The sequence below is a fragment of the Myotis myotis genome, unplaced genomic scaffold, assembly GCF_014108235.1.
Source record: "Myotis myotis isolate mMyoMyo1 unplaced genomic scaffold, mMyoMyo1.p scaffold_m19_p_7, whole genome shotgun sequence".
NCBI lineage: Eukaryota > Metazoa > Chordata > Mammalia > Chiroptera > Vespertilionidae > Myotis > Myotis myotis.
The window spans coordinates 66,327,350-66,471,528 of NW_023416379.1; the positions used below are offsets into that span (position 1 = coordinate 66,327,350).

General features: G+C 38.6%; 2 protein-coding genes and 1 pseudogene across 35 annotated transcripts in view; all 3 read right to left on the reverse strand.

Annotated features, from left to right (window-relative positions):
• The window catches only part of SDHAF4 (succinate dehydrogenase complex assembly factor 4), a 10,520-nt gene extending 2,327 nt beyond the window's left edge, over positions 1–8,193 (reverse strand). Inside the window, exon 1 of the mRNA XM_036317952.1 lies at positions 7,844–8,193. Within this exon, the coding sequence (XP_036173845.1) occupies positions 7,844–8,120 (277 nt within the window). The 5' untranslated portion in view covers positions 8,121–8,193. The remainder of the gene's footprint in view (positions 1–7,843) is intronic.
• A 4,010-nt stretch (positions 8,194–12,203) lies between these two features.
• Positions 12,204–118,846, reverse strand: FAM135A (family with sequence similarity 135 member A). Of its 34 annotated transcripts, XM_036318317.1 has the most exons (23): positions 118,564–118,841; positions 111,669–111,946; positions 110,625–110,716; positions 108,808–108,928; positions 101,830–101,909; positions 73,009–73,148; positions 72,827–72,897; positions 72,326–72,499; positions 67,778–67,904; positions 65,902–66,055; positions 61,494–61,571; positions 57,731–57,780; positions 54,208–54,363; positions 44,577–44,650; positions 43,196–43,350; positions 40,620–42,975; positions 38,728–38,888; positions 36,311–36,423; positions 35,701–35,798; positions 33,675–33,826; positions 31,587–31,697; positions 18,118–18,231; positions 12,204–13,453 (listed from the first exon to the last, which is right to left on the reverse strand). In XM_036318317.1, exons 4-23 carry the CDS (start codon positions 108,882–108,884, stop codon positions 13,248–13,250), a joined length of 4,647 nt encoding a protein of 1,548 aa, XP_036174210.1. In that variant the 5' UTR covers positions 108,885–108,928; positions 110,625–110,716; positions 111,669–111,946; positions 118,564–118,841; the 3' UTR covers positions 12,204–13,247. The 34 variants fall into 34 exon arrangements, 32 of the variants coding, with proteins under 32 accessions (XP_036174210.1, XP_036174212.1, XP_036174209.1 ...); XM_036318319.1 differs by lacking the exon at positions 111,669–111,946 and having other exon boundaries at positions 108,808–108,923; positions 118,564–118,842; XM_036318316.1 differs by lacking the exon at positions 111,669–111,946.
• A 16,073-nt stretch (positions 118,847–134,919) lies between these two features.
• On the reverse strand, positions 134,920–135,264 carry LOC118660250 (annotated as a pseudogene).
• Positions 135,265–144,179: the final 8,915 nt, after the last annotated feature.

Here is a 144,179-nt window from a genome sequence, read left to right on the forward strand (position 1 = left end):
CACAGGCTGACACTCTATCCACTGAGCCAAACCAGCTAGGGCTGCATTCATTAACTTATTAGTATTTTAATAAAGCTATGGCAATGATCTACAGAATTAATATAGTTTCCTTCCATCTACATGGTCACTAATATAAAATACTTCATATTTATGATACTAATTGGCTGAGAAAAATTTTGTGAACCAAAAAAATTTCTGTACATATTAAAGTAAATAAATACACTTATCTATTTAAAATTTTTACTTATTTATTGATTTAGAGTGCAGACTATTTTGTGTCCAAACTCCAATATCTAAGGTATATTTTATTTTTCTTTTCTCCTTATAAGAAGACTTAGTTAAACATATACTAAAAGACTAAAGAGAAAAAACCTGTAATAGTATCTTATAAGACAGCATTTATTTTTATTTAGAAATTAAATGGAAAACATACAAATCTGAATTTCTGATTATATTAATATGTTTCATATAATAATCTCATCTTGGTTTATAATGGCTGACTACCTAGAAAACACATTGAAAATGCACAACTGAAGGACTTTCTCAGTCCAAATAACAGGATATAAAAATCAATTAGTCATGTTATCTGAAATATAGGTTTCTTTATAATTTGACCTTATATCCAATTTAGCAAGTTTATGCAGTCTCTATAATAGAAACTTCTGTCCATCACCTGATGGCCAAATATCTATTCATCAATAAATCTATCACTAATCAGTAAAGCAAGAAAGATAGTTCAGTAATAATACAGATATACAGAAAGGAGAATTCAACAATTACATATTAAGATTCTAAATGTGGACAGATTTTACATTTACTTTGGCTAATAAGTAGTCTCTGCATTTTGTTGCTAATTAAGTATATCTTATTGTACAATAAAAAACTCACTTTGAAGCCTAAAAATTATCTAGTACTTAATACATACAAGTAGCCACTCGAAACTGTGTGCTCCGGCTCAACTCATCACAATACAATCAGCACTTCTTGCCCTCTAGCTGGTTTTGCTCAGTGGATAGAGCATCAGCCTGTGGACTGAAGGGTCCCAGGTTCGATTCTGGTCAAGGGCACACACCCAGGTTGTGGGCTCCATCCCCAGTAGGGGGCGTGCTGGAGGCAGCCAGTCAATTATTCTCTCTCATCATTGATGTTTCTATCTCTCTCTGCCTCTCCCTCTCCCTTCCTCTCTGAAATCAATAAAAATATATTTTAAAATCAGCACTTCTTGTTTTAGGTTTGGTTGTTGTTGCAAATTTTTAAAAAGTCTCTTAAATGAAAGCCTGAAATGATAAAACGTAATTTTGTATGTTCTAAATCTGTAGAATTTCTACATTTATGCAAAATCATAAAAATGTCACAGAATACATCCCTGGCTACCAATTATAATATAGATAAAAATCTGAGGCTAAAAATTTTACCTCTTAAGTGATGCAAATATACTAACTATAATAAAAGTAAAAGCTGTGTTAGATGCCTCTGTGCCAGGCACTGTGCTAGCAGCTGAAAAGATGATACCTTATTTAAGCCTCAATAATCTGATGAGACAGGTATAATTGTCTTGATTTTACAGTAATTTTGTTCAATATAAACGAAATCATTTTCTAAAAAAGTGACATTAGGTAGATGTGGTAGAGACTGCTAAATATCCAAAATAGCCATGTTTCCCTTCTCCCGTTTAGTTCTAGGACTCCCACTCACTTCCCTTGCTAATAACCAGCCCAGGCATTTAGAGATCACATTTCCCAGTGACCCCTCTGGGCAAGCAGCCATGTGTCCAAATGTGACCACAGGGCTGAGACTGAAAGTGATGTGTGCACATTTTAGGTGGCTTCAATTTTGCAACAAGCTGATTGCCCTGGATTTCTTTCCCCATTCCCTCCGTGACCCAGCTTCAACCACATACGAGAGAACAAATCCCAGGCCAGGGTGACACTTAAAAATCTAATCTAATAAAAGAGAAACATGCAAATTGACGGCACTTCTGCTATGCTCCAAGCTATGCCCACCAGCCGATCAGAGCGACTATATGCAAATTAACCCAACTAAGATGGCGGCCAGCAGCCACGGAGCTGGAGCAAGCAGGAGGCTTGGTTGCCCTGACAATGGAGGAAGCCAAGCTTCCCACCTGCCCTGGCTGGCTGCGGCCTCTGCTCAAGGCAACAAAGTTTCAATTATAGAAGATAAGTAAATCCCAGATACCTGCTTCCAGCCAGCCTCCACTGGGAGCTTGGGTGGCTGGGGGCTGTGGCCAGCCTGCAAACAGCCATCAGCCACTCACCCAGGCTGGCCAGGCACCCCAGCGGGACCCCCACCCTGATCCAGGACACCCTTCAAGGCAAACCAGCCAGCCCCCACCCATGCACCAGGCCTCTATCCTATATAATAAAAGGGTAATATAAGAAAAGGGTAATATGCAAATTGACCCTAACAGCAGAACGACTGGGAATGACTGGTCACACACACTGACCACCAGGGTGCAGATGCTCAATGCAGGAGCTGCCCCCTGGTGCTCAGCAGGGGGAGCTCTGCTCAGCCACAAGCCAGGCTGATGGCTGCCAGTACAGCGGTGGTTGGTGGGAGCCTCTCCCGCCTCCTTAGCAGCACTAAGGATGTCCGACTGCAGCTTAGGCCTGCTCCCTGCTGGCAAGTAGACATTCCCCGAGGGCTCCCGGGCTGCCAGAGGGATGTCTGACTGCCAGCTTAGGCCCAATCCCCCTGAGGAGCGGGCCTAAGCCAGCAGGTGGTCATCCCCCAAGGGGTCCCAAACCCCTCCTCCCCCCGAGTGCACAAATTTTTGTGCACTAGGCCTCTAGTATTTAACTAATTCTAGACACTGCTTACCAGAACATATGTCCAATCAATCAGAACACACAACTTGTAAATAACTAGCAAAACTCTACTGTTGCATATTGGCTGACTGTTGGTACTGCCTTACAAATGGGGGAGCAACAAGATGAAAAGAATCTGGATCCCTTAGTAAAGCAAGAAATATTTACTGTCAAAGCAGAGTGGCCCTGCCTGTTCTCACTGGCAGGACTGTTACTACAGCAGCTTGGTCCTCTCCTTAAGTAATACAAAGGAGAAGTAAAAGACTTGCAAACTAGACATATCCTCTAGTGAGGATTAAAAAAAACAACTTTTTAGAACTTCTGTTTTCAGGAATTTGATAAATTAAGATGCTAAAGCTATATAGCTATAAAACACCTGAAAAAGTAAAATATATACAAAAAACTTCCAAATCAGAGAAAGAGCCTTTAAGAAAGTAAATAATAAAAAAATAAAAAAGCAGTCCAATGAGGTAAACACACTTAAACTATTACATAGTCTATGTCTTTTTCTCCACTAGAGCTTGGGAAATAGAGGCCAGCCCTCAGGGAAGCTCATGCTCTGAGAAAAGAAAAGGAGCCAGAAGATTTATGGGTAAAAACACATGAACATCCTGGGGGATCTGGTTAAAATGCAGATTCTGAGTAGGTCTGGGTGGAACCTGAGATCTGCATTTTAACAAGCTCCCACGTGTTGCTCATGCTGCTGGTCAAAGGCCAAGGGACTAGAAGAAAACCTCCAGTTAATGAAGAAAATGGTTAAGGAAGGAAACATGTCCATCTCAGTATCGGTGCTGAATGGAGATGCAGAAAAAGAAGCCCCTCTTGATATTTTGAAGCCACTGAATGACCACATCTTTGTTTATTCCTGATTATAAACTATCTGCATGGCACAACCCCTCCCCCGACCCCCTCCCCCTGCCAAGAGGAGCATCTTACTGTAAAGAGGACCCAAGTTGAAGTGCTCTCAGACATATGGCAAAGCAGAAGCAAATTCTCTGAGGAGAAATACTTTTTCAATCCATTTCTCATGAAAGTCTCACAGAATCCCCAAAATTCTGGAGCCGGAGAACTCAATAAATGAAATGAGGAATGTATGAGAGAGCACTGGAAATAGAGCAGTTCAGATAGAAGAGAGAATTAACAACCTTAAAGAGAGAAACCTAGCCATGACCCAGGAAGATGAAGAGAGAACTAAGAGGTTTTTTGTTTTGTTTTTTGAATGAAAGAACTCCATCTCACTACATCAGAGGAAGCAACGTAAGGGTAATAGGTATATCAGAAGGAGAAGAAAAGAAGAAGGGAACAGAGAGCCTACTAAAAGAAATAGTTGATGAGAATTTCCCAAGCCCATGGAAAGAACTGGACTTCAAATAGAGGAACCTAATGGAACACCTAATTATAGCAATGCAAAAAGATGTTTTCCAAGACACATTTTATTCAAACTGTCAAAAATTAATGACAAAGAAAGAATTCTCAAAGCAGCCTGCGAAAACAAGACTGTACCATTCAACGAAAACCCTGTTAAACTATCATCAAATTGCTCAATAGAAACATTACAAGATAGGAGAGAGTGGAAGGAAATCTTCAAAATATTTTTTAAAATATACTTTTATTCCTGGTCAGGGCACATGCCTGGGTTGCGGGCTTGATCTCCAATATGGGGGGTACAGGAGGCAGCCGATCAATGATTCTCTCTCATCATTGATGTTTCTATCTCTCTCTCCCTCTCCCTTCTCTCTGAAATCAATACAAATATATATATTTTAAAAAGCTGTGGTACATTTACATTATGGAATACTATGCAGCAGTCTTTAAAAAGGAAGCTCTCTTACCCTTTAAGACAGCATGGAGGGACCTGGAGGGTATTATGTTAAGCAAAATAAGCCAGTCAGAAAAAGACAAGAATCATCTGATCTCACTCATATGTGGAATCTAAAGAACAAAATAAACTGAAGAACAAAATAGATCCAGAGACATAGAAGCATGGAACAGACTGTGGAATCTCAGAAGTAAGGCAGGGTGCGCGGGTAGATGGGAAGAGATTAACCAAATAACTTACAGGCACATATGCATAACCCATGGACAAAGACAATAGTGTGGTGAATTCAGGCCTGGAGGGAGAGGCGGGTCCGGGCTAGAAGCGGCCAATGGAGCAAAAAAAAAAGGGGACATTCGTAATACTTTCAACAATAAAGATTTTTTTAAATAATAAAAACCATAAAATATTGAGCAGTATTAATCAAATCCCAACAGGAATTTTATTTATTTATTTTTAAAAATAATTTTATATGAAAAGCAGATACCCAAGAATAGACACTTCTGAAAATCAAGATGGGAGGACTTACCCTACTAGATATCAAGATTAATTACAAAGGTACGGTTTATTAAAGGCAGGTGGCATCAGTACATGAATAGTCAGAGTAATGAAACTGAAAAGAGAGCCAAAGAAATAAACCCATGAATACACACACACACACACACACATACATACATACATACATACTAGAGGCCCAATGGACAAAATTTGTGCAAGAGAAGGCCTTCCTTCCCCCGGCTGCCGGCACCAACTTCCCTCTGGCACCCAGGACCCAGGCTTCCCTCCGGCCCCAGCTTTTTCCAGAATGACATCTGGTTAATTAGCATATTACGCTTTTATTATTATAGAGGATTATATACATAATACACATATATTATGTATATGTAATACATATATAATATATATAATGTAAATTTGATGTATTTATTTATTTAAATTAGGGACTTATTTTTTTAATATGTTTTTATTGATTTTAGAGAGGAAGGGAGAGGGAGAGAAACATCAACAATGAGAGAGAATCACTGATCCGCTGCCTCCTGCGCACCCCCCAGCCTGCAACCTGGGTATGTGCCCTTGACCAGAATTGAGCCCAGGACCCTGCAGTCCACAGGCCGATGCTCTATCCACTGAGCAAAACTAGCTAGGGCTATATGTAAACTTGATTTATGATAACTGGCAATATACAGTGTGAGAAAGGGTCCTGGGACAACTGGTTATTGCTATGAAAAAAATGAGATTGGTTTCCTGCCTTACACCATACACAAAAATCAATTCCTGGTTAAAAAAAAAAAGTTTAAATATAAAAAACAAAACTATGGACCTTTCAGAAGAAATTATAGAAAAATACTTTATGACTTTAGGGTAGAAAAGGCTTTATTAGACAAGATCACAAAGCACTGACAATAAACAAAAGGGTTACAAGATGAAAACAAAATTATGAATCAAGACACTTTTGAAGCTGAGTGATTGTACATACAGATTCATTGCTGTATTCTGTCTACTGTCTTACATGACTTAAAAAAAGAGACACCATATGAGTGACAAAAACAGCCCACAAACTGAGCTACTTGCCACTTACATAACTAAAAAAGGTTTAGTATTCAAATATATGTGAAAAATATAAATAAGACAAATAATCCATGAAGAAAATAAAGATATTTCAGAACAAAGAGAACAAAATTTTAAAAGATTTTTAATTCCTCTAACAATAGGAAAGCAAAATTGCAGTAAGATACTATTTCAGCATCCTAGAATCACACAAAAATGAAAATTTCTGATGATATCAAGTGTTGGCAAATATGTGGAGCAACAGGAACTCATATACTGCTGGTAGAAGTGTAAGCTGCCAGTAAGAATGGACAATGAATGCCTTTATAACTGGCATCGGACTGTAAAACTGAACAGCCCTATACAATACGTTCCAGGAATTCCATTCCTTGCATGAGGGCACCCATAACACATAAGAATGTGTAGCAACCAAACCTGGTGTTTCTAGAATTATCCAAATGCTCATTGAGGAGAATGGAAGAACATATGAGATATTTTCACAGTTGAGCAACCTCTAACATCACTATGGATGAATCTCAAAATACACAGTTGAAAAAAGCAGCAAAATAAAATAAAAATGGTGTGAGGCCATTTCTATAAAGATAAAAAACATGCAAAATTACACATCTTCACCCAGAAGCAGCACACAGGAAATTGCTTGGCAATAGAAATATTCTACTTCTTAAAGTGGACAATGGGTTTGTAAATGTTGGCTTTGCTTCATAACTTACACGTGTTGTAAAATCCTTTGGTATCAAATGCTTCATAAGTTTTTAACACTAGTGAAAAAGGTTGTTGTATGGACACAACAAAACGTTAGTGTTATTACCTTGGAGTTTGGATAACGTGGGACTTTCACTTTTTATATTATTCATTCTGGACCATTTAAAATTTTTACCCTTTAACAAATAATATGCTTGGGGAGAAATGATTACAGAAAGGAAAACCAACTGCATAGGAACCTGGGACCCACGAGTATGAGGGGCAGTAATCCTGTTTTCAATGTACACAACACAATTTCCCCCAGATGTCCTAAGGTAAAGCCATGCTTAGCACACTCTGTGGGTTAAGTCTGTAATATATTGAGAGCATTTCCAACCCAAAGGGATTAAGAAGTATTGGTTTTTACTGAAAGTATCCATACTTTCTCTGTATTAACAATTCCTAGCTTCATCTAATTTTTGTTATGCTTATTTGCCTTTGGCCCACTTCTGCACTTTTCCAATGTTTTTCATAGTTTAAACTGCACAAATCCTTTGTGATGTAAATAAATAAATACACGAATGACTCCCATTCCCAAAGGGCTCACTTTTCCATTTGTGCCACAAGCATCAGAGTCGAGTGCGCTGGGCAAGTTCCCCAACACCCCACCAGGAACGTGTGCTGCCGGCCCTTCCCGGTCAGAGCAGCGGCCGAAGGAAGCAGGTGGCCGGTGGGAAGGGCCTGGGGCTCTTCCAGCTCCAGTCCCACCCTGAGGTCCCCGCACGGCACCTGCCTAGGCCAAGGCGCGCGTGGCCGAGCGGAGTGACCGAGCAGCTAGGCGACCTCCTGCACCCGCAAACCCCTCGACACACGCGGCTTCCCGTGCGGGAGGCCTTCCTTGCGGAGCCGGGGCCCCCGCCCGCAACCCAGGCTCCTGGGCCGGGTGCCTTACTTGCCGTTCTCCACGCTGTAGCCGGAGCGCGACCTACAAACCCCGCGACCGCCATGGCGCAGACTCCCGCCAGGCCGCAAAGTCGTTTCTGGGCCTCCGGTGGGAGGCGGGACTGCGTGTGCCGGGTGGGCGGGGCTCCCCGCGGGGGCGGGGCTTCCGTCCTCCCCGCGTTGGGCATTAGAGCTCTTGGCTCAGGCTTCTTGTAGACAAAGGAGCGCAGGAAGCAGGAACGACCAAAATTACTCTGAAGCCCGTGTGAATTCAACCCCCAAATCATGGCTGAAGTGGGATGAGGGAATCATTTCGTTTAATATCTAAATCTGAGGGACAAGGTCTCTTGGAAGATCTTTTATAGTATATGAAGACTGAGCATCTTTTACTCTATTCCCTCAGTTCTCGTTCTCGTTCTCTCTCTCTCTCTCTCTCTCTCTCTCTCTCTCTCTCTCTCTCTCTCTCTCTCTCTCTCTCTCTCTCTCTCTCCTCTCTCTCATCTATTATTTAGTGAACTCCTAATTCGTCACTCATTGACCAGATGACCTGAAAGATGAGTTTTGAGTGACGTGCAGAGCAAGAAAAAGCTTTCCATCTGTCCAGGCTGCTGTGAAAGGAGTCCTGCCAATTGGCCCCTTACATTATAACAGTTCCAATTTGTTGGGAGCATTTGTGGCAGATCAGGAGGCTTCATGTAACCCGTGGAAGTCTTTTTAAATTTTTACTTATTTTATTTTAGAAAGGGAGAGAGAGAAACATAGATGGCAGAGAGAAACATCATCCATGGGCTGCCTCCTGCATGCTCCCTATTGGGGGTGGAGCCCGCAACCGGGAGAGGGGGAGTGTATGTGTGTGTGTGTGGGGGGGGGGGCGGGGGGGGGGGAAGATGTGTCCAGACCAGGAATGGAACCAGCGACCTCTTGGTGCATGGGTCGGCGCTCAACCACTGAACCACACTGGCCAAGCTGGAAGTCTTTACAGAATTACAGTGGAAGTCTCCAGAATTTGTCTGACCACGTGACATCAGGTGGCTATGCAATCTGAGTTTCTCATCATGAACTGGGCGTTATCTGGTCCTTTTAGATAAGTTTTTTTACGGAGAGGAAGTGGTGTATACAGAACAGGACCAGAGCGCCCCCTCCCCAAACAAACAAACCACAGCCAATTTTCATTAGCATACTTTTGACCCTGAGCTCATATCTACAGCTTAACAAGGAGTTTCCCTGTGTGAGAAAAAAATTCAAAGCTGGATTACATACGGCTTTGCTCAATGTACTGACCCAGCTGGCAAGGGACTGGCTTTGGCTTTTAAAGACCCATTTGTGAGAGACCCTTAGAAACAGCAGTGAGAAAGAAAAAAAAAAATCCTCCTAGAGGGCAGAACATTCTCTTATACACTTTGCCTGGATGGAGCTATAACATTTCCTGGGCACTGAGTTAGTCGAGTGGTAAGGGACTGGGAAGAGGCTTTGGAATACTTCTGTGGAATCGGACCTCTCATAATGGCCCCAAAGCATAAGAATGTTTTGGTCTGATTGCTCAAAAAAGGCTCTCAATCGCACTGTACGTGCGCGCCCGCACGTGGTATTTTGTGGATGAGCCACACTCAAGGGGCTAAAGAGCTGCATGTGGCTCGTGAGCCACAGTTTGCCTACCACTGCCCTAATTGCTCTCCCCTGCCAGCCTGATCATCCCTAACCACCTCTGCCTTGGCCCTGCCACCATAGCTTTGTCTGCAAGGACGTCTGGTCTGATTGGCATCTTACCCTTTTATTACTATAGACAATCCCCAACTGCCCTCCCCTGCCGGCCTCATCATCCCTGTCTTCCCCTCCTGGCCTCATGGCCCCCAAATGCCCTCCCCTGCTGGCCTCATGGCCCCTAACCGCCTCTGCCTCGGCCCCCACCATTGTGGCTTCCTCTGGAAGAAAGTCAGACCAGGAGTCGGAAGATATCCCATCTCCTGGTCTAATTAGCATATTACCCTTTTATTAGTATAGATACTGGTGGCAGTGGTCATTAGGTTACAATTTTGTCTATAGATTGAAAACTATTGAGACAAGATTATAGAACCAGAGGAGAAATGGACATCACTGAAATCCTGGACTTAAAAATGGCAGAGGGATAATAGTATTATGTTAGGAGGAAGCATTTTAAATGTGTAAATATGGGAAGAATGGTATATGTAGATGCTAGAAAGACAAAGAGATGGAATGGACTATAGTAGACATGTGACAAGTGTTTATATTTGGTGCTGAGTCATCAAGTGCATTTCATCTGTTTGGTAAACCTTGGTAGGAGAAATGTCCCATCTTCTGTGGAAGCTGAGGCCAGATATACTTGCTGTCTTTGATGTCTAAGCCTGGTCAGTTGGACATTCCCACTAGACTTTGAATCTGGAATGAGTGATACGTATCAGCAGTGCCTGGAACCCAGTTTTCAGAGGCATCAATGCCATCAAAAATATAAAAAACTTCCAGCTCTTTTTGAGGTTGGAACATGGCTCTGATTTTGCTCATCTACTAGTACAGCCGTGGGCAAACTACGGCCCGCGGGCCGGATCCAGCCCGTTTGAAATGAATAAAACTAAAAAAAAAAAAAAAAAAGACCGTACACTTTTATGTAATGATGTTTACTTTGAATTTATATTAGTTCACACAAACACTCCATCCATGCTTTTGTTCCGGCCCTCCGGTCCAGTTTAAGAACCCATTGTGGCCCTTGAGTCAAAAAGTTTGTCCACCCCTGTACTAGTACCTTCCTTTATTTTCTACTGTTTACCAGGGCTGGTTCTCCAGCCTTTCCATCAATTCTGAGAGCTGCCTAATATTCTTCCACTGAAAAAATTTTCTTCTTAAAAGTTTACCATATTTTTTGTTGCTCCAACCAAGAATTCATATTGGTATAGCCTATATAATAAAAGCCTAATATGCTAAGTGTCCGGTTGTCTGTTCAACCAATCCAAGTGTAATATGCTAATGATATGCTAAGGCTGCTCAACCGCTTGCTATGACATGAACTGACCACCAGGGGAAGATAGTCGACCGGTTGACCAGTCACTATGACATGTACTGACCATCAGGGGGCAGACTCTCTGACCGGTAGATTGCTGCTGGGGTCCGGCAGATCGGGACTGAGCAAGATGGGCCAGACAAGCCCTGGATCCCTCCCACAGTCCCTCCCCAGCCCCGATCATGCACCGATGGGGTTCCTTGGCCTAGCCTGCACCCTCTTGCAATCTGGGACCCCTCGGGGAATATCAGAGAGCCGGTTTTGGCCTCACAGTGGAACGACCGGTTGCTATGACACGCACTGACCACCAGGGGGCAGACACTCAATGCAGGAGCTGCCCCCTGGTGGTCAGTGAGCTCCCACAGGGGTAGTGCTGCTCAGCCAGAAGCTGGGCTCACAGCTGGTGAGCACAGTGGCAGTGGCAGGAGCTACTCCCGCCCCTGTGGCAGCACTAAGGATGTCCAACTGACAGCTTAGGCCTGCTCCTAGACTGCGAGAGGGCGCAGGCCGGGCTGAGGGACCCCCGAGTGCATGGATTTCGTGCACCAGGCCTCTAGTGTTTTAATATGCTTGAATCTCTAAGAGTCAATCGTTCTGTTTCAGATAATCATTCCCCACCCCACCCCTGCAATCTGAATTTGGAGATGAATAGCACATGATAGTTTCCCTGGTGAACCAGAAGTAAAGCTTGTTAGATTTTTGAACCATGATCATTGATAGGCTTTTAAAACTGTATTAAAACAACCAATAACCAATCAACCAACTATGATTATAAGAGCAATTTACCCTTAAATATAATTATATGATTATGAGTAAGAAGAATCCTTTGATTATCCTGGAAGAGATTATTCAAACTTAGAAATAAGCATGGCATTTCAAATTCAGGGTCAAGGTATGCGAAGATGAAAAATGTGTGTGGCAAAAATACATAGTAGATAATGCATGTATTTACATTTTCCAGTTACAATGCACTTGGTATATTATTGCTTAGTCATTTCATTGAATTTTCAAGTACTTTTTTATAAAGCAAAGATTTATGGAGAGCAATCAATGAAATACCATATAACTACTTAATATATGCAAAAGATGTAAATTATAAAAATACTTTACAAAAGCTATAAGTTATATAATCATGCTGGTCGATAATTAATATATTCAATTAGCAAGTGTTTTAGCTGTTCCTCTAGTCATTTGTTCATTTATTAACACCAGAGGCAGTAACACAATGCTAAAAATAAACATGCATCAATTTTATAATACATACTTACAAAAACCTTATGTTTAATCACAACTGGTGAATAATGCAAGCAGACCTTCTATCCACCTTAGTGCACTATGATTTTCGCAAGTAAAACAATAAAGGAAAATAGAGAATTTAATGCTATTCAGCACCTTTAGTACAGTCAAAAAAGACTTATCATCTCCATATATCAAAAACATTTGCATCTGTATCACCAAACATGTAAAGTTAATTATTTTGTTCCATTTTTAACATGAATTATTTTATTTACATTACTCTGTAGTTCAACAAAATTTAACAATATTTAAAAATTATCTAAATTCATAAAAGTATTTCATAAATTTCAACATTTAATTATTATGTACAGGAAGTCCATGAAAAAAAGTTAAAAGAAATGTAGTCAGAAAGTTCAAGCAACATTACCAAATTTAACAAAATTCCAACTAAATCAAGGCAGAGGGCAATCAAACATTCAAAAATCGCTAGATGTTGCTAACATGAACATGAAAAGTTCCAGTAATAAAAGTCAATGTGAGAAACAATGTTGAAATCACCAGTAGAAATATATTTTAATAGGCATGACATATGTTTTAATAGCAATAGTAATGAATTTTTGTAGAAAACTTTTATAACATTGTCATATATGAACTACCTCATTTGGCGGGGCTGAAGAGTTGATTTCAAAAAAATATATCTTAGCAGCCATAATTTTATTTCCAGTTAAAACATAGTAAAATGTTAAAAGTAAAATTTGTAATTAACTAAATATACCCAATACTAGAAAATTTAAAATCCCATGCTATTCTAGCAATCATGGCCTCTAGTATAATGTGTCTGATACATGGATTGTGGAAAGCCAATAATAAACAATCAGACATACATATGGGCTTAAAGTTTCACTGAAATACTTATGTAGCAAAATATATTAAAAAGTAATAGAAAAGTAAAAAGATAAAATTAAAAAAATATTGCACAGCCATATTACCTATAAAGTAAAGTTGATGTTTAAAAAGCTCTAAATATGGATGATATAAATTATCTTCCATATAAAAAGGTATAAATATTTCTTAGAACTTATCAGCATCTATAGTTTAAATATAATACATCATTTGAATCATTGTTGAATGAGGTAATTGTTAAGTCTCTTAACAATGTTTTATACTACTGGAAATATTTGAGGGCAGCAACCAGAAAGAATTTCTCTAAAAATATTTCTGAATCAAGAACAGCTATATGTGCAGCTCTCCCAATAAGTGAGTCAGCTGTATTGGGCAATGCATTGATGACATTATATCGAACCAAATTACAGTCTTTGCTTTGCAGAATTGGGCGAAGCAAATTGTGGATCATTTCTGAATAGATCTGTCCTATGGAAAAAAAGAAAAAGTAAAATTAGTTCACATGATTAACTCAAAAAAATTCTATGCCAACTTTAAAAGACTATATATATATATATATATATATATATATATATATATATGTGTGTGTGTGTGTGTGTGTGTGTGTGTGTATATATGTATAATTTATTGATTTCAGAGAGGAAGGGAGAGGGAGAGAGAGAGATAGAAACATAAATGATGAGAGAGAGTCACCGATTGGCTGCCTCCTGCATGCCCCCCTGGGGATCGAACCCACAACTGCTCACTGGGAATGGAACCGTGACCTCCTGGTTCTCAGGTCAAACACTGAGCCACACAGGCCGGGCTCTATGCCTAGTTTAATATAATTTATAAAATTTAGTTACTTTACTTCCATTTAAAGTAGAAAAAGTTGTCTGTGCTATGTGTCACATATATATTTTTTGCTTAATCCCTTCACCTTTTTCCACCCAGCCCCCCAACCTTCCTCCCCTGACAGCTGTCAGTCTGTTCTATGTATTTATATTTCTGTTTCTATTGTTCGTTAAATTATTTTTTATTAGATTGTCTACTTTAAACCTGTATGGTTTTATGAATCAATGTCACCTCAATTGATTCAATAAAAAAGGTAGGAAATGTTATTTTAAAAGGTTTTATTTTCCTTTAACTATCATTTTTGGGACAGTTTTAGGGAAAACATGCATCCATTATTTAGCCAAGTAAAAATAACAAATTTATTATACATTATTCTTATCAATTTGATATTTTTAATTCAAAGCAATGAATATAACAGAGCAAATAGTTTTCTTCAACATTAAGTCACCTATGATTCATTAAATCATTATGAAAAGGTAGCCATGCTGAGACATTTTGATAAGGCAAAATTTAAAACTTTAGTCTACAGCAAGTTTCCACAGCAGTTGACATTTCCCCACATATTTCCACAATACAAGGATGGGCAAAAGTAGGTTAATAATAATAAATAATACAATAATTAATGAATAAATAATACAAGAATTAAGGAATAAATAATACAAAAATAAACTTTTGTGTACTCATAACTGCAAACCTACTTTTGCCCATCCCTGTATTTTGAGAAGAATGCCAAATTCCTATTGTCAGAAGAACAATGTGATTTTGGCTCAAAGATCAAAGGGGATCCTTTTTTTGCTCCGAAGGTTTATTTAATGCTTGGTTCTGCTTTTAATTCTAAAGTTATGCTTCTCTCTTCCTCTTTTTGGTTAATTCTTATAATGGATTTATTGAGGTCATGCTAAGCATAAAAGATCAAAGTTAGATATGCATACACATAAAAACACAAACTATAAGGGGGTAAAACAGTGTTTAATGCTTATGCATTACTAAATTACTAATAGATGAGTGCTAACACATATCCATGGAACCTATAAAGTTTAGAAAGGCAGGTAGTACATTTTGGAGGAGAGGCAGATGAGGAATGAAGAGAAGGCAATCGTATATAGAAGTACAATTAGAGAAAGGAGAGAGAAGTATTTTAAAGGAAGATTAATATCACACAGATTCCCAGACAACCTCTTCTCTGAGTTTTCATTGCTAGTTGGACTTCTGGTTCCATGCTATTTAAAAAATATTCTTACATAGGAAGAAATCCAAATCTCTATTAGATTTTCCCAGTCCCCCAGTGGCAAAACAAAGTACATTTATCTAGTTTTAGTGACCCATCTGAAGGTTAAACCTCTTCTAAATTTTCCCCAAAAGTGGACTCTTGCTAAGACAGAAGTAAAAATACATACACACACACACATGTTATTCTGATGTCACAAAATGCTAAAAAATATCTGTTAAATGAGTAGAGTGCTTACTATGTGCCAGCACTATGCTAGGCAAGTCTAATACCAATGTATCTAAGAGAGCCTCTGCCTAAAGAAGCTGTTCACTGTCACAATGTGGGAAAAGCAAAGGTTTAAGAATTTGTTTAAAATTAGCCTTATTATAAAAAAGGAACAGAGGCAACCAAGTTCTTATCCTAAGCCTATAATTAACCACCAGTGACTTTGGATATGTCACTTAGCATCTCTGGGCCTCAGTAACAAAATGAGCAAACAGGACCCAAGTCTCCTTCTGGCTCCAAATAGCTATGATTTCTTTTGTTATGAGGCCCGGTCCATGAAATTCATGCACAGGGGTGGGAGGTGGGGGTGGGGGTAGAGGAGTGGGTGGGTGGGTACCCTCAGCCCAGCCTTCACCCTCCTCAATCAGGGATATCCCTTTCACAATCCCGGACCGCTGGCTCCTAACTGCTCACCTTCCTGCCTGTCTGATGGCCCCTAACTGACTCCCCTGCCAGCCTGATCACACCTAACCACCTCTGCCTGTTGGCCTGATCGCCCACAACTGCCCCCCCCCCCCACTGCTGCCGGCCTAGTGGACCCTAACTGCCCCCCCCCGAGGCCTGTTCACCCCTTACTGCCCCCCCGCCAGCCTGTTCATCCCCAACTGCCCCCCTTCTGGCCTGGTTGCCCCTCATGGCCCGCCTGCAAGCCTGGTCACCCCCAAATGCTCCCCCTGCTGACCTGGTCACCCCTCACTGTCCCCCGTGCCGGCCTGGTGCCACCAAATGCCCCCCCTTGCTGGCCTGGTCATCCCACACAGGCCGCTGTTTGGTTGTTTGGTCGCCTCTCACTGCCCGCCCCGCTGGCCTGGTTGCCCCATGCAGCCTGTTGTTCAGTCGTTTGGTCGTCCCTCACTGCCCCCCCACCGGCCTGGTCACTCCACGCAGCCTGCTGTTCAGTCATTTGGTCGTCCCTCACTAACCCCCCTGCCGGCCTGGTCACTCCACGCAGCCTGCTGTTCAGTCATTTGGTCATCCCTCACCAATCCTCCTGCCGGCCTGGTTGCCCCACGCGGCCTGCTGTTTAGTCGTTTGGTCATCCCTCACCAATCCTCCTGCCGGCCTGGTTGCCCCACGCGGTCTGCTGTTCAGTCGTTTGGTCGTCCCTCACTAACCCCCCTGCCGGCCTGGTTGCCCCACGCGGTCTGCTGTTCAGTCGTTTGGTCGTCCCTCACTAACCCCCCTGCCGGCCTGGTTGCCCCACGCGGCCTGCTGTTCAGTCGTTTGGTCGTCCCTCACTAACCCTCCTGCCGGCCTGGTTGCCCCACGCGGTCTGCTGTTCAGTCGTTTGGTCGTCCCTCACTAACCCTCCTGCCGGCCTGGTTGCCCCACGCGGCCTGCTGTTTAGTCGTTTGGCCATCCCTCACCAATCCTCCTGCCGGCCTGGTTGCCCCACGCGGCCTGCTGTTCAGTCGTTTGGTCGCCCCTCACTAACCCTCCTGCCGGCCTGGTTGCCCCACGCGGCCTGCTGTTTAGTCGTTTGGTCGTCCCTCACCAATCCTCCTGCCGGCCTGGTTGCCCCACGCGGCCTGCTGTTTAGTCGTTTGGTTGTCCCTCACTGCCCACCCCGCTGGCCTGGTTGCCCCACGCAGTCTGCTGTTCAGTCGTTTGGTCATCCCTCACCAATCCTCCTGCCGGCCTGGTTGCCCCACGCGGCCTGCTGTTTAGTCGTTTGGTCGCCCCTCACCAATCCTCCTGCCGGCCTGGTTGCCCCACGCGGCCTGCTGTTTAGTCGTTTGGTTGTCCCTCACTGCCCACCCCGCTGGACTGGTTGCCCCACGCAGTCTGCTGTTCAGTCGTTTGGTCATCCCTCACCAATCCTCCTGCCGGCCTGGTTGCCCCACGCGGCCTGCTGTTTAGTCGTTTGGTCGTCCCTCACCAATCCTCCTGCCGGCCTGGTTGCCCCACGCGGTCTGCTGTTCAGTCGTTTGGTCGTCCCTCACCAATCCTCCTGCCGGCCTGGTTGCCCCACGCGGCCTGCTATTCAGTCGTTTGGTCGCCCCTCACTAACCCTCCTGCCGGCCTGGTTGCCCCACGCAGTCTGCTGTTCAGTCGTTTGGTCATCCCTCACCAATCCTCCTGCCGGCCTGGTTGCCCCACGCGGCCTGCTTTTCAGTCGTTTGGTCGCCCCTCACCAATCCTCCTGCCGGCCTGGTTGCCCACGCGGCCTGCTGTTTAGTCGTTTGGTTATCCCTCACCAATCCTCCTGCCGGCCTGGTTGCCCCACGTGGCCTGCTGTTTAGTCGTTTGGTTGTCCCTCACTGCCCACCCCGCTGGCCTGGTCGCCCCACGCAGCCTGCTGTTTGGTTGTTACTGTGAGGGCATCCTGACCAATTTGCATATTACCCTTTTATTAGTATAGATAGCAGAATAAATAAGTACATTCTTCCTCAGTCACTATCAATAAAGTGGTGCAACTTCCTGTTGCCATCTGAGGTACAAAAGGGAGTGAGGTACAGACAAACATGTAGTATGACCATTACCCCAATCATCAGTTCCAATAATCTGGAGGAAATCAAAGTACAAATTATTTATGAGGCAGCAAAATGGAGAAGCATTTGTAATTATATGAAAGAGCTAGTTCATAAGAACAACTACTGTTTCACTGGTAAAAACAACTGATGTGGTAGGAGCAAAGAAAGGAAGAAAAATGGAGGAAGGATAGATGTTAATATCAGTGGGTGGATAAAGAAGTAAAAGGAAAGAGAAGGATGAGACAAAGAAGAAAGTGACTACAAGAAAAGTTTGGGAAAACTCAAGTATAGCAATAACTCTTCAAAATACTTCTAATGTACTTTGTTACCTGACTGTTTGTCCTTTAAAGCTGTTTTACACATTTCAATGCGGGCAGAGTGATAAGGAACATAGCGATCCTGTAGAGATCCCACTAGCACAACATTTTTGAAATAATGAAGCCCTGTGAAAAGAAAATACTAATTATAATGCAATGATTAACCAGATTTAGAACAACTTATTATTTTAAAAGTCTAGTTTTTATTTTTTTAAATGTCTGTATTGATTTTAGAACTAGGAAGAAAGAGGGATAAAGATAGAAACACCGATGAGAGAGACACATGGATGGCTGCCTCCTGCAAGCCCCCTACTGGGGATTGAGCCAGCAACCCTAGCATGTACCCTGACCGGGAATCAAACTGGTAATATATTGCTTCATGGGTCAAGTCTCAACCACTAAGCCACAACAGCTGGGCTAGTAGTATATTAAGTGACCAAAAAAATTTATTTCCTCAGTAGAATTGTTTATGGTTTTTAAAATACCTACTGAATTTTTTCTTCAAATTTCTATATATATTACCTACAACCCTCTTCCCAAGCGTCATTGTAGGTAGTTTATGTGCTCATATGAGACGTGTTTGCACTGATTGAAAGCAAGGATTGTGGTGTGGTGGTATATTTTACGACATTCTTACTTTTCAAAGGATATTCCTCAATATTTAGGAATATTTCCCAAGAAACTTATATTCTTCCTTTACAAACAAGAGAGTCCAACTTCCATATGAACACTTTTCTATAAATGGCCTGTCCTGCTCCCACACTACAAGAAAAAGATATTTCTCCAATCTATTTCAGATCTTATCATGATGTATAGCTCTGGGGCACACATCTTCCATAATTTGAACTAAAATAATCTTTATATTTTTATGATGACATAATTACAGTAAATATATACAATTGGATATGCTAGAAAACATATCCTTTGCAACTATTTCAAATGATAAAAAATGTTTTTAGATGTCACCCTAAAATTATGTAAGGGGGTATACATTTTTGCAAAAAATTTTTAGTGGTTAAATAAGCCAAACATGTGAAAACAACTGTCCTACTATATATCATCTTCACTTTCAAGCTGGTTTTGATACTGCACTTTTTTGAATCTAAGTATGATGCTATTACTGAAATTTTATCCCAAGTTGCATGAAACCAGTCATATAACACAATTAGCTTTTTCATTTATCCAAAAGGTATGTATTTGTGTACTCCATAAAGGGCTACCATATTGCACAATTTTAGGGGCACAATTCATACCACACTCTGCATAAATAACACCACTTGGAGCTGTGCATTCCACAGCCTATGGCAGCCTTGCTTAATAACGTTCATTTTTATTCTTTCCTATTTTTCCTTAAACTGCCAGCATCTTCTATCCCCTCTTCACTCTTACCTTATGACCTTGCTCTCTATTTCACTGAGAATATGATAGAAAAGAACTTCCACATACTCCCACCTTAACAGAAACCCACTTACCATACCTGTACTTTCATGTTCTGCCTTCACTCTTGCTCCTTCTGATGAACTGTCCATGCTCCCACCTCAGGCCAGCCCTTATACTTGTATGCTAGTATCCCTTCTGTTTATTTAAGGCTGTGGCTCTAGTAGCTTTCCCATCCCCCTCTTACATTAGTTTTCTCTTCTGTACAATCATTCTTATCAGTAGCAAAACACTATAATCTCTTCCATTAAAAAAAAAATCAATCAACCTGTCTTTGGATTTTATACTCCTTTACAATTACCCCTCATCCCCAATTTCTTGGTACATCTTTATTTATATAGTTATATCATAAAAATAATGGGCATTACATTTAAAAATTACATTAAATGTTTTTCAAAATAATAGCTTTTTGCAGAGAATCTGATATACTTCTTTGTTAAAAAATATATTTTTATTGATTTCAGAGAGGAAGGGAGAGGGAGAGAGAGAGAGAAACATCAATGATGAGAGAGAATCACTGCTCAGCTGCCACTTGCACACCCTGCACTGGGGATCGAGCCCATAACCGGGGCATGTGCCCCGACCGGGAATCAAACCGTGACCTCCTGGTTCATAGGTTGACGCTCAAGCACTGAGCCATGCAGGCTGATAATACTTCTATAGAGAAATGATACTCAGGTTGAGAATCACTGCTTTAGACTGACATCCTTGAGGGAAGTGTCTATATCTCCCCAAGTTCAGGCAGTTCAGTGGAAGGAAAGTAAAATCAATAATGATTAGATAAGGACATTTCCTTTTTTAAAAAATTGATTTTTAGAGAGAGAGGAAGGGAGAGGGAGAGAGAGAAACATTGGATCAGCTGCCTCCTGCACACCCCCTACTGGAGATCGATCCCGTAACTCATGAAGTGCCCTGACTGGGAATCAAACCTGCGACCTCTCAGTGCATGGGACCAACTCAGCCACATTGACTGGGCTAGCTGAGGGGATTTCTAAGACACCGTTAAAGTCTCAGATTCCATGATGATGAAATGGAATCAAAGATCCTAATTCTGCCCTACCTGGTTTGGCTCAGTGGATAGAGTGTTGGCCTATGGACTGAAGGGTCCCTGGTTCGATTCTGGTCAAGGGCTTGAGGGATCGATCCCCACCCAGTAGGGGGGTGTGCAGGAGGCAGCCAATCAATGATTCTCTCTCATCATTGATGTTTCTATCTCTTGCTACCTCTCCCTTCCTCTCTGAAATCAATAAAAAATATATTTTAAAAAAGACCCTAATACTGATATAAACATACTACATTGTCATATTTTGAAATGTGATTCCTAAGACAGTACTTTACTTTAAAAATGCATTTTAAGCCGAAACCGGTTTGGCTCAGTGGATAGAGCGTCGGCCTGCGGACTGAAAGGTCCCAGGTTTGATTCCGGTCAAGGGCATGTACCTGGGTTGCGGGCACATCCCCAGTAGGAGATGTGCAGGAGGCGGCTGATCGATGTTTCTCTCCCATCGATGTTTCTAACTCTCTATCTCTCTCCCTTCCTCTCTGTAAAAAATCAATAAAATATATTAAAAAAAAAAACAACAAAATTTAAAATGTGCAGACATTTAAAAAATTGCATTTTAAATTTAATAATCAATCTATGTTAATAATAGTTTTTCAACAGTAAATTAATACTAAATATGTACTTCTGCATAGAAAGTTTGATTTTTGTGTTATCCAAGAACCAAGTTAGTTAGACTGTGATTCTTATTGAATCTGTGAGTTTCAATTCCTTGTCTAGCAATGTTGGCTGGAGAGGGCATAAACTCAAAGTGAAACATGGTAGGCTCAGAGTCTCAATGGGAATTAAGGAAATACGTCATCTGAGTTGAAGTCCATCTAATAAAAATGTCTGGAGTTTTTTATTTTGGAAGCCTTTTATTCTAAGTTCATCTTCTCTGTACCTATACTGATTCTACCTGCTCAAAGATGACCTAGTTAACTGGCCTTCAGGTTAGGACTTTACTCAGCCCCTGAAGTGGCTAATTCTTAGGTGAAGTTACCTCTAACTTGGGAAAGTAACAAGATTTTTCCCATCTACAGAATGAAATAGAATTTAAAAAGTTTTTAAATATTTTAGTTTAGCATTCCCTTCTGAGTAGAACACTGTTCACAGTCTGGGAGGTCAGGAAAGCTCTAGCCCTGGAGAGATGAACTGAGAGCAAGGGAGTGGCCAGAGCTGGAGGAAAGTCACTGAGTCTCCACCCACCCCCAGCGCAGGTTCCTGTGAGTTCTGAAGCACGCTCCCCTCTGACCGCCCAACGCTTTAGTCCAGGGCACTGCAACCACGTGAGGAACAGACATGTGAGCAGCATGCTCCTGTCCAAGGAGCATCAGCCCCGTGAGCAGCCTGCCCCAGGCCTAAGAGCAGCAGCCTCATGTGGCCTGCCCCTGTCCAAGGAGCAGCAGCTGTGTGAGCAGCCCGCTCCCCCATCCGAGGAGCACCAATCACGCGAGCAGTCCGACCTGTCCAAGGAGCAGCAGCCGCATGAGCAGTCTGCCTATGTCTGAGAAGCGGCAGCCTTGCGCAGCCTGCCCCCATCCAAGGAGCAGCAGCTGCGCACAGCCCCCATCCTGCACCAGTCCGAGGAGCAGCAGCCACACGAGCAGACCGCCCATGTCCGAGGAGCGGCAGCCCCGCACAGCATTGCACCGGTCCGAGGAGCAGAGCCACACACACCTTGCACCTGTCCGACAAGCAGGAGACGGGTGAGTGGCTGGTCCTCGTCCGAGGAGCAGCAGCCACGCGTGCAGCTCACTCCCATCAGAAAAGCAGCCGCGTAAGCAACCCAACCCCGTCCGAGGAGCAGCAGACTTGCAATCAATCTGTCCAAGTCCAAGGAGCAGTAGCCCCACAAGCAGCCCAACACATTAGAGGAACAACAGCAGCGTGCAGCCAGCCCCCATTCAAGAAACAGCAGCCACGTGAGCTGTCCCCCCCAGTTAAAGGAGTAGCAGCTGCGTGTATAGCCCGCCCCCATTCAAGGAACAGCAGCCTCGTGATCAGCAAACCCTCTGTCTGAGGAACAGCAGCTGTGTGAAAAGCCTCCCCCCACCAGCGAGAGGAGCCACTACGGCTGTGAACAGCACCCACCAGAGGAGCTGCTGCCAACTGAGGAGCAGCTGCTACTACAACTGCCCGAGGAACAACTGCAGCCCGAGGAGCCACTGCCACCCAAGGAGCAGCCCACGAACAACTCAACATCTAGATATGGCGGTACGATCAAACATGGGTAGACAAAGAAACCCCCAAAGGAAAGAAAAGGAGGACTTGCCAGAAAAGCAGCTAAGTGATACAGAGGAATGCAACATGACAGAAAAAGAATTCAGATTAAGGGTCCTAGAGTCCATAAATGGGATGGAGGAAAAAATCAACAACTTCTGCAAGAATCAAGAAGAAATGGATGAAAAAATCAATAACTTATGTAAGAATCAGGAAGAAATGAAGAGTGATAAAGCTGCAATAAAAAACACCATTGAAAGTTTCAACAGTAGACCAGGAGAAGCGGAGGACCAAATTAGCGAATTAGAAGACAGGGAAGCAAAACACACCCAAACTGAACTGCAATTGGAGAAAAAAATTAAAAGACAGGAGGAGAGCCTAAGAAAGCTATGGGACAACATGAAATGAAACAACATATGAATAATAGGGGTGCTAGAACAACAGAAAGAGGGACAAGGGTTAGAAAACCTATTTGAATAAATAATATCAGAAAACTTTCTTGAGGTGGGGAAGAAAAAAGTCACACAAGCCCAGAGAGTCCCAAACAAGATTAACCCCAAAAGACCCACACCAAGACACATCATCATCACCATGGCAAATGTTCAGGACAAAGAGAGACTCTTACAGGCTGCAAGAGAGAGACGGAAAGTTACATACAAGGGATCTCCCATTAGATTATCAAATGATTTCTCAACAGAAACACATCAGGCCAGAAAAGAATGGACGGAAATTTACAAAGTGATGCAAAGCAAGGGACTAAATCCAAGAATACTCTATCCAGCAAGGCTATCATTCAAAATTGAAAGGGAAATAAGAAGCTTCACAGACTAAAAAAGGCTAAGGGAGTTTATCACCACCAAGCCAGCAATGCAAGAAATGCTAAAGGGACTAGTGTAAAAAGAAGAAATAAAAATCTAAGAAAGAAAACAGGTACAAAAATAGAAATGGCTACAAACAGTACCTTTCAATAATAACTTTAAACGTAAACGGACTAAATGCTCCAACCAAAAGACATCGAGTGGCTGAATGGATAAAAAAACATGACCCATACATTTGCTGTCTATAAGAGACCCACCACAGAAGAAGGGACTCACACAGACTGAAAGTGAAACGATGGAAAAATATCTTTCAGGCAAACGGAAATGAAAAAAAAAGCTGGGGTAGCAATACTTATATCAGACAAAATAGACCTCAAAGTGAAGGCCATAACAAGAGATTAGGAAGGCCACTTCATAATACTAAAGGGATCGATACAACAAGAGGATATAACCCTGATAAACATATATGCACCCAATGCAGGAGCACACAAATACATAAAAAAACTCCTGGAAGATATCAAAGGAGAGATTGACAACAATACAATCATAAGTAGGGGACTTTAATACACCACTGACATCACTGGATAAATCCTCTAGACAAACAATCAGCAAAGAAACAGCATTCCTAAATGACTCACTAGATCAGATGGACTTAATTGACATCTTCAGAACACTTCACACCAAAGCCACGGAATATACATTCTTCTCAAGGGCTCATGGGACATATTCAAAAATAGACCACATATTGGGTCACAAACAAAGTCTCCCCAAATTCAAGAAGATTGAAATCATACCAAGCATCTTCTCAGACCACAATGGCATTATATTAGAAATAAACTACAATAAAAACAACCCAAAATACTCAAACACTTGGAAGCTGAATAGCATGTTATTAAATATTGATTGGGTTACCAATGAGATCAAAGAAGAAATTAAAAACATCCTGGAAACTAATGACAATGAAAACACAACAATCCAAAACCTATGGGACACAATGAAAGCAATCCTGAGAGGAAGTTTATAGCTCTACAGGCCTATCTCAAAAAACAAGAAAAAATGGTAGTAAATCATCTAACTCTACAACTCAAAGAATTAGAAAGAGAGCAACAAGAAAAGCCCAGAGTGAGCAGAAGGAAGGAGATAATAAAGATTAGAGCAGAAATAAATCACATAGAGACCAAAAAACAATACATAAAATCAATGAAACCAAGAGCTGGTTCTTTGAAAGGATAAACAAGATTGATGAACCTCTAGCCAGGCTCACCAAGAAGCAAAGAGAGAGGACCCAAATAAACAAAATCAGAAATGATAGAGGCGAAATAACAACAGACCCTAAGGAAATACAAATGATTGTTAAAAAGTACTTTAGACAACTCTACTCCAACAAACTAGACAACCTGGAGGAAAATAGACATATTCCTAGAAAAATACAACATTCCAAATCTCAATCAGGAAGAATCTAAAAATCTCAACAGGCCAATAACTATGGAAGAAATTGAAGCAGTCATCAAAAACTTCCAGCAAACAAAAGCCCAGGACTAGACGGCTTCACAGAGGAGTTTTACCAAACATTCAAGAGCTAAAACCTATCCTCCTCAGACTATTCCAAAAAATTCAAGAGGAAGGAACACTTCCAGGCTCATTCTATGAAGCCAGCATCACCCTAATACCAAAACCAGGTAAAGACAACACAATGAAAGAGAATTACAGGCCAATATCCCTCATGAACATAGATGCCAAAATCCTCAAAATCTTAGCAAATCAGATCCAGCAGTACATCAGAAAGATCATACACCATGACCAAGTAGGATTTGTCCCAGGGATGCAAGGATTGTACAATATCCGCAAATCAATAAACGTGATACACCACATAAACAAATTGAAAGAAAAAAAACCACATAGTCATATCAATTGATGCAGAAAAAGCATTTGACAAAATCCAACACCCATTTTGATAAAAACTCTCAGGAAGGTGGGACTAGAAGGATCATACCTCAACATAATAAAAGCCCTATATGACAAACCCACAGCCAACATCATTCTCAATGGACAAAAACTAAAACCATTTCCCCTAAGAACAGGGACAAGACAGGGATGCCCATTCTCACCACTCCTGTTCGATATAGTACTGGAAGTATTAGCCATTGCAATTAGACAAGAAGAAGAAATATAAGGCATCCAAATTGGAAAAGAAGAAGTAAAACTGTCCTTATTTGCAGATGACATGATATTATACATAAAAAACCCTAAAGACTCCATCAAAAAACTATTAGACTTAATATATGAATTTGGCAATGTAGCAGGATACAAAATTAATGCCAAGAAATCTATGGCATTTCTATACACCAATAGTGAACTTTCAGAAAGAGAGATTAAAAAAGGAATCCCATTTACCATCACACCAAAAAAATTAAAATACCTAGGAATAAACTTAACTAAAGAGGTGAAAGACCTCTACTCAGAAAACTACAGGATGTTGAAAAAAGAGATAGAGGAAGACATAAACAGATGGAAGAACATACCATGTTCTTGGATTGGTAGAATCAACATCGTTAAAATGTCCATACTACCCAAAGCAATCTATAAATTCAATGCACTTCCCATTAAAATACTAACGGCATGTTTCACAGTCCTAGAACGTACGCTCCAAAAATTCATCTGGAATAAAAAAAGACCCCGAATAGCTGCAGCGATCCAGAGAAAGAAGAACAAAGTAGGTGGGATCTCAATACCAGATATCAAGCTGTATTACAAAGCCACTGTTCTCAAAACTGCTTGGTACTGGCACAAGAACAGACATATAGATCCATGGAATAGAATAGAGAGCCCAGAAATCGACCCGAACCAATATGCTCAATTAATATTTGACAAAGGAGGCAAGAGCATACAATGGAGTCAAGACAGTCTCTTCAATAAATGGTTTTGGGGAAATTGGATAGATACATGCAGAAAAATGAATGTATACATTCATTTTACACCATACACAAAAATAAACTCAAAATGGATAAAGGACTTAAATGTACGATGGGTAACCATAAAAATACTAGAGGAATCCAAAGGCAACAAAATCTCAGACAGATGCCGAAGCAATTGCTTCACCAATACAGCTCCTAGGGCATTGGAAACTAAAGAGAAAATAAACAAATGGGACTACATCAAAATAAAAAGCTTCTGCACAGCAAAAGATACCCTCAACAAAATAACAAGAAAGCCCAATGCATGGGAGAACATATTTGCCAATGTAATCACCGATAAGGGTTTAATCTCCAACATTTATAGGGAACTCATACAACTTAACAAAAGGAAGATAAACAATCCAATGAAAAAATGGGCAAAGGACCTAAATAGACACTTTTTAAAAGAGGACATTCAGAAAGCCAAGAGACATATGAAAACATGCTCAAAGTCACTAATAATCCAAGAGATGTAAATCAAAACAACAATGAGGTATCATCTCACACCTGTCAGAATGGCAATCATCAACAAATCAACAAACGACAAGTCCTGGAGAGGACGCGGAGAAAAGGGAACACTTGTGCACTGCTGGTGGGAATGCAGACTGGTGCAGCCACTATGGAAGAAAGTATGGAGTTTCCTCAAAAAGTTAAAAATGGAACTGCCATTTGACCCAGTGATCCCACTGCTAGGAATATATTTCAAGAAAACAGAAACACCAGTCAGAAAGGATATATGCACCCCTATGTTCATAGCAGCACAATTCACCATAGCTAAGATCTGGAAACAGCCTAAATGCCCATCAGCAGATGAATGGATCAGAAAACTGTGGTACATCTACACGATGGAATACTATGCTGCTGTAAAAAAGAAGGCATTCTTACCATTTGCAATAGCATGGATGGAACTGGAGAGCATTATGCTAAGTGAAATAGGCCAGCCAATGAAAGAAAAATACCATATGATCTCACTCATTTATGGATAATAAAGACCATTATAAACTGATGAGCAAAAATAGATACAGAGGCAGAACAGCGTCGAACAGACCGTCAAACTACAGCGGGAAGGCTGGGAAGGGTTGGGGGGCTGGAAGGGTGGGTAAGAGATCAACCGAAGGACTTGTATGCATGCATATAAGCATAACCAATGGACATAAGACCCTGGGGGGGGCGAGGGGGGGTAGGGGAGCCTGTGGGAATGTCTAGGGGAGAAAAAAAAAGGAGACATATGTAATACTCTTTGTAATACTTTAAGCAATAATAAATAAATAAATATATAAACAAACAAACAAACAAACAAATAAATAAATAAATATTTTAGTTTACTTTTCAAGATTACCAAGAAAAAGATTAAAGTAAATCTTCAATACTTTTCCGTACTGTGTAATAACATGATTTATATGAACACTGTAAATAACTTTCATCTTAATTATCATAGTCTTCCTGATACCTTTGGTGTCTCATTTTTTATGAAACTTTAATGTTTTAAAGGAATTCTTATTGATTCATTTTATCTATTTTTTGAAATTGGCTAAAGTCCTGGTTGTTTTGCAAAGTAAGTGACATTTAGCAGTCTGGAGACCATTTTTGTTGTCACACTGTGGATTGGGGGTTGTAAGAGTATGGGTTTTACTGGTATTTTGTGGGTAGAGGCCAGGGGTGCTAAATATCCTATAATGCACAGGACAACACATGACAACAAAGAATTATCCAGCCTAGAATGTCAATAGTGCTGAAGTTGAGAAAACCTTGTAATTTTAAAATGGATCTATTCTAAGCAATATTAAACTATTCTTATTTATTTTAAATACTATGTTAGAAAGAATTTGCTTCCTAAAATAATGTTAGCTGATGCTGATTCTTTGCCACATTTTCAGCAACAAAATACAAATGTTATTTACAAATCAAGTGATACCTATTATTAAACACTCCCATAATTTACTGGAAAAAAAGATTATCTTGTGCCACAGTAGCACAGCAGGAAACTTCTTTATTTGTCAGAAAACAACCACTGGTAAAGAGAATCTAAGCAGATGTTTTTGGGAAGACCTTAAAAGGATATTATGTTTTGGAAGTTTCAACAAGAATAGATTCTTTTCTGGCTATATTTGAGCCCTTATTATGGAATGAAAAACATGTTTTAGAAATCATACAAATTATTTTAGGCTTTTAAATGTTTCCTTAATTTTAAAATAATGAATAGTAGAGAAAAAGACTTTCAAAAGGAAGACCCAGAGGGGAGACTTTGCTTAAATAAAAAAAGAAAAGAAGGTGGAAGGCTAGATTTTGCTTCAGACAAGAGAAGGAAATTAGCATCTTTCTCAAAAGAGGAGGAAATTAGCCGTCAGAAGAAACAGAAGCAATAATTGGATGAGGGCATCTAAGACTTTGTACCTTTCACAGAGTGAAACCATAAAAGAAAAATCACTACTAGGACTTTTTGTTTAAAAACACCTAATAATCGCATTTTGGTTACTTAAAATGGTTATGTAAACATTGTTCTATGCTTTCCTGTTTTACTTATGTTTCTGATGTGAACCCATATATTTCTACATTGTGAACAAAGTAATTATATGTATACTAGAGGCCCAGCGCACGAAATTTGTTCACCCCGGGGGGGCGGGGGGCGCGATCCCCTCAGTCCGGCCTGCACCCTCTCGCAGTCTGGGAGCCCTCGGGGGATGTCCGACTGACGCAGAGGCAGGAGAAGCTCCCGCCACTGCCACTGTGCTTGTCAGCCATGAGCCCAGCTTCTGGCTGAGCACCACTCCCCCTGTGGGAGCGCACTGACCACCAGGGGGCAACTCCTGCCTTAAGCGTCTGCCCTCTGGTGGTCAGTGCACATCATAGTGACTGGTCATTCTGCCATTTGGTCGATTTTCGTATTAGCCTTTTATTATATAGGATATACAAGTGTAATAATTTCCTAGGAATTGACTACGCATTTCTCACAGTTCTCTAGATGACAAAAAAGGGGGGAGGAGAACATAGCTCAAAACAAACTTGCTCCAACTCCTGTGATAATATTATAATTTAAAAATCAATTAATATTTGTTGATACTTAAAACTGCAATTAGAAATAGCTTCTAAAGAGACATCATGTAATGAAAATATACATTAACTAGAGGCCCAGTGCATGGATTCGTGCACCAGTGGGGCCCCTCAGCCTAGCCTGCACCCTCTCGTAATCCAGGACCCCTCGGGGGATGTCAGACTGCCAGTTTCTGGCCTAGCCTGTGAGGATTGGGCCAAAACCACTCTGCCTGCCTGCCTGATTGCCCCTAACCTCTTGCCCGCCTGCCTGATTGCCCCTAACTGCCTCTGCCTTGGCCCCCGCTGCCGCAGCTTTATCCCTAAGGACATCCGTAATGACCTTCGGAAGGTTGTTCAGCTGTCTGGTCTAATTAGCATATTATGCTTTTATTATTATAGATCATACAAATCAGTTTAAATGAGGAATGCCATGGAGTACAGAATTTTCGTAGTAAAATTTTATAGTTATGTTTTTATTTTCTTATGTTGCTGTATATTATTACTATTGCTAATTAAATTTTACTTTGTAAAATGTAGTATAAATACACAAACCCTGGGAAACATTTATATTCAGTTTTGCTTTTCATATATTTTCTAACCCATTAGGAGCAGTGGTAGAAACTTCACAGCTACACAAAATGGTTCTAGTGTAAGTTTTTCTCACATGAGAACAATACACTATATTTAAAATTAAGGATTTTATATTTGATTTTATAGGAATATCTTGTAGTTTTACTAATCACGCATATATTTCTGTACACTGTAAGAAATTTATTGTTGATCTGTACCTTTATAAACAAGATCATAAAACTCAACTTATAAAAAAAAGTTCCTTTCATTGATTTTAATAACAGACAATACATAAAATAACCATTCCCAGATTTCTTTATCATATTAAAAACAACATTTAAGGTAGAATCCTGAAAAGGCTAAAACAGGACTCAAGTGAAGTAGCTATATTCAATTACTAAATCTGTCCAGTATTCATATCCAATGTTTTAAGAGCAGGATGGAGGACATGGATGATAGGAATAAAGATAAAGGATAGATATATTGGTGACTGATAGTTCCAAGTCTTACCATACAATATCTGACCTGCTTTTGGATCCTGAAAATAATATTGAAAAGATTCAATGGATTTATACCGAATAACTACTAGAAGGAACTATAGTAAATACTAGGTGTGTATATATGAAGGGTGGGAAAGGTTGTCACAGCAGATCTTATTTAAAGAAAGGAGGAGAGAGACAGAAATATCAATGATGAGAGAGAAAATCATTGATCAGCTGCCTCCTTTCCCCCACCTACGGGAATTGAACCTGCAACCCTGGCATGTACCCTAACTGGGAATTGAACCCTGACCTTTTCAGTGGAAAAAATGTATGGGAACCAGTTCCTAATCACTCTGCAACTGGTTTTTAAGATTGTGGAATATTCAATTATCCTTTATGTGCTTCTAATATTACAGAAGGTAGTAAATTTATTATTTAATAATAAGCTAATAAGAGATGAACAAGACTCGCCAGTGGTGAGAATGTGGAGGAATAACTATTACTAGTTTAGTTATTGACATTTTCCAGAAATGTTTGACAGCCTTAGAACAGGAAAATAGAACACTATGTGTCAGTTTATAACAAGGATTTAAGATTGGGGTAGGGGACAGCTAGAAGGACAGGAGGGCTAGGATATGCAGAGGCCTCGGTCAAAAACTGACTAACTTATAACTGGTATGGATTACAAATGCTAAAAATTTTAGGATAATTTCAATGTAGCTGTGCAGCTTTTAAAAAATATGATCATGTGAAAAAATTAAACCATGTTATCAATTGCTTAGTTTTAAGTGTGAGTCTGCTATTTCATTTACTAAGAAGTCACAATTGACTAATACTTTTTAATCAGCAGAAAGACATGTAGATAATTTATTTGCTAAAGGTTTTTTAAAAAAGGATGTTTTAAAAACTGTTACTATATACTTACCTGCTTTATTACTAAGCTTGTATAAGAAAGTTTGGCGAGGGTCTGAATGATCTCGACATGTCAACTGTAAAAGAGAACCTGATTTTTTCCATTTCTGCATAAACCATAGACCTAGAGAGTTATAAATGATATGTGAGTATAACTAGAAATATATAGTAACATATGCTAAGGTTATTAATTTTAATATATTTCATTTCACAAGAGACATCCTCCAAATTAGCATTCTGTTGGCTAATAAACATATTTACAAAATATTTTCATTTTGTGATAACAAATATATACACATCCACATATGGGTTAACTATGGGTTAATGGAGGTTAAAATAGGGCTTGCTATTTCTTTTTTTTTTTTTAATATATTTTATTGATTTTTTTACAGAGAGGAAGGGAGAGGGATAGAGAGTTAGAAACATCAATGAGAGAGAAACGTCGATCAGCTGCCTCCTACACACTCCCTACTGGGGATGTGCCCTCAACCAAGGTACATGCCCTTGACTGGAATCGAACCTGGGACTCTTGAGTCCGCAGGCCGATGCTCTATCCACTGAGCCAAACCAGTTAGGGCAGGGCTTGCTATTTCTTAATCAGTAATAAAATAGATAATGGTCTATGAAGAACAAATCTGGGAAAATTGTACCTTTAGATATATTTGACCAAATTATAAAGTAGAGGGAGATAAAACTTCAAATACAGTAGTATATCCCAACCCCTAAGTACTGAGTCTTTACATTATAGTTAATTATAGTTAAGTTATGGCAGACTGATTATATAAGACCAACTCTGAGAATGAGGACTTGGTTAATGTTTGTTAGCAATAGTTGAATATAATTTAACTTTCATATTTAACTGTATTTCTTTATATTACCAGTTACCCATATTTAAATGCATCTTCTCTTATGTGAAACCCTAATCACTCTGGAATTGGTTTTCAAGATTGTGTAATATTTAATTCTACTTTTGGTGCTTCTAATATATATTACAGAAGGGAAGAGGATTAATCAAGAAAAAAAAAATTAACTGATTAAATCTGATCATTGAAAGCCTACCTGGGGGGAAGTTTAGTGAAGAAAGAAATTCAAAGTATTGCATCTTATTCATATTGGGTTCTATTTTTTTTTTTATTATTATTTATGGATTTCATTTTTCTCATGTCCTAATTTTCAAATACCAGCATTTGAAATAAGATACAAAATAAAATGTTTGGTTTTTTTGATCAATGGAAGAAGTGAAAGACAAAATGAAAATAATAGTTTTAAGGCTCAATGAAAAAACAAAACCAAAATGAAATCTAATTTATCCTCTCAATAGGAATCAACTGACTAAATTATAAAAACCATTTTTAAAAAATCTAATGAAAAACAAAGCCAAATAAAAAGCAAATCAAGAATGAGATTAGTGATGTCCTAGCTGGTTTGGCTCAGTGGATAGAGTGTTAGCCTGCAGACTGAAGGGTTCCGGATTCAATTCTGATCAAGGGCACATGCCCCGGTTGCAGGCTCGATCCCCAGTAGAGGGTGGGCAGGAGGCAGCTGATCAATGATTCTCTCTCATCGATGTTTCTATCTCTCTCACCCTCTCCCTTCCTCTCTGAAATCAATAAAAAACATTTTTTTAAAAAAAGAATGAGATTAGTTGGAATATTTTTTCTAATCAAAATAGGCTCTTAACTTTCATTTAAATTTCTTTAAAAATTTTAGAATTTATTTCCTCATAATATCACTGTTAAAATCAGAGTTAACATTCTATATAAAATATTTTATAACTTTAGTATATATTAAATATAGACATTTACTGGTTATCTGCTTAACTTATGGAACAATTATAAAGTAAACATTTATTGAAAAGATTTAGTTTAATTAAAAAAATGCTCTAATTACTTTTACAAATGTCATCTCAATATAATATTCATTTTCTGAAATGATTTATCAGCTTATTTAATGGGCATGATAAAACAGAAAACAGTTACATATTTTTTTTCATAAATTTTCACATATGTGACAAGTTGGCTCTAAAATAAACACATAAAAATATTAAATTTGACTTTTCTCCCCATGCCATATTTTTATACTGAACAATAAAACTTTTTACCTGTATTAACAAGAGCACTGCTATTGTAGAGTGTACCGAGGTGAGGTCCAGAAAGAGATAGAAAGGTATGAAGTTTGTGGAGGTAATATTTAAACCTTGGCCTTGTAAGCACTGAACGGATTATTAAATTGCCCAACGAATGTCCAATAAAGCTTTAAGAGGGAAAAAAAAAGACATTTCTCCCAGAGTATTAGTTTTAAAAATAAATATCAAGATGATATCACTACACATAGATGTAAAATATTAAGAGTTAAAAATTTTCTAGTATGTTTTAAAATTATGGTTTGATACTTTGAAATAAGGTAACTTACATTTTGAAGGAAAAAATATGACTATAGTATAAAGTTCCTATTATGTAGTTTAAATGCTTACTCTATGGGAACAAAATATTATATAGAAAATGTTACTTATAGTTTATAATTGCTTAGAAATAAGTGTAATTGCTTACACTTTATAAGTAATAATACATTGACTAGTAATTTTGCCTCCCTAGGCACACATACAATTATTTTCTTAAATAATAATTTAAAACAAACTTTTCTGGTCCACACTCAAGAGTGGATAGTTCTTTGACTACTCTCAAGGCACACCTAAAACATGCATTTTCCTACTATAAGTCTAAGATCATAGCAAAATAACTAATATTTATAAAGTACTTCACCTTTATTAAGGAACAGTTTAAATGAAAAGAGCCTTTTTTGCTTAGCATTATTTTACGATAATATATGAATTCCTGGGGACAATAACAAAAAAGAAATGAAAGTTATCTAAACACTGGTTTATCCATATAACTAGTGAGAAGTTCAGGATGAACTTTCCTCCTGAACTGACTTTCCTAAAGCTGTGGAGTGAGAGTTATGAGTAACTAATAGTCCTTAATCAACTAGATCAGGCTTTTGGATAATGGGTGATTATAACTGACAACCTAATCTGAAACGGGAATACTTTTGTGGATGAATGAAAACAATTAAAGTATATTATTTTTCTCATAAAATAGTAAATGAATAAAAAATATGAGGACCATGTAGAAAATGTAGTAAGCAAAGGGTATTTAAAAATCTATAAATGAAGAGGATTAGAATGAGAAAATAATTTCTTCTCCCAACATACTTGTATCTCTCCCCATTTTTTAACAGAAATCTGTTTTGTGTTTTTCTTTAAACTTTAAGTAGAAACCTGTTTATCTATTTTCTTAAAATGCACGTTTTAGCTGTGCCTTGAGAGTAGACAAAGAACTGCCCACTTTTGGATGTGGACCAGAAAATACCTCTATACTTCAGACTGGAAACAAACTACAAAAGCCTATAGTATACAGAGCCAGCTTCTTCCTCTAACTTAATTGGGATATGAAGATAATTAGTTTATTCTTTTTGAGGAACGAAGGTTAGTTTTTACTTTTTATTTAATTCCTAATAGACTAGAAGAAATAAATATTTTTCCTCTCTCCTATGTATATCCTCAATATCTGATTAAATAATGAGACATATTGTTTTGATCATCATCTCTTACTTGTAGAAAACTAACTCACAAAGTAGAGTCATAAAACTTTGAAAGTATTTTTATTGTTTTACTTGTTTATATATATCCATTTTCCTTCAAAATTTTCTTTTTGGTAACATCTTTTTTGAGATATAATTCACATACCATACAATTCATCCACTTAAAGTGTATAATTCATTATTTTTTAGTGTATTCAGAGTTGTGCAGCCATTATTACAGGAAATTTTATAACATTTTCACCAGGAAGAAACGCTGTACCTTTACCTATCAACTCCCTACCTCCCATCTTCCCCAGGTCTAAACAATCACTAATCAACTTCTGTTTATAGATTTTCAAATTTTGGACAATTCATATAAACAGAATCATATAATATGTGATCTTTTAAGTTTATCTTTTCTCTTCCAATTAATTTGAGTTGTGATCTCCTATATTCAGAATAGGATGACAAAACTATCACAAATTCTTTTTAGGTTTTCTATAATTCATAGAGATATAAAAATAGTTGTGTAATATTATAGAAGTTACCTTATTTTTGAAACTGTTAGACTATATATCTGAATATATTGTATTATCTCATCCAGAAGGCGATCAGTCATGCTATCAAAATCAGCAAAAGTATCATTCTAAACAAAAGTAAAATAGACACATTACATACTGAATATGTATAATCACATGAAAAACTGAATATAAATATTATTTTTAATTTAGGTACTAAAAATATGGTTAATACCAGTGTTGTTGTTTTTTTAGATAATTTGGTGAATGTAATATTGATTGTATTAAAATGAGCAAAAAATAGTGACTTTCTAGGGGAAAAAAAAGGTTCAATATTTTTAATAATACTTCATTTAGTTCTTTAACTGTTTAGCCCACTACCAGCATTTAATATATTATTTATAAATATTTCATTAATGGAATATTTACATAGAAATGTAAATCTAGAAATTCTGCATATGTGAAACACATAAATAGAACTATCAATCATTTTATTTACTGGGGATATGCATTAATGTTAAGTTTTTTAGAAATTAGAAAAATTATTTCTATTACTATAGGCATTTTGTAGTAAGCTAATATTTAGGTAGAAAGTAGTACAAAATTATTTGCTTGCACTGAAAATACTGTGATATTGTACCTGATTTCTCTCAGACATAAGAAAATCAATTCTTCCCCCAGGCAGTCCAAGTTCAATATAAGTTTTTACTAATCGCAGATCTGCACTGTTACCTAGAAAATAAAAAATTCCATCTAAAGAAGATAAAGTAAAAGGCATGACTGACTATGCCAGTTGTAAACAGATAGTGCACTATAAAACAGAGCCCTCAATTTTTATTTCAAAGCTGACTTCAATTAGCCAGACATTGTCTTTCAACAGTTTTGTCAAGTTTTGGTCATACTGATGCTTTCACTTTCTTACCTGACTGTGTCTTTAACTGTCAGCATTCACTTGGGGTGACTGACTACTAGTTATAGTAGCTGTGAATAACTGACTGAAGTACTCCGTACCATCACTACTCTAGATGATCATTTAACAAACCTTGAATTTATTTTAGATGCAGATTTAATCCGTGACTTTCCTTTGATGGTACTGGCATAGATGGAGGAAAATAAAAATCCATATAAATAATCTAGGATGGTTTATTTTAATTACTAACTTAAAAGAGTCTAGAAATAGAAAATATTAATACATAAATATAAAAATCATGATTATCTTTAAAAATTAGTTTAGTGGCTTACTTTGGTTTACTTAGGAATGAACATGTCATTATCAATTGTTGAATTTTTACCCTTCCTATATATATATCTTTTAGGTATTTCATGCACTGACAGGTATTTTGAACTTTAAAAGGAACACCTCCAGTGTTTCACTACTAAGTATATGTTTCCCACTGGCTGGAAATATGTTTAATCACATTTATAAAAGCTAGTGCTATTTAAGGCTTCAAGTTTGGTGCTTAGTTGTAATAATTGGGAATGAATACTGAATTTTATCAATAGTTTCTTACTTGATTTTCTGATTTGGTATATTAATAAATTTCTTTATATTTACTTGTTTCTGCATTCTGGGAATTAAATCCTATTTGCTAGAAGTTTTTTTGACATTTAAAAAATTAATTGCCCTAGCTGGTTTGGCTCAGTGGATAGAGCGTTGACCTGCAGACTGAAGGGTACTGGGTTCAATTCTAGCTAAGGGCACATGCCCGGGTTGCAGGCTTGATCCCCAGTAGGGGGCGTGCAGGAGGCAGCTGATCAATGATTCTCTCTCATCATTGTTGTTTCTATCTCCCTCTCCCTTTGAAATCAATAACAATATATTTTAAAGAAAATAAAAAAATATTTTTTTCTGCAATACTGCTATAGTTTTATTAAGTATATTAATGTCATATTGATCCACTGTTTTTTCGGGTATGGGTGTGATACCTTTTTTAGATTTGGTAACAAGGTTAGGTTAATGTTAAAAAACAAAATAAACTATGTTCCATATTTTTTTTTCTATTATTCTGCAACAATTTATATAACATAGGGATAATGTTTTCTCGAATACCAGAGAGTCTATTGGAATTAGCCTTGGGAGCTAATTTTTGAAAATTTTATTACTGGGGTGAAAGAGGTTAGTACTGGAGGTATTTTATTTCCGGAGAATGAGTTCTTTTTAAAAAGAATTTACTATCTCAATCCTCTTTAGTATTTTTTAAAATCCATAAAATCTTTTGTCAATTTGTTTTTATGGAATAAAATTATAGCAATACCCTATTAGTCTAGAGATATTTTGCATCTTTTAATATAATTTCTAATAAAGAAAAAAAGTCTGTTGAGTGATCAAAATAGCCATCATAAAACCATGGCACTAAAAAGCTAGGTATTTAGAATTTAAATTAATCCCTAATTAATTAGTGAATCTTTAACTTTTTAAACAATATATTCTTATTGATTTCAGAGAGGAAGACGGAGAGAAAGACAGAAACATCAATGATTAGAGAGAACCATCGATTGACTGCCTCCTGACATTCCACACTGGGGATCAAGCCTGCAACGCAGGCATAAACCCGGACCAAGAATCGAAACATGACCCTCCTGGTTCATAGGTCAACGCTCAACCACAGAGCAATGCAGCTGGGCTGAATCTTTAATTTTAAGGTGTTGACTTTTCTAGTTCTGAGGTACCCATGAGGTTTAAAGTATCAAGCTAAAAGGGAACTAGGAAGACTATCAGAGAGAGACAAAAATAATTGCTATGAGGTAACAACTGAAAAAAAAACACAACAACATCAAACACAAACACTAAGAGAGAAGAGAAAAATCCAGTTAAAATAAATAAAATGTTGGCACATGGATGTTAGTTCCATGTAAAATTTACTTAAAAGGAAATTTAATATTATATTTAGCACAATTAAGCATATGCTTATTTTTGAATATATTTAAAATTTAATTAACTTAAGCAATTTAAAAATTCTTTTTGCAGTTCAAAGAGTAAATAGAATGGAATGAGATCTATTAGGAAAATAAAACATAATTGAGTTGCTATGGGTTATATCAGTAGACACTTCATACCATCTAAACCATGCACGCAGACAATGAGATGTACTCCATCTTCAGAACCATCCTCTTCTTCCATGCTAAAATAAGGGACTGAGGATGCCAGCAGAGGAGCATCACTGTACATAAACCCAGGGAGTTTAAGTTGCTTCAATTCTTCTTTTGCCTGAAGGAAGCTGAAGCAAATATATTCAGGTTTAGAACCAAAAAGACAATCTGTTGAATTTATGGAATTGCAGAGAAGAGGAAGCCCAGAAATTATTTGATTTTAAAATAATAAAAACATGTGGGATCACCAGAGAATAATTTTCTTTACTATTTTTAGTATATATTCTGTTCAAATACAACTACTATTTTAAATCTTAAATTATTTAAGGTATTCTTTTAAACTTGAAATTAACAAAGAAAATAGGAGGGGTGGAGTTAATGCTTTCTACAAAATTTTATATTTTATGCACAGAAAAGCTGGAAGAAGTATTGGAAAGATGACAATCAGATGCTTATCCTGTAATCAAATCTTGTCCTCTGTACTCCTTTTTTTACTTTTAATTTTTGTTAATCCTCACCTGGGGATATTTTCCCATTGATTTTTAGAGAGAATGGAAGGGAGGGGGAGAGAGAGAGAGAGAAAGAAACATGGATTGGTTGCCTCCAGCACGCACCCCAAATGCACCCTGACCGGGGCCAGGGATTGAGCCTGGGATCGAGCCTGCAACCCGAGGTATGTGCCCTTGGCCAGAATCAAACCCACAAGCCTTCTGTCCTGGGCCAAAGAGCTATCCACTGAGCCAAACCGGCCAGGGTTTCTTTAATCTTACATTAATGGAAGAGAAGGAGCTGTTGTATAAAGTGTAACGGTAAGAATGGTAGTTATAGTATTTGGTAAATTAAGTTATTATATTTTTCTCTAAACATATCAATCAGAAGGAGCAGAACCAAGAGGGGGATGTGACTAAATATAATTGGCGACATATATTCATTTGGAATGAGTGACTATTCAACTTGGATGCTGCAAACATCAAAAATTATTTTAACATTATATCATTTAGACTGATAAAAATAAAATTCAAAGAAGCTGAACAGAGTAGGATACTAGGTGAAGACCTATAGACCATGTTTTTCATTAATGTCTCAGGAACAGTTGAGGTACCCAGATGGTGATATAACCTTCAGTTTTCTAGCATACTATAATTCTCTAATAGGCTGTTATCACCTACCTGGTTTCATTAGCTTTAAGAACTCTGGATTTTAATTATGTGTATAATCATAATAATTTGGGGATTTAAAAAATCTACCATAGGCATGCCCAGACCTTTCACTTGAGGGATTATATCTTCATCTGGAGAAAGGTAGAATATTTTGAAAGCCAGTGCCAGGCTAGTAAACCTATATCATCCTCAAATTTTTCTGGATTTTTTTTCCACTGGTCCATGAAATCTCAATTTTGGAAACCCTTACTTAGCTGAGGCAATCTGGGTCTGATAGGTTTAGGAAGTTTCTACTAACCTCTTATTCATTAACTAATATTATACTTATTTGCTAGATGCACATATAAAACCTAACTTTTGTCTGGGAGTTAATGGGGCACAATAAGATAGTAATGAAAAAAGAGTTTTAACTGCAATTATTCCATACTTCTAACAAAAAACCAGCAATGAAAATCACGAATGTCTAGCCTATAGAACAGGAGAATCACATGGAGAATTACAGGTCTGTCAAGTTGTATGAGTTCATTACTCCATTTCAGATAGCTAATCAAAGAAACACTTTTGTATTATAGAAACCAGAGAATATGAAATATATATTACCAGAGAAATACATATATTTATAATATTAATATAACATATAAAAATATATGTTTCTCTCGCTCTATTTATTAGGACATGTTATTGTGCTCCATTACTTACGCTTGTATTTGAGGTTTTGGTGAATTTTCATACCAGGAAACTGATGAAGTGAAGTTGAAAGAAGCGCTGCTTGGCTGTTTTGTAATGGCATCAAATTTACTTTTAGAAGAATACTTAACACGACAAGGAGACTCTCGCGGTGCAGATGGGAAGGACAAACAACCAGAAGTACAGACAGCAGGCATATTTATACCATCCCTCAGAAATTCGCTGTTTAAGTTTTCAGATTTTATAAGTCTTTCTTCTTCTAGTGCATCGCTCTTTGTATAGTGAGCATTTACAGTTCCATCCAAAGCTGAATAATCTGTTTCTTCATAATACCCATTTTGAACCATCTGTTGATCCTGCTCTTCCTCCTCCTCCTTTTTACCCTGTTCCCGCTGGAGATTACTAATTCCTTTTTCAGGAGTTTCCTTCTGAGGGCTAACTGAATTGTTGTAGCTAATAGCACATGTGTCAGAAATATCTGTACTGCTTTGACAGCCAAAATAATTTTCCACTAGCCCTTGTTTTACCATATCAGGACTAGCTGAAAACAAGTCACTTGTACCCAGGTGAGTTTCACTTATAACTGTAGGGGCTTCTGAATTTATTTGTTTGAGATCTAATACATCACTATTTTTTCTTTTCACAGTTCTGTCTTCACTAACTTCTGTATGAGTAGAAATGGAACCTGAAACAACACAAGGGGAGCCTAAACAAACCGGTTTTGAATTTAATGTAACTGCTGTTCCTGCAGGGTTATTAGATTTATCAGGATTCTGGGAGTCTTTACACATAGTGTCCAAATTATGTTTGGGGTTGCAACTACTTTTCACATCACTGGAAGTATCTTCATCTGAAAAAACAATTTGTAAAGGATCTGTAGTGCTTGGATTTAAGAAATTTATTGCTATAGTGTCATTGTCCAAATGCCCAGAAAACATGACACTCTGCTGTTGTAAAACAATACTTGAGTTTTTACTAGCATCACATTTTGGCAAATCAATTGTTCCCAGGTTTAAAACAGTTTTGCTATCACTTAAATGGCATTCGGGCACAACAGATTTCTTAGAATTTTCATCAGGTGACAGTTCATCATCAGAAGGTAGAGAGTTTATGGATGTCAAAGATGACTGTATTTCACTTAAAGCACTTGTACTCTCAGTACAATGACTTCCTAATGAAAATTTTATATTATAATCAGGTTTCATCAAAAGCGGAGGAAATAATCTTTCATTATTGTAAGGACCTTGCCCTTGCACAAGTTCAAACACTACATCAGGGTTAGGATGTGTTGCAAAAGAACTTGGTTCACTTTCAACACCTGAATCTGAAAATCTAGATGAGGCATATGTGGTATTAATATCTGGTAACTTAATTGTATCTCCACTTACTACAACATGATATTCTTTTGTAGAAGAAGCAGGTTGATTACTTCTTAACTTAGCTAATGATTCTCCAACTGTAGAGCACTTAGAGTCCTGCAAAGATTCCTTTCCAAGTGTTACGTCTATAGAATGAGATTTACCGTTAGAATCTAAAGACTCAAAGTTGGGTAGCTGTAAACTATCCACAAGTATTTCATCTTGGTGAAGCTCTGTCCAGGGACCTATTTTAACAGTTTTTTTCTCAGCACTGGAAGGATCTTTATTATTGGGATTTACTTCAATTGTTCTAACTCCTGAAGATGGAATTGCTTGATGATCATGGCAATCGTCTGATAAACTTCTGGTTGCCACATTGAGTTCCACTTGTGTGATTTCACTATCGTCCTGGGAGATATCAAGTTTACCTGAAATGGACAAATTTGCACAAAGATTTAGGCTGCCAGAGTTCAAAGGATCAAACAGGTCTGGCTGCATATTTTCAGTATCTGAAGCCTTTTGTTCAGTTCTATTGGTTGGCAAATAGCTAGCTTCCTTTTGACTTGTCTGTCTGATGTAGGTCTTTAGGTCAAAATTATATCCACATACTGTGGGATCCAGACCTTCCTTCTGACTATGTGAAGGATTGCCTTCAAAGCATGTAAAGAGATCACTTGATGCTGTACTTTTCAAACATTTGTAGCCTACCAAAACCACAGAATCCTTAGAGTTCTGTTTTATTAATTTTTTGGTATTTTCAGGTTTCATTGTTTTCATGAGTTTAGTGACCTTAACCTTGGATTTATTTGATTCTTCATTTTTTCCTTTTAGAGATTTTGGTAGCTGCTTTTCGCCTTCTGTATAGCAAAAATTGGAGGCACCAGCAGGTCTGATTTTCACCTCTGGGCTAGAAAGTCCAGCTATAGATCTTTCTTCAGTCTCATATTTATCCATTCTAGTGGACTCTGATCTCTGAAGATTCTGAATTCCCATCCAGGGTGCATCTAAGTCTTTTATCCAAAGAAAAAAAGATTCAGATTTAAAACAAGGTCTGAGAACTCATATGATTAAGACTACTTTTTCTGACTATAACTTTCTAATATCCTCAAAAATAAGTAAAACTGGAAGGGAAAAGAAAAGGACCCACGTTAGGGAATGGTTTTATGTATATTAGGAAGAATATACTGAAAATGGACACAACAGCTTATATTTTAGTTAGATTATACTTACCTTCAATAACTGAATCTAAATACCTATCTTCAAAGATTATAGGTAATGAATTGAGATCTCCATCTAATTCACTACATTCAATAGGTAGGGGTGGAAGAGAACTGCAGAAGGAAGTATTTTTGATAGCGGTGCACATCTGTAGATGACTCTGAGCACTGAAAAATATTTCTTAAGTCAGACTGTAATTTTAAAAAATTACACCTAATTCCACTTTACAGACTCTATACCCATTCCCCTTCCCCTCACCACTCCTATGCTCCTTCCTCAAGATGTAACCTCCTTTATGAAAGAACTCTTTGTTCAGAGAAAAACTGGTTAAGTTGGAAATTAGTTTGTTGACAATAAATTATTAGCTTATAACATTATAGTTTATTAAAAACTTATTTAATTTCCATTACATTCTTTTATATTTTTTAATGTTATTTCAGTGACTTATCTATGCTTGATGTATGAATTCCCTAATTTGCTGAGAATAGAATAAAAGAGAAAACTCAAGTGCCTACTAATGATTTGATGGCAGTGTTGAAAAAAAAAATGTATTCCATTTCTATGCTATACTTAACTCATATTGATTAATAAGCCCAATCACTTAGCCTCAACAATTAACATAGTGTCCTTCTTGTTTTATCTATACCCCTACTCACTACCTTTCCCCACACTCTATTACTATTTATAGTTATTTTTTTAGGTAAATTAACATCTATTGAAATATACCAATCTTGGCTATCTGACAAATGCATACATAATACAGACTATTTTCATCTACCCAGAGAGTATCCTCATGTTTTCCCAGTCATACTCCCAGCCCAAGTCAACAACAAGACACCCATGTTCTGACTTTTTCACCTTAGTTTTGCATGTTCCAGAACTTCATATAAATAGAATCATATTATATCTACTCTTTTATGTCCGACTTCTTTCAGTGAAATTTCCTCAAAATATTCCTTAAAGCCAAAGAAAGGCAGCTGAAATATACTTAGTAGCAGATATAACAGAACACAGTGACAGTCAGACTACTCATGAAAATCTGCAATATGTAATAATGAATGTAAGAAATTCTGACCTGTGGAAATAAAGATGCAACAGGATGGCCAAATACAAGGCTGGAGCCAGAGCTGTATGGGACTACCAAGGTTATAGTAGATCTGATGGGGGGGGGGGGGGGGGGAGAGGGCGGGTATAAAGTGTAACAAACTTCTTTATATGGGTATTTCATAAAGTAATTCATAAGATTAAACCCCATTTGATTAAACAGGGTCTATCTGAGCACCAAATTCTTCTCTTCCTTCATTTTAAATATTGTATATTCTGTCACTAAATTCTAAAATAGTTATCTAATGTAAAAGGAAATAAATCATTTAATGTTGGATTTACTACTCACTGAAGTTCCTGGTATGCAATGACAGCTTCTCTTGGATGTTCAAAACAAAAGAATGCCTCAGAAAATCTGCGTACCTGAAAAATTCCAAAAGGGAATATGAATAACATTGCACATTTAAAAAATCAATCAGGCATGGGATGGTCGGGAAAGAAACCCCTTCATTAGGCCTCCCATAACCACCCCTGTGAGAATCAATCCCCTCCTCAGTGTTGCCAAAACACTGTATTTTGGTACTGTGTGAAATAAAAGAAACAGTAGAATGTAGAATGAGAAATTTAGGTTTACATTACAGATTTGTTTTATTCACTACTACATCTGTTTGTCTGTTTGTCTTATAAGCTATTTTGTCATTATAGTCCCACAAGTAGAGCCCAGCACATGGCAAAAATGATAGAATCACATAGAATTTCCATTATGCCACATGTCAGGCATCCAAGTATGTGCCAGCTGAACTGACTCACTGATGCACTGGCAGTGTGACTTTGGGCATTTCACCTTTGAGCCTTGAAGATTCATTTTCAAATTCTGCTTAATACTTGTTTTCTGTAGATTATTTTGAAAAAATATATAAGATAAAAATAAACTATTTGATAGAAGTTTTTAATCAGGAAAGTGTATGTAAATATAAGCTATTATAATTGCCATTATAAGCATTCACTTTTTTCCTTAAAATAATTGCATATGTGAAGCCCTAGCTAGTTTGGCTCAATGGACAGAGTGTTGGCCTGTGGATTGAAGGGTCCAGGTTCGATTCTGGTCAAGGGCACATGCCCGGGTTGCAGGCTCAATCCCCAGTAGGGGGTATGCAGGAGGCAGCAGATCAATGATTCTTTCTCATCATTGATGTTTCTCTCTCTCTCTCCCTCCCTTCCTCTCTGAAATCAATACAAATATATTAAAACATAATTGCATATGTGAATTATCTTCTCTCTAATGTGTAATGTTCCTTAGAGTAGGAACTGTATTTTGATGATTGTTGTTACTCCTCCAAAATATATATCTTGGTACGTTACAGAAGCAAGTACTTGAGTAAGTACTGGTTGAATCTTCCATTACATTTGTATTTTGATCCTTTCATTTTTAATTATGCAAGAAAAGGCTCTATCAGCTATTGGAGCAATATAAAGCAACAGTAAAGAGATGGAAAAATGTTTTGCTTGGCAGGTACATGAAGGAGAAATGATTTTATATCTTGAAATTATATTACATCTAAGTTTCTTTTCTAAAGGGAAACATAATTTAGGGTTTTTTGGTGTTAAACATACAATGAATTGGTGATATATTTTACTTGTATCTTGATGTGGCCAGTTGAATTTCTGACTTATTAAACTTGTTTCCCTAAGCTAATGAGATTGGGTCTTCAGAGGAAGAAGACAGTGAGAGAGGTGGGGAGAGGAAGGTATGAGGAATCTATGAGGACACAACTTGTGTCTTTACTTTCAAATGTCGTCCAGCTGCCTCTGTCCTCTCTTATACTAAAGATGAGGAGAAATATCTCTCTGCTTGTATATCTATTAGAGATGTTCCCCCCGAGGGCTATAAAATATGAAGAAATGCAGCCTGAAGTCATCTGGATTCCTGCAGTTGCAGCTGGACGTGCAAAACTGGCTAGTTGCTTTTCCTTCTCTACCTTCTCTGATTCCTACAATAACTGTCATTTCTTGACAGCATTCTACCTACCAGGCTCTGGGCTAAATAAGCACATTATTGTCTTCCTTCCTCCCTCCCTCCCTCCCTTCCCCAAAGATATTTTTTCCATTAATTTTTAGAGTAGAAGGGAGGGAAGGAGGTAGACACACACACACACACACACACACACACACACTGGGTGCTGGGGATGGAAGCTGCAACTGGAATTGAATCCATGACCCTTTGGTGTGTGGGTTGGCACTCTTAACCATTTAGCAACCCAGCCATGGCTCCATTCTTTCATTTAAACTATATAGAAACCCTATGAGTGAGGAAATTGACACAAAGAGATTAAGTACCGGGCTGAGATAACGTACCCAGCAAGTGATAAACATGGGATTCAAGTAAAAATTTGAGAAATTCTAAATCTTGTGTTCCAAATCACTTACTTCATCCCTTCTATATAAGACTCCATTACCAGAAAGTCTTTTCTCTCCTCTATGCAACCATACAAAATTTTCTTTCTAAATTTTCTCCTCTCAATGCCCTATCTGGTTTGGTTCAGTGGATACAGCATTGGCCTGCGGACTGAAGGGTCCCAGGTTTGATTTTGGTCAAGGGCATGTACCTTGGTTTCGGGCACATCCCCAGTAGGGGGTGTGCAGGAGGCAGCTGATCGATGTTTCTCTCTCATCGATGTTTCTGGCTCTCTATCCCTCTCCCTTCTTCTTTGTAAAAAATCAATAAAATATATTTAAAAAAATAAATAAAAATAAATTTTCTCCTGTCAATATTTTCATGCTGTGGCAATGTGTAATGAATAAGGCTATTAACTGTATTGTGTAGGCACAACTAAAGTATGACTGTCACCTGATGGGGCAAAAGACATACATAGAAACAATGTTAAAATTATAAATTCAAACTTAGGATATCAGTAATATATTTTACTAAGGGCCCAGTGCACGAATTTGTGCACCTTGAAAGGAACTGTGGGCCATGAGGCTGTGGTAGGTATAGGGGCAGGTCTCAGCCCATCCTCCGACCCAGCCCCCAGCCCCTCAAGCCCCCGCCCCAGTCTCCTGTCTGCCAGCAGCCCTGCTCCTGCTGCTGCCACTCCCACGCGCCGACCCCGCTCGCACCTGCTGACAGCACAGAGTGATTGGGGCCAGCGCCAGCAGCGGGAGCGAGTGGGACCAGTGCTGTCAGCAGTGTGAGCAGCAGCTGCTGCCCCAATCGCCTCTCAGGAGTAGGGGGAGGTGGAGAAGCGCTCAGGGGCGATCAGGGCCGGCAGCTGCAACTCGCACCCACTGAGTGCACCGAGTGATTGGGACCGGCACTGGCTGTTGGCAGTGGGTGCAAGTGGCACCTCTGGTGCTGTCAGCATGTGTGAACAGTGGCTCTGGCGTCAGCAGCAGTTGTGAGCACTGAGTGGAACCGCAGTGCATGGGAGCAAAGAATTTTCAGTAACCACCAGAGGCTTGCCCCAATTACAGCGACTGGTGCCCCGCCTTGGTCTGGCACCCCTGCTCACCTGCTCCACCATCCCGCTGCCCGCCATGTTCCATGCTCTGCTGCCTGCTGCTGACGCCTGCCATGTTCCGCACGCACCCCCTGGTGGTCAGCGCATGTCATGGCGACCGGTTGTTTTGCAGTTCGGTCTATTTGCATAGTAGGGTTTTATATATATATAGATAGGAAAGGAGCAAAGAGCAGGCCAGACATTATAGGCATGTCATTTGGGCAGCTTCGGGGAAAGCTGCAATTTCACACTCCCGAGGGAACCACCAGCCCATTCTGTGCAGATCACTGGGTGAAGGAGTCTAACAAAGGAGAGATAGATGCATGCCCAATGAAGTTGGGGTGACATAGGGAAGGTACTTGCCTGTCAGTCAAACCTGGGGACAAAGATCATTGACCAGAGTGGTGGAACCAATGTAAGCCCGTGAAAATTTGGGAATACTTAATCCTAGACAAAGGTATTCTCTCTCTTGGTTCTCTTGCATTCACCATGGTTCTGCCATTGCAGACTCCACATGTAATGGACTAAAGAACTACAAATGGGAACTAAGTTAGACTGATTCTGGATTGGAATATGCCCTAACGTGGAGCATTTAAAATCTCTGGACACTGGCTTTGATTCTAGCCACTTTGAAGCCACAACTATACTCCTTCCTTGGACGGATGAAGGAAATGGGACCTTAGTTCTGTGAGATATGCCAGTTATTTTAATAGGAATTGAGTTGAATCTATTGATTTCCTTAAGTAGTATGGACATTTTAATTATGTTAATTCTTCCTATCACTGAACACGGTACATGCTTCCACTTATTTGCATCTTCCTAAATTTCTTTCTTTAGTATCCTATAATTTTCCAAGTACAATTTATTCATTGGTACATTACTTTTTTTTTTTTGCAATTGTAAATGGGATTGTTTTCTTAGTTTTTCTTTCTGATAGTTCATTATTGGTCTACAAAAAGGCCATCAATTACTGAGTATTAATTTTGTATCCTGCTACTTTACTGAATTCATTTATCAGTTCGAGTAGTTTTTTTGTGAAGTGTTTAGGGCTTTCTATATACATCATGTCAATTGCAAGTAATGATAGCTTTACTTCTACCTTTCCAATTTGGATGCCTTTTATTTCTTCTTCTTGTCTGATTGCTTGTCTGGATACAACTTCTAGTATTGCGTTGAAGAAGAGTGGTTAAAGTGGTCATCCCTGTCTTATTTTTGATCTTAAGGGATACGCTCTTGGATTTTGTCCATTGTCTGTGATGCTGGCTGTGGGTTTGTCAGATAAGGCTTTTATTATGTTGATGTATGTTCCATCTATTACCACTTAGCTGAGAGTTTTTATCATAAATGGGTCCTGGATTTTATCAAATGCCTTTTCTGCATCTATTGATATGATCATGTGATTTTTATCCTTCATTTTGTTTATATGATATATCATGTTTACTGATTTGCAAATATTGTACTAACCTTGCATCCCTAGAATAAATCCCACTTGATCACAGTGTATGATCTTTTTAATCTGGTTTGTGAATACTTTGTTGAGGATTTTAGCAGCAAGATAATTTTTCAAGTGAGAATTAAATATCAACTTACATATGTTCTGATACTGATCAAAGACACCAAAATTTATTCCCTTTCATTTATTTCACCAGGTAATTTGTTAAACAGAAGAAGCAGCTATTAGATTTTGTCTGGTTTTCAAAATGTTCCCAATTACAATTCAAGAAGCTTGCACTGGAGTTTATAAAATTTAGATCTCTTGAATGCAAAGTTTTTGTGCTAAGCCTCTAAGGACTATGAATGTTTAAATATCAAATATATACTGGTATCAGACATGAGAATCTACTGTAACATAAATACATTAAATTTAGATTTAAAAGAACATTTTCTCCCCCTTACCATGTGGATTTTCCCCAAACATTTAATAAATTAATGATTTCAAGAAAACTGGAGTGATGTAAGGACACAGTGAGAAGACCAAAATCTATGAACCAGGAAGTGGGCTCTTGTCAGACATGAAATCTGCCAGTACTGGGAACTTCCCAGACTCCAGAATGGTGAGAAGTAAATATTTGTTGTTAAAGCCACTCAGTCTATGGTATTTTTGTTATAGCAGCCTGAGCACACTAAGACAGACAGATGGATGTGGCTGATACCTTCCTTCTCCCCTTTTCTCTATTGAAAGCAGAACTGATGTCTAGAGTCCTGGCAACTATTTTTAATTTTAAATTGATTTCAGAAAGGGAGGAAAAGAGAGAGAAACATCGATTGTTGCTTCCTGTATGCACCCTGACCAGGGATCGAACCTGCAACCTTGGTTATATGCCCTGACTGGGAATTGAACCCATGGCCTTTTGGTGTATGACAGGATGCTCCAACTGAGCCACACCAGCCAGGGCCAGGCAAGTATTTTTTAACTTTGAATTATGCACAAAGAGTATTTCAGGGCATTGGCCTAGACTTTAATGACAATACTCCTTATCTCCAAAATTTTTGTGTGAAAAAAAAAAAAAAAATCCTTATTTGAGTCCCTGTTGGTTAAGTGATCTATAATGTGTAGCCCAAATAGTAGACAACTACTAGAGATAGTATAATACTATATAAAGCAATAATTTAAAAATACAAATCATGAATTAAACTGGTTTCCTGCCTACATAATTTCAATAGATTTTTTTCAACAGGTATTTGCAAGAGTTGATGCCCTATAAGAAAAAATACAAAGTGCCACTAGATTTCACTTGAAGACTTAACTATGAAGACTCTACTTATATGATATAGGTGATAATAATTTTCACTGAGTTATCTGAGGAAAAATACTAAAAGGATTCAGAGTTAAAATACAATCTCAAGAAATACTGTATTCTTGCCATTGCTAGATGGAGAATGAAACAAAATTTGAGTGTTTTTTTTGAACTGGTTTCAAGTTGTAAAAGCTCTTCATCCCAAGATTATATTAAACATTTGCCTGGATTTTTTAAAAATATTTTTTTATTGATTTCAGAGAGAAAGGGAAAGGAGAGAGAGAGAAAGAAACATCAATGATGAGAGAGAATCATTTGATTGGCTGTCTCCTGTACGCCCCCTATTGGGGATTGAGCCCGAAACCTGGGCATGTATCCTTGACTGGAATTGAAGCTGGGACCCTTCAGTCTGCAGGCCTATGCTCTATTTGCTGAGCCAAAACAGCTAGGGCTGGAATTTTTCATTTTTATAGTTTTATTGGGTATTTTTCTTTACCATGTTAACTTGATCAGAATTTTTAATTGTAGTGTGATGGTGTGAGAGATCAAACTTTGTTATTCCAACACAGTGGTTATTTATCCTCTTTTCATTTATTTGAGCTACCACCATTCATCACTCAAATGTCATGTACATGTGAATATGTACACAGGATTGGGCAAAAAAGGTTTACCGTTATGAGTATGGAAAACAAAGTTTATCTTGCATTATTATTTACTAGAGGCCCGGTACACGAATTCATGGGGGTCCCTTAGCCTGGCCTGCGGGATCGGGCTGAAACCAGCTCTCCGACATCCCCCAAGGGGTCCCGGGTTGCAAGATAGCGCAGGTCAGGCTGAGGGACCCCACCGGTGCACGATTGGTGCCAGAAAGGAACGCGGGAGATTGGCCGGCCAGCTGGGGAGGGACCATGGGAGGACTCCAGGGCATGCCTGGCCCATCTTCCTTAGTCCTGATCGGCTGAACCCCAGCAGCAAGCTAACATACCAGTCGGAGAATCTGCCCCCTGGTAGTCAGTGCACGTCATACTGAGCGGTTGAGCGGCCTTAGAATATCATTAGCATATTATGCTTTGATTGGCTGAACAGCTGACCAGACACTTAGCATATTAGGCTTTTATTATATAGAACTAGAGGCCCGGTGCACAAAAATTTGTGCACTCGGGTGGGAGGGGGGGTCCCTCAGCCCGGCCTGTGCCCTCTCGCAGTCTGGGACCCCTCGGGAGATAACGACCTGCTGGCTTAGGCCTGCTCCCGGGTGGCAGAGGGCTGGCCCAATCCCTAGGTGCAGCCCCTGGTCGGGCTCAGAGCAGGGCCAATTGGGGAGTTGGGGCGCCGCCCACTCATGCACAGAGCAGGGCGGATTGGGAGGTTGCGATGCCACCCTCAGTCACGCTCAGGGTAGGGCCGATTGGGGGGTTGGGGCACCGCCCCCGTCACACTCGATGGGGAGGTTGCAGCGCCACCCCGTCACGCACAGAGCAGGGCCAATCAGGGGGTTGGGGCGCTGCCCCCTGTCACTCACAGAGCCTGGCCCATCAGGGGGTTGGGGAGCTCCCCCCTGTCACGCACAGAGCAGGGCCGATCAGGGGGTTGAGGAGCTCCCCCCCGTCACTCACAGAGTAGGGCCGATAGGGGAGTTGGGGCACCGCCCCCTGTCACACACAGAGCAGGGCCGATCAGGGGGTTGGGGTGCCGCCCTCTATCACCCACAGAGCAGGGCTGATCAGGGGGTTGGGGCGCCGCCACTCTCACACTCAGGGCAGGGCCAATGGGGAGGTTATGGCTCTACCCCATCACACACAGAGCAGGGCCTGTGGGGTGGGGGTTGGGGTGCCGCCCTCTATCACCCACAGAGCAGGGCCGATCAGGGGGTTGGGGCACCGCCACTCTCACACTCAGGGCAGGGTCGATGGGGAGGTTATGGGTTATGGCTCTACCCCGTCACACACAGAGCAGGGCCGATCGGGGTTGGGGTGCCGCATCCTGTCACACACAGAGCCGCAGGGCGATCAGGGGGTTTGGGCGCTGCCCCCTGTCACACTGATCCTGGTGCCGGGAGGCCTCTTGGCTCTGCTGATCCCGGTGCTGGGAGGCATATTACCCTTTTACTATATAGGATAGAGGCCTGGTGCACGGGTGGGGCTGGCTGGTTTGCCCCGAAGGGTGTCCTGGATCAGGGTGGGGGTCCCCACTGGGGTGCCTGGCCAGTCTGGGTAAGGGGATGATGGCTGTTTGCAGCTGGTCTCACCCCATTCAGGGTGGGGGTCCCCACTGGGGTGCCTGGCCAGTCTGGGTGAGGGGCTGAGGGCTGTTTTCAGGCTGGCGGGTGACTGAAGCTCCCAACCGCTCCTTTTTTTCTTTTTTTTTTATTCTGGGCCAGCTTTAGCTTTGAGGCTTGGCTCCAGCTCTTAGGCCTCCGCTGCTGAAAGCAGGTTTCTGGCCTTTGTTTACCTTCTGTATTTGAAACAATGTTGTGATCCTGCTGGCTAAAGCCCGGTGGACTAAAGCAGGTTTCTACGGTTTTGTTTAGCTTCTATATTTGTAACATATTTGCTTAGAGTTGCAGCTCAGAGGCTGGCAGCGGCAGGCGGGGAACGTTGGAGTCCTCCGTCACTGAAGCAAGCAAGCTTCATGTTCGCTTTAAGCTGCCTGGCTGCCGGCCGCCATCTTGGCTGCCAGTTAATTTGCATATCGTCCTGATTAGCCAATGGGAAGGGTAGCAGTCGTATGCTAATTACATGTTTCTCTTTTATTAGATAGGATATGAATAACTGTAAACCTACTTTTGCCCCACCATGTATGTCTTTTGCTAAATTGGGAAAGTTTTCAGTCATTAATTCTTTGAATATTTTTTCAGCTCCTCATTCTTTCTCTTCTTCTGAGGACACAGTAGTATTTGTCTCACAAGTCCATGAGGCTCTGTTTTTTCTTTTTTTTCTTCCCTCAGTCTGTTTTCTCTCTGCTGTTCAGATTAAGTAAAATCTGTTGGTCAGAATTCAACTTTCTGATTCTATCCTCTGTCATTTCTACTGTGCTATTGAGCCCATCCAGTAAGCTTTTATTTCAGTTATTATATTTTTCAGTTTTATAGTTCACATTTTTTAAAAAGAAATTGATGTCTTTTTTTTAAGGTATATTTTTTAATTGAGGAAGGGAGGAGAGAGATAGAAACATCAATAATGAGAATCAGTGATTGGCTGCCTCCTGTACAATCCTTATTGGGGATTAAACTTGAAACCCCCCCCCCAAAAAAGAAATAAAAAACTGTATCAGTTTTAACACAATAATTTCCTTCAATTAAAAAAGTTATGTCATTTAAAAATTTTACCAAAAATAAATAAATCAATAAAAACCCTGTTGAATATATTTGTCTTTATTTACAAGACCCTTTTACTAGGAAAAAATGAGTTTAAGACTTTTCTTTTTGTCCTCATGTCCTATGTCTCAAAGGATACTATGAATTCCTGTTCTTGGGTTCCCAGGTCAATTTGTATCATACATCTTTCTTTTTTATTTACATCTAGGTGATTTTTCTTACTAATAGGCGTTGTAACGAAGTTAGGTCATGTGCTCAACTGTATTGTTCTATTATTACCTTTAGAAATAAGACAATAACAAAATAAATGTCTTTTTTCTGATTTATCAACATATGAGGTAAAAATGAGGCTTTTCACTCATAAGAAATTCCTGAAGATAAATGTTAATACTTATTAAAATGCTCTAATACCACTTTTCCTTAACTTACCCTCAAAGTATGGTTCTCTTGTGCTAATAATAGCCTTAGTTCTTCATGTAGTGTTACAACTTCCAGAAATTGTCCCCATAAAGCCATTAGAAGTGAGCAAAGCTGTGCAAAATTCATATTTATATGTTCTGCCAGTTCATCAGGGTTTTCTATTTTCTGAAATGACAAGAAAAAAAAAACCACCTTAACTGCTCTGAGACTTACTATAACACATCTAAAAATAATACATTATTGAGAATATTAATACAAAGGCACATTTTTAGTTTTAAAAAGAAATGTGTGTGTGTGTGTGTGTGTGTGTGTGTGTGTGTGTGTAGAAAGAAAACTGACCTATGGCTTTTTTCTATTTGATAATTACTATAGCAACTTTCAACAACTTAACAAATATTTTAATATCTGAGGTATCTTATAACTGCAATAATGTCAAATACAGTACAAAATTATAAATCAGGATTCTATACTGCATGATAAACTTCAAATACTAAAAACTTGGAATTTTAAATACAATGTATAAATCATACTGAAAGTTATAAAACTTTTGAAAGATAATGAAATCTTAAAATAGATTTTTTTCTCCAACCAGTGAATGTAAAAAGCTTAAAAAGATCTGTAACTTCTCATAAAGAACTAAGGGACTATCTAAAGTACTGCTTTTGCACCACGCCTATGTTTCCTACATTCCATTTTGCTTATGATAATTCTTATTTTTTTTTTTTTTTATAATTCTTTTACAGAGTTGTCAAACACTTAGCTCTTTCTCTTTATATTATTCATCTACTGTTTATTGAGCACATTTTAAATGTTAGGGCTTAACATTCTACAGATACAAAGATTAATATGAGAAGCTCAGTCTAGTGAGGAAAGAAAGGTAGGTAAACAATTATGCTATTATGAGTGTTCTAATAGTGATATTAAGTTATTCCATTTACCAATGTATTTAAATATTCACCTAAACTGATGATAAAAGTTAAGAGTTCTAGGCTATACTATGAAACTATATTATACAGAATCTTGTAAAAAGCATTTGGTTTTCTTGAATGATAAAATAAGGATTTCTGAATAAAGAATTAAAAAAAAAACTATAAACCAAGAATGACTGCTTTTCTTTTGGACAAGCATTTTTATTATGAGGACAGGTTTTTCTTTATTTCCAAGGCAGTAGCCAGTTTTCAGGAAGATAATTCCTTGCTGCAAAAATTTTGTCTTCAATAACTAGTAATACTAGGACATCTACTCTAAATATATAGATAGATGCTGATTTCATTTCCCTATCATAAAGAAGGCAGAAGTAGTATATCGAATTTGAAGTTGAAAGTCACTTTCATGGTACCATCTATATACTACGGACAGCTAAATTTATATCTCTGAATCACATCTCTGTTGACCTAGACCTAGTGGATGACTGTACTTGGACACGAAAATAAAGTTGCTCAAGTTCAATTTGTGCCAAATTATACTAATTATATCTCCACTCTCCCTTTCTAAAAGAAAACCAAAAGACAAATAAACCTCCCAAACCTTGCAAATGTTGCTTACCACACAGCATACTCTTAATTTCAGTATTTTTTTTTTTTAACTTTTCTTTTTTAAGCAAAAGTTTGCAATTCAGCAGACTTTTCCTTACCCACCCAAACCAAGCTTCCACTTATCTACCTTAACTCAGAGAACACATAAGACAAAAATTCAGCAAAATTAGTAATAAGGAAAAAGATAGTCTTTTATTCTCTTTTGTGACTTTGGTTTTTACACAGTAGCCAGTCAATAAATATTTACTGAATGAATAAAGAATTGCAGGTTTCAGATAAGGAAAAAGCTCCCAGAATTTATGGATAAACTCAGAAAATGTTGACTGATTCCAGAATTCTGAAATGAGAGCTAACAGAGTGAACACATGGTAAATACTGATTCAGCAACATATAATAAACATTCAGATATGTTTTTTCCCCCCAGGGAATGATTTATAAATGTTTATTGATTTGAGAGAGAGAAAGATTGATGTGAGAAAGAAACATCAATCAGTAGCCTTCCATACCCAACTGGGGATTGAACCTGCAACCTGTCCTGACTGGAAATCAAACTTGCAACCTGTTTGGTCCAACAAATTGAAACACCTGGCCAGGGAGCAGCTGACAAATTTTTGACGTCTCTCTTAAGAACACACAAAAGATGAGAATATACTGTAAAGAAAGCTGAAACTTGTAGCATTGTTCCAACAACAGTTTAAACAAAGTTTAGAAAAAGAAGATTTAGATAAGCATTTGACAGTAATAGCACTGTGTAAGGCAAGCAATACTGTACTTAATATAATCTACAAACAAGCAGAATAATTCTTCTGGCCTTACCATAGGCTGAATAAAGTACATGGCGCCCGCCCCCCACCCCCGCTTGCCCTCCACCCCCCTTTTTGCCCTCCACCCCCTTTTTTCCCCTTTTCTGAAAGGAGGGTTATCTACATACCTTGTAATTATTAATTTTATTTCTCAGGGATCATGGCACCACAGTTCTGAGAGAGGACTTTAGTATGTTCATTATTGGGAAAGCATCCCTTAAAGTATAAGTAAGTTATACTTCTTCTGGTTTATATAAATCTTTACAACAAGTCTTAAAATGTAAATAACAGAATACTTTTATGTTAAAAAGAAAATTAGAATTAAGTATGAGAAGGTCTTTTACATTTATTAATGTAGGGATAAGATCTTACATTTGTATTGTATTTTTTATAACAGCATTCATTATCGTATCTTACATGGAATATACATTACTTGATAGCATGCAATGAGTTCATTTGATTACAAAGATGTTTTTATGCCATTTTCACTGAATATCACAATATGAGCATTTTCCCACATAATGAAACATTTGTTGAAAGTACCATTTTTAAAGTTGTGCAAAAATTTGACCTGTCGAAATAAAACAAATTTTCATTTCTGAATAGTATCATTTTATAAAAATATGCAAGTTTAAGTGATGCTTTAAAAATTTGCCCAGCCCTAGCCGGCTTGGCTCAGTGGATAAAGTGTCAGCCTTCGGACTGAAGGGTCCCGGGTTCGGTTCCAGCCAAGGGCACATGCCTGGGTTGCGGGCTCAATCCCCAGTAGGGGGCGTGCAGGAGGCAGCCGATCAATGATTCTCTCTTATCATTGATGTTTCTATCTCTCTCTCCTTCTTCCTTCCTCTCTGAAACCAATAAAGAAATATATTAAAAAAAAATAAAAAACCAAAATAAATAAATAAATAAAAATTTTCCCAGAAATTCTTTGAGTAAACTGAAGAAAAAGCACACTTTTGATCAGTTGTCTTTGCTATTTCACTTATATGTAGAATAACACACATTGTAAAGATAATTTTACCTTCGTGCTCAAGTCAAATGTCTTTTGACTGTGCTTCTGCCATGATCAACAATTTTATCTTTGCATTTTAGGAAAGATAATTAATTACTAAGTTTTCTTAGACACAATTTTTATAATAGAAAACACACTCCACTCAAATAACTTGATCATATGAATTTTAAACATCCAAGTACCTTAACTTCTTCACATAGTTCAGTAAGTCGAGCTTCCACATCCATATCCTCTGAAAGGATTAAAAAGCAATTAGAGAAAGTATTTCAATGTTATATCTGAAAACTATTTTTGAAATTATATAAATTAAATTACCTTTTAAAAACTAGGTTAAGAAATGTTCTGACTATATTTAATGAATTAAATGTCAACATAATGTATATTCATAAATACATTAATCATGTAGGTAATGTGATAAACATTAAATTCTATGCTCTGACTATTAAATGGAGTACTTCAGTTCCCATAAGAGGCTAACACAGTCAAGGAAATACTGCCTACATACCTAAAGTAAGATGCACTGCTGCATCACAAAAAAGACAAAACATGTAATTAGGTTTTATTGTATTTCACATATTGTAAATTCCACTAAAGATTAGTAGTCTGTCTTTTATGTGTACATGCCTTGCTTTTTACAAAAGCTATTCCTAAAAATTCCAAGTAAAATTAATTTTTATAACCCCAAAATATTTAAAACATACCCGGAGTATAGGCTATTTAATGAAAATGAATGACAAAAAATCCTCTTCAATAAAAAGTTTCTAATTTGGTTTAATATTCACTTTTCTATAAGTCTAACAGTGAGACAAAGTTTTTCCATACAATCCTAATTTATTTAATGTGTGCTAGAACCATCTATAAAAAAGGATGTACACATTAATTTGCAATTAAAATGGTAATATTTACAAGGGCATATAGAAACTAACAAAATAGATTTATTATATATTTTTTATTTTTCCAGATAAAAATTTCCCTAGGTCTGACATTCTATATTTAGATATACTTCATTTTTATTCAGAAATCAAAACAAAATGAATTATCCTAAAAGAACTATAATAGCATAGTCGTGATCACACAAAATTTCATAATCTTGTTGCTTAAAGAGAGTTTAATTGATCCTTCTCAAAGGCAAGAATACTTTCTTTGAAATCCTGAATTCACTCATCAACTTACTATCTCATAAGACATACTGAACGTTCACTACTTGATAAAAAGAATGATAAACATTTAATTTGATAAATAAGCAGGTACAATTATGTAGTAAATACAACCAAACTATGATGTGAACAACAGATACTCTACTGGTAACTGAAACTACTAGAACACATATTTTGTAACTGACAAAATATATAAATAAAATTATATTTAGTTATTAAAATATACCAAGAAATAGATCACAAATTTGGTCAACCCACTGATAACTAAAGATATCTGATATGATTTCACAAATCATTCATTGTCAAATAAATCTACTATTAAGTTTTCCAAAATTAAAAAGAAACCAGCAGCAGACCCTGTATTAAAATCATAACTTTCATATGCCCAGATCTATTTTCACATTATTCATGATCTTTTCCTGTGATAGAAAAAGTTAGTTTTAGTAGTTACATACTACTTCAATGTAACCAACATCTTAAAGAATGTTTAAAAGCAAAACTTAACCTCAAAATCTTTGAATTCAAATGATTTAAAAATCATTTAGGAGTGTTACCTGAGTTTAAAATTCTACTTTAATTAATTTTTCTTCTTAACATTATACACACACACACACACACACACACACACACACTAGTATATACAATTTTATAGGATTCTACAAATGTGATAATTATCTTACATAAGATAATTTATTTTAGCTCCTCCTGCTAATTCTAGGTTAGAGCCTTGAACATACTCTTCCATATTTTTCAAACATACATACATATACATATATGAGTTTTGGAGTTGCTGTTTTACAAAATGGGATATTTTACACACTTTCTGCAATTTGCCTTTTTTTCTCAGCACTACTCCATGAAAATCTGGAGCCCTAAAGCATTTTCTAAAATGGATGTATAATATTCCTTGGTGTGAGTACCTCATAATTTATTCTATATTCCACTCTGCCAGATGATGAACATTTATCTTTACTTTCAGTGTTTTAACACTAAGAATATAGCAATAAACATGCTTGTACATATATCTTTACATACTAGTACTCTTATTTCTGTTATATAGGTTAACAACAGTGGGATTATTAGGTCAAAGGGTAAAATCTAATTTTCTAAATCCATCCATTCATTCATCTACTCTGTTATTCAACAGATACTTTAATGCCAATATAATGCTAGCATTTATGAATCAAAGATATCTTAATAGAAGTATTAATAAAAGTATTAATAAAAATCATAATTTAATTCATTACACTTTAGTTTTAAATCTTTTCCCACCCAACTAAAAACTGTGCCCTTCTTTATATAGGCCTTATTACATAAGTAGCATTCTGTAAAATTATTTAAAATGTAAATTGATAGGCTTACAATAGTTTAAATGAGAATTATATATATATTTTCTAGTTTACTTATCTTTTTTTAAGATTTTTATTAAACTTGTTTGGGAAGAAGTATATTTTTACTGCTAGAAAGAACACTAACCCATTTCAACCAATCAAAGCGTAATATGCTAATGATATGCTAAGGCCGCTCAATCGCTCGCTATGATGTGCACTGACCACCAGGGGGCAGATGCTCTGGGTGGTAGGTTAGCTTGCCACTGGGGTTCAGCTGATTAGGACTGAGCAAGATGGGCTGGACATGCCCTGGAGCCCTCCTGCAGTCCCTCCCTGGCTGGCCAACCTCCCATGTCTCTCTCCTGTTCCAATCGTGCACTGGTGGGGTCCCTCAGCCTGGCCTGTGCTCTCTTGCAATCCAGGACCCCTTGGGGGATGTCGGAGAGCTGGTTTCAGCCCAATCCCGCAGGCCAAGCTGAGGGACCCCACTGGTGCATGAATTTGTGCACTGGGCCTCTAGTGAGAATATGAAATTGTATTCCAAAGTAGTGATCATAATAAATCTTCAACCTTTGTTTTTTTTCTTCCTGATAAGAAAATCATTTTCTCTCTTAAGTTTTAGTGAAAACTAACCCAACTTAAGTATTTCTGAGCTAGTTTTCATCTGAGAAATGTTAAGAAAGATTTTGGCTTCTTAATTTCCTTTTGTTCATAATCCTAAAAACTAGGAAACACTGTAATTTTATTTTATTTTTTATTTCTGTAGCCTTTCATAACTTTTTAAAAATGTAATTGCGATGGTCTATCCAACTCAATGTAAAAACTTTCAATATACTTGTAAAAAAGATAGTAAATTAAATTCTAGTCAATAACCAACATCTAAAATATATAGAAAAATACATCAATAACATAAGGAGATTAAAATATTTCCTTTACAACATGTAACATATCTAGATGGTCCTGACTGATACTATTTAGCTTTTTAAATTTAGAATAAAAAAATAAATGCAAATTGATGCAAAAAGCAAAACCAGATAATGAAGATGTTTCTCTTCTTTATTTCTGTAATGCATGAAGTTAACTTCAGTTTTTAAACCGCATTTCATTCTCATCAGTCGTACCCAAAGATAAATTGAAGGCAATATAATTAAACCAACAAATTCTGGCAATAAATATGGTTTCCAAAAAGTGCTGTTTGTGGGAATTCTAAAAGTATATGGCAAGAGCCAAAGAAATCTTTGCATTTACCATTTCTAGTTTTAAATAAAAACTTCAATATTACAAATTAAGAAATTAACCAAAGCTTATCTACAAATCAAATTCTAAAAGTTCTTAAATAACGGTGGTAGAAACATACTATATAAATAAATACATATTTATAAAATTTGACACTAATTTAAAGCAAAATTTAATACTAATTAAGAGGGATTATTTACTTAACCTATTTATAAACATACCTAGACAGGTGTCTTTCTGGGTTCGTGGCTGTTTTCTTCTGAGAAGGCGCTCATAAAGGACCTGCATGTTGGCCTTGGCTAGTTATAAGGATTGCACACAGCACTAGTTACTACACTTCTTTTACAACAAAATTTATTAGAATTTCCAAAGTTGTTATTAATAGACTTAGCATTGGTCTGATAATGCAGTTAGATTAGAATTCTGAAGCAGAATCTTTGAGTTAGTTAATTAGTTTATTAGAATTACAAATGATGTACATTCAAGTTTATATTATTTTATTCTTTTCTATTTAAATGTATGCACCACTCAACATTTCATAATCAATATTTTCATGTTTTAATTTCTTAGACTCAGAATTTTAGAAATGGCAGTGATCTCAGAGATCAGCTAACTCAAACCTTTGCTTTTACAAGTGTAGATACTGGAGCCCAGAAAACACTTGTCAAAGCCTAGATTCCAGAACTTGTGACTCCCATTTTCAGTAAGAGCTCCTGGCACCAAACCAATATTTAACTACATGCCGTGAAAAAAATGTACATCATTTATCTAGGAGAAAATAAAAAGGCAAAAGCAGAAAGGAATTCAAGGCATATTTTAAAAGGCAAAGCAGAGTTTAGATACATTTTTCAAAGTATGGTGGAGTTTAAGACTTTTAAATATATTTATTTGAAAACTCAAGAAAAATGCTAAATAGTAGAAGGAAATAAAATAAATCCTTTAATCAAGAACTACTTTAAGTCTACTTATTAAAACTGGTGAATGTGATGATGTTTAGTCAAAAGTGTTTTAAGGATGTATTATCTATTGCCTATAATTTAATTTTGGTATAATAAAAATAAACAATGTTAATATTAATAACTAAGAATATGCAGCTTATTTTGAATAGTTGATAGTTTTTTAGAGATTCCCCTAGAAGAAGCATTCAAGAATAAACTAATAAACTAAGTCAAAATAAATAGAAAAGAAAATATAAATAGTAATGAAAAGTTTAAGAATAAGCCGAAACCGGTTTGGCTCAGTGGATAGAACGTCGGCCTGCGGACTGAGGGGTCCCAGGTTTGATTCCGGTCAAGGGCATGTACCTGGGCTGCGGGCACATCCCAGTGGGAGATATGCAGGAGGCAGCTGATCGATGTTTCTCTCCCATCGATGTTTCTAGCTCTCTATCTCTCTCCCTTCCTCTCTGTAAAAAATCAATAAAATATATTTTTAAAAAAAGAATAATACAAAGTGTTACCAAATAAATATTTATTGAAGATGAGTCTTGATTTTAAAAATCCTTAGAAAACTGCTATAAGCTATGTATTGATGCCTATATACTCTTTAAGTAACAACAAAAACTGTATTATGATGTTTTATTCATTCATTCATTCATTCAACAAATATACTTGAGTAAATAGATGAATAAGGTAGTAATAATTTTACTCTATTACTATTATATACTTATTAAAATTAAAGTCTGGGTTTGCTTTAGAATTTTATATTTTGATAAAATATATTAAGCATATAATTTGGAATAAAGTTGAAATTAAATATAAGGGCTCTTTTAATTATGAAATTTTCTACATTGCATCTAGAAGCCCAAAGTAACATATAGGACAAAAAAAAAAGGCAATACCTACCTAAAAGAAACTTAAAAGCCTTATAAATACATGATCACACTGAAGTTAGAGTAATAAATTAGCAATAAAGTGCTAATACTGTCTAATGCATTTGAAATAAATTTTTGCCTTTGAAAAGATATGCTTGATTTCTTTTACATCACTTTCTTTTAGAGGAATACTTTTTAAGTTAAAATGTGGTTCATGTGTTTTTTCATTTACAAATATAAATCTATTTGAAAATTAAATGCTCATAGACATCTTCCTTATATATGCACATATAGGCCCATCTCGTATATGACTCTCTACATTAAAAACACAAGAAGCCCTGTCTTGAGGGTAAGCTTCTCTCATTCACCCCTATACTGAACTGATTCCTTATTAAGGGAAGGGGAGAAGTCAAAGCTCTTTAAAGACAGAGACCCTATTTTTTTCTCAATCACCTGACATATTAGGTACTCATAAAAAGCCCAAGGGAATTACACCATTAAGAAATCTTACTCCTAGACCTGCTTTACACCTCTATCTTTTGGATGTCCTCATCTTTCCTGTCAGACTCATGCACCATATCTGGTTCCCTTTAATTTTCCCTACCCCTTTAGAATAGAATTCACTTTGTATATACAGTCTCAAAGCTAGTAAAAGAAATGGCTCCAAACATGTACTCTTCAGCACTACAAGCTAAAGCTTCCATAAAGTCTACATCAAAACTATTAACAAATTTTCTTATAGAAATATTACACATGGCTTCTAAGTGTCACACCATTACTTTTTATAACACTACTTTTCAGGTATGTGGTACTGTCCTTCATTAATATTGTGGTTTAATAATTTTGTGGTCTGGTCATTAAATTAACCAAAATTTATTATATAATTCTCGTAAGAAAATATGTCCGAGTTCCAAAGAACCAAGTTAAAAAATATATGCACCATAATTTTTCCATTAATTGAGGATAAGTGATAGCCTAAAATCATTTATTCTACAAACAATCCTTTCATTTTAAAAAGTTTGTATTTTAAGGAGTAGTCTCCTATAGGATTCTCCTAAGGGAAATAGAAGGATTCAAAGTATAGGAAATAATAGTAAGGAAAAAGAAAATTTCAGAGGATAGTAATCAAAAGGCTTCCACACTTCCATTGTTATCTTTAGGAAGAACACATGAGCCAAAAAGAACAAACACACATTCCTATTGGTTGTGTTTCTGTGTACACATTGGTATTTTCGCATCAAATACCCTAAACAGACTATTGATACCTGCTTCTCGTTAAGTTAAAAAAGTTTGAACTGAACTAATGGAATTAAACCCTCTGGAGTAGTTGCTGATAGGGAATGCACAATATCCAGCATTTTCTCACAGCTGAATTTAAATAAGGTACAAATTATTATACTTTCTTATAATTCTTTTGCATTCCCAAATAGGCAATTATAAAAATAGGCTAATTAGTCTCAAACCCAAGATTTTCAATAACAGTGACTATGTTTGAGTGCATCAATATGTTAAAAGACAGATTCTTGAGTAACAAAAGAAATAAACAAAGAACACTGAATAATTTAAGATTTAAAAAGTAATTCCTGATTTACTCAAATGTAAAATAAAAATAATTTACTCGGGTCCTAGCTGGTTTGGCTCAGTGTAGTATTGGCCTGTGGACCGAAAGGTCCCGGGTTAGATTCTGGTCAAGGGCACATGCCCGGGTTTGTGGGCTCGATCCCCAGTAGGGGGCGTGCAGGAGGCAGCTGAACAATGATTCTGTCTCGTCACTGATGTTTATCTCTCTCTTTCCCTTCCTCTCTGAAATCAATAAAAAAAATATATATATTAAAAATAAGTTACTCAGAAGAGATCACTAAAATGTGCTTTTATGGTGCTATAAGCTGACATTTTAAAATAAAAACTTATAAAAAAACTATCATTGAAAGTCTAAATAAAAACTCATTTTTGCTAATCCCAATAATTTGTCTTAATTATATATGTACAAGGATTTTGCAAACTACAAATGACATACAAAGTTAAGGTAATATGATTTTTTAAAATTTATTTTATTGAGAGAGGAAGGGGAGAGGGAGAGAGAGGGAGAGGGAGAGGGAGAGGGAGAGAGAGAGAGAGAGAGAGAGAAATATCAGTGATGAGAGAGAATCATTGATCGGCTGCCTCCTGTACACCCCCTCCCTATTGAGGATTGAACCTGCAACCTGGGCATGTGCCTTGAGCGGGAATTCAAACGTGACCTTCTGGTTCATGGGTAGATGCTCAACCACTGGTCCACACCAGCCAGGCAAGGCAATATGACTTTTTTTTATCATCTACTGTAACATATATGCAAATATTATTGTTGGATTAAAACTAAAGTTTAATTATTTTCTGAAATGAAATGAAAGAAATAAGATCTGAGGTCACTTAAAACCAAATGTACATAAAAATGTCCCAAGTACCTATCCTCTTTTTCAATTTTTAAATATTTGGAAGTATAAATTTAATTTATGTTCCCATGATTCTATAATTACATTTGCTTTCCAGTATACTTTCTGTTTATAGTTGTAGTAATATATGAACATATGCTTTTATAAAAAAATCTATCAAAAGACTCATTTCAAACTTAGCATCAAGAAGTTAGTTCTCAATATCATAAATTGCAGAAAATAATTACCAAAGGTGGAAAAAGATGGAACTGAGAGAGAAGGAAAAGTGAAGCACTTAACATTATAGTTTTAGTATAGAAAAACTATGTCAAAGCTGATAACTAGCAACATGAAAATGAAGAAAATTACTTGAACTATAGGATAGGTCTGACTACTTTAACATACCTAGTTCTAGTTTCTGACAAGAGGGAATCTCTTCTGTTACCGTGATGAAGTAGCTGTGCAATCCCTTGAAGGCTAGCAGCAAAGTGGCACAAAGTGTATAATGAAAATGATAAGCATGATGTAGAAAGGAGTCTGCAATAATGAAGCTGCAACCCTAAAGAATAGATTTGGGATATAGAGTGTTAGTAACCAAATATGTAAAAAATGTTACACTTGAAACTTAAGAGAAATGAAATAAAAACCTTAAGCATTTACTAATTACAGTTATTCTAAAACAAGAAATATGGCAATATTTTAAGGAGTTGTTCTTAATACAAGCAATTTAAACATGAAATGCAACTCTAGCAATTTCAGCGACAGATTTTTAAAACAAGCAGATTATGAGTTTTTTAAAAATTTGAGGTTCAAATTACAGTTGGACTGAGGGACAGACACTCTGCTTTTATAGTATAACTAGTGTCCCAGTGCACGGATTCCTGCACATTGAAAGGAAATTAGAAAAAATATTTTAATATTGCTATTCGCCCTTTCTCTATAATAGAAGTGTCAACCAAATTCATGATCGACAATGACAGATCGAAACACACACGTGCGATTGGCGCCAGCGAGAGCTTTATGTGTATCGTGCATGCATGAGTCAACTTAGCCTTTTATATGTATAGAATAAACTTGCTTACTTAGACCTGCTTTTTGATGTAGCTAAACTTTTTCCAGCCCAGTGAAGCACCCCAACTTCTCTTTCAGGTAATTGTTAACAACACAGCAATAAATATCAACACAAAGCAGATTATTATTGTAGATCACGCAGGGAGAACAAAGGATAAAATATTTAACTGCAGCCATGTTTGACTATATTCTATGCAGTGAGAAAACCTGAAGTCATTTCCAAGGTCCACCATTTCTTACTTCTTTTCAGTCAGGTCAAGTTTCTAAATGTTCTAAATCTCCGTTTTCCAGCTAATGAAAAGAAAATAGGATTCTACTGAGTCTCCTATCTACCTATTCCAGGAGTTATGTGAGGACCAAATGAGATGAGGCATGGGAAAACGCTTCACAGACATTTGGTTAAAGTATGAAATATTTGCACCTGGCTATTAAGCAAGTCGTGTTCCTGGGCTGAAGAAGCTCCAAGGAGACTAGCTGCTAGGGAGAGGAAGCCGGGCGTTGCTATGTGACGTCATTACATGGAGCCCACAGCGACCGTTTCGGGCTGGGCTGTGGGCCTCATTTTGCGCCCTGGGGTCTTGGCAGCATTGGCTGCGATTTGGTGGAGTGTTGCTCCGGGGTGGTGGCAGTGCCTGTGTCCCACTTGGGGGAAGCTGAGTGTTGGTTTGTCGGTGCCAGGTCCGTGGTGCCATTTATTTTTAAATGGCCAGTGCGTGTCATGGCAGCTCCTGCATTGAGCATCTGCCCCCTGGTGGTCAGTGTGCATTATAGCTACCGGTCAGATGGACACTTAGCCTTTTATATATATAGAGAGAGAGAGAGAGAGCGATTCCCTTCTCCTTTCAGAGGAGTAATGGCTATACTTGTACTACTGCATGTTGAGTCTAACTATGCCAAATGTTCTTTACAGGCATGTTTAGAATGATTCTACCAGTTCTGTTAAGAGAGCAAGAGGTGCCAGTAATAAGTTTAAAAAGGCAAAAATCTCTAACCATTAAATTTGGTAAAATCTTGAAGTATCCAGTTAAAATTTCAAAATAAACAACTGGAACCAACCAATTTGTTAGGGTCATATTTAATTAGGTCTATTAAGTTGTTGAACTCAAAACATTAATATAAAAGAAATATTACATTCACAGATAAAACATTATAGAAACATCTCATTTGAAATAAGAAGGAAGAAAAGATCTATAAACATATCAGTTCTTACATCTGGTGATAGCTGTTTTGTGTAGTTAATACCAAAGACCACACTTTCAAGAGTTGGAATCACAGAATCTCTGTTTTGTGCTGGTGCATTTCTATTTAACCAAGTAGTCTTCACAGGGCGAGGAAAGCTGGAGGAGTAAGTACATTATGGTCACAAAAGTCTACCTGAGTGATAAGTTAAATATTTAAAAAGAAAAGTCTTACAGGAGTAGAATAAAAAGCAAGGGTTTTCCAAGTTTATGATTTCTTTTTTTTTTTTTTTTTAAAATATTTTTTTGATTTTTTACAGAGACGATGAGAGAGGGATAGAGAGTTAGAAACATCGATGAGAGAGAAACATCGATCAGCTGCCTCCTGTACACCTCCTACTGGGAATGTGCCTGCAACTAAGGTACATGCCCTTGACTGGAATCGAACCTGGGACCTTTCAGTCCGCAGGCTGATGCTCTATCCACTGAGCCAAACCGGTTAGGGAGCAAGTTTATGATTTCTAAAGTATTCCAAAGTAATTTTTCCTTTAGTAATTTGAATGATTATGAAAAGACACAATCCTATATAATAGAGGTAATATGCAAATTGACCATCACACCCTCGCACAAGATGGACGCCACCATTTGGCCACAAGATGGCCGGCAGGGGAGGGCAGATGTGGGTGACCAGGCCAGCAGGGAGGGTAGTTGGGGGCAACTGGGCCTGCTGGGGAGGGAGGGCAGTTGGGGGTGACTGGGCCTGCAGGGGAGAGAGGGCAGTTGGGGGCGACCAGGCCTGCAGGGAAGGGCAGTTAGGGGCAACCAGGCTGGCAGGGGAGGGCAGTTGGGGGGGGACCAGGCCTGCAGGGAAGGGCAGTTAGGGGCAACCAGGCCGGCAGGGGAGGGCAGTTAGGGGCAACCAGGCTGGCAGGGGAAGGCAGTTAGGGGCAACCAGGCTTGCAGGGGAGGTCAGTTAGGGGTGACCAGGCTGGCAGGTGAAGGCACTTGGGGGAAAAATCAGCCTGGCAGGGGAGGGCATTTGGGGGTGATCGGGCCGGCAGGGGAGGGCAGTTGGGGGCGATCAGGCTGGCAGGGGAGCAGTTGGGCGTTGATCAGGTTGGCAGAAGAGTGGTTGGGGGTGATCAGGCTGGCAGGCAGGAGCGGTTAGGGGCAATCAGGCAGGCAGGCAGGCAAGCAAGCAGTTGGGAGCCAGCAGTCCCGGATTGTGGAAGGGATGTCCGGCAGTCGGACATCCCTTGAGGGGTCCCAGATTGGAGAGGGTGCAAACGCCCCCTACCCCCAGTGCACAAATTTTGTGCACCGGGCCTCTAGTGAATATATATTTTTAAAAACTAAGATTAGATGCTTGAGATTACTTCTTTATAACTGGGCCTCAGGGAACCTCAAAGGATCCTAAAGACAAAACAGTTGGATCCAGAGTAGCTAAATGACAAATGAGGGTCAAGCTTTAATTTGGAAATACTGATCTTTCAGAACTTTATAAAGTTAACACTTAATCAAATAAGGATACTACACAGAGAAGTAGAGAGTAGGGAAATTACTAAATTTATTTGTTCCCTCTATTTCTCAAAAAAAGATATTTTCTTTCTCTTCACTAAAAGGCTATGAACTCTATTAAGATTTTCTTTATATGTGCTTCAGGGCACCATCTCAACCATATATTATATGAACCACTGTTGTTAGTATTAACATTACATTTCATATAAAATTCTACAAATAAGAAGTCTATTCTGTTTGAAAGTTTAAAAATCATACACAATATTATTTGAGATAAAGTACTAGCTAATCATACATAGGCCAAAGCATTTGGACTATTTAGCAGTGTCAAAAAAGGGAAAAGACAGGAAAGTAAGTCAGTTTTGCCATAAGCAGAGAATAGCCTTCATCTGCAAAATCAAAATCCCCAGTAAAAAAGGGAGCAAGTCAATGGTAAATTCCACTTGCTACAATGCATTTTTGAGAATTGAGTTATAAAAGTTGTACTTAAAAGAATCTATAATAATAAAAGTATAATATGCTAATTAGACCGGATGAAGCCAGGGTTGCAAGGGAAGCCCGGGTCCTGGGTGCCAGAGGGAAGCCAGTGCCGGCAGGAAGGCCTATTCTTGCACAAATTTTGCGCATCAGGCCTCTAGTTCATATATAACAAACAGGTTGTGTAAAAAACAAGCAAAGAAAGAAATCCTAACCCCACTTAATTTTACATAACTGATTTAATGGCTTTAGTTGGGTTGATCATAGAAATTGTTTTAAAGAAAAGGGTAATAATATAAATTAAATTTTTTTCATTTTGTTTCAATAATAAAAAATTCACCTATAATAAAACTTCAGGAAAAACTTGTCGAAGCATAAATAATGAGGAATGTTACCCTTAACATGACCCCTCTACCAGCACACCACCAGCAAAAAGCTTTCCCTTACCCTCTCCTTGCTTCCCTTCTCCAGCCTCTCATGCACAGGCAAAGAAAGGCAGGGAAAGATGTTCCTCCTTTAGGGCAAAATTCTAGCAGCAAGAGAGGGGATATCAGGGCCCATGGCAGCTAGGTAAAGAACAGAACCTCAGATGTTGTAGGCCCCTCATTTTCTTTCCCAGTCACTAACCAGAGCCAACACTTAATCCTCTTGGCTTCTGATTCTGAGTCAAAAATGTCTTCTCCTTCCAGCAAACAATCTCTAGGAGATGAGCTGTCCCTTTCTCCTACTAGTCTGTGGCAAAAACTGCTGCATTACAAGAGGAAGCACACATTTAACTCAATAGTATTAGTATGAATATTGCTACTCTATGTATTCAGGACCTTAGAAAGCATTATTAATAACCTGAGCTAACCTCTATGAACTATATATTTTTCAGAAGAGAAACTAAGCCGGTGCTATAAAGAAAAAGGAATGGTAGATTTAGTTTAGTTAGGGATTCTAATTGAAAATACAAAAATAAGAGATTCAGAAAACTACAGGAATGTTTTTCATAAACAAATAAACTTTTATCATTAAAACCTAATATGCAATTCATATAAAAGTAGTATTACATACTACTTATCTCAAAGTTATATTTCAAAAACCACTTTCTTGTCAGAAAGTTTCATTCAGTTATCATAATATTACATATTAATTAAACCTAAATTTAAAAAATTTTGAGGAAGTTTATGTTAAAATAATATACAATAGCAACATGGTTCTATTTACAGAAGTTAAAAGCAATCGAGAACAAACTCTCAAAGGCCTAAGAGGTAAGACAAAGATGGCCAAACATTAGTTACTTATTAGAGAACTAGATCTTACTAGAGAATAAGGAAGGCAAAGCAAATTAAATAGAACTCTTCCTGGCTCTCTGCTCTAAAAGAGATTATGGGAAAACACAATGGAAGAGGTTCTCACAGTTTTTAAAACAATGTAAAGATATGCCACAGGAGGCTCTTACTTGTGGGCAATATATTAAATTGTGGTGGTCTTGCCCTGGCTGGTTTGGCTTGGTGGATAGAGTGTTGGCCTGCGGACTGAAGGGTCCCAGATTCGATTCCGGTGAAGGGCATGTACCTTGGTTGTGGGCACATCCCCAGTAGGGGTGTGCAGGAGGCAGCTGATCGATGTTTCTCTCTCATTGATGTTTCTAACTCTCTATATCTCTCTCCCTTCCTCTCTGTAAAAAATCAATAAAATATATTTAAAAATAAATAAATAAATAAATAAATTGTGGTGGTCTTCTGCAAATTCTGCGGATAATTCTACAAAATTACCTACTCCGTGTTCTGATAAATTAGTCTAATATCATAACCTTTAAGCATCATCCCTAATATCAGTTGTTTGAATCAGATTTGTGTCAGAAATTATAAAGTAGACAATTAAAAATCCAATCAATTTGGAGTCTTTTCATATATTACTGATTTGAAAAGTGTCCATGAATTGCCCATACCACAAGGATAATGTTTTATTGTAAAAATGAGAGCTTGAATTGTATTCTTACATTAATAAAAGAAATTGTATCTCCCCAGGGTAGTGGACAAAAAAAAATAATTTCTCCAATGCATTTATTATGATCCAGAATTTTATGCACTTTTAAGCTAAAGTGATATACATAAAATAATTTTAAAAGACTTAGTCAAGATGTATTAAAATTGACTAATGACTTAGAAAACAAGAATTATTGTATAATATAGATTTAAGAAGATAAAATTAGTCCATCCAGACAAGAGACAAACAAAAATCTAAGAAAAAATGAATATACTTTTCCAGAGGGTAAATAATTACAGTGTAGCACTGCATAAAAACATAAATTCAGACTAAACAATATTGTATGGTTATTTCCAGACTGCATTTTTCTTGTTCAGTATATCTGATAATGATTGCTGCATATTTCTGTAACAATAAAGTTATCAATCAAATGTTCCCATGCTCTTCAATTTTATTAATTCGATATTTTAGTATAAAATGAAAGTATTTACTAAATAACTATGAATTAGAAATTCCTTAGTTCTTCAGTTATCTTTATCAAAGTATCTGTTTTCAATATAAAAATAAAATATATTACATTAATAAAAACCAGGGTATTGGGTTAAATTTACCTTATTAGTGGCTGGTGTAGTGCAACCAAAGATGCATGGACTGTAACAGACACAACAGAAAGGTGGAAATAATCAAACATAACATTAACATGATGATGAAGACCTCTATAGATGTTAAAGTGCAGCTTCAATGTTCGGCTACTTATTAGTTGCAAGGCATTCAGATCATCTGCCCTAGAAAAAGCAACATATGTGCATATAAGTATAGAATATTTCCTAAAGGCTAATATTCTGCAAAGCTGTTTACTAGTAAACTATTCAAACATTTACTTACTTAATTACTTTTTAAAAACTGATAATGTAAATAATTTTTAAAGTATCATGTTTGAATTAGACAGCAATATATAAGTCTTGTCTGATTTCACTACCTGAAGCTCATGGCACAAAGGAGTAGGCCTAACCACTGGGGAAAGGCTGAATTCTAAGACGTAAATGAGGACTCCAATATTAACAGGTAATAGAGTAACTATGGATTTTTAATTGTTTTGTTTGCCTACTTACGAATAATCTCCATCTGTAAAGTGTAGGTCCAAGGATAACAGGAAACCCATTTCCTCAAGAGTTTCTTCAATCTGAAGAAAAATTATAATACAAAATACTTTTAAAATATTATAGAAAGTTATAAATATGCCTTGAGGCTTTACAAAAAATAGTTATGTAAATATATATAAAGAGATATGTACCTTTCTTTCATCCAACAACATTTTAACTTTGAAGATCATAACATCATTTAAAACAACCTCCTCATTTTTATATAGAATTTGAAATGTTTTACTGCAAATCAGAGAATCATGAACTGAAGCTGGAAAGGCTAAAGACATACCTAAAATAAATAAGATACATAATTGACAGTTAAAGGACAAAATATACTAAAAGTAAATTAAAACTTTTACTTTAAAACACCGTAAGCTTGATTATATTACTCCAATGCCAATATCATTTTATTTAGCAATATTAAAACGTTTCTGATAATTTATTCATTTATATGATAAAAAATGATAAATACATTATAACCATTATTTAGTTGTACAATTATCTTCATCAAGGAAGGTAATATGGAAATCACAAAGTAGATATTTTAAAAGTAAAAAATTGGTATGTATACCACAGAAGCAAGCAAATTAGCTTTTCAAGAATTTGGTTTGCTTTTGTCCTGGTTGCTAGAAAGTAACCTCTAAAACTTGGAATAAAGAATCTAGCTGGGGGAGAAACCAAGACGGTGGCATAGGTAAACACCGGAGATTGCTGCCTCGCACAACCACTTCAAAAATACAACTAAAAGACGGAACGGACATCATCCAGAACCACAGGAAGGCTGGCTGAGTGGAAATTCTACAACTAGAAGGAAAGAGAAAAGCACACTGAGACTCAGAGGAGGCGCAGTGCGGAAGTAAAATACAGAGGTACAGAGGCGCATGCGGAGCGGGCAGGCGGCTGAGGGCGTGGTTGTCGTTTTCAATCAGGAGGGTGTCTCAGGCTCTGAGCTCCAGTTCCAAGCGAGTCTCTAGGAAGCCAGACTCAGACGGGAGAAGTGGGACTGTCTGGCAACGGTCGGAACTCGAGGGCAGCTTTCTCTCGGAGGTGCTTGCAGCGTTTGCCGGGATGCTGAGAAGCGGCCCCTGAGGGCAGGAATGAGAGCAGCCATAACTGCTAGCTCCGCCCTGTTGATCCCGTGGGACCCGCCCCGCCCAAGCCGTGCACGGAGCCTTTTGATGGTAGCCTCAGGCAGAGGCTAGATTAGCACCTCCTTAGAGATCCAGGAGCCAGTGTGCCCAGTGGTCAGAGTGGGACCATCCAGTTTGCAGCCCCTTGGATCCATAAGGGACACACTCAGGGGGCAGACTCAGTGAGTACCAAAGCCTCATTGAAGCAAGTCTTGCCCCGGAGGGGTGTCTCCAGCACAGAAGTTCTCCCATTGCAGACACAGCTGATTCTCACAGCCAATTGGCCTGGAGTTCAAACCCTCCCAGTGTTACCTACAACAATCAAGGCTTAACTACAAGACTGTGCACAAAGACCACAAGGAGGTGCACCAAGAGTGTCCTCCACAGGTAATTGGGGAGGCTTAACCACTGGGCCCTAGAGGAAACTTAGCACAGAAAACCACTTTATCAACACAGGGAAGCATAAAAAATGCGGAGACAAAGAAACAGGACACAAATGACAGAAATGGAGGAAAGCAAACTACCGGATTTGGAGTTCAAAACCACACTTTTAAGGTTTTTCAAGAACTTTCTAGAAGCCGCCGATAAATTTAGTGAGGCTCTCAAAAAGACTGGCGAGACCGCCAATAAATGTAGTGAGAGCCTCAAGAAATCTAGTCAGACCCTCGATGTTATGATAAAAGACCAACTGAAAATTAGGCATACACTGACTGAAATAAAGGATATTATACAGACTCCCAACAGCAGACTAGAGGATCGCAAGAATCAAGTCAAAGATCTGAAATACGAAGAAGCAAAAAACACCCAACTGGAAAAGCAAAATGAAAAAAGAATCCGAAAATACGAAGATAGTGTAAGGAGCCTGTGGGACAGCTTCAAGCGTACCAACATCAGAATTATAGGGGTGCCAGAAGATGAGAGACAGCAAGATATTGAAAACCTATTTGAAGAAATAATGACAGAAAACTTCCCCTACCTGGTGAAAGACATAGACTTACAAGTCCAGGAAGTGCAGAGAACCCCAAACAAAAGGAATCCAAAGAGGACCACACCAAGACACATCATAATTAAAATGCCAAGAGCAAAAGACAAAGAGAGAATCTTAAAAGCGGCAAGAGAAAGACAGTTACCTACAAGGGAGTACCCATACAACTCTCAGCGGATTTCTCAACAGAAACTTTGCAGGCCAGAAGGGAGTGGCAAGAAATATTCAAAGTGATGAATGCCAAGAACCTACAACCAAGATTACTTTATCCAGCAAAGCTATCATTCAGAACTGAAGGTCAGATAAAGAGCTTCACAGATAAGAAAAAGCTAAAGGAGTTCATCACCACCTAACCAGTACTATATGAAGTGCTGAAAGGCATCCTTTAGGAAGAGGAAGAAGAAGAAAAAGGTAAAGATACAAATTATGAACAACAAATACACATCTATCAACAAGTGAATCTAAAAATCAAGTGAATAAATAATCTGATGAACAAAATGAACTGGTGATTATAATAGAATCAGGGGCATAGAAAGGGAGTGGACTGACTATTCTTGGGGGGGAAAGGGGGATGTGGGAAGAGACTGGACAAAAATCGTGCACCTATGGATGAGGACAGTGGGTGGGGAGTGAGGGCGGAGGGTGGGGCGGGAACTGGGAGGAGGGGAGTTATGGGGGGAAAAAGAGGAACAAATGTAATAATCTGAACAATAACGATTTAATTAAAAAAATAAAAATAAAAATTTTTAAAGAAAAAAAAAGAATCTAGCTGGGGAAAATGGGAGATATCGGTAATACTATCAACAATAAAAATATACTTTAAAAAAATAAATAAAACAAAATAATAACAAAAAGGAATCTGGCTGGTCATTGTCCCTGATTCCTGGAAGGTGATCTCTGAATCCTTGGAATTTCCCAGTGACAGAAGTGTCTCTGTTATTCATAGTGGGCCCTGAGAGTTTGTTAATGAGGCGATTCAAGGTGGGCCCCCAGATAGTTTATGTTAAGGAGATTCAGGATGGGAGTTGGCCACATCAGTAAGACCAACCACATGATTAGAGAGCTGGGACTTTGAGCCACATGATGTAAATCTAATCTCCAGGGAAGGGAAAGGGGCTTGAGATGATGATTCAATCAATCATGGCTATGTAATAAAATACAAATAAAAACTTTGGATATTAAAGTTTGGGTGAGCTTCCCTGGTTGGCAATATTCTATATTTTGTAACATATCAATTTTCTGGGGAGGGTAATGCATCCTGACTCCATGGGGAGAGAATAACAGAAGTCTCACAAATCTAGGATCCTCCCAGATCTTGCCTTATGCATTTCTTCTTTAGGTTCTAATTTTATCCTATATAATAAAACTGTAAGATAAGTAGAATGCTTTCCTGAGTTATATGACTTATTTTAGTGAATTATCAAACTGGCAGGGGTAATACAGGAACCGAAATTTATAGCCAGCTAGTCAGAAGTGAGGGTAGTTTGTGGACACCTAAACTTGCAGCTGGTGTCTGAAGTGAGAGCATTCTCAAAGACCATGTCCTTAGCCTATCAAGTTTGGTCTGCCCTCTGAGTTGTTGGTACCAAGTCACTCCCGCAGCCCACCTGCTGTCTTATTTCTCTATCCTCAGATATAACATGATATGAGAATCCATCAAAGAAACTGGAGATGTTTAAGCCAGAGATAAAGCCAGGTGGGCATCCCTGTGGGTCAGCAAGCCCCAAGTGGGATATAAGGGTCCAACTGGAATAGGAGGGTGGTCTGTTCACACTGGGTGGTAGTCTGATGTTTGAGCCTGTGCCTGGTGAGAAGGGCAGCCTGCAGTGAAGTGTCAGAACCTGAGCAGGGTGAAGAGGACAGTCTAGGAGAAGGGGTGATTTAGAGTGAGGTATTGGGAACCACACAAGACGAGGGGGGCAACTGTATGGGAGGGTACCTAACGCTGGAGAGCTGGAGTTCAAATTAGGTAAGGAAGGTGTCCTTGTAGAGAGGCATCATGTAGGGTGTAGGAGTCCAAAAGAGAAGAGAAAACTTTCATATAGGGGAGAGGGTGAGTGTCTGCAGGCTGACACATTCTGATTGTGCCCAAGTAAGGTAAGGAGGGTGTCCACATAAGGGAGTCACCTGACACATAAAAAATACATAAATGCCTCCATATAATTCTGTAAATTACATCTACACTGAGTGTTACAGAGAAGGGCAGCTATGGCATCTTATGAGGATGAGCCTAGTTTGTGGAGTCAGGAAAGCTTTGTTGACAATATAGCATTTTAGTTGAAATACCATGAAAAAATGTTAGTCAAATAAAGATGGAAAGAAAGAGCATTTCAGGAGGAAGGAACAGAAACTTATTGAAGGCAAAATTCATGTCTCATATTTCTTACTTCATATAGTATTATGAATATGGTCAGCACTAGTGGAGAAAATGCAACCTGTGTACGCTGTTGATGAGAATGTAAAATGGTGTATCCGCTATTGAAAACAATATGGAGGTTCCTCAAAAAACTAGAAATAGAACTACCATTGATCCAGCAATCCCACTTCTGGAAAACAGGATCTCAAAGACATATATGCATTCCCATGTTCATTGCAGCAATATCACAGTAGCCAAGCGGTAGAAACAACCTAAATGTCCATTAACGGATGAAGAGATAAAGAAAATGAGGTATAGGATGGAATATTTTCAGACTTAAAAAAGAAAGAAATCCTGTCATACAATACAACATGAATGAACTGTGAGGACTGATGCTACATGAAATAGGCTGGTCAAATACAGGATGATTCTACTTCTATTAAGTTTATCTAAAATAGTCAAACTCATCGAAGCAGAGAGTAGAAAGGTGGTTGCTAGGGGGCTGAGAGGAGGGGGAAATGAGAAATTGCTTTTTATGGTATAGAGCAGTGATGGCGAACCTACGACATGTGTGTCAGAGGTGACATGTGAACTCATTTTTTTCGTTGATTTTTCTTTGTTAAATGGCATTTAACTATATAAAATAAATATCAAAAATATAAGTCTTTGTTTTACTATGGTTGCAAATATCAAAAAATTTCTATATGTGACACGGCACCAGAGTTAAGTTAGGGTTTTTCAAAATGCTGACACGCCGAGCTCAAAAGGTTCGTCATCACTGATACAGAGTTTCAGTCACGCAAGATGAAAAAATTCCAGTGACCTTCTGTATAAAAATGTGCATATAGTTAACAACACTGTACTGTACCCTTAAACATTTGTTAAAAGGGCAGATTTCATGTTATGTTTTTTTGTTTTGTTTTAACCACTAAAAAAAACAAAAAAAGAAAGGAAAAGAATGAATGTTTTACTCTAGAGTGTTAATACCACAGGGCAATATCCTATAAAATAAAATCCTAATATGCTAAGTGTCTGACCATTCATTTGACCAGTCACTATGACGTGCACTGACCACCAGGGGGCAGACACACCGACCGGTAGGTTAGCTTGCTGCTGGGGTCTGGCTGATTGGGACTGGGCAAGGTGAGCCAGGCACACCCTGGAGCCCTCCTGCGGTCCCTCCCCGGCCCCGATCGTGCACGAGTGGGGTCCCTTGGCCTGGCCTGTGCCCTCTCGCAATCCGGGACCCCTTGGGAGATGTCAGAGAGTCGGTTTTGGCCTGATCCCCACAGGCCATGCTGAGGGACCCCACCAGTGCACCAATCCGTGCACTGGGCCTCTAGTATTTAGAGAAAAGCCCTGAGGATTCTGTCCTAAGGTAAATAATAATCTTCCTGACATTCTGTATTTGGGCCTGAGTGGCCAACTATACCACAGCTTACCCAATTACAAAACTTTACCCCTGTTTTCAGGCCCACCTTTTACTTCCCTTCATCTGTTACACCTGCCAGAAATCCTGGAAGGTGGTCCAGAAGGTAGTTTAGCTCTTACTTGTGTTTTCTGTCCTTCAAAAATTTATTGAAATATTTGTCTGTTACCTTTTTGTGCTTTTATACTGCTACTAGAGGCCTGGTGCACGAAATTCGTGCGGGGGTGGGGGGGTGGGGGTGGGGGGGTGGTGGTGTCCCTCAGCCCGGCCTGCACCCTCTCACAATCTGGGACCACTGGCTCCTAACCGCTCACCTGCCTGCCTGCCTGATTGCCCCTAACTGCTTCTGCCTGCCAGCCTGATCATCCCCTAACCACTCCCCTGCTGGCCTGATTGACGCCTAACTGTTCCCCTGCAGGCCTGATCGCCCCCAACTGCCCTCCTGTGATGGACTGACTGCCACAACTGCCCTCCCCTGCTGGCCTGATCGCCCAACTGCCCTCCCCTCCTGTGACCCACCTCCTCCGCCGGGACCTGTCTCCTCCACGCCGCGAGGAGCTGTGGGACCCCCAGGCCTCACCGCGCAGAGCAGCCGCCGGACCCCGCCTCTGCTGTGTGTGTGGCCAACTTGTGGCACCCATCTTGTGATGATGTCACGTGTGAGGACCACCTAGGCCTTTATTAGTATAGACTAGAGGCCCGGTGCACAAAAACTTGTGCACTGGCGGGGGGCGGGGGGTGGGGGGTTTCCCCTCAGTCCCACTTGTGCCCTCTCATACTCTGGGACCCCTCGGGAGATAACGACCTGCTGGCTTAGGCCCATTTCTGGGTGGCAGAGGGCAGGCCCAATCCCTAGGTGACTGCCCTGCAGCCCCTGGTTGGGCTCAGAGCAGAGCTGATTGGGGAGTTGGGGCACGGCCCCCTGTCACACACAGAGCAGGGCGGATCAGGGGGTTGGGGCACCACCCCCTGTCACCCACAGAGCAGGGCCGATCAAGGGGTTGGGGACCTCCCCCCTGTCACACTCAGGGCAGGGCTGATGGGGAGGTTGGGTGCCGCACCCTGTCACACACAGAGCAGGGCCCATGGCGGGTTGGGGCGCCGCACCCTGTCACACACAGAGCAGGGCCGATCAGGGGGTTGGGGAGCTCCCCCCTATCAGGCACAGAGCAGGGCCAATCAGGGGGTTGTGGCGCCTTCCCCTGTCAGGAACAGAGCAGGGTGGATAGGGAGGTTGTGGCCCCGCCCCCTGTCACACACAGCCACAGGGTGATCAGGGGGTTTGGGCGCTGGCCCCTGTCACCCTGCTCCAGGAGCCAGGAGGCCTTGTGGCTCCGCTGATCCCGGTGCTGGGAGGCTCCCTTGATCCCAGGTCAGGAGGCCTTGTGGCTCCGCTGATCCCAGGTCAGGAGGCCTCGTGGCTCCACTGATCCCAGGCCGGGAGGCCTTGCGGCTCCGCTGATCCCAGTGCTGGGAGTCTCTGCTGATTCCAGGCCAGGAGGCCTCGTGGCTCTGCTGATCCCAGGCCGGGAGGCCTCACGGCTCCACTGATCCCAAGCCAGGAGGCCTCGCAGCTCTGCTGATCCCGGTGCTGGGAGGCCTCGAGGCTCCGCCTATCCTGGGTTCTGGAGGCCTCTCGGCTCCGCTGATCGCAGTGCTGGGAGGATATAACTATATAGGATAAAGGCCTGGTGCACGGGTGGGGCCGGCTGGTTTGCCCTGAAGGGTGTCCCGGATCAGGGTGGGGGTCCCGCTGGGGTGCCTGGCCAGCCTGGGTGAGGGGCTGAGGGACATTTTCAGGCTGGCGGGTGACTGAAGCTCCCAACCTCTCCTTTCTTCCTTTTTTTTTTTTTTTTTAAATTTCTAGTTGGTCTTTTTTCTTTCTTTCTTTTTTTTTTTAAATTAAATCTTTATTGTTCAGATTATTACATTTGTTCCTCTTTTTTCCCCCCATAACTCCCCTCCTCCCAGTTCCCGCCCCACCCTCCGCCCTCACTCCCTACCCACTGTCCTCATCCATAGGTGCACGATTTTTGTCCAGTCTCTTCCCACATCCCCCTTTCCCCCCCAAGAATAGTCAGTCCACTCCCTTTCTATGCCCCTGATTCTATTATAATCACCAGTTCATTCTGTTCATCAGATTATTTTATTCACTTGATTCTTAGATTCACTTGTTGATAGATGCATATTTGTTGTTCATAATTTGTATCTTTACCTTTTTCTTCCTCTTCCTCTTCATAAAGGATACCTTTCAGCATTTCATATAATCCTGGTTTGGTGGTGATGAACTCCTTTAGCTTTTCCTTATCTGTGAAGCTCTTTATCTGACCTTCAATTCTGAATGATAGCTTCGCTGGATAAAGTAATCTTGGTTGTAGGTTCTTGGTATTCATCACTTTGAATATTTCTTGCCACTCCCTTCTGGCCTGCAAAGTTTCTGTTGAGAAATCAGCTGACAGTCGTATGGGTATTCCCTTGTAGGTAACTGAGTTTCTTTCTCTTGCTGTTTTTAAGATTCTCTCTTTATCTTTTGCTCTTGGCATTTTAATTATGATGTGTCTTGGTGTGGTCCTCTTTGGATTCCTTTTGTTTGGGGTTCTCCACGCTTCTTGGACCTGTAAGTCTATTTCTTTCACCAGGTGGGGGAAGTTTTCTGTCATTATTTCTTCAAATAGGTTTTCAATATCTTGCTGTCTCTCATCTTCTGGCACCCCTATAATTCTGATGTTGGTACGCTTGAAGCTGTCCCAGAGGCTCCTTACACTATCCTCGCATTTTTGGATTCTTTTTTCATTCCGCCCCTCCGGTTGGGTGTTTTTTGCTTCCTCGCATTTCAAATCATTGACTTGATTCTTGCGCTCCTCTGGTCTGCTGTCGGGAGTCTGTATAATATTCGTTATTTCAGTTCGTGTATGCTTAATTTCTAGTTGGTTCCCCATCATAACATCGAGGGTCTCATTAGTTTTCTTGTAGATCTCATTAAGTTTATCGGCGGCTTCTAAACAGTTCTTGAGAGACCTTAAAAGTGTGGTTCTGAACTCTATATCTTCCACTGACAATTTTGTCCTGTTTCTTTGTCTCCGCATTTTGTTATGCTTTCTTGGTGCACCCCCTAGTGGTCTTTGTGCACAGTCTTGTAGTTAAGCCTTGATTGTTGTAGCTAATACCAGGGAGGGTTTGACCTTCAGGTCAACTGGCTGTGAGCTTCCTTTTTTTTTTATTCTGAGATTTATTTACCTTCTATAGCTGTCACTGGAGCTGAGAGCAGGCTCCAGCTCTGAGACCTCCGCTGCTGAAAGCAGATATCTAGGGATTGTTTAGCTTCTATATTTGCAACATTGTTTCTTAGAGTGCAGCTCAGAGCTGGGCGGCGGCAGGTGGGGAACCTTGGCTTCCTCCGTCACTGAAGCAAGCAACCCTCATGTTCGCTTCAGCTGCCTGGCTGCCGGCCGCCATCTTGGTTGGCAGTTAATTTGCATATCTCGCTGATTAGCCAATGGGAAGGTAGCAAAGTTACGGTTAATTACCATGTTTCTCTATTATCAGATAGGATTACTAAAGAGTATTGGAAACAAAAAACCCCAAGCATACAGGATGCTCAGTTTGTCTTGAGTCTGAAGCCCTCTCTGCTTTTAATATTTACTAGATGATACTCTGCCTATGAACTTAGGAACTACCTTTTTCATTGCTTTAATTTACGAGTAGGCACTATGTTTTATACATAATAGGCACTCAGCAATTATTTACTGAATAAATGAACTTTCATCTAACTTCTTGATTTATTGTCCTATTTCCTTGCTGAAATGACTCTATTTTTACTCTGCATCTCAGTAATCTGCTAACCCAAATGGAAGATCTACAACTTTAGTAAGTGACTTGTGATATAGACCTATACATTTTACATTTAGTCATAATTTATATTTTATTTCTCTCACTATCTTTCAGCATTTTGTTTGGTTAAACAGCTAGCATTGGTATCTGTTATTTTGTGAACAAATGAGCATTCATCTATAAAAAGCTAGCAACCAGAATGCCGTAACAACAAGAATGACCAGTCGCTATGATGCCCACTGTGGCCAGCGAACCTCCGGCCAACCTCCTGCAGCCCCTCCCCATAGCTGGCCCCACCTCCAATCAGCCCCCACCATCCCTATTGGCCTGCAGCCCCTCGCCCCAGCCAGCTCTGCCCCTGATTGGCCCTCTCCAAATCAACTGGGGGCGGGGCTGGCCGGCCAACCTCCCATGGCCCCTGACCCTTGATCGGTCCCCCAGCCCATTCCCTCTCGGCCCCTCCCCCCAGCTGACTGGCCCTCATCAGCCCCGATCGGGGTGGGCTGGCCAGCCAACCTTCTGCCATCTCCTTCTTCCGAAGAGCCGGGCTGGCCGGACCCCACCTGTGTATGAATTCGTGCACTAGCCTCTAGTGCAATCATCCTATCTAATAATAGAGAAGCATGGTAATTAACCATAATTTCGCTACCCTTCCCATTGGCTAATCAGCGAGATATGCAAATTAACTGCCAGCCAAGATGGCGGCTGGCAGCCAGGCAGCTGAAGCGAACATGAACATGAGGCTTCCTTACTCCAGTGATGGAGGAAGTCAATGTTCCCCGCCTGCCGCAGCTCAGCTCTGAGCTCCGGATGAAACAATGTTGCAATTACAGAACCTAAACAAACCCCAGAAACCTGCTTCTGGCCAATGCGGCCTCAGAGCTTAGAGCGGCCAGTGATGGCAACAGAGTTTCAATTATAGAATCTAAACAAACCAGGTACCTGCTTTCAGCCGGCAACGGCCTCAGAGCTGGAGCCTGCTCGCAGCTCCAGTGACAGCTATAGAAGGTAAATTAATCCCAGAATAATGAAAAAAAAGAAAAAAGGAGAGGCTGGGAGCTTCAGTCACCCACCAGCCTGAAAACAGCCCTCAACCCCTCACCCAGACTGGTCAGGCACCCCAGTGGGGACCCCCACCCTGAAGGGGGTGTGACCAGCTGCAAACAGCCATCATCCCCTCATCCAGGCTGGCCAGGCACCCCAGCGGGACCCCCACCCTGATCCGGGACACCCCTCAGGGCAAACCAGCCAGCCCCAACCCGTGCACCAGGCCTCTATCCTATATAGTAAACGGGTAATATGCAAACTGATCCTAACAGCAGAAGGACTGGGAATGACTGATCACTATGACACATACTGACCCAGGGGGACAGACGCTCAATGCAGAAGCAGCCCTCTGGTGGTCAGGGCACTCTCACATGGGAGGAGCTCTGCTCAGCCACAAGCCAGGCTGATGGCTGCTAGTACAGCGGTGGTGGTGGGAGCCTCTCCTGCCTCCTCAGCAGTGCTAAGGATGTCCGACTGCAGTTTAGGCCTGCTCCCCGCTGGCAAGTGGACATCCCCCAAGGGCTGCTGGGCTGCCAGAGGGATGGCTGATTGCCATCTTAGGCCCAATCCCCTGGGGAGCAGGCCTAAGCCAACAGGTGGTCATCCCCTGAGGGGTCCCAGACTGTGAGAGGGGCCGGGCCGGGCTGAGGGACCCTCTATCCCCCCCGAGTGCACAAATTTTTGTACACCGGGCCTCTAGTCTATAATAATAAAAGCGTAATATGCTAATTAGACCTGACAACCTTCAGGACGAAGCCGCAGTGGTGGAAGCCGAGCCCCTTGCACAAATTTCATGCATCGGGCCTCTAGTAATTTATTAAGCCTCTAAAATACCAGGAGCTTTGAGATATGAACATAAATAAGAACACTATTTCTTTTTAGAGTTCCTAATCTAGTTCGAATGGAAACATTCGAAAATAATTGCAGTACAATGTGCTAATCTCTTAACTTCCTATTTCAGGAGACTAAAGCAAATGGCAATGTAATTATCATTATCTCTTAAGCCAGGTAAATAGATAACTAATGGCAGTGATAGAGGAAGCTGCTGACCACAGAGAAAGCAAAATGAAGGCTTATAATGGCAAATATTTTCATTATCTATGCAAAGTTTATTCAAAGATCTAACTTTATGGTAAGTTTTCTATTCACAGTTGTTGAGATTATTTAGTTACTAATAATAGTGATATAATAATATGAATGGTCTCTAGCTATATATTTCCTTAAACTTTCCTCATCTTATAAAAGCATTCTGATTTAATGATTTTTGATGTTTGATTGCTTTAGAATTCCAAATTCTGAGGGGGAAAAAATTAGAAAGTGCTATGGAAACAGTAGAGGAAACTTCTAACTACCTATGGGAGTTAATCTATAGCTTAACAAAGAAGAAATGAGGAAGAGAGAATGTGTAAAATAATGAGGTAATTTAGAACCCATCACATTTGAGAAATCAGTAGTGGTTCTATAGAATCCATAGGGAGAATGGTGGGAAATACAGTTAGACATGTAGAATAGGGTAAAATAATGAAAAACCTTAACAAGTCAACAAAACTACCACAACATTTCAGTGGCTCTCAAAGAATGGGCCTGAAAAGTTGGTTGCTAGACAAAGCTTATGGGGACAACTAATAGGGGAGAAAGAGATGGTTCTTCTAGTACAGTGGTTCTTAATCTGTGGGTTGTGACCCCTTTGGGGGGTCAAACGACCCTTTCACAGGGGTCGCCTAAGACCATCAGAAAACACACATATAATTACATATTGTTTTTGTGATTAATCACTATGCTTTAATTATGTTCAATTTGTAACAATGAAAATACATCCTGCATATCAGATATTTACATTACGATTCATAACAGTAGCAAAATTACAATTACGAAGTAGCAACGAAAATAATTTTATGGTTGGGGGTCACCACAACATGAGGAACTGTATTAAAGGGTCACGGCATTAGGAAGGTTGAAAACCACTGTTCTAGTAGCACTTCAAAATATTTAAAGCTTTATCATAAGTGGCTTATTAACTACTGCCAAGGCAATGCACCTGGACACCAATCCTTTCTTCATTGGATAACTAATCCTTATTTTCAACTTTACTTTTTTTTATGATATTAATTTTTTAAACTGCTAAAACCTGTGTAAGAGCACTAGGTAGTGGTAGGTAGGAAGAAGAATGTAAAACATATGCACAGAAAGAATTTTATCCAGACAGATGAATTTAGAAAAATGCTAGTCAAATACAAATAACTGAAAATGGTGGTTTTTTTTTTTGTTCAATAAGGGTTGATTTCCTATTAGTCCAAATGCTTATCTAATTGAGAACTTATATAAAAGTGGAGAATATATATACATATTAGTAATAAGACCTTTCTCACACATTGTTTGAATTTTTGTGAAATTTCTCCAACTTTCTCCTCATATATAATAGTCTCAAATTACAACTAGACATTTTCCCAAAGACATCAAAGTAGTCAACAGGCACACAAAAAGATGTTCAATATCAGTAATCACCAGAGAAATGCAAATCAAAACCACAATGAGATATCACTTCACACCTGTTAGAATAGCTTTCATCAATAAGATAAGAGACAAAAGGTGATGTACTGATGATGATGTGGTGAAAGGGAACCCTTACACACTGTCAGTGAAAATGTAAATTGGTCCAATCACTATGGAAAACAATATGGAGGTTCCTCAAAAAATTAAAAATAGATGTACCATATAATCTAGCAGTTCCACTTTTGGATATATACTCAAAGGAAAGGAAAACAGAGTTTTGAATAGATATATGCACTCTCAGGTTTTTTGCAACATTATTCACAATAGACAGGATATGAAAACAACCCAAAGCTCTTCAACAAATGAATGTATAAAAAGGTGTGATATGTATTTACAATGGAATATTACTCAGCCATGAGAAAGGAGTATATCCTGCCTTCTAACAACATGGATGGACCCTGAACACATTATGCTAAGTGAGATAAGTCAGAGAAAGACAAATACTATATATCACTTATGTAGAATCTAAAAAAGTCAAACTCATAAAAAACAGAGTAAAATCATAGTTACCAAGGGATGGGAGTGGTGGTATAAGATTGATGTTGTTTAAGGGTAGGTACAAACCTTCATTAAGTAGTAAATAATCCATAGAGATCTAACGCACAGTGTAATGTATATAGACAACAATAGTTTACTATAATTATGTAATGTGAAAAATTACAAAGGCAATCATATTACACTATATAAGTGTATCAAAGTAACATGTTGTACACCTTAAATTTATACATAGTTAGTGGGTGGCAAAACAAAATGTAAAACTAGTTATGTCCAAATTCAAACACTTTCTATAGATTAAGCCAGTTTTATAAGCACAGAAATGTAATCCCAAGTATCTAGATTTCTTTGATAAGTTATAAATTCAGGGATCTTTTGTAGGTCTCTTCCTCTCTTCAATTTCCCCTTCTTGCTCTTAGTCATCATTGTTCATGCTTCTTATATCAAAAACATTTTTAGTGATTTAAAAAATTTTAAATTTACTTATTAACATGAGATATAATCCTATGTACTTAATCACTATGCTACATAACTGAAATTATATAAATCATAGGAAAACATAAAATTAATTTCACTGTAAGTTTTAGCTCTTTACAACAGTAAATGGTTCACAAATTATAGTAAATGAGCCAAAACTTGACTGCTTTCAATCTTTCTTATTTCACCAGAAGCCCAATAATACTTTACATGTATACAACCCTTTACAACTTGCTAAGAACTTTTACTTATTTCTACACCTTATTTAACTTATTTTGACAACCTTGTAAAGTAGGAAACACATTTCACAGATGAGAAACTGAAGCTCACAGATGTTAAGTGAGTTTGCCAAGGTAATATAAAAGGAAGCTGGAATCCTGATTCCAAGTCACTACTTTACTAACTACAACAGAGCCTCATCTTTGAATCTACAACTTCTAAAATACCAAAGATATCTCTATATCACAGGTGATCCAGATCAATACCAAAATGGTAACTAGTTTTGCCTTGTCTTGCCAGAAACTATATGCTGGATAGTATTTCAATTTTATAAACCCTTTCCCTGTTGTGTTACTATAAAAATGTTAATGTTGTTACTTATTTCAACATTTGGAACCAACCCATAGAAAAAGCACATAAGATTTAACTACTAAACAGACTATGAATGTTAGCAACCTGGATAATATAAAACAAAATATATCTAACAGGTTGGGAGGTAGAGAAAAAGAGAATTTTGAATAAAAACACAAGCCTGTATATCTCCTTATTTAATAAACTAGAGGCCTGTTGCACGAAAAGATTTGTGCAATAGGCCTTCCCTTCCCCTGGCTGCCGGCACCAGTTTTCCTCCGGCACCCGGGACCCAGGCCTTCGCTCCGACCAGAGCCAACTTCAGCCCTTGCTGCTGTGGCCAGAGCCGCCTTCACAGCCCTTGCTGCTCCGGCCAGAGCTGCCTTCAGTCTTCGCTTCGCCGCTTCATGCCTACGTATGCAAATTAACCGCCATCTTTGTTGGTGGTTAATTTGCATATCTTGCTGATTAGCCTATGGGAGGCGTAGCAAAGGTATGGTCAATTACCATGTTTGTCTATTATTAGATAGAATATTGTATGTCTCCTTATTTAATAAGAGGCCTGTCATATTTGCTGAAATAAGGTATGAAGCCTTAAGTATATTATATGCAGGTATAGTAATGGTTAAAGAAAGATATGGAAATCACAGTGTATCTCTTCTTAAAAGTAGATGGCGGAATAGTGTAAGATAAATTGTCATTTATCATAAGAACTGAAAATGTCTATATAGAGGAAACAATTAGGACTAGAGAAACAGTAAAATGTGGATGCATCTAGAGAATGACCTATGGTTTTCACTACCAATCTTTCTGTTCTAATAGATTTTTTAACTATTTGCCTGTATTATTTGCATAAGAATTTTTTTTCAGAGAAAAAGAATATATGGATATTAAAAAGTAAATAAAATAATATACATTTCTTTTTAAAAAATACTATCACTATTAGAAATGGATATTTGTTACTTGAACTTTTTGTTGAAATTGTACACAGTCCTCTAAAATTTTATGCTGGGGCCTAGAACTAGAATGACTTCTCTGTTGCAGAAGTCTCTGAACACATTCTTACTAATCAATTTCAATAGCCAAATACTCTTTGTCTTCCATGACTGATGTTACTACAGAGGACAGATACTTCCTGACCCAAACCTCTCACTGTCAGCATAATCTCATGCTGGAAATAATTTAAATGTGTTAAGATAAGCTAAATAATACCATCTAATTCCTCCATCTAACCTGCCCTACTGTGACTCACAGACAAAATCATTATTTTTTTGGTTCTTCTTGAACATTTTCCATAAATATGCACAAGGTGTAGGAATTATGATAAAATAGAGCTAGAAAGATAAGGTCTTGAAATAAAAGTATAAATTAAAGTTAGAAGAAAAATAAGGTATGCTTATATGTGGAATCTAAATAAAAAAAAAAACAGGAAAAGACTCAGATACAGAGAACAAACTGGTGGCTGCAGGGGTGATGGGCAAAAGAAGTGCAGGGGATTAGGAGGTATAAACTTACAATTATAAAATAAGTCATGGAAATGTAATGTAAAAGCATAGGGAATATAGTCAATAATATTGTAATAATTTTGTATGGTGATTAAAGGTGAGTAAACTTTATCTTGCTGGTCATTTCATAATGTACATAAATACTATGTCAATGTCATATACCTGAAACTTATATAACATTATATGTCAGGGGTGGGCAAACTTTTTGACTCGAGGGCCACAATGGGTTCTTAAACTGGACCGGAGGGCCGGAAAAAAAGCATGGATGGAGTGTTTGTGTGAACTAATATAAATTCAAAGTAAACATCATTACATAAAAGAGTATGGTCTTTTTTTTTTTTTAGTTTTATTCATTTCAAATGGGCTGAATCCGGCCTGCGGGCCGTAGTTTGCCCACAGCTGTTATATGTCAATTATACTTCAAAAAAAGAAAAAAATTGAGGTATGTATAAAAAGTATAAAGAAAATCCAAGTTGCAATAATTTATTTAAAAAGTATGAAACCTCTTAACACTTTTCTGGAATGATGTTATAAAAATACACATACATACAAATAATGTTTCCACATGTACGCTAAAATTAGATATTAAGGAAGTCTACTGTTTTCCAAACCTAGGCTTCTCTTTTAAAGACTAGTGTGTGACATAAGCAATTTATTTTTAAAAAACACTTCCTTTTTATACACTAGTAAACTATCAGATCATTGACATTTCACAGTCAATAAAATATAGTTGATAATATCAGAAACTAGAAACTGAAGTGGTAACAATGACGTAATCTGGACTTAATCCTATCTAATAAAAGACAAAAAGGGTAATTAACCATACCTCTGCTACGCTTTTGATTGGCTAGTCAGGGCGATAGGCAAATTAACTGCCAACAAAGATGGCAGCCGGCAGCCACGCAGCTGAAGCGAACAGGAGGCTTGCTTGCTCCAGTGATGGAGGAAGCCAAGCTTCTCTGCCTGCTGCGGCTCAGCTCTGAGCCTGAAAGCAACAATGTTTTAATTATAGAAGCTAAACAAACCCCAGATATCTGCTTTCAGCTGGCCGCGGCCTCAGAGCTGGGAGCGCCAGTGATGGCAACAATGTTTCAATTATAGAAGGTAAATAAATCTCAGAATAAAAAGAAAAAAAGGAGAGGCTGGGAGCTTCAGTCGCTGGCCAGCCTGAAAACGGCCCTCAGCCACTCACCCAGGGTGGCTAGGCACCCCAGTGGGGACCCCCCCCCAAAAGGGGATGTGGCCAGCCTGAAAACAGCCATCAGCCCCTCATCCAGGTTGGCCAGGCACCCCAGTGGGGACCCCCACCCTGAAGGGGTGTGACCAGCTGCAAACAGCCATCAGCCCCTCACCCAGGCTGGCAAGGCACCCCAGCGGGACCCCCACCCTGATCCAGGACACCCTTCAGAGCAAACCAGCCGGCCCCCACCCGTGCCCCAGGCCTCTACCCTATATAGTAAAAGGGTAATATGCAAACTGACCCTAACAGCAGAAAGACTGGGAATGACTGGTCACTATGACACACACTGACCACCAGGGGGCAGATGCTCAATGCAGGAGCTGCCCTCTAGTGGTCAGTGCGCTCCCACATGGGGGAGCTCTGCTCAGCCACAAGCCAGGCTGATGGCTGCCAGTACAGCGGTGGTGGTGGGAGCCTCTCCTGCCTCCTCAGCAGCGCTTAGGATGTCCAACTGCAGCTTAGGCCTGCTCCCCGCTGGCAAGTGGACATCTCCCGAGGGCTACCGGGCTGCTAGAGGGATGTCTGATTGCCATCTTAGGCCCAATCCCCGGGAGAGCAAGCCTAAGCCAGCAGGTGGTCATCCCCCAAGGGGTCCCAGACTGCGAGAGGGCACAGGCTGGGCTGAGGGACCCCTCACCCCCGAGTGCACAAATTTTTGTGCACCAGGCCTCTAGTATAACTAATAAAAACCAAAATCACAGTGCTCAGGAAATGCACTTAAAAAAAAAAAAAAAGATACTTTGAGTATTTCTGAAACACTATGTGTCATAATGTCAAAATAACACTGCTTTGTAAATGACACTAATTAATGTAATATTTCTGCCATACAAATAACCCAGAAAGATCTCAAACAACCCAACCTAACATTTGACTGAACCATGAAGAAACAGAAAAATCTAAACAGAACAATAATGAGTATAAAGATTAAATCAAAAATCTTCCACCACAGAGAAGTCCAGGACCAGATGGCTTCACTGGTGAATGCTACCAAACACTTAAAGAAGAATTAATACCAATCCTTCTCAAACTCTTTAAAAAACTGATTAAAAGGAATAGTTGCAAACTCATTTTACAAGGCCAGCAGTACCTTGATATGTAAGGCAGATAAAGACATAACAAGAAACTACATGCCGGACAAGGAGAAACTAAGATGGCGGCATAGGTAAACACCGGGAAATTGTCGCCTCACACAACAATTGAAAATTACCACAAAGGACAGAGCAAACATCATCCAGAACAACAGAAAGGCTGGCTGAGTGTAAATTCTACAACTAGAAGGAAAGAAAAGCACGCTGAGAGCCAGAGGAGCTGCAGAGGTGAAGCACAGAGGTACAAGTGCAGAGGTACGGCCGGCTCGCGCCGCGCGCACGAGTAAAGGGGGTGGCACCTGAGGACGCGGCTGTCTTTTTGAATCACAAGCTCCCGACTGCTCTGAACTCCGGTTCCGGGAAGTCTCTGGGGACCCAGGACTCATACGGGGAGAAGCTGGTCTGTCCGGCAGCGGGCAAACTTGAAGGCGGCTTTCCCTCAGAGGTGCTTGCAGCAATTAGCGGGTCACTGAGACCCGCAACTCCGGGCGGAGAATCAGCCATAGCTCCTTGATCCGCCCTTTGATTCCCTGAGACCCCGCCCCACCCAGGCTGCGGCAGAGGCTTTTGCATGTGAATGTACCTAACTGCAGCCGAGCCAGGCAGACCCGGAACTTCCAAGAGAAGGCCCAAGGCCCCGCAGCGGCTTGCATTGCTTCACAGCTGAGCCTCTTCGTGGCTCCTGCTGTGTGGCCTCAGGCAGAGGCTGAATTAGCACCTCCTTAGATCCAGGAGCCACTGTACCCAGTGGTCAGAGGGGGACCATCCAGACTGCAACTCCTCAGATCCATAAGGGACACACTCAGGGAGCAGACTCAGTGAGCACCAAAGCCCCACTGAAGCAAGTCTTGCCCCAGAAGGGTGTCTTCAGCACAGAAGTTCTCCCACTTTAGACACAGCTGATTCTCACAGCCAATTGGCCTGGAGGTCAATTCCTCCCAGTGATTCTACAACAACCAAGGCACCAAGAGTGCACCAAGAGTGTCCACCCCAGGTAACTGGGGAGGCTGAGCTACTGGGCCCTACAGGACACCTGGCGCGCAGGGCCACTCTATCAACACAGGGAAGCAGCCAAAATGCGGAGACAAAGAAACAGGTCACAAATGACAGAAATGGAGGAAAGCAAACGATTGGATATAGAGTTCAAGGCCACGTTTATAAGGTTTTTCAAGAATTTTATGGAAACCGCCGATAAATTTAATGAATCCCTCAATAAGTATAGTGAGACCATGGAGGACATGAAAGAGGACCAACTAGAAATTAAGCATACACTGACTGAAATAAAGAATAATTTACAGAGATCCAGCAGCAGACAAGAGGATCCCAAGAATCAAGTCAAAGATTTGAAATACAAAGAAACAAAAAATACCCAACCGAAAAAGAAAAAAGAAAAGAGATTCCAAAAATATGAAGATAGTGTAAGGAACCTCTGGGACAACTTCAAGCGTACCAACATCAGAATTATAGGGGTACCAGAAGGAGAGAGAGGGCAAGATATTGAAAACCTTTTTGAAGAAATAATGACAGAAAACTTCCCCTACCTGGTGAAAGAAATGGACTTACAAGTCCAGGAAGCGCAGAGAACCCCAAACAAAAGGAATCCAAAGAGGTCCACACCAAGACACATCATAATTAAAATGCCAAGAGCAAAAGATAGAGAATCTTAAAAGCAGCAAGAGAAAGACAGTCAGTTACCTACAAGGGAGTACCCATACGACTGTCAGCTGATTTCTCAACAGAAACCATGCAGGCCAGAAGAGAGTGGCAAGAAATATTCAAAGTGATGAATAGCAAGAACCTGCAACCAAGATTACTTTATCCAGCAAAGCTATCATTCAGAATAGAAGGTCAGATAAAGAGCTTCATGGATAAGAAAAAGCTAAAGGAGTTCATCACCACCAAACCAGCATTATATGAAATGCTGAAAGGTATTCTTTAAGAAGAGGAAGAAGAAAAAGGAACTCTTATCATTTGCCACAGCATGGATGGAACTGGAGAGCGGATAAATACCACATGATCTCACTCATTTGTGGAATATAATGAACAACATAAACTGATGAACAAGGACTGATCCAGAGACGGAGAGGCATTGATTGGACTGTCGGGACTTGGAGGGAAGGTAGGGGAGGGTGGGGGTAAGGGGGAAAGATCAACCAAAGGACTTATATGCAAGCATATAGGCCTAATCAATGGACATGGACAACGGGGGGGGGGTGAGGGCATGAGCGGGGGGGGGGGGGGCGGGGGTAGAGGGTAATGTGGGGACAAGGACACATATATAATATCTTAATCAATAAAAAATATATTAAAAAAAAGAAAAAAAAAAAAACTACATGCCAATATCCTTAATAAACACTGATGCAAAAATCCAACAAAATACTAGCAAACCAAATGTAAGAGCACATTAAAAGGATCATACAATGTAATCAAGTGGTATTTACTCCTGAGATGCAAGGATAGGTTGACATATGCAAATCAATGAACATGATATAGCCCTGGCACATGTGTCTCGGTTGGTTGGGCATTGTCCCATGCACTTAAGGGTTGCCAGTTTGATTCCTGGTCAGGGCACATGCCTGGGTTATGGACTCAATCCCTGTTTGGGGGCATGCAGAAGGCAGCCGTTCAATGTTTTGCTCTCACATAGATGTTTCTCTCTCTCTTCCCTTACCTCTCTCTCTAAAAAAAAAAAAAAAAATATATATATATATTAAAAAAAGAAATACTTTTGTTGGGAAGTGTGTTAAAAATTATACATATATGATACGACACATAAACAAAATGAAGAATAAAAATCATTTTGTCATCGCAATAGATGCAGAAAAAGCATTTGGTAAAATTCAACATACTTTAAAAAAAATGTTTGTTTTTTTTAAGTTGATTTTGGGGAGAGGAAGGGAAAGGGAGAGAAAGAAACATCGGTGAGAGAGAGAGAGACATGGATCAGCTGCCTCCTGCATGCCCCCCACTGGGGATCAAGCCCAGAATCCAGGTATGTGCTCTAACATGAATCAAACTGGTGATACTCTGGTGTATGGGACAATGCTCAACCAACTGAGTCACACTGGTGAGGGTTCAATATACCTTGATGATAAAAACTCACAATAAGTTAGGTATAGAAGAAATGTACTTCAACATAATAGAGGCCATATATGGCAGATCCTTAGCTAACATCATGCTCAACAGTGAAAAGTTGAAAGTGTTCTTCTAAAGCAGGGGTGAGGAACATAAGGCCTGAGAAATCATTTGGTCTGGCCCTGCAAAGGCATTAGGGGTGAGTTGAGTGTTTGACCAAATTTAGCAGGCTAATTTTAAGTTGATAATTTTGTATGGCCTGTGAATGATATTATAAATATCCAAATGGTCCTTGGCAGCAAAAAGGTTCCCCACCCCTGTTCTAAAATTAGGAACAAGATAAGAGTACCAACTTTCACCACTTCTAATGCATCTTAGCACTGGAAGTCCTAGCCACAGCAAATTGGCAATAAAAAGAAATTAGAAGTATCTAATAGGAAAGAAAGAAGCAAGAATGTCACTATTTGCAAATGACACGATCTTATATATTGAAAACCCTAAAGACTCCACCAAAAAACTGTTAGACTTATTAACAAATTCAGTAAAATTGCAGGATGCTAACTCAAAGATCAGCTGCATTTCTATACACTTAACAATGACCTACTCAAAAGAGAAATTAAGAAAGCAATCCCATTTACAACAGATCCAAAAACAATAAAATATTAGAAATAAATCTAACCAAGGAGATGGAAGACCTTTATACTGAAAACCGTAAGATATTAATGAAAGAAATTGAATAAATACAAATAAATGGCCCAGGCAGCATGGCTCAGTGGTTGAGCATCGACCTATGAACCAGTAGGTCATGGTTCAATTCCCGGTCAGGGCACATAGAAGAATCAATAATGAATGCATAAATAAGCGGAACAACAAACTGGTGTTTCTGTTTCTCTCTCTCTCTAATAAACAAACAAAGAAATAAAACCATACACACAGGGTAAAAGCTCCTTGACACTGGTCTTGACATTGATCTTGGCAATGATTATTTGAACTGGACACCAAAAACAAAGGCAAAAATTAAACAAATAGGACTACATCAAACTAAAAAACTTTTACACAGCAAAGGATAACATCAATAAAATGAAAAGGCAACCTACCTGGGAGAAAATATTTATGACTCATATATCTGATAAGGGGTTAATATTCAAAATATATAAAGAAAGCATAAAATTCAATAGAAAAAAAAACCCACACACCAAAAAATCTGATAAAAATGGAAGATTAATTAAATAGATATGTTTGCAAAGACATACAAATGGCCATCATATACCTAAAAAAGATGCTCAGCATCACTACTTACAGAAAATGTAAATCAAAGCCACAAAGAGAGACACCTTACACCTGTAAGAATGGCTATTATTAACAAGTCAAGAGATAGCAAGTGTTGGTGAGAATGTGGAGAAATGGAACCCTTGTGCACTGTTGCTGGGAATGCAGATTGGTGTAGCCACAATGGAAACAACATGAGGTTTTAAAAAAATTAAAAACAGAACTACCAGGGAAATGGTACCTGAAGGAGAGGGCGAGCAAAGTGGTGGTGCAATAGTCAGCACAGACTGGCGGTGCTATGCTTAGTTAATTAGCCTGGTTGTGCAGCAGGGCGTGAGGCAAAAAAAAAGATTCTCCATGGATGGAATTTGGTTGAAATGAAAATAGTAAAAATAAAAAAGGACAGAAGAATTAAAAGCCGACAGCTTCTTCTGTTTCAATAAAATAAAGACTTATGGTTAAGGCTGTACCTTTCCAGATAGTCCAACAGCTAAATCACCAGTTTCCAAGGGCATGTGCACCACCTATGGAAAACACTGAATCCATGCACATCAGATGTCCTTGACAACTCATCCCACCATACCCCTGCACAAAATTTGCTGCAGTAGCAGGCTATGAAGGCAACCACTGCGCTTCTTTTCATTACCAAGTAGATATAGTATCCCTGACAACAAAACAGAGGACATAAGTATCTCTTCACAGTATCATGGCCAGCTGAGACCACGCTAAGAAAATCAGCTTGCCTACATGAAGACCCCTTCTCTTCTTGGGTAGCCAGGATTTAAAGGAGAAACACTGACCTGTGCCATTAGTAAGTGACTAACTTTTACACACTGAACTGGTCCTGAGAACTGAGATGTCTTCTTTATAAGTGAAGACTGTGTACAACATAATCTCAAAGAACTGCACAGTGGTGCAAGCCAGAGGTGTACTGTGTGTGTAACAGACTGAGAAATAGGCAAGTTAATTTTGTTGAAAGGTTTTTCATCTTTTGTTCTATTTGCCAATGTTAGTGTTTTGCTGGCTTCAATTGTTACCTTTTTCTGGTTCCTTCTTTTCTATTCTTATGGGTTCCAGAAATCCCTCTCCTGACAGAATCAGAAAGAAAATGCTAACTACTTAAATGAGAGTTCTGGGGAAGAGTGGGATTCCTCTGAAGAAGGAGATCCTGGGTGTCCAACCTGACACCTCTGGAGAGTCTTGCCTGGCAGGATAAGTTCCTTTTAAAATATTCAACTACTTGGAAATCTTTAAATCCTAATTCCTGGTTATATCCTGCTAAACTCTTAGATCCAAGCACACCAGTCTATATACCATATTTTTCTGTTTATAAAACACCCCCATGTATAAGACGCCCCCCACTTTTCCAACCCAAAATTAAGAAATCAATATTTTAAACATTTTGCTGGTTTTCCTCTTAAGGCCTTCTTCTTTTTTGGCATCTTAAGGAGTTGTTCTTCCTGTTTTCTCCACTGTCTGATCATACCCTCAGTGGGAGGAGATCCAAATTTTCTCTGCAGCTCTATTTCCATGTTCTTTTGCACAGCTGATTACATTCAGTTTGAATTTTACAGAGTAAGACAATCACTTACTGGTATTTATCTTTTTATTTTTTGACATCTTTATGGGCTCAGAACGCTCTGGTCCCTGTTGGATCTGCACACTCTTCACTTCCACCTCCAATCATGGCATCAGCTGATGTCAGTAACAATAAAGCTTGTGATTGGAGGAAGCCTGTTTGACAAGGTATGGACAGCTATGCACCCTCACAGCTCCCTCTTGGGCTGACTTCCGTGTATAAGACACCCCTAGATTTTCAAACTAACGATTTTAGAAAAAAAATAGTGTCTTGTACATGAAAAAATAAGGTACTGTGAGAGAGAGAGGTCTAAGACTCTCCCATTGCTTCCTTTGTGTATCCAAACTGGAACCAATTCCTGAGTGGCCACCTCTGGCTTCTTGTGGAGTACCACCTTTACAAAAGCTGCTGTCAAGTCCCAGCCGGCTTTCCAGAGATCATGCCACTCTAAGTGGAGCACTGCAATTAGCCACCAAACAGTTAAGCTGAACCTAGAATGAAGCCACTCCCATCCCTGAATTCCTAAAACAGATCCCTAATTCATGTGTTTCTGGTTGTTGCTGTGGCTGATTAACTAAAACAGTTAAGGAAACAACCTACACTGAACCCATCAACGCCACTTACTCTTACACTGACTTCCAAAAGGCAGTTAACAAACTCCTAACTGCATCCCTGTAAAGATCCACCATTTGCTCTGATATCCCCTGTGCTTCTAACTGAGAAAGTAGTACAAGTTACAGAGCCCAGAGCTGAGAAAGGTATGCCCTGTCCTGACAAGCTGAATATCTATCCAAGAGGCCTATCACTCAACTATAGAAAATATGAATTATGAGCACTCACTCTGATAGAGCCTGTGGATAAAATGAGAACTTCAATAGAGAATTAGTCAAAAGGGGCAATGTTGCAAAAAATTAATTGACTATTCTCCACATTCAGTTCTCCCCCCAATTTATTATGCCTAACTGAATGGACTCTAACTAGGTTATCTAATGATTAATGGGAAGGAAAAGGTAAGCTACTACCTCTTTTGTTACCCAACCTTCATAACAGCCATTGTGGAAAGTGAGAGGCTAGCTACTCTCAAAAATACCTTCCTAAGCAAACTCTTCTCTGACATTCATTTTTAAGGAGTTAGTTGAATTAAACTGAATAACATGACAAAAGAAAATGGTGGGAATATGATTTATCTCCCAGCTTTTATATGGATAGGTCTACATATGGCATTAAACAGGTACCTGGTTCTATTGAAAATATATTTCCTGCATCTTGTCACTCAAACTTTAGTCAAGAGGAAATAAAACATATTCCAAAAGACCAAAGAAAAAGGATTATTAAGAGAGCATTTATATTTTCTATACTAACTGCTAGTGGATTAAAATATTTTAGTCTATATGTTTCCTGGAGCAGCACTTAATGCACTTTCCTATCTGCTACAAACTTTCCAGGATTGCTTCTAACTTTAAAGAAACTTACTATGGAAAGTCTCAGCCTAATATGACCTGAAGTTAGAATTTTTTTAGTATCATTGTTTTCCTACATAGATTCACTTTAGATCTCTCTGAACAAGAAAATGTATGTACTCTTGTAAATAAGTCCTGCAGTGTTTATTTAGATGAGTCAAAATGTAGAAGTCAACATAAATAAAATGCATGAGACAGTTAGGTCTTTCTACACACCTATAATAAAGAGTGAAACCTGTGTATGATCCTGGTTAACTGGACATTTAAAGGTTTCAGAAAATAGATTGTGAAAGATTTATCATATGCCCCCTTATTTTAGTTTTGCTTTTTCCTATTCTCTATAACTAAGTGCTGTCTACAATGTGGCATCAAAACCTTAAAGCATTAATAGAATCATAAATTCTATAAATGTGTAGTAACTTTAGGAGAAAGAAGGATGTTTATAATCTAACTAGAGACCCAGTGCACAAAATTCATGAAAGGGGCTCAGCCCTTGCAGCCAGGGTGGCTTGCCTTGGTCCTCACAGCCCTGGCTTGGTCCGGAAGTTCGTTTGGCTGTCTGGTCTAATTAGCATATTACACTTCTATTACTGTAGAAGATGAATATTTCTGCTGAGCCTTAGTAGTCTTAAGGAAAAAAAGGAGGGGATTGCAACAGGTAGAAAAAATATTTGTTAGTGGAAAATTACTGAACTGAAACCAAATCATACTGTATTGTAACTGAATGTTATCAGAAACTGTTCCTAGGTAGATGTTTTCTATGAAACTGGTTTTTAAAATGTTACAACCTGTTTTTTGAGGTGGGAAAGGGGAAAGATGGGGATAGAGAATAAACAACAACAAAAAATAGAACTACCATATAATTCAGCAAGCCCACACATGGTTATATATTTGAAAGAAACAAAATCTGTATCTCAAAGAGAAATCTGCACTCCCATGATGATCGTTGCAGCATTATTCACAATAACCAAAATAGGACAATAACCTAAGTGTCTGTCAGTGGATGACTAGGTAAAGAAAATGTGGTGTACTAGTATATACACGGTGGAATATTATTCACCCATTAGAAAGATGGAAATCCTGACATTTGTGACAATATAGAAGAACCTGGAGGGCATGCTTTAAAGTAAAATAAGTCAGAGAGAGAAGACAAACACTGTGTGGTATGTGAAAACAAAACAAAATAAAACAAATCCATTTTTTATGCAAACTGACAGTAGAATGGTGGTTTCCATGGGCTGGGGGTATGGATGGGAAGAAGTAGACCAAAGGTTACAAACTTTCAGTTATAAGATAAATAAGTTTATTATTTCATTTTCTAACTGCAAAGAATAAAATAGTATACTATAGCCCTGTCCAGTTTGTCTTAGTGACTAGAGTGTTGGCCCACACTCATATATATGGAGTCCCCCAAAAATGTATACACACTTTGAATGATGATAAAGTCAGTGTTTATTAACATATAGTTCATTTTCAAAATTTAAAAGAATCTATAGAAATGCATACATTTTTTTGTTAATGCCTGTTTTCAAACTGATGGCCATTCTGGTCCAGGCACTGCTGATAACTCAAAGAAATGGAATCTCAAACATCAAGAAGCATTTTGTTCAGTATTTGTGTACCCTCAATTCATCGACTGTTGCCAGTTTTGTACCGTAAACTTTATCTTCTATGTATCCCTGTAAAAAAAGTCTAGTGGCACTTTAGGATAAACTTTCTTTGTTCAAAGCTTAATCTAGTTTCACCCATTATTTCAAATCAGTTAAACCTGCAAAGAGGTGAAAATTAAATAAGATAACAAGCGTTAAAGTGTGTATACATTTTTTTGAGACACCCTATATCAGTGATGGCGAACCTCTGACACGCGAACTCATTTTTTTGGTTGATTTTTCTTTGTTAAATGGCATTTAAATATATAAAATAAATATCAAAAACATAATTCTTTGTTTTACTATGGTTGCAAATGTCAAAAAATTTCTATATGTGACACGGCTCCAGAGTTAAGTTAGGGTTTTTCAAAATGCTACACACCGAGCTCAAAAGGTTCGCCATCACTGCCCTATATTTTTGTTGTTACTGTTTTTTTGTTAATCCTCATTGGAAGTAATTTTTTCCATTGATTTTTAGAAGAGCAGAAGGGAGAGAGGAGGTGGGAAAAGAGAGAGACGGACAGAGACAGAGAAAGAGAGAGAGAGAGAAAGTGAGAGATCACCATGAGAGAGACAGATGGATTGGTTGCCTCCCACATGCACTCCAACCGGGGGCCAGGATGGAACCTGTGACCTGCAACCCAGGCATGTGCCCCTGACTGGACCGACACTCTTAAACCATTGAGAACACGGGCCAGGAATCACTGTATATTTTTCTTTTCTTTTTTTGTTAATCCTCACCTAAGGATATTTTTCCATTGATTTTTAGAGGTAGTGGAAGGGAGGGGGAGAGACAGAAAGAAACATCCATGTGAAAGAGGCACATCAACTGGTTGCCTCCCACACGCAAGCAAGGTACATGCCCTTGACCAGAATTGAACCTGGGACTCTTCAGTTCGTGGGCTGACATTCTATCCACTAAGCCAAAATGGGCTCAATGTATATTTTTTAAATTACATTTCAGTACTTATGTTTTTCTCCCTGGAAATTTCACATACATTTCTTTTTTTCATTTGCTCATGGTAAGAGAGCTAAGAGGGAAACAAGTAACCTATAAGCAAGTCTGTTTGACTAAAAGTCTTAAATATATTTCTTATAAGAGGTATAATGATGCTCTTTGGTATCTTGTATTTGTACAAAATAATTATGAAAAGTCATTGGCTAATATAATGTTTCATATCCTTTTTTTTTAAGTTGACAATATTCCTTGTTTAAAATATTACTTGGCTTACCTGTTGCATGAAACAAACTAGCTTCTACCCTGTGGGGAACTCTTGGTGGAATTTTCATAGATGCACGAATCTGGTAAAAACTAAGCAAAAGAGACAAATAAACCATTTCAAAAAACATTTAAAATATGCAATGTCCCAATTTCTATACAGTTATACATACTAAAGTAATAAAGTTGGTCTGCTAATATCAGTCTCCCATAACATTTACTATTTGTAGAAAACAAAGTATGAGATCCACAGATCAAATATTAGTGTGGGATAAAACCCAAAGGGAAATCAGTATATTTAAAGATAAATGGGAAAAACATAAGAAATATATATGGTATTTCTTACTCAAATGAGAGAATGCCATCGCAATCAGAGGAGTTAATGAGGTACCTAAGAGTTTCGTTGCTTTATTTATTTATTTTTTTAAAGATAAGAATAAATTATTCTTATGCACAATTTTGAAAAGAAAAAGAATTATAAATGGTTTTTAAAAACTGATTTCATACTATAAAAACCTACCCCCTCAAAAAAAATCTCACTAAGTGAAATAAGCCAGTCAATGAAGGAAAAATACCACATGATCTCACTCATTCATGGATAATAGAGACCATTATAAACTTTTGAACAATAATAGATACAGAGGCAGAGCTGCCTCAAACAGATTGTCAAACTGCAGCAGGAAGGCCGGGGAGGGTTGGGGGGCAGGAGGTAGGGGGGTAAGAGATCAACTAAAGGACTTGTATGCATGCATATAAGCATAACCAGTGGACATAAGACATTGGGGGATAGGGGAGGCTAGGGGACTGTCTAGGGCGGGGGGATAAAATGGACACATATGTAATACCCTTTGTAATACTTTAAGCAATAAAAAAAAAAAAAAAAAAAAAAAAAAAAAAAAAAATCTCAGATGTAACATGTTCTCTTTCTACTTGCCTAAAGTTTAGTTACTGCTTAATCAGTTCTTTATCATGTAACAACAATGGTGGCAAATTAAACACTAAAATATTTAAAAGAGCAGGAAAAGAACCATAATGGAACATGCACAAGAAATGTTTCCTCACATTCCATTTCCATTTACTCCTTATTGGGCTATATTTCCAATGTTATTCAGTAAGATATTTATTGATGTTATTTTAAAATTATCACAATAAAATACTGTATAGGAATTACTTGAAAGTTTAAGTTTCTCATCTCAGTATCCTAAGTAATCATTTGATATACCAGAAAATAAGCTAGTAAAGATATTTTTATTTTCTAATAAAAATTTAGGTAGTTTATGTATGTTTATCTACCAGAGCTGAGTTATTTAACATAACAGCTAAACACAAGCTTGAAATTAACTAGCTTAAATGGTAGAAGTAGTAAGGTTCCAAGTAGCATAAAGAAAAGATGTAAAAGATTTTTTAAAAAAGATAAATCAGAATAGAAAAAAAGAGTAAATTATATCCTTGAAAATACTCTTACAAATAAATCAAGCCTTATATCTAAAAACAGTAAGCCTCTCATCATTAGATTTTTAAAAGATCAGTAACAATATTCTTCAAAAGTCCTCAATTGATAGGGAACCAGACTGTAGAATAGCAAATTAATAAAAGCAATAATTATACATACTATATTTATGCTGGTTGACAAAAGGGAACGGTAATTCACTTAATCCTTATACCCAGTTCCAAACCTCCAATTATTTAAAACTACCTCCACTAGGATATGTTAAAGAGGAAACCACAGGCCCAAATAGTTATGTTAAAACCCATCACAAAGAACCTAGACTTAATACCTAACCAAACTGCAGTTTCAACCTTTTCTAGGAATGTTATCTTAATTGGTTAGTATGGAATTTTCTGGTCACTACCAACGAGGTAATCTGTCAAGCAGGCCCTCTCCATCCACCAAAGGAAGCTCAGGCAATCTGATAAGACTCCTTCTTTCCTGTAAGATAACCTTACCTGAAACAATCCTTTCTTTTCTTTTCTAAGAACTTTCTTGTCATAACTAGTTTCTGTCTAAAAGCATCTTCCATATTGTACAGCTTCTGGGGCTCCTCTCTATTTGCTAAATGGGATATTGCCTGATTCATAAATCACTCATTAAAGCCAACTGTTGAAATTTTTTTATTTTTTTAATATATATTTCCTTATTGATTTCAGAGAGGAAGGGAGAAGGAGAGAGATAGAAACATCAATGATGAGAATCATTGATTGGCTGCCTCCTCCACACCCCAGACTGGGGATGGAGCCCGCAACCCAGGCATGTGCCCTTGGCCGGAATCGAACCTGGGATCCCTCAGTCCGCAGGCCAATGCTCTATCCACTGAGCCAAGACGGCCAGGGCCAACTGTTGAATTTTTATTCGTTAACAGGTATCTCATTTCAAACTCAACATATCAAAAATGAACTATTCTTCAGTCCCACATCAGTCATCCTCTTCAACTTCATTACTTATCTCAGTATTTCTAATATTGTCTAAGTCAATGTGATTTAAAACTTCAGCGTCACCTTTTTTTTTTTTTTTTAATATATTTTATTGATTTTTTACAGAGAGGAAGGGAGAGAGAGAGTTAGAAACATCGATGAGAGAGAAACATCGACCAGCTGCCTCCCGCACATCTCCCACTGGGGATGTGCCCGCAACCAAGGTACATGCCCTTGACCGGAATCGAACCTGGGACCTTTCAGTCCGCAGGCCGACGCTCTATCCACTGAGCCAAACCGGTTTCGGCGAAACTTCAGCGTTACCTTTTAAATCTCACATTACAAATTCTGTATCTGTAAAAAGTCGAGCAATGAACTGATATGCCCACTGTCTATTTCAATTAATTAAAAATTTTTGCCATATTTGATTTAACAGTACTTTTTCCCTTTGCTGCTATTTCAAAGTAATCCTAGATATCATGCAAATCCATACCTCTTCATATATATTAAGTGTTTTCTCTCAGTATCATTCTCTACATGGAATCAGTCATTAAATCCTACTATTTATTCCCCAAAATGCCTCTAGAAATTAATTAAGGTGTGTGACAGGTTGATTTTAAAAATGTTTCCAACTTTTTCACCCATCCCTGTTTCTACATCTCTTGCAATGTGACTTCCATTAAAAAGTGAGTGTAGTTCTCAACCCCTTAAATCTGGGCTGGCTTTATGACTTGTTGTGGGCAATACAATGTGGCAGAAATGACAGTGTGCTAATGCGAAGCCTAGGTCTTAAAAGGTCTTCTTATATAGTTTCTTTCACTTTGGAAACCTGTTTCTTCCATGAGAATAAGCTGGAATATGAGAGGTCATGAACATAACTGAGTCCATCCAGGTGAGGCGGTAAGGCCATTTTGCATCAACTAGCACCCAGCCAACCTACCAGCTGAATGTGAATTCATGAGTGAGCCCAGAAAAGATCAGTCAAGCCAGCCCAGATCAGCCGAACCACTCAGCTAATTTATAGACTTAAAGCAAAAATAAATGTTTATTGTGATGCCACTGAGGCTTTGTGTTTGTTGTTAGCTGCATAACTGTGGCAATATATAACTAATACAGAAATTGGTATCTAACAAAAACTTAAAAATATGTGACACTGACTTGGAGACCAAAGTAACAGGGTTACAGAGGCAAGAAAAATGAGGAAACCATAGAAGACTTAAAAAATGGTAACCCATGTTGTGCAGTGATGAAACTTATGTAAATATAATGTCAGCAATAACTTAGAAGAATTTAGACAATGTACCTAAGAAATTTTGTACGTTAGCAAGCTAATTTCCAGGCAGAATGCTAAAAATGTCACTGGCTGCTCTTACCTAAATATAAGATTTTGCAAGAAAGAGATAAGCTAAAAAAACAAGTGATCATCTTACAAGCAGAATCTAAGAGAGACCAGGACTTGCTGGGTTGGAATATAAAACTGATTCCCTAAAGATTTTTCAAAATAAAATGCAGCCATGGACAAAGATCAAATCATGGGTATGGCTATAAATCCCTTTCTTAAGATCTCTAAAGGAATTAAGGAAGTGTCTAAGTACACATTTTGTTTGACAAGAGGGTTTTTAGGGAATTTAAGGGCATGATCTCACAGAATTCTGATCTCCCAGGAGTAGTGACTACATCTAGAGAATAGTCATGCCTTAAAATACAATTGTGGGTATAGGTTTCATGGAATTCCTATGTAATAAAAGAGAAACATGGTAATTAGCCGTACCTCCGCTACCCTTCCCATTGGCTAATCAGCAAGATATGCAAATTAACTGCCAGTCAAGATGGTGGCCGGTAGCCAGGCAGCTTGAAGAGAACATGAGGCTTGCTTGCTTCAGTGACGGAGGAAGCCAACGTTCCCCGCCTGCCACTGCCGGCCTCTGAGCTTGCAGTCTGAAACGTTGTTACAAATATAGAATTTAAACAAACTCCAGAAACCTGCTTTCAGCCAGCTGGGATCTCAGAGCTGGAGTTGAAACACTGTTTCGATTATAGAACCCAAACAAACCAGATACCTGCTTTCAGCAGCCGAGGCCTCAGAGCTGGAGCCAAGCCTCAGAGCTAAAGCTGGCCCAGAATAAAAAAGAAAAAGAAAAAAAGGAGCGGTTGGGAGCTTCAGTCACCCGCCAGCCTGAAAGCAGCCCTCAGCCCCTCACCCAGACTGGCCAGGCACCCAAGTGGGACACCCATCCTGATCCAGGACACCCTTCAGGGCAAACCAGCCGGCCCCCACCCGTGCACTAGGCCTCTATGCTATATAGTAAAAGGGTAATATGCCTCCCAGCACCTGGATCAGCGGAGCCGCGAGGCCTCCCGGCACCGGGATCAGCGTGACAGGGGGCAGCGCCCAAACCCCCTGATCGCCCTGTGGCTCTGTGTGTGACAGGGTGCGGCGCCCCAACACCCCCCATGGGCCCTGCTCTGTGTGTGACGGGGTAGAGCCATAACCTCCCCATCGGCCCTGCCCTGAGTGTGACAGTGGCAGCGCCCCAACACCCTGATCGGCCCTGCTCTGTGGGTGATAGAGGGCGATGCCCCAACCGCCCCCCACGGGCCCTGCTCTGTGTGTGACGGGGTAGAGCCATAACCTACCCATCGGCCCTGCCCTGAGTGTGACAGGGTGCAGCACCCCAACCCCCTGATCCGCCCTGCTCTGTGTGTGACAGGGGGCGGTGCCCCAACTCCCCTATCGGCCCTACTCTGTGAGTGACAGGGGGGAGCTCCTCAACCCCCTGATGGGCCCTGCTCTGTGCGTGACAGGGGGCAGCGCCCCAACCCCCTGATTGGCCCTGCTCTGTGCGTGACAGGGGGTGGCGCCGCAACCTCCTCATCGACCCTGCCTTGAGTGTGACAGGGGGCGGTGCCCCAACCCCCCAATCGGCCCTACCCTGAGCGTGACTGAGGGTGGCATCGCAACCTCCCAATCCGCCCTGCTCTGTGCATGAGTGGGCGGCGCCCCAACTCCCCAATCGGCCCTGCTCTGAGCCCGACCAGGGGCTGCACCTAGGAATTGGGCCAGCCCTCTGCCACCCGGGAGCAGGCCTAAGCCAGCAGGTCGTTATCTCTCGAGGGGTTCCAGACTGCGAGAGGGCACAGGCTGGGCTGAGGGACGCCCCCTCCCGCCCGAGTGCACAAAGTTTTGTGCATCGGGCCTCTAGTGGGTTATATAAAAATACAGATACCCAAGAAAAAGGAAAGGAAAAAGAAAAAGAAAAAAAGAAAGAAAAATATAGATACCAATAAGTTTTAAATTTTATTGGCCAAAGAACCACTAGCTTAGACACCTTGTCTGGTCTTATAACTTGCTTAGCCAATAGAATGCAGTGGAAGTAACAAGTAGGCCTATTCAAGGTGCCTTGGCATCCTCTGCTGTTTCTTGCACTCCTGCCTCTGTCATGAGAAGCAACCTCGGCTGTCCTACTGAGGGATGAGAGATCATGTGAAGCATAGCAGAGCACAATTATTTTATATTTTCAACAAAATGGCAACGTCAAGCCAAGCAAAAACAAACAAACAAAAAAACAACAGAAGGTTTCTCTCATTCTACTCCTGTTAGTCATAGCTGCACTACTACCATTCTTATCTTAGTACAGACCTTTGGGTATATATCTTGAGTAAGTGCAAGCACCTCTAAACTGTTCCATCTGCTTCTATTTCTTATACACAACCAACCATCAATCTAATATATCACAATCTTCATCAAGTTAGTAAGTCCTTATTGTAATAATAGTGATAATTCATTCTTACTTAGAAACCATCAATAGCTATCCTAGTCCCTAGTCTCAACTCTTCCCCAGACATTAAAAGACTTTCACAAACATACCTCTCCTTTTTTTACTATCTTTTCTTCTAGAGAATATCCAATCTCCTAAATATTTTTTGAAATAACATATTAATTCCCAGTTCCAAGACTTGATTCATGCTGCTCTCTCTGTAGATCCACAGATCTAAATTTTTTTTTTTACCAATAATAAATATGATGAGAGACTGATATTATAGGATAAGTTTATCCTTTGCTTATCCAAGTCTTATTCATACTTTGATCTTATTCTTCCATAATGATTTTCCTAATATATAACCTAGAAAGATATTTCTTTTCTATTTTTTCCTAGAGCACTTTCTACATACACTTATTGAACATTCATCATTTTGTGTTCCTTCTTTGGTGTTTCGTATATATATTTTATTTTCCCTGTATACTATAAGCTTTTAAAGAGAAGAAATGAGATTTTATACATTTTCATTAAAGTTCTATCAATTATTGGTACAAATATATAAACACATGTTAAATATATCCAGTATTATCATTATATCCATGTGGATAATTCTCAAACAAGTATTTAAAAATAAATTTCTCTGAGAAAATAATTACTTGAATATACCTCACTGTTTTCCATATATATATATATATATATATATATATATATATATACACACACACACACATACTGGAACAAAAGTGTGTAATTAAATATAAATGAAAACTGTACATATTATCTTATACAAAATATAGTTTTCACATTAAAATACACACCCTCTCTGAAATAAATCCACATTGTAGAACTTGTTTAGCTCCACGGAGAATTCTACCATTGCTTGAACTTCAGTCATTTTTAATTTATATTCAGAAGACAAATCTGGTAACACCACCTTTGCTAAAGAAGGGGGAAAAAATAATGAGAAGCTCAACAACAAAAATGCTAACTTACAAAAACACTACTATTTAAACATATTTGAGTATCATATATAGGCAAAAAAGAAAAGTGAAGCAAATTAGTTCAGTGTATCTAACTTAGACTAACTCAACAAAATAGCACCAGAATCTATATTACTAAGAATACTTACTAATATTTACTAAAATATCACTCTATAATATAATTTAAGATATGTCCTGTTAGAATGCTTTTTCTAAGATTTGTTTCCCTTCGTGGCATGTGATAATAAATAATACACCAAATTACTAAAAGTAACTTTTGACTTTATCTATCATAAATAAAATAGTAAACTTATTAAGGAAAAATTAAACTACTTAATTATCCTCTCCTAGTTCTACATTGCACATAAAGGCAACTCCAAAGTTAACATCCTTTAATCCCCATATATATTCATGAAGGTTTTTCTCTGTTAGGTAAAATTCTTAAATGACTATTCATCTTTAAATTTTAAAAAAATTTCCTCCTCATAAAAGCCTGAAAGTATTAATCTTCAAAAATGTTAAAATAATACAGATAAGCAAAAAAGAAAACATTCACAATTCTATTCATTAAAATACATACTTTGGTATATGTTCTTCATATGTATGTGCATTTGTACAATTTCTATAAAAGTGGCATCAAACCACATGTATATTTCATAACCAGTTTATTTCACTTAATTTTTGTTGTTGTTAATCCTCACCTTAGGATATGTTTTTACTGATTTTAGATAGAGGAAGGGAGAGGGGGAGAGAGAGAGAAAGAGAGAAGCATCAATGTGAGAGAGAAACACTGATCAGTTGCCTCCCGTGTGCACTTGTGGTGATCGAACCCCAGACCTGGGTAAGTGTCCTGACCAGGAGGGAATCAAACCCATGACCTTTTGCTGTACAGGACAATGCTCCAACTAACTGAGCCACATTTGCCAGGGCTCACTTAATTTTTTTGATGAACATCTATGTCAATAAATGTAGTTTTGTAACATTATTTTTAATTGTTAACTATTACACTGTGAATGTTATAAATGAAACAATCTCCTATTATTGGGTATTTCAGTGGTTTCCATCTTTTCACTATTTCAAAAAAGCACTGCTACAATTATCTTTAACAGTAATATATGCTTTATAAAAAAAAAAATTCAGAGAAGGAAGTATTAAAAGACAATTCTCCAGAGTCTTGTGTTTCTGTATGTCTTGCAAGCAGAGACAATGACTACCTAGTGTTCCAGGCTATTTTTCAAGGATGTGTTTAGCAAAATCTTAGGAAATCAGAGATAGCATTTCATTCTGGAACACAGGGCAGATATGTTTACTGTCCCAAGTAACAGTGGCATAAGTAAGGCAAGATTATTGTCCAAAATAAAAGATTTAGGTACCCTTAGCTCAGGGTTCCTCTACTATAACACCACCTACTCATATACAGGTGTAGCCTGGTACTCTAGCTACTGCTATTGCTGTGGGTATAAACTATCCTCCTTGATCCAGGAGTCCCATGTCTTTTAACCACATCCACAGCACAGGTGGCAGGCTAACTTGCTAGCTTGCAAGTGGGATAAAATCTTAGACCCTTCACAGTTCTTGTAATAGTTCTTCGTGGAAATTTGACATATAATCTGATCTATTATGAATTAAATGCAAAAGAAATACCATATTCTTACCTCTACTGATCAAAGCTTCATTTTAACATTATTAAATAACAAATCTTGTACTTCCAGTTACTGATTCTTGTTAAAAATATATTGTTCCTCCTCTGAAAAAGGAAAAATAACATCTCAAACAAAATAGTAAACATAAAACAGTCCACTTTAAGGAAACCTATGCCTTGTTAGTTACTTAATATTCTCAATATCTAAAAGATCTATATCCTCTAAGGTTTAGGAATAAGTTTTAGAGATTTTGTTTTCATTCACAGTTTCACTGATATCAGTATTAACTATTATAACTTTGTTAAGGATCCACTTGTATATACTTTAAAGCACAATAATAAATAGAAGACTACTTTCTTCAGTTTAGTGGTTCAGAAAAAATCTTCATGTATACCCAAAACATTATAAATCTATTAATTTTTAAGATGTAAAACTCACAATTTTTAAATGACTCCCTGGGTAGAGAAATGATTTCTAAAATCATTTCTGAATGAAATGTGTGATTGTGTGTGCTCATACACACAATCACACATATGTTGAATTACCTAAAATATTTTGACAAAAATGTTGCCTAGATATGCTATAGTTTTTCCCAAACTCCAAATATTTATTGCTTAAGTTAAAAATGAAATCTTTTACCCTTGGTATAATTATTTTAGGTACTAAAAATCTATACTAATAAAAGGGTAATATGCTAAGTAGACTGGATAGACCAGATGTCTTCCAGATGTTCTTTTAGACAAAGCTGCAGCAGCTGTGAGGGCCGAGGAGGGCTGGCAACCACAGCAGCCGGCAGTGGCAGCAGCAGTGGGTTGATAGGGGCGATGCCTTCCCCTGATCGGCCCGGTCACCTCCCACAGAGGGAGGCCAGACTGCAGCTTAGGCCTGCTCCTCAGGGGCTCCCAGACTGTGAGAGGGGGCAGGTCGGACTGAGGGATTGCCCCCAGTGCACGAATTTTCATGCAACAGGTCTCTAGTCTATATATAAAACCCTAATATGCAAATAGACTGAACGAAGGAACAACTGAACAACTGGTCACTATGATGTGCACTGACCACGAGGGGGCATGCACGGAACATGGCGGGCATCAGCCGAGGCAGGATGATGGAGAAGTGAGCGAGGATGCCAGACCAAGGCAAGGTGCTGGTCGCTGTCTCGGGGCAAGCCTCTGGTGGTTACTGAAAATTCTTTGCTCTCACACGCCACAGTCCTGTCCTGCGCTTGCACCTGCTGCCGGCGCAGCGCCGGTCTGGATTGCTCAGTGCAGTCAGTGGTGAGAGCGGCGGCTGCCAGCCCCAATCGCCCCTGGAGGCTTCTCCACCTCTCCCTGCTCCTGAGGGGTAATCATGGCAGCAGCAGTCACCACTCGCATCTGCTGACGGTGCCAACCCTACTCGCACCTGCTGCTGGTGGCAGCCCCAATAGCTCCACATCGTCAGAGGGTGCGAGTGGGAACGGTGTCATCAGTGTGTGGGAGCAATGGCGGCGGGAGTGGGGCTGCCGGCAGACAGGGGACAGGGTGTCGCATGGAGGATGGGCTAAGACTCATCCCTGTGTCCACCGCAGCCTTGTGGCCCACAGTTCCTTTTAAGGTGCATGAATTTGTGCACTGGGCCCCTAGTGTTAGAATAAAGACCACGTGCACTCTTTTGCAGATATTTTCTTCTTTTCATCATAAAGATGTAGACTACCACCTTCCATAACTGTTATTTTAAACCTTAATCATCACATCAAAAAGCATAAGTTACATACAGTTATGAATTGAGAATAATCAGCCAATGACATGTGGATTAGTCTTGCATTTAAACCTGTTATCTGGTGTAATTCTGGCCACCTAAATTGTTTAAATCTTCATGGTTGGTTCAGTCTAAATATCTGTCCTATTTTTTGATGCAGTTGCCTCTTTGATTGGCTAAGGCCCTAACACCCTGCATAGTTCCCTCTTGTAAAGGTTAAATATGCTAAGTCACTGGATTATATCCTGCTTTAAAATGGCCAAGCCACCTGTTACTTGTCTGACTCTGAAAATCACCACCATTCAGATGGCTCTAGCCTTTTTTTGCCTTTACAGTTATTTACATGCACACACACTTTCATCAGTGACATTTCATTTTAAAAAGTGATTCACAGTGAAGATGAGTTTATCAGAATCATTACAGTAGAGGGGGCACAGAAAGTCACTGGTCTAGAAACTTTTGCTCCCACTCCTTAGACATCAAGATGAACTCCTAAGGGCCAGTCTTATGTTATACTGCAGAAATTATAGAGATATTTAAGAAGATAAAATCCTTCTCTTTTGGGGAAAGGAGAAAAGGGAGATCTTCAAAGGAAAGACAAAGAGAATAACTTGATAAACAAACTTTTTAAAAACCTCTGTTTCCCTTTCGATACCAAATACAGGTCAAATAACAATATAAAATAGAAACCAAACAGAACAGACATTTAGAACTTTTTGGAGCACCTACTCTTACACCAGTAACTTTAACTATGTTATTTTATTTAATTATCATAAAAATCCAAAAGAGTCGTTATTACTCCATGTTATAGGTGAGCAAACTAAGGATCAGAATGTTTACATAATTTATCCAAAGTCACATTTAGGAAATAATGAAAAACAACAAAAATCTCAAATGTATAAAACTCCACAGTTTATATTTAAATTTGCATATTTCTAAAGCCTACACCTGAATTGTTATAGCAAACAGATTCAATGGTCATCAAGCCATAAGATAAATATACCCATAATAAAACAAAAACTGAAATCAGAATGCAACAATGAAGAAACATTTGCACTTGATAAACTACTACAGTCAATTTTCCATTTAATTAACATTATTCCCTAAGTATGAAATCTTCCAATTTCCCACATCCCACAAACACCATATCTGTAGTTTTAAAGGCATTGTTCTTGCCCTGGCCTGTGTGGCTTAGTTGGCTGGAGTGTCATCCAGCACACCTAAAGGTCTTGATCAGGGCACATACCTAGGTTACGGGCTGCATCCTTTACCCTGGTAGAGGTTGGGGGCATGTGGGAGGCAACTCTCAAAACAGAACGCTATTCATTTTGAATAACTGTGCTAATATAATAGAAAATCCATATAAAATTATTTTTAAACATAATGTAAAAAAAATGTTAGGAACTTTTGAGAGCATTTCCATGGTTGACTTAGTACATGAGAATGAAGCAAAGAGAAAAAACTTTGTTTATTATGGGGCACTTTATGAAAGCCACCTCTGACATTATATGGAAAACAGGATTTAATTTATCAAAAGCAATTCATATACATTTTTCAGGGATACATCTATGCCATAAAACAAACCTGCCAGTAACATAAGACAGAGTGCCTTTGAATATATCATGTTATTATATGCCTTAAAAAACAAAAACAGGATAGCCCAAAGTACCAAAAACTAGTTACTCCTTTTAACATAAAGAGAAATTCAGAAAGAGCTACAGTCATCATCTACTACCTAGTTCGGGGATCTGCCCAGCATTCCTTAAAATATTTAGTGTTATTAGTTATCTCAACAAAGAAAAAAGCTCAGAAGGAGAATAAATTACAATTCTCTTTCTGAAAAATATTCTAAGAAACAATGTTTTCTTAACTGTCTATGCTTTCTTTAGTCTACATTTAACTTTGGTATCAGACAGACCTAAATTCTAATTCAGACTCTAAGCCTAAATTTTCTCAAAAAGAAATATTTATCATTGCTAGGTCAAAAGGTTAAGGCTTAAAAAGATTATATATATACATATTCAAACAAAGCACTAAGTATGGCACTTGGTGCTCAATAAATTGCTGACATGTTTTATTTTATACCAATTTTTAAATATGATTTCATTCAAGAAAATGTCTATTCAAAATAATGCAACTCAACTAAACAGGCCATTATTATAAGTTTCAATTGCATGGTTTGAAAATATTTTCATTTATAGGCCATAGGACTTTAAAGGGAGAAGAACTGGCCTCCAATTAAGATCTTAGAAACAAAACAACAAAAACCAAGACAGTGAATATTTCAACTTTCTAATTCAAACAATATTTCTATTTCATTCCTTATTGACATTTCTCTAGTTCCCCCTGCCTGAAGGACAATTTCAGAACTTCTTTATCAAACTGGGGCCTCGACAAGAATTACATTATATAATTATCATACTTTAATATAAAATAGTCGTAAGATTACAGAAGAGGACTGGTGACAGTCTACAGTCTAATCTTATCTGCCTGAGGAAAGTAACTAATTTTTAGTCTTAAAGTGGATCTGAGTAAGAATGAGAGTGGTTTTAAAATCTGGGTTTTTCAATTCCAAAAGACAAAAATAATGTCAAAGGCTTCCAAGGTCTTAAATTGTGATTACCTATACGCCCTCACTTTGCTGCTTAGACATTTACGACTAGCAGTAGTACATATTTCCAATTGAAGCCAATAACTTACTGGCAACTTGGAGACATCAAAGAGCAGGTGTCAGAGATAACACTACTCTAAAAAAACAATTATGAATGAAGCAGCTGCATCCTTTAAGGCAACTTCAAGGGTATCTCAATAAGGGAATACTTCTAGGTCAGAATACATTGAGAACTACAGCAAAAGGAAAATTAATAAAACAATGGAACATAATACTATCAATATCAGAACTCTATATAATAACATAATTGAGAAATACTTTGTATATTATAGATGGTCAAAGAGACCTAATCCCATAAAAGGAAATATTTTCTCAGAGTACTCTCCTGGTTGAGAGACACGTAGTTCATAAAAATTAATTTCATCAAAACAAAAACCACCTAAGGGGGTTATTCAAGTAGGAGATATCTCTTAATGGTATATACCTGACACCTTTACATTCCCATTAAGAAAAAAGGGGCAAATTCTTATTAAATTTAGCACATCATTGGTAAATATGTATTTACCTGTTAAAAAACAGTAATCTTTAAAAATAAAATTTAAAACCCCTGTGGAGTTGTTTCACTCTATTCCTTCTGAAAAATCTAGACCTGATTAACAACCTGTGCTTCATAACTTTTCTGAAAAGCCATTGAGTCCATTAAGAATGCTTTCTTCTTTATCACCACTCTGCTTCTTATTCTTACTCATTTCTATACCTTCTTCCTGACAAACAACTCAGGGGGGAAAAGAAACCACTACTCCAGATCTATATGCTCCCATCTTCCACCCATTTCTTTAATGCACACGTACACATCACAAAACTCACTGTGAAGCAGTTTCTCCTCAGTACCTAGAGTTAAAGCAAAGGAAATCCTTGCCCTTTCTATCCACTAAATAATCCCCATTCTCAAGGGTCTATTATCTACAGTAAACAAAGCTAAAATATAAGATAAGAGAAATATTGTAGGTAACCAAAGGTACAACTCTTACATCTTCAGTGTCAAATCCTGGCGAACAAAGGGCATAGCTGTTCTATACAGTGAATGCTGCAATGTTTGTTTTGTTGTATATGAACATTAATCTAAGCAAGTCCATAGTTCACAGCATTCTACTAGGCTTTTCACAGAAATCTGAAATTAAAAAAAAAATCTAAATCTCAGTATTTGGGATTTAAGCTTTCATTTACACACTACTACATAGTCTAAAAGAGATAAAATTAAGTACTTATGTAGCAATTTTTGTCTGTGGTGGCCCTAAGCATATTTATAAATAATTAAGGCTTAGTCTGCTACTGAAAGATTACTGGGTGGTTACTTTTCCCTCCACATATTACAGGTAGAGACACCAAGTCATAGAGGTTAAGTGGCTTCTATAAACTAATGTCATTGAGTCATCAGTGTTTAGATCTTCTGACTTCTAGTCCTGTACCTGCTATCAACCATTAATCCTTAATTCTAAGAGCACAGAATCAACTCATTAAAAAATACCAACAAGAATTTGTAAGCATTTATTTTTTTTAATAAATAGCTATATAAAAATAAAAGACTTGCCTTTGAAAGGCAGGAAAGCTTTCTTCGGTAGCAGCAGTTATCTATTTGCACTGGAAAAATCATTTAAAAAAAAAAAACTTAAAAACTGAGGAGTGCATCACCTTGTACCACACACACAATAACGCCGGTTCTTACAAAAAGGGGTGTGGCTTAATGGCATCAGATCCTAAACTGTATCTCTCTCTACCTTTACCTTTACTATAACTTCGAGTAAGGAACTACACTTCTTGTCTTGAACTTGTTTTGAACTACACTTCTTGTGTTTCCCTTTGTACAACAGAAACCGAAAAATTTAATTCCTACCTGACATAGACAACACGGGGAAGAATTTACTGTTTGTGGACACCCATGAGATTCCAGGAAGAAATACATAATTAAGTTCATCTTAAACTCTGGGATAAAGGCAAACTTAACTAAAAGCAACTACGTCAGCAGATGCCTTCAAAATAAGATACTATTATCATGATTTATATAGAGACAAGTTTTATGTAAGCCAAATCTTGATCACAGGGAGATGGGGAAAATTTTTCCAAAACTGTTTAGAAAGCTCTTTTGCTCAATTAAAAATTGTAATACTTGTGTTCTCGCCTATTTCTCCTTCAGTAAAGCACACTAATTCTATTCTTTAGTAGGAATCGTCCGCAATTCCTAAAGGGAATAGAGACCATCAGGAAAATGATGCAATCAATTGAAATAGCAAATGTGTGAAATCTGACACCTAATTTTTATACAATAAACTTTGCTAAATTTCACTTAAGATTTGTTCTGGGACAACTCCATTTCCCGGAGGACAATAACACTTCCAAATTTTGACCTTATGTTTGCAGCTCAGCCTTTTAACAAATCTTCATCCTTTATCATTTCATCACATCAGTACTCAAGTTGCTCCTCCTAGTATGTCAGGTGAACATAATTCTTAAAAAACCAAAACCTCAATCAGTACGTGTAACAGGTTATCGCCACTTGGCACTCTTTCGGTGATATTTCCAATCAGGGAAGAAAGAAGAGATGTTATTACACTGAAAGCTGAACTAAAACTGTTGAGTGGACACCTAGTAGCTTAGGTAGAAAGCAGAAGAGACCTCAACTGCTGAGTTAATACAAAGTTAAATGGATTAAAGTTAAGAGACTCGACCTAAGCAAATAGGAAAAAAAAAAAATTCTAGGGGGGTTAGGGGGGAATCAAGACTAGAGACTAGACACGGGATCCGGACGGGAAAAGGCGGAAGGCCAGGGGCCAGGAGGCGGACGGCGCCGAAGCTGGTACCCGGGGAGCCAAGGATGGAGGGAGCGAGGGCCTCCGAAGGAGCGGTGGGCGCGGAGTCGGCTCCAGCGATGCGACAGCAGGACGCACCGCCGGAAACTAACAAAAGACAAGGAAGGCGAAGTACCCAGAGGAGGCAGGTGAGAATAAAAGGCGGCCAAGGAAGGAATGACAGAGGCGCCCGAGTGGGAAACCCGGTCCGCGAGAGCCATGAACGTCGAGGGAGAGCCCGGCCGGGGATGCACAGCGAGAGAGAAGCCACCGAGGGGAGCGAGAGGATCCCCTGCCTCCCTCACACCCGGGGACCCACCACCGAGGCGGAAAGGCACGTGGGAGGCGGGGATGGAAGGGCAGAGCCCGGCAAGGAGGGTCCAAACGAGGCGGAGGAGCCAGGATGGAGCAGAGGGCGGCGGGCCAGCTCGGTCCGGGTAACCGCACCAGTGAGGTTCAGGCAAAGTGGGCCGAGGGACGCCTGAGATCAGGGGCGGCAGGGGGACCCCGGCGGGCGGCGCGCCGCGACCCCTCGGCACCCCCGAGCGCACTCGGCACCGCCGTCCCCACCGACCTTCAGCGGGCCCGGGACCCGGGACCCGGCTCAGACCGGGAGCCGCCGAGCGAGGGGCCGGAGCGGACGAGGGGACAGCGAGAAGGAGGCCGTTTCCTGCCCGGCCCGTGGGAAAGAGGGGCGGGGGGAGGGGTCGAGGGTGCCGGGAGCCAGGGGAGACGGAGGAGACAGTGAGGGGCTTACCTCTCGCCCGGCGCGGCCACCTCCACCGCCTGTCGGACGGAGGAGCTCGTAGTCCTACTGGAAGAATACGGCCCTTCCCGGGTCAGCACCATCCCGCCTCGGCCCCCTCACATCGCCATCGCAGCCACCGCAACCACCGCAGGAGAGGAGCCGGTTCGTCACCGCCGCTCGGCTACTGGCCCGACGAGGCCCGGGAGCATGCGCACTCGCCTCAGTCCCGAGGGAGCCCGGACCAGTCGGCGCTACCTGCGATCAACAGGTCCCGGGCCCCGCGGCCCCGCCCCCCGCCTTCGCTCGCCGGCCCCTCCCACCAGTCCCCTCCCCTTTCTAAGCCTAGGCCCCGCCCCCCAGCCTTGCGCCCCGCCCCTCCTCCTCCTTGTAAGCCCCTCTACCGCGGCTTCAGCTCCAAGGCCAACCGAGATTTCCAGAGGTTTGTCCGCCCTCTGCGGCTCCCGCTCCCGAGTTCCCGCGAGAATTGGAGGTTTGCGTCAATAAAAAGCGCGAGGCCGCAGGGTCCGGCCCGGCTGCGGGATTAAGGGAACTAGCGTACAGGCGGGGCGGTTGATGCTGCAGAACAAGGAACCAGAGGAGGGCAGGAAGGGGGAGTGCTGACACTTGGGCTGCATTTCTCATATTGTCCTCGATCTTCTCTTTTCTTCACCTGCTCCCTGTGGTCCCGGCTAAAGAGCCGGTCCCTGCCCCACGCACTTTGTGGAAAGGAAGCTGCGGGAGATCCACGCTGGCTCTCGACAGCTCTCTTTTAGGGACTCGGTTGTTGCATTTCTGTGCGGAGATGTGGGTGCTGCTATGGTCACTTGTCGGTGATTGATGCTCAAGAGGGCGGGAGGGGGGCGATGAAGTGAATCCTGGCCTCATAACGTCCGTGACCACAAGCACAGGACTTGGGCAGCCTGGGGAGGGTCATTCAGTGATTTTCCTCATCCATCCCAGTTTCTTGAGTGGACCCCACAGAAAGCTTTGTGGTGCATGAAGCTCAGTATGTTACTAAAACAAAGTCAATGGAAAGAAGGAAGTGGCGGCTGCAGCCTGTGTGTTAAAAGTGAATGAAGAGGTGGCCGGTGGTGATGGTTGTACAACAATGTGACTGCACTTAATGGCACTGAACTGTACTTTTTAAAGTGCTTAAATGGCAGAGTTTATGTATGTTTTACCATAATAAAAATGCATTTGAAGGAAAAAGCTTTGTGTACTGGTTCGGGAATATCGTCATGCCCCGTAGTCGAGGCCATTGGGGAGGCAGGTTTGGAATATCATTTGACCTCTCGTTTTTCTTCATCTTGATATGTATTTTCAACAATCTGCAGTGCCCCGTTATCCTATGATAAAAGCCAGTGTCGTGCTTTCCTGGTTCCCAATCTTTGTCTTTTTATTAATAGCCAAATCTCATTTGACTATCCTTTCTCATAAGGGCCTTTGTTATTTGTTTTGTGGTCTGAATTGTACCCTCAAAATTGAAATCCTTTCCTATTTTTTAAGTTCTGTCTCAGGAAAGTATACCAAATATTCGTTTATTTGCATTTCTACGTCTATGCCTTCCCCAAAATACACTCTGTGCCAAGATGACTTCCCTGTTACCTGTTCTTTTTATTCAAATCACATATTAAAATCATCTATGTGCCAGGCAGTGTACTAATCTTAGAGGCTACCACCGAAACAACTTGGGTGGAGTGTTTGCATAGTTACTTTATGATGTGATGTTGTAGTGCAGATATGTGCCCAGAGAACTAACGGCTGGTTCTCAGTAGAAGCATTAATCCAGTTGAGGTTGGGAGAGGTTACAAGTCAGGAAATATTAAAGGAGAAAATGATTCCAGAGAGTTAATGAAGTCTGATGTGTGTGGGGGAGGAGGGAGAGGTGAGAGGGTAAAAGAAGAAAGGGATCACTTGAAGGAAAAGAAACCATACAATGAGAAACTTATCTTTACACAACTAAAACTAAGAACAATCTGATGCCATAATTCGAGGAAGTGAGGCCCAAGAAGCGGGTAAAGTCAGATCATGGTGAGCATTTTAAGGATTTTAAGGATAGATAAATTTAAGTAATATTTTTGAACACTAGTGTGCACCAAGTATAAGGTACAATGAGGATTACGATTCAGTTCCAACTCTCGGAGTTTACAATCCAGTACGGGTGAGACAGGCTCATCAAATATCAATAAATTGTCTCTGTGCCAAGTATTGATTTAATCATTTGTAGACACTTGAGTGAGTGCCCCCAGAACTCAAGGGTAAGTTTTTTGGAAGTTATATAATCTTAACAACAAATATGATTAGAGCTAAACAAGGTTTCATTATAGGACTTCCTCATGGGTTAGTAACAGCTACCAACCATGAGGGCAAATGTATTACTCCATAACTTCATGTTGTAATGTTACTTTATGACTTAATAGCCATGCCTATGTAGAGGAACCGCCATATAAAACTCAATTACCAACTTTTTCTTCCTTGTAATGTAATAGCAAACTCCTAAAAAAAAGATTTATTTCTTTTTTATTTTAACTGACAATCTTGGTTGCTTGTGAGAGGGAAACTTGGAGGCTGGGCGTTTGGTGAGAGGAGGGAAAGGAGACTTTTATTGTATCTTTTTCTGAGTGTACAATAGTAAGTGTATGAAAGAAAAATATTTGATTCCCTGACCAGTTTGGCTCAGTGGATAGAGCGTCGGCCTGCGGACTCAAGGGTCCCAGGTTCTATTCCGGTCAGGGGCATGTACCTTGGTTGCGGGCACATCCCCAGTGGGAGGTGTGCAGGAGGCAGCTGATCGATGTTTCTCATTGATGTTTCTAGCTCTCTATTCCTCTCCCTTCCTCTCTGTAAAAAAATCAATAAAGTATATTTAAAAAATAAAGAAAAATATTTGAATCTATGTAAAATGAATACAGTTTTAAAAATGCGTATACCATAGTCTTTAATAATGACATTATAGAAAAACCCTGATAGCTACATAATTGATTAAAAGGCAAATGAGTTTTTTCTATATAATGTGAAAGGGGCACTAAAGCAGTGACTTCTTGATTGCAGCTCAGGTTACCTGGATTTCCCAAAGACAGAGGGTCTGCTCAGATCATTCAGAGAGAATCTGTAAGACAGAAGGTATTTCTCCCACCACCATTCTACTGAATCATTCCTGTGAAGGATAATTATCTAGTATCAAATGACAGTAATGAAATAATTTCTGAATATGCTCTTCCTTATATGCTTGAAGCTTACCATGGTTGTTTTTAAAATAATATTTATACTTGATTCTATTTGATGTGTGATAGCAAACATGTTAGGGCAATTATCTCTCTCTTCTAATTATCTTGATTCCTGATCTTTAAAACAACTCCAGGCACATAGCAACTGCTTCATATTAGACCCTGTTACTTAGTTTACCTGTTGACTTTTAGTCTATCCCAAATACAATTCATCCTGCTCTTCTAACCCCATTACACACAACTCCATCTCCCTCCCAACCTTCTAGTTTCTATTAATGATCCCCTCCACCCATTTACCTAAGCCCAGAAACACACAGCCATATTAGCACATAATCAAAACTTCAAAATATCTTTCTGTATCTGTGACCCTATACATTTACATAACTTTCTTTTCTAGCTTCCTGATCTGTATGTGGATATTAAAAGAAGCTGCTTCATCCAGATGTTGTGAAATTGATTATTACAATCAATCCTTTGGTAAAGATCCTTTACCAAAAAAAAGGTATTTATTTCTGATTATTCCTGTCACTGGCAAAAGTAGTGAAAAGTAATGACAGATTAACATAGCAATTGAACTTAGAATAAAAGACAACTATAATTAGTGCTTAAGTCCCTCTTAAAAAACAAGACATACAACTCTAAATTCCTACAATTTGCAGGACTACATAGGGAATGCAAAATTAACTTCATGTTTTAAAATCTCTTTAGCAGAAAAACTCTTCTTTAGTTTCTGCTTTGGGAATATTGATGGGAATGAAGTAAAAGGAATAAAAAACTACAATAAAGTTATTTTTCTATATTACAATTATTATCAAGCTTTATTTCTTTCAGGGTCAACTACCAAATTAATTTATACTTAGTTTTATTTGAAATGTGTAAGAGTTGCCAAATTTATCTTGGGTACAGGAAAAGAAAAACTTCTCTGTATTAGGAAATATGAATTGCATTTACTATTTCCATTATGTTTTTAAAAGCTACTTAAACCACACTTTTTTTTTTTAATTTACTCAGCAAAAAAAGCAATTTAAAGTGATCTTGGAGATGAGTAAATAGCTTTTGGGTGACTCTATTTGTAGGAATCTCTCCTTGAAGAGAATATATGCCTATGTGCTTGCTTTTACAAATTAAGGGAAAATATTATTGGTAGTTGCTTTTTCTGTTTTGTTACTCCATCACCATGGAGAATGTAAGAATTAGGAGTTGACAGGAGATTTTAAGTTACTACTTTAAAAATATCTTTACTATTTTTTTATCTTGGTTTAAATGATCATATAAATACTATATTGTCAAGGTTAAAATTTGCAGATAAAAATTGTACAATGCTTTAAGCAAAACTTCATTAGATTTTAAAATAATTTGTTGAGATACAATTAACATAAGCTACACTTACTTAACATGTACAATTTGATATATTGATGCTTGTAAAATCATCACCATAATTAAGATAAGGAATATATCCATGACCATAAAAAGTTTCCTTGCGCCTCTTTGTAATCCCTATATCTTACCCCCTTCCCTACCTATGCTCATATCTAGGCAAGCACTGAACTGATTTACTTAATTATAGGTTAGATTGAGTTTTCTAGAATTTATATGAATGGAATTATACAGTACATACTTTTTTGTCTGACTACTTTCACTTAGCACAATTGTTTGGAGATTCATCTATGTTGTTGCACATACCAGTAGTTGGCTCCTTTTTATTGTTGAATAGTAAATAGTTCTTTGTATTAGTCAGCTCTGGCTACCATAACAAAACACCACAGACTTGGTGGCTTAAACAACAGAAATTTATTTCTCACAGGTTTGGAGGCTGGAAGTCCAAGATCAAGGTGCTGGCCTATTCAGTTCCTGGTCAGAGTTTTGTTCCTGGCTCTTGGACAGCTATCTTCTTGCTATGAATTCACATGATGGACAAAGGGAAAAAAGATATCACTTTCTTCCTCTTTATAAGACCACCAATCCTATTGGATTAGGGTCCCACACTTAAGACCCAGTTTAACCTTAATTACCTCCTAAAAGACCTGTCTTCAAATACAGTCACATTGAGGGCTAGGGCTTTGGTTTGGTCCGTGGGGGTTAGAGAAGAGGCTCAATTCAGTCTATAGCATCCATTATGTATATTACTTATTTATCCATTCACCTGATTATGGATCTTTGGGTTGTTTCTAGTTCTGGACTATTACAATTAAAGCTACCATGAACATTTTTACATGTATTTATATGGACATATGCCTTAATTTCTCTTGGATAAATACTGCCATAGCTATAGGCTATATTAAAAATGTTGATATTCTTGTTTTAATTTTCATTCTGTTCAAAATATCTTTTAATTTCCTGTTTCACTCTATCTTTGCCCCACAGGATACTTAAAAGTATGGCATTTAGCTTCAAAATATTTGAGGATATTTTAGAGATTTTTTTATTGATTTATAATTTTATTCTATTGTGATTAGAGAATATACTTTGTATGGATGGATCCTTTTAAATTTATTATACTTTTTAAATGGATCCTATTATGAACTATTTTTATAAATATTCTATGTGCACTTAAAAAGTCCGTATTCTGCCATTATTTTGTGAAGTATTCCAGACATGTCATTTTTGTCAATTTGATTAATAGTATGTTGTTCAAATATTCTATACCCTTACTGGTTTTCTGTCCACTGTTTCTATAAATTATCAAGAATCAGATGTTGAAATTTCTAATTATAATTGTGGATTTTCTCTTTCTGCCTGTGGTTTTATCAGCTTTTGCTTCATGTATTTTAGAACCCTTTTATTAAGTGTATATGTATTTAGGGTTATTGGATTTTCTACATGAATTTATCCCTTTATCATTGTGAAATGACCCTCAATTATCCCTGGTGGTATATTTTTTTTTGCCCTGAATCTACTTTGTCTCATTAATATAACCATTCCTACTTTCTTTTAATTCATGTTAGCATGATATATAACTTTTTATCCTTTTACTTTTAACCTATTTGTGTCCTTATAATTTAAAGTGGGTTTCTTGTAAGTATCATGTAGATATGTATTGCTTTTTTATCCAAACTGACAATCTGCCTTTTAATTGGGGTGTTTACACCATTTTCATATAGTGTAATTATTGACATTGCTTGGTTTGATTAAACTTATCATTGTTCTGTTCATTTTTTATTTTTGCTATCTTTTCTTTGTCCATGACTTTTTTGTACAACCCATGCACTAGGAATAGTTTTCTCATTTTTAAATGCTTTGTTTTGTTTTTTAAATAGTATGTGATGGAAATTTTAAGTGGCCTATAAAGCCTAAAACATTTAATATCTGGCCCTTTATAGAAAAAGTGTGCTGATCCCTGTTCTAAAATTTTGTTACTGATTTTTTATATATTGCCCATATCTCTATTTAACATGTTCAATATTGCCTCTGGTTTTATGAATATATGAATATGGTTATAACTCTTTCTTTTAATCCTCACCTGAGGATATGTTTATTGCTTTTAGACAGAGATAGAGAGAGAAAGAGAATCATTGATGTGAGAGAGAAACATCAGTTGTTGTTTTCCAAATGTGCCCTGACCAAGGATCAAACCCAAAACCTTTTGGTGTAGGGGATGACACTCCAAACAGCTGAGCCACCCTGCCAGGGCCAGTAATAACTCTTTTAATACCCTGTATATTAATCGGTATCTTATCATCTGTGTCATTTCTGGGTTAATTTCAATGAATTGAATTTTCTTATGATGATTTGCATTTTCCTGCTTATTTGAATGCCTACTATTTATTTGATTGCCAATACTGTAAATTTCACCTTGTTGGGTTTGAAAATTTTTTTGTTCCTTGAACTTGTCCCGGGATGCAACTAAGTTACTTGGAAACGGTATGATTTTTTTAGGTCTTGCTTTTATGTTTTGACAGGTGGAATAAGAGCAGAATTTAGTCTAGGATTAACTTACCCTAATACGAGGTACAACCCTTTGAGTACTCTATGAAATACTGCAGATTGTGATGTTTCTACTCCGTCTGATAGGAAGAGGCATCATTCTCAGCCTTGTATTAGTTCTGGGGATTGTTAACGCTAATCCTTTTCAAGGGTTTCCTTCCCCAGCTTCAGGTGGTATTTTCACACACATGCACTGTTCAGTACTCAGATGAAGATTTGTGAGGGACTCTCTGAAGATCCCTGGAATTCGCTATGCAGCTCTCACCTCTCCTGTACTCTACTCTGTGAGTTCTACCTACCACAGCTTCTCCGGACTCTCTATCTCCTCACTCAAGAAGCTCCCCAGGCTTTGCCTGGGGTCCTCTCCCTGATTTGCACTCTGAATACTCTCTCCATGAAATAAATTAGAGCAATTGTGGGGCTCATCTCATTTATTTCTTGTCTCTCGGGGATTATTGTCCTTCCTTGTTTGATATTCTTTTTCTTGAAAATTGTTATATATATACTAGAGGCCCGGTGCACGAAATTCATGCAAGGGGCTTGGCCCTCACAGCCCTGGCCGGCCTTCACAGCCCCAGTGTTGTCCGGAAGTTTGTTCTGCTATTCAGTCTAATTAGCATATTAGCTCTTTATTATATAGGATATTTACTTAATTGCTTTATACAGGAAGTTTTGGGTGGGCAAGGGAGTAGTAATTCCGGTCCTTGTTATTCCATTCTAGCCTAAGCAGATGTTCACTAGATATTTTAACAATATTTTTAAACTGATTTTAGAGAGAGAGGAAAGGAGAGGGAGAGAGAGCTAAAAACATTGATGAGAGAGAAATATCAACATCAATTGGCTGCTTCCTGTACACCCCTTGCTGGAGATAGAGTCCAAAACCAGGGTGTGTGCCCTGGCTGGGAATTGAACTGGTGACCTCTTGGTGCATGGGTCAATGCTTAGCCACTGAGCCACACTGGCGGGGCTCATTAGATTTTTTTAAGGCCCTTCACAATTAACATCTACTTACCTTTCCAACTTAGCCTTTGTTTTAGCTAAACTGGAGGTATTTCAGTCTTGGCATTTTGTTCACTTTCTTATCTCTGCCTGAGTTTCCTTCCACCTTTTCTAAATTCGATACAAAAAGACTGCTATGGTTGAATGCTTATGTCTCCCCCTCCCCACCAACTCTTATGTTGAAACCTAACCCCCAAGATGATGTCATCAGAAGGTGGAAGTTGATTTGGTCATGCAGGCTCTATTCTCATGAATAGCATTAGTGCCCTTATAAAAACAGCCAAAGAAAGCTCCTTTGCCCCTTCTTCTAAGTGAGAACACAATGGAACACATCTATAACCAGAATGTGGGCTCTCACCAGACATTGAATGTACCAGTGCCTTGGTCTTGGACTTTCAGCCTCTAGAACTGTGAGAAATAAATTTATATTGTTTATAAGCTACCCAGTTTATGGTATTTTGTTACAGCATCCCAAACAGACTAAGACAAGAACTAGATACCACAGGGTTTTCTAGTCTCTTAGCATTAGGGGTCTTCTAGTTTCCCAGAGAATTTTTACTTTAGATTGTCCTTGCCATACCATCAGCATAGGAAAATGGAAGGGATTAAAAGTTGAAGACATTCTCTCTGAAACTCCTTTCAAAAATACTTTGCATAAAACAGAGAAAGTTTGAGCTGGACTACACCTAAATGTAAATAATTTACTTTTTAGGTTTTTCCGAGGAGAACTATTCTACCTGTTGATTTGACACAGTGAAAAGACTATTATTGAATTACTCATCTGGAAAACTAGGTTCAAACCCTAGTGTGTCACTAACTGAGTTAATCTGGACAAGCCATGCAACCACCTGCACTCGCGGTTTCTTCTGTATTGTGAGCAGAACGCTAATGTCATGGCCTCTATTAGTCTGTGACTCCCCTGTGTGTGTAATCTTGTCAGTTCTATTCAACTTGTTGTTTTCATTTCTTTCATGTTGCCTTTGACGTTTTTACAGGATATTTCACTGAACATGAGGAGGGATGAGTAAGGTAGATTTAGTGCTTATTTTGTCTGCTCAATTATTTACAAGCTCTCAGTTATAATCTGAAAAAATCTTTTTTTTGCTATAATGATTGCATTTATGGGGTAATCAGAAATGTTTCATATGTACTGTCCTGGAATAGAAATAAATTCATTTTACATTGAGTTTTTCTGGTATATATAAAAGTTCCTTTTAGGTAGAGAACATGTTTAGTTCTTATTTCTGTCTGGCATAGTACTTTATAAAGCAGACTTCAATAAATGTTGTGCGTTATATTTATACTTTTACATACTTTATCTCATTCTATGAAAAAATGATTAAGAATGCATGTTAAGATAATATTTAATTTAAAATTCTGGACCTTTGAGAAAAAAATCAAATATAACTAACATACCTTTTTTTCCAATCCTTAAAGAGTTAATCTATTATTTTTAGACTTGCTAGACATCTCTCTATATAAAAACCAAAGCGACTAATACCACCAAACGACTAGAACGACGGGTCGACCAGTCGCTATGACGCACTCCCACAGCCAACCTCCTGCAGCACCCCCTCCTCCCCCCCAAGCTGGCCAACCTCCTGGGGTCTCTCTCCCTGGCCAGCTGGCCCCGATAGGCCTTGATCACCAGCCAAGCCAAGGGACCCCACCAGTGCATGAATTCATGCACTGGGCCTCTAGTAGTATAATAATAAAGTAATGAAATTAGTAATGCTTTAAATCAGTTAATGAGTTCTTTGTAAACAAATTAATAGTGCTTTTCTTACATGCAGTCAGAAAACATAAAATTGACTCTTGGATGATTTTAAATTTTAAATGAAGATATTTAGCTCATATCCTCTATCTCTGCTCTGTCTTCACAAGACAAAAACTTTGACATTGCTGAACTATGTTCAAGGCCCCTTGAACACTGTCATTTCTCATTCATTGATAGTAACGAGGCTTCTTCTTCTTCTTCTTCTTCTTCTTCTTCTTCTTCTTCTTCTTCTTCTTCTTCTCTCTCTCTCTCTCTCCTTATTCTGAATGTCTTCTGCTTTTAGTTTATGCCCCTCCAAACTACCCTCCACATTGCTGAGTAATTTTTCTAAAATGCAAAATTTATTGTTTCCATGCTTATAATGAAAATTCTTTGGCAGTTATCTAGGGTCAAGTGCAGGTTTCTTAGCAAGACTTATAGTCTGTATATGGGATATATGGGATAAGAATAATACTGGCAGAAGGAGCAAAAGGGTGCATGGAGCAAATCAAATAGAACCAGGAAGAGTGTTCAACTAAGGTGGTCTGAGGCAGCTTTTGCAGAGTGAGAACTACTACTTGTTATCCAGTGGAGATCAAGGTTGTTATTTGGATAAGAGTATTTCCAAATTATCAAAATAATAGGATGAAGATAAAAGACAAAAAGGAGTTACATATATAAGAGAAATAGGATGCCTATTATGTAGTGATGTGTGTGTATGTTTAGGGGAGGGAGATAGACAGATATTACTCTTTGTAGTTCATAGGTTGCATGTTAAGGTAATATTTAATTAAAAATTCTGGGCCTTTGAGAAAAAATTTGAATCAAGTGTACATTAGACTATTAGGCCACATCCTTACCAGATGGAGCAAGGACATTACTTGAAGATCCCACCCATGCAGGAGGAATTCGTGCACTGAGCCTCTAGTTCTATGTATAAACCACAAAGTACTTCTAAGCTGTGATGTGTAACTACATGCTAGTCATGTTAGTTTTTTAAAAATTGATTTGAGAGAGAGAGAGAGATTGACCAACTCTCCCCCGCCCCCCCCCCCCCCCACACACACACACACTGGGGAACGAGCCTGCAACCAGGGCATGTGCCCTGATCAGGAATCAAACTGGCAACTTTTTGGTGCATGGGATGACACTCAACCAAATGAGTCACACTGGTCAGGGCTAGTCACATTAGTTTTATTTAGTTAATTGCCATATAGGCAATATAATTTACTTGTCAATAATTCTGGCTCTTAAAAACAAACAAACGAAACTTTGGTTTAAATTTTGGCTCAGCTGTCCTAAGTTTCCTCACCTGAAAAATGGTGAAATAATGCAATTTTATGGAGTTGTGAGCAAAAACGTGTAAGGCACTTGGCTCAGCACCTACTGTATGATAAGTTTTTAATACAGAATTAACTCATTTGATTTTAGGAGATTTTTTTTCCTAAAAAAGTTTAAATTTCCTGTATGTCCTTACATTTAGGAAATTAAATTCTGTTCATGGTGGTTTATAAATTAAGAGTGTCCTCAGCTCCCAAGTAGATGGGAACTGATTTTATTTGCTCCTGTGAAAAAGGGGAGGTGCCCATCCTGTTGTGTCTCTTCAAATCCTCCCCTTCTCTCCTCCTCTCCAAGTTCTCTTTGAATCCGGTGTATACTGGGCTGGAGGGAGAGGTGTCACAGAAGCTGTATCATTTGGCATTGTCCCACTACAGGCTGTGTATGGAAAACATAGCAGGGGGTCTAGGGTTTCTTTTAGTGGAGAGAAGGGCATATGCTTCCAGGGCGTTTTTCTTCCAGGTGGAGAAGGAACTGTTGAGTTTTCAGTTTTATTTAATCACCATAGACTCTCACTTTCTATTTCGTACTTCCACACTCCCCAGGTTAGAATGTGCTTTGTGTAACAGCTCACAGCTTCATCAAAGTCAAAATGAACAAATATTTCTTGCTCTTTTATAACAAACAAGGAAACATAATTTGAAAGAACAAAAAATGATGATGTGGACAATGCATCTTTTTATCTGTTAGCCACAGTGCTTGTGTAGAAATAGAGATGACGTTCAGCCTTCAGCAGCAGTACTTAGGGCAGATGAGTGGTTTGCTGAAATGTGATTATAAAAACACCTGACTCAACAAATTATTTCCGACAATAGTTAGCTGGGTGGAGGCTCACCAAGTTAATAACTAAACCCAACCCTCAAGTCTATTGGCAAAGAGCATATTTCAGCTTAATGACTCTGTATCCACCCAGAAAGATAAAGTTGACTGTGAAGAGGAACATGACTCATTAGGTGCCTGGGGCACTGAATGAGTGGCCTGTATTGGAAATATTCTGAAAGGTGAGTTGAAGTACGAAACCAGTCTTTTGGAGACTGCACCGCATCAAGCCTGAGGCAGATGATGATTCAAAAAGAGAGACAATCTTGTGCAAGAGAAACATAGGGCAGAACAAATAACCTTTGCATCATGAACATTTGAGTCAAGAGTTAGAAAAAGAAAACTAAATAATGTACCCCACAAGTTTAGAACATTTCCTATCTAATTATATTATTAAATGACCTAATGTATTTAAAGCATGTAGTCCAGTGTCTGGCTGGCATATAGTGTCACTCAATATATATTTCTTCCCTTCATCTCTCATCTTTGCTTTTTTTTTTTTTTTTTTTTTTAGAGAAAGAGCATTTCAAGATAATATCTCTAACAGTTTCTAAGATATTAGTGTCTAAAACCTGGCTCTCTCCAGTAGTTTTACTATTAACAGTAACCAAACATGATAGTAAGTATAGTTATCTGTATCAGATTTTTGCCATATGGCTGAGCAACTATTTGGGGGAACATTTTGGAATGAAGAACATTAGTTTACTTTGGTATACTTACTGTGATTTTGCCCCCCAAACCTACCCATGGCCAGAAAGTGAATTTTTAAATATCACTGGTAACTCCATGTAGATACTCATTTTTGAATGCTCAACTACTGGTGTTCACATTTTAAATTTGGAACCAATCTTTCTAGTTCTTTCCCTGAGAAAATAAATGATGCTTTGAAATAATAACAAAAAAGAGCACCTTTTCAGCTCTTCTACGATAAATTTTTCCACAAGTACCATTAAAAGGCCTTGCATTCTGGCCCTGGCCCTGGCTCAGTTGGTTGGAGCATCATCTTGTATACCAAAAGGTTGTGGGTTTGATTCCCAGTCAGGGCACATACCTGGGTTAATTAAAAAGACAATATATCCTCAGGTGAGGATTAAGAAAAATGTCCTTGAATTCTGAATCAGGATGACAAACACTTTCATACATAAAAAAAAATGTTTATAAGAAATAGACAATCTAAAATACTTGCCTCTTTTTCAACTCTACCCAGTTACTAGTTTACTTAATGTGTACAGTTACTGATTCTATATATTTAGAACTTCGTTAAATTTAAGTTTATGAAATAACCTCAAAATAATTTTTGTCAATGGTATTTAATCATATATCTCTCACTTAATGATGTTTTACTGAAGTTTTCTTTCTAGAAAATGCTAACATTGCTCTCTTCTAGAGCAAAATAGCAGGAAAAAATATCACGAGGATTTACTTGACTGAGTATATATAGGCTGGATTCTAACTCTCTTGAGAATCCACTTTCCTATTTCAATTCCCCCTTTTCCCTAAGTCCTTCTGATCCAACACACCCTTTTGGGCAAGTTTCACTTTACAGATACAACCTTGTTGCTGGGCCAGTCTGTCTATGGACAGGATATAACTTGTAAGAAGCAGCCGAAGCAATAGTGTGCCAGAAAGACTGAGGCGGCCAGCAGAGGGGCAAGTCTGCCTCTTCTCTTTACTTTGCTGCCCAGTATCTGGGTTCCTGCAGAAGTAGGCCACTGTAACTCAGGAGCATGAGGAGCTGTGACTGATAACAGGCTCTGTGTAAGGAAGAGGGGAGAATGCAGGATGCAGGATCATTGAAGGGCAGGAGGTGCTTCCAAAAGGAGGAGAAAACAGCTATGAAAGGTGTTTTGAAGACTTCAAAGATTTGGCAACTTCTTACCTAGGGCCAGTGTGGGGTGTGTGTGTGTGCGCGCGTGTGCATGTGCGTGTGTGTGTGTGTGTGTGTGTGTGTGTGTACTTGCGCATGGGAATGAGTATACAGGATGAACTAGCATTGTGGAATATCCTTAAGCACCATTGATCACCTTGCCTGTTTTTGAAAAACAACAATAAAAAACAAATTACTTTGAATAATTTCGTAACAGGAAGTAACACACTGAAAACTGGAGAATGGTGATGTGGAAAAATCTAACAACCTAGAACAATAGAAGCTAAATAATTTATTAACATACTATATATATAATTGAGGTTGAGAGTAAATAGAAAGGGAGTTTTAGGCATCCAGTTTAGTTTACTAGGCCTCAAATGAAGCAATGAAAGCAACTAAGAGTCAACCACGTGCCAGGCTCTCAAATATATTAATAGACTTTTAATATCTCCTCTTCAAATATAATTTTAACCCATGTTCTTTTTGCATTGCTGCTGTCTTAAATTCAAATAACAGCAGTAAAAATTACCAAAAGAATTGACAAAAACAAGTGTTGGTAATTAGAAAAATCTAGCTAGTAAACATGAGTGAGCTATTATAGAATAAAAAAGGCATATTTCATATTTCACTTTAGTCAAATTAGAGCAAGTTTTTCTTCTGATTATGAGCAGAGATGCCATGTGTGGCTAGTTATTTGACAACCATTGGTTTTTGTCATATAAGAATTACCAAAAATACAGTTCTAAAAATCACTTACACCCACATCTAATTTAGATGATTCTAAGAGGATACTGGAAGTAATACTATACACACAAACAATATCATGATGAAAAGTGTTAAGGGATATGGTTCTTTGCCTATCAATTCTAATTCATTTATTATTTCCACAGTCTACCTCATTTCAAGACCTGTATTTTCATTTTCTTCTTTTAGACACAGAATACCTCTGTTGTCTTATCATGAATTCCTTCTTACGTGACCTTTAACTTTTCATTGACAGAATGTCAAACAAGGGAGGAAGTGGAAAGAAGGGACTTAAAGATGTGCTTCTGGTGAAAACAAATTTTATCTATTTTCCAATTCTACTAGTGGGAAGGCTCCTAATTATCATTTGCACTACACTTCCAAAGTTAGTGGATGAGGAACTAAAGTTCAGGGGCAGCTTTTCATAGGCTTATTGTTTAGAGTTGGTTTATTCTGAAGAATTTGCCTTACAGATGTTGTTTATAAAATGCACTTTACTATTCTTATATTAATTCTTTCCTTACCACTACTCTTTATCCTCACTTTTCTTATTCACCTCAGTTTGATTTATTATCCTTCAGTAAATTGTCTTGTCCCTCATTCACTGACCTATTTCAAGATGTTGTATTTTTTATATGACAATGGATTCCTTGGGAAGAGGGAAAGTAGTGATTCTATGTATTGGGAAGCTTCACTATTACTTCTATAACATAATGTTTTGTGAATAATGTTTGAGGTATTAAATAAATTCTATCTTTAAAATGATCATTGAAAAGATTGCCTATTTGCACTAAAAAAATTTACAACAAAGTACTGAATACTAAAATTGAACAAAAATGCATTTATCTACACGAACTATTCAAAATAATTAATTCTAAAATGTCTATCATGCTGGTGGTGCACTCTATGAGAGGTTTAAACCATTCAGATGGAAGACAAAAAGTCCTCCAGACTTACATACTAACCATGTCTCAGGAATGAGACTAAGCCTTGTACATTGTGTAATTCAAATAATTAATTCTAAAATGTCTATCATGCTGGTGGTGCACTCTATGAGAGGTTTAAACCATTCAGATGGAAGACAAAAAGTCCTCCAGACTTACATACTAACCAGTCTCAGAAATGAGACTAAGCCTTGTACGTTGTGTAGCTTGTTACATAATCAGTTATAATCATTTAGAGTAGTTGAAATTAAAACAATAATCTTTCCTTTTCCAATAGCTAGCTTACATGTTAACAAGTTAATTCAACCTTCCTTCTCATTAGTTTAAAAAAATTCCAGGAAATTCTTTCTATTCTATGCTATGAGAGATTTTGTTATTGGATTTAAATCTTTTCAGTAGATAATAGGGACATGAGGTAGGGTATAGGTATTCTCTATCATAAGCCAGGTAAATCTTAAAATGGACTAAATTTAATTATTTCTGCTTTGTTTTATAGTAAAAGTAGCCATGTTTAAATTTTGCACACACATTTCAAATTCTCCATTCTAAATCAATCTAACCACCTTGTTCTCACATTCAGGACACTGGGCAAGTTCCTTGGGGGGAAATTTCATACTTTTCTTTCTTTCTTTTTTTTTTTTCTTTTGAAGGTTTCAAATGTACTTTATTTCTCCAATCATGCCATATTTTAATGGGCACACAGTGCTTTTACTTGCCATCAATTATGAGTGGGTTTTGAAATAATTCATTATAACACCAACTGGGATGATTACTAATCTCTCCATTCATTTGGGGTGACTCTGCCAACAGGGGACAGGTTCCATTCTATTCCAATTTGTGTTGCTGTATATGTCCATGTAGCAACACAAAAAGTGGCTCCACTAGCTAAAATAGCATTGCCATATTTGTCATGGAAATCAGGTGTCCTTTTCTAGTGGATCTGCCTTGCCATTGTTTGCTGGATGCTTCGAACTGGGAGACGACTTAGCGCGTTTTTGGCAAACGGAAACATCGTGAAGCTGGACAACACCGCAGCAACTGCAGATGCCAGTTGCTGGAACTTTGAGTCAAGTACCCTTGCGAAGAAACCTGAAAAACCCATACTTTTCATTAAATGTCTGCTGGTCTAGCCATAACCAGTTTGGCTCAGTGGATAGAGCATCGGCCTATGGACCGAAAGGTCCCAGGTTTGATTCCGGTCAAGGGCATGTGCCTTGGTTGTGCGCACATCCCCAGTAGGAGGTGTGCAGGAGGCGGATGATTGATGTTTCTAACTCTCTATCTCCATTCCTCTCTGTAAAAAATCAATAAAATATATATTTAAAAAAATAAAATAAATGTCTGCTGGTCCTCATGTGTTTCTTTTGTTTTTTTGTTTTTGAGAAGGCACATCTCTGGCTGTCCTCCTATCATTCACTATTCCTAGCCCTCGCTGCTGCACCGACTGCCCACATTTGGCCGCAGATGGCCTTGCTCTTACTTCATAGAGAAAACTGAAACACCAGTTGGGAACTTTTTCAGCTTTGCTACCATTTACAAACTTATGTGCTTCTATGCACATTCTATAGTTGTCTTTTTCTGTAAGTGGAAGGGGTGTCCTCCTTTTGAGGAAGGCTAACCCATTCATCTGTGTTCTAGATCACAGGCCCTCCAAAGTCCTTGTGTCTTTGCCCCATCACTTATCCTCTCCCTCTTCTTCTTTATTTTTTACTGGTCCCTTGTCACAGACCTTAGTCCTCTGCCCGTCTACAAATGAGGATGTTCCACAGGTTCAGTTCTCACCCCTTTTCTTCTCTCATGTGTAACATCACAGGAAATCTTACCCACATTAAGGGCATCTGCAACTGCCTCTAGCCAGACTTCTCTCCTAAGTTCTAGGTGTTCACAGAATATCTCTATCTGCCCAAAGATACTGCAATCTTCACATGTTCAAAATGAACCCTTTACAACTGGAAAATTTTATAACCTTCTCTGCTGTATTGTCCTTGTTAATGAATGGCACTACAGTTGTCTAATTTTGAAACCTAGAAATCATTTTTGTATCTTCCCTCTCTCTGATTCCTTCATATTCAGAGAATTACCAAGCTCTGTTGAATTTATTTATTTAATTTTAAATATATTTTTATTGTCTTTTGAAATTAATAATAATTAATACTTCTTAATATGGACCAGGCATTTTTCCAGGAGGATTATGTGTGCTATCTTATTTCATCTTCAGTCGCCATATTATGTGGGTGGCTATTATCTCCATTTTAAAGGTAAGAAAACTAGGCACAGTGAGGCAAAATAATTAACCCAGGTCACTGGGTAGTAAAGGATAGAGCTGGGATCTATGCCCAGGCTTAACTACAGAGCTGGCCTTTTAATAACTACACAATGCTGCCTTCCAACATGTCAGGATCCCAAATATCTCTTAAATTCATTTCCTCCTATTCTTTCTCATTTTGGTGACTTGATTCATGGTTTCCTTAGTTCTTGCTGGTGTAACTTCCTACAAATTCCTGCCCAAAATCCACTATCTAGAATGTCTGATTAATCAGTCTTAATCCAATTTTCTGGGGGTGTTGGCTAAGCTATGTCTTTTTAATCTATAGTTTTGAATCTTAATTTTAGGAACATTTATTCAATTATATATTGGATTTTCTTCCCATTCCATGTATTTTCTTCCAGAACAGTGGTTATTTGTATGTTGTCTATATTTATCATCTTTTATAATTCTATCTCTTTGTTCTTATCCATTTCATTTTGTTATTCCTCAAGCCTGTCCTCTTTGTCTTTGATTATATTTTTATTCATATCTATTTTACATTTTTTTTAAAAAAATATATTTTATTGATTTTTTACAGAGAGGAAGGGAGAGAGATAGAGAGTTAGAAACATCGATGAGAGAGAAACATCGGTCAGCTGCCTCCTGCACATCTCCTACCGGGGATATGCCCGCAACCCAGGTACATGCCCTTGACCGGAATCGAACCTGGGACCTTTCAGTCCGCAGACTGACGCTCTATCCACTGAGCCAAACCGGTTTTGGCTATTTTACCTTTTGTTGATTCTAATGAGAAGCTCACATCTGTAATAGTTTCATTTTATTCTTCTATTAATTCATTTTTCATCTTCTATTTTCTTTTCATCTTTTTTAAAAATCTCTTATTAGTCTTTCAGGCTCATTAATTTAGGAAGGCCAAATTGCTTTTAGCTTCTTTGAATGCTGGGAGAACTATTTGTTTAAAATTGACCCATTTTTCTAGAAAAGGTTCTGCAATTCTGTGTTCTTTATTTAACTTTTGTTTTTGTCTCTGCATTGTGTTTTTCTTCAATATCTATGTTTCCATCAGCAAAATGATGTTTTAGAAAGAATAAAATGTAAAGACAATTGATAACTTGGCAGATGGAAGTCAGGCTGGTATACATGGAAATGGTAAGTGTGAGGGAATATGAGGTATGTCTGGTTTTTAGTTCCCGGGTGGCAAGGATGCTGACTTCACATGACTTTTGGTTATGTGAGCCAATCAATTCCTCTGGTGGTAGGGCTCTGTGACATAAAAGCAGAGACAGAGAGAGGACCAAGCAGAGATGTGAAGGGCTGCAGCCAGAAGGGGCAGAAAAGAGGTTGTGTCAGCAATGCCTAAGCCAGAAGAAAGAAGCGGGAATTTAAAAGCCATATCGTGTTACACCACAGCTCAGTTATGCTGAGCATATGCAATTTATTCATTTCTGTCTATAACAAATCTGGTCTTTTGCGAAGCTTCCAGCTTCTGATTAGTAGAAAAATATTAACATTTTAAGCCTATGACATTTAAAATTTGCTGTAGCATTATAACCTTCCTTTCAGATAAAGTTCGATCTCACGGAAGCTCTTAGGTACCTTCCATTCCCTCATCTCCTACTTGTGACTCCTCCACAGGTCATGTCTAGGTACTTGGAGAGAGGTGTGCCTTACTTGACCTCCTAATGGTGAAAGAGTCACAGTCCTCAGATGTGATATTCCCTTGGCCCTCTGGTTCCCAAGTGTTTTCCTTTATATCTACGTAAGGTTAAACTAAGATACATTTCATTTAGCCACAACCCACAAGTCACAATTAGTTATAATTCTTTACTGGTTTTGCATATACTAGTGCATTATTCTCTTCTCTGGCAACAAAGTCTCTTATTCTCTGGCCACATAAGTGGTCATTGGACCTAATCAGAGTGCCTCACCTGTTAATCATAGTTATTATTTACCTAAGGAATGGTCTTGTACCTCCATTGGCCCATTCAGAGTTATTGTCTGGAGTGTTCAGTCTGGAGCTGAGAAGAAATTGGGAAGAGGTGAAGCTGAACTACAGACAACAATGCCCCTTCCCTGATGGAGAAGCGGCTCTGAGAGAATGAGACCAGCATTCACTGAGAAGCAGAAATGAGCACTAGAGGAAAATCCTAATGAAATTCAAATTTTTGCTTCCAATCAACCCCCAAGGCCAAGTCTACCTTTCCCCCGTCTATTGTTTGGTTATGTGAGCCAATTATTTTCTCTTTTTAGAATTTGCTTTAATACTTGTAACTGACAATCAACAAGGGAAAGTTAAAATTGTTGCCTTATTTTAACTGTGGGAATGAAAAGTGAATTTCATACATTCAAGAATGTAAACTTGTACAGCCACTTTGGAGAAACAATTTGTTATTATCCACTAAAGTTAAAGATATCCATACCTATGACCTAAGAATTCCACACCTAGATATTCACTTCTAAGAAATGTGTGCACAGGAATACCAAGAGACATGACTAAGAATGTTTACAACATCATTAGCTCTCAAACTGGAAACAATCCAAGAGCCTTCTGCATGTATGAATATAAGAATGGATACTTTATGATATATATTAATACAATTGAATATACATTGAGAACAGATAGATTTATCAATATGGTAAATAAAAAATACAATGGTAAAGAAAATTTATTAAAGAAAAGTATTACATGATTTCAATTATTTAATTCTTAAAACATGTAAAACTGAACAATAGGCATAATTATATGTACTGCATACATGTGGTATAACTGCAAAGGAAAGCATGGTGTGAGATTGATGAAATTCAGGATAGTGTTTGTCTCTTAAAAAGGAGAAAGGGAACAAAGATTTGGGTTGTGTGTTTTTTCTTAAGTTGTGTTGTATGTAAATGCATGTTTATCTTATTATTCTTTAAAGTGTATGTATAAATTATACTCTCTTGTATGTATGATATATTTTATTGAAGAAAAACCAATTAATTAATTTGGAAGTAACACATATAGCAGGTTGGGTCCATTTTCCGTCTTCTGGTAATAAATCACAGGAAATTAGAAACATTATAAGAATTCAATGGAAAAAAAAAAGAATTCAATGGAAGGAGTTGTTACCAACTCTGATACAAAATTGTTTTTTTAAAAATTTCTAATTATTTTATAACAAAATCAATAATAACAATACACATGGACACACTATTCAAAGCAGTCTTATCTAGATGTTAAAATAGTGCTAGCTAATTAAAATAATGAAATGATAAAAAAAAAAAAAAGAAATGATATACCATAGCTATTAACTATATTTTCATCCTTGAATGTCTTGGTTAAAGTTTTAGTTTAGTCTCTGGTGAAAGACACCAAAAGCAAAATAAATGCAGGAATATTTCAAAGTGGCAAAATGTCAATGTTTGCCTTTGGAAAACTCAAAAAATGACTCATCTTCCATTTTAGGCCATATATTATTTCTTCATTTGTGGTTGGGAACCATAGAAACTATGGCTGCAAACAGTGTTGGAACAAGCGAAAACAGCTATTTTTAAGACTATGATGATTTTGAATATAATCAGCACTGAACTAATAAATCATATGGAATTAGATTGGTTATATATTTAGTGTTGAGTGGATCCTGGCAACCTCTGGTCAAATGCTTTGCAATTAAACATCACAATACCTCCAGGTGTGAGTCCCCTGGGCCAGTACACAGATAAATATTAACTTAACCTGCTGCACAGCAGCTCTCTATTATCCTCATAGTCCATGTGGAGAGACAACTCAAACATCAGTAATAGGAATGTCTAGTGCCTCCTTTGGGTTTTATTTACTAAATTTATCTTTTAAAAAACCTTTTAGCCCTAACCGGTTTGGCTCAGTGGATAGAGCGTTGGCCTGCGGACTGAAAGGTCCCAGGTTCGATTCTGATCCAGGGCATGTACCTTGGTTGCGGGCACATCCCCAGTAGGAGGTGTGCAGGAGGCCGCTGATCGATGTTTCTCTCTCATTGATGTTTCTAACTCTCTATCCCTCTCCCTTTCTCTCTGTGAAAAATCAATAAAATATATATATAAAAAAAACCTTTTAAAATTTGATTTTGAAATATACAGACACAGAAATGTGTAAAACAAAAATAGACAAGTATTTTAAAGGGAAGACCAATGTAACCACCACCCAGACCAAGAAATAGAAACTGGCCAGCACTGCAGAGGCCAGCAATGCGCCTTTCCGAATGGCAACCCCCTCAGTACCTTTTACAGGGAACCACTATCTTCATGCTTTTGCTAACTCCTTGTTTTGCTTTCTAGTTTGGCTTCCTAACGACATATTCCCAAACTACATAGTTTAGTCGTGTCTGTTCTTAATCTTTACAAATGGAATCATAGTGCTTATGATACTGTGTCTAGCTTCTTTTGTTTATTATTATGTTCCATTAGCTCCATCCCTGTGATTATATAGAGTTGCTCTCATAAAACTCCTTAATCTTTCTTATATCCTCTGCCATGCTTTGTAATTTCTATAGCATTCTAGTGATGAGAGGTACCAATAATTCTACTTTGGTATGTGTATAATTATAATCTCCCTGGCTCTCCAAGCATATAATAATACATATTTTAAATTATAACTTTTATTCACCATGTGCTAGGACTGCATAAAACACTGTTCATATAGTATTACTATACTCAAATAATTCTGTGTGGCATGTAGGTTTAGCGTACTGTTTTTAGATAAGAAACTGAAATTCAGAAAGGTAAGTTCTGGGCGTAGCCTTTCTGATATGTAGGTATCAGCAGCACAAATCTAGTTTTTATTATTATTGTTATTATTATTTGTGATTTTAGTGACATTAAGTGAATAGATGAGTAAACTTGCCATTTCATAGCAGTCTTTGTCTATCTCACCAAGCCCTTGGCATTTTGCCCTACTGTTCCATTGGTGCTTGCATTTTTTGTACTCCCTTTAACAGCTTTTTTTCTACTATTCACACAGGGGTCACTTCTTTCTGGCCTATGACACCTACAGAATATCTCTATAAACTTACTTTCGTGGCAGGACTAGAGAGGGGACCGCCTTCTTGTAGGAATCCAGGAGGAGGTCAGTGTAAATAGGCAGGGTGTCAGGGTGGGAAGAGCACAGAGCTGAGAGGCTACACCAGCTCTACATGGGATTGTCATTAGCCGGCTGTGTGACCTTGGGTCAGTCACTTAACCACTATTGGGCTCAGTTTCATCACGTATAAGTGAGGGGGTTGGTCAGTAATTTTCAAACTGGAGTTCAAGGACCATCCTGAGTTCTGATTTTAAATGCAGATTTCTAGACCTCATAAAAACCCTCCAATGTGGGAATCCATGTATGTAACAAGCTCCCAGGTGATTCAGACACCCACCAAGAGTGAAAGCCAATGAAGCAAGAGATGTCTGTCCCAAGTCTCCTCTAATTTTAAAATTCTGGGATAGAATTTGAACTTTTGGTACCTTAGTATTTTTCATTAGAGCTAGGTGCCTACTTATTGCAAAGTGTTCTGTTTGCTTTTGTTAACAAAAATAAATACAAAGCCATACAAATTTAAGGTGCTAAATAAATACTGGCTATAATTGCTATGAGTAAACAATGATAGCACAGGTCTAAGGTATTAGTCATCAAATCAGCTTGGGGCTGTTTGGTATTCATAAACTGAAAAAAAAAAAAAGATTGCTCTGATGGAATTCTATTATATCATTAAGAACTATTAATACAGTGTAGCAGGAAAAGCAATATCGCCTGTCTATAGGACACAGCAGAGTCAAAGTGATTAACAATGAATAATATTTAGAGTGCTATATAGTCATTAAAAAAACCTAAATAGTCATTTAGACTCTCAAAACAACTTTAAGCCCAGAGGTGTGGCTCAGTGGTTGAGCTGGACCTATGAACCAGGATGTCACAGTTCAATTCCAGGTCAGGGCACATGTCTGGATTGCAGGTTCAGTCCCTCATGTGGGATGTGCAAGAGGCAACTGATCAATGATTCTCTCTCATTGATGCTTCTATCGCCCTCTCCCTTATTCTCTCTGAAATCAATAAAAATATATTAAAAAAAACCAACAACTTTAAAAGTCAGCTTACTTAATTGTGAAATATGCTAAATATATCACTCAGCAGATTGCAGACAGTCTGTTGGCTGATTTATTTTTACTTTGATATTACATTCCTTACATATTTTTCAAATGCCCTTTCGATTACTTAGGGGAGAGGGATCTCCTTATACTAATTAATTGCTTTCATTTTTGTGTGATTTCTTTTTCACTGGGAATAACTAACTTGAAATTTCTGTCTTTTCCCACCTAAAATAGTCTGCAGTCATTCTCAAACCCAAGACTCACAAACCACGGTTTCTCAGGTAGGGGGCTTAGTCCCTGAAGGAGGTGATAATGGAATCTCCAGGAATGTGTGTAATTTTGAAAAGCTCCCCGGGTATTTTTCTCTAATGCTTGAATTTCAAAGCTGGATTTAAAACCTGCCACATAGCAATTGCTCATATATTCAGTAGCAGTCTAGAAACCTTTAACACAGGAGTTGCTGTGCTGCTGTAAAAACAACATATTACTATTTGAAGTGAATAGAAAACTTCAATATCAAATGTATATAAATGCATGGACAGCAATAACACTTTTCAAAATCGTATGGTTATTGATCTCTACATTAATCTAGACATTGTTAGTTATTTTCTTAACCAATTCCCCATATCTTTCCCCCCTTTCCTTCCTTCTAGTTCACCAGAAAGGTAAAATAGACAAAATTGTTTAGTAATTATTCCTACTCTTTTTTTTCTTCTCACAGAAAACTTGTAAATTAATTTGGCCTTGAAGGATGGGTAGGCTTGATTACCTGAGAAAACGCAGACAGTGTATCAGTCAAAAGGAAGATGAGCATGCTCAGTGACTTGGAATTTAAGAATAGTGAAAACTCCGTTTTGTATACGGAAGACCAATCCTGGCCAAATGTCAAATTTCAGGCTAAGGAGAGTATAAGAGAGAGTGAGGAACTGTTGAAGTTTTCTTTCTTTCTTTTTTATTTTTTACTGTGTGATTCCATTTTATTTTTTAAAAAATCTTTATTGTTGAAAGTATTACGTATGTTCCCCTTTTACCCCCATTGATCCCTTCTAGCCCTCCCCCTGTCCGCCTCCCATCCCAGGCCTTCACCACTCTGTTGTCTGTGTCCATGGGATATGCAACTATCCATACAAGTTCTTTGGTTGATCGCTTCTCACTCACCTGAAGTTTTCTTTTTATTAAGTGCAAAAGCAAATTTTTATTTTTCATTTTTTTTTTTCAAATTGAGATATAATTGATGTTTAACATTACATTAGCTTCAGGTGTACAACATAATGATTTAATATTTGTATATATTGCAAAATAAGCACTATGATAAATCTAGTTGATATTCATTATCACACATAGTTGCAATTTTTTTGGGCGATGAGAACTTTTAAGATCTAGTTTCCTGCTGAAGCTTTTTGAATGGGGACTCACATGAAGCAACTGATGTTCTAGAACAGTGGTTCTCAACCTTCCTAATGCCGCGACCCTTTAATACAGTTCTTCATGTTGTGGTGACCCCCAATTTCATTGTTAAAAATTGAACATAATTAAAGCATAGTGATTAATCACAAAAACAATATGTAATTATATATGTGTTTTCCGATGGTCTTAGGCGACCCCTGTGAAAGGGTCGTTCGACCCCCAAAGTGTTCGCGACCCACAGGTTGAGAAC

Coding starts and splice junctions, on each gene's coding strand:
- FAM135A (XM_036318348.1), bottom strand. CDS start 118,655: ATGGTGCTGACCCGGGAAGGGCCGTATTCTTCCAGTAGGACTACGAGC. Junction 38,889..40,619: donor CCAAAACCTCAAATACAAGC/GTAAGTAATGGA, acceptor TATTTGCTTCAG/CTTCCTTCAGGCAAAAGAAG. Junction 36,403..38,727: donor CTGCGTGCATGGTTTAGATG/GTATGAAGTGTC, acceptor TTTATTTTCTAG/GTAACAGTGCAGATCTGCGA.